Source organism: Homarus americanus, unplaced genomic scaffold, assembly GCF_018991925.1.
Source record: "Homarus americanus isolate GMGI-L3 unplaced genomic scaffold, GMGI_Hamer_2.0 scaffold55640, whole genome shotgun sequence".
Lineage (NCBI taxonomy): Eukaryota > Metazoa > Arthropoda > Malacostraca > Decapoda > Nephropidae > Homarus > Homarus americanus.
Window position 1 is genome coordinate 3,977,128 of NW_024713650.1, and position 132,743 is coordinate 4,109,870.

The 132,743-nt window shown below is 37.5% G+C and overlaps 4 protein-coding genes across 6 annotated transcripts in view; 3 read left to right on the plus strand and 1 right to left on the minus strand.

Moving 5' to 3' along the window:
* The window catches only part of LOC121873875 (serine/threonine-protein kinase NIM1-like), a gene marked incomplete in the record, with an annotated part of 86,410 nt that extends 85,061 nt beyond the window's left edge, over nucleotides 1-1,349 (plus strand). Inside the window, 1 exon segment of the mRNA XM_042377732.1 lies at nucleotides 1-1,349. This exon segment is cut by the window's left edge and continues 819 nt beyond it.
* Nucleotides 1,350-8,372: 7,023 nt separating this feature from the next.
* On the plus strand, nucleotides 8,373-51,802 carry LOC121873876 (transient receptor potential cation channel subfamily M member-like 2). Of its 3 annotated transcripts, XM_042377747.1 has the most exons (30): nucleotides 8,380-8,637; nucleotides 10,619-10,765; nucleotides 12,237-12,398; nucleotides 12,932-13,054; nucleotides 13,724-13,838; nucleotides 17,504-17,686; nucleotides 18,802-18,912; nucleotides 19,574-19,703; nucleotides 20,827-21,020; nucleotides 21,922-22,023; nucleotides 22,635-22,661; nucleotides 23,546-23,658; nucleotides 26,019-26,138; nucleotides 28,033-28,239; nucleotides 29,209-29,305; nucleotides 30,150-30,258; nucleotides 30,447-30,533; nucleotides 31,408-31,562; nucleotides 32,570-32,752; nucleotides 34,356-34,568; nucleotides 37,854-38,104; nucleotides 40,279-40,504; nucleotides 41,137-41,385; nucleotides 41,794-41,989; nucleotides 42,277-42,475; nucleotides 42,877-43,055; nucleotides 44,179-44,311; nucleotides 47,071-47,121; nucleotides 48,796-49,093; nucleotides 49,956-51,802. In XM_042377747.1, exons 2-30 carry the CDS (start codon nucleotides 10,641-10,643, stop codon nucleotides 50,154-50,156), a joined length of 4,539 nt encoding a protein of 1,512 aa, XP_042233681.1. In that variant the 5' UTR covers nucleotides 8,380-8,637; nucleotides 10,619-10,640; the 3' UTR covers nucleotides 50,157-51,802. The 3 variants fall into 3 exon arrangements, 2 of the variants coding, with proteins under 2 accessions (XP_042233681.1, XP_042233689.1); XM_042377755.1 differs by lacking the exons at nucleotides 8,380-8,637; nucleotides 10,619-10,765; nucleotides 12,237-12,398; nucleotides 12,932-13,054 and adding an exon at nucleotides 14,222-14,324 and having other exon boundaries at nucleotides 13,732-13,838; XR_006090321.1 differs by lacking the exons at nucleotides 42,277-42,475; nucleotides 47,071-47,121; nucleotides 48,796-49,093; nucleotides 49,956-51,802 and having other exon boundaries at nucleotides 8,373-8,637; nucleotides 44,179-44,300.
* Nucleotides 51,803-53,199: 1,397 nt separating this feature from the next.
* Nucleotides 53,200-60,556, minus strand: LOC121873899 (39S ribosomal protein L22, mitochondrial-like). The gene is made up of 5 exons (XM_042377781.1): nucleotides 60,412-60,556; nucleotides 58,843-58,973; nucleotides 56,489-56,611; nucleotides 56,041-56,254; nucleotides 53,200-54,465 (listed from the first exon to the last, which is right to left on the minus strand). Exons 1-5 carry the CDS (start codon nucleotides 60,437-60,439, stop codon nucleotides 54,242-54,244), a joined length of 720 nt encoding a protein of 239 aa, XP_042233715.1. The 5' UTR covers nucleotides 60,440-60,556; the 3' UTR covers nucleotides 53,200-54,241.
* Nucleotides 57,115-115,669, plus strand: LOC121873891. The gene is made up of 22 exons (XM_042377770.1): nucleotides 57,115-57,682; nucleotides 64,750-64,892; nucleotides 69,958-70,065; nucleotides 75,242-75,499; nucleotides 75,853-75,948; nucleotides 78,471-78,639; nucleotides 80,541-80,667; nucleotides 83,851-83,959; nucleotides 85,963-85,971; nucleotides 88,834-88,961; nucleotides 89,999-90,110; nucleotides 95,897-96,069; nucleotides 96,920-97,200; nucleotides 97,711-98,176; nucleotides 100,643-100,942; nucleotides 105,282-105,314; nucleotides 107,595-107,813; nucleotides 108,212-108,409; nucleotides 109,304-109,422; nucleotides 109,895-110,069; nucleotides 111,299-111,462; nucleotides 112,326-115,669. Exons 1-22 carry the CDS (start codon nucleotides 57,639-57,641, stop codon nucleotides 112,429-112,431), a joined length of 3,537 nt encoding a protein of 1,178 aa, XP_042233704.1. The 5' UTR covers nucleotides 57,115-57,638; the 3' UTR covers nucleotides 112,432-115,669.
* The last annotated feature ends 17,074 nt before the right edge of the window (nucleotides 115,670-132,743 follow it).

Consider the following 132,743-nt stretch of genomic DNA (forward strand, 5'->3'; position numbering starts at 1 on the left):
GTCTGCTACATCAATTCCATGAAAAATGTGTAAGTTGTGGAGGGTTTGCCAGTGTATACATACAGTATATATAGTCTGAACTAGGAGTATAAAGATTAAAAGTAAAACACCACCTGAAACCCTTCTAGTATGTATTGTACTGTACCATGAATCCTCTGTTTAGATAGAATAGTCTGACCTCTAATTATCACCAGCATCTGATGTTTATGATAATACAATATTTGTCAAGTTAAAATCATTGATTGTTATTGTTAGAAGAAGAGTGAGAGAAACAAAGGAAAAAATACAGTATGATTAATGGTAATGTCAGTAATGTCCAAAGAGAATGAAACCAGCAACCTGCCAGAGAGTGTTGTTATGGCACTGAGTGTGAGCTGTTTCAAGACCAGACTTGACCAACACTGGAGGAGGTTCAGGTACATTCAGGAGCCAGTGTATGCCCAGTACTTGCCAACAGTGCCTAAGAGATGTGGCCGATTGCCCAAGTGGCTAACAGCCAATCAGTGGTGAAGAGGATAAAAGAAAAAGAAAATAATTGAAGAGAAAGACACAAGAAGAAAATATAATTGAAGAGGGAGACACAAGAATAAAATATAATTGAAGAGGAAGACAAAGAAGAAACTATACAGTAATTGGAATCCATAGAGGAAAACTAGTCATCAATAGAGAATAGTGATGAGAAATGACAACCAATATCAGTAACCCCTTTTTTTTTAACCAAGGGTGAAAAAAAGTTGTCTAACCCACCCAACCTATCCAAAATTTTTACTTTTTTTTTATCTGGTCATCTTTTATTCAGCTTCAAGACTTGATATTTAGAAGTCCTTCCTCTTTTGTCATTTGTTTGCTGGTGATGCATAGAGATCTGTCACTTGACGTCCAATATTGGCAATATCGTAAGCCTGTTTGTGGGTCCGGTCTTTAAATTACCGAAGTGAAGGTACTGTATACATAAGTCAGGCTCATGATGGTTACTTACATACTTCCAGTGATATTTGGAAAGTGAATATTTCCAGTGGGTGGTGTTTGTGGTGGTGTGTGGAGCACTGTGCTGTTACCTGAGACATGTTTACTTGTGGCGCTGGTGAGTCTTACTGCCATCTCCTCCACGAAGGATCAACAGTTGATTACTGAGACAACAATGTTCTTCAGGATGTTTTGTTTAGATGTATTTCTTGATGCTATAATTAGATAAGAATATTCAGCAACAAATATTGTCCAGGTACAGTACACTCAAGAGTAAAATATTGTTTATGTCATCCATATTGTAAGTACAGTACTGTATACAGTACAATAATTTTTATTGTCCCAGAAATCTAATCTTGTTACAGTTTTTGCAGGAAAATTAATCGGTATATATATATATATATATATATATATATATATATATATATATATATATATATATATATATATATATATATATATATATATATATATATATATATATATATATATATATATATATATATATAGTACAGTGTGAAAAAATGCTCAACTTGTGGCTGCTACAGATGGTTAATAACAGTTTTGTATACCTTTTAATGCAAACCGTCAACAATATGAAATTTGAGAGGTGATACTTTTGCAAAGTATTGGCCAGGCTTTTATACATATCACTTAAACATTGTTCTGTGGCATTTAGTGTGCTATGGATATATCACTTCTACACTACACTTACTGTAAGTATTTGGCAGAAATAATCTGAAGTTTGAGGAACATCTTACACAAATTTGCTCCACAAAGAACAGTTTATAACAAGTGTTGCAGAAACATATGAGCATTCGTCATGACCACCAGTTTTGTCTGGTATGGATTGTTGAGTGTATGAGTGGACATGTTGATGTATCAGTTGCAGAACTACACACTTGGCATCCCCTTACTGTTTTTCAAGGACCTTCATTAGTAAGAGTCTACCTATTCTCTATGGGCTCTGTCTGTCTTTAATAACTACTCATTTTCTGTAGGCTACCCATTTTTGAGGATCACTTATATCTTTTGGTCAACTTCAGTGAGTTCCTTCAGTGCTCCAAAAGCCAGCCATATGTATATAAGATATTGTACTCATTCTTTGATGGTAAACTGTTCTGTAAGGCTCAGTAGTGTAATGGAGCCACTGTTACCTTGTCGCAGTCATAGAACTTTTAACATCACTGCTGAGATATTAAGGAACTACCTGAAGTCCAGAGGGAAAGTGAAGTGTATTAGAAGTTTCAGTGATGTTTTGATCCAACATTGACTCTTCTTTGGATTTTTATTTGAAATTCATTGGAGGGATATTGCAAACGTATATGATCCATTGGGAATGATGATCAAAGTTATTAAGTCCTCTAAAAATCTTTGCTCAAGGAGAACACTGTTTGACTATGAAATATGTTTAAAGTTTTCATGTTATAGATTATATTGATATTTATCCTCACTGTGATTGGCTGTAATCTGGTGACAGAAATTTGTATTCCAGACACACCTGTATCAGATGAGTACTGTAGTAACATGTGATGCCTCGTGCCCAGTAGTACATTACAGTAGTGGCATGTACAGTAATGTTTTGGTTAGTAAGAAAATTTTGTGTAACATCTTCATTTGACTCTTGAGTCATAATAGAGTGTATGTATTGAATGTCTAACATGATATAATAACAACATACTGTATGTTATAAATAGTTATGGTCATAAACCTGCCTGCTACTCAGACAACTACTGTGCAGAATTCTTTAGTAACTTTGTCAGCAATGCTGTTGAGGTCCTCAGTGCTAAAGTATGAGAGGTGCTGCAGCAGCCCAGGTGTTTGGTGAAGTTCTGCTTGCACCACACTGCTTTGACAGTGGGAACTATCACATTAAATGTAGAATATAGAACAAATTGAAGAAAGGTTCTCTAGATCTCTCTGATAAAACCATTCACAATCTGAAGCCATAGGGTGTGTGCTGTAGTTGGAGATCACAGCTGGTAGAAGTTTCTCTATGTCAAGTAAAGTTAGGCCAAATATTGTTCCAGTTCATACGTATGATGTTAATCTCTGCTACTTTAAGTGGATTGAAAACCATATTTCATAGTGCCATGTTACTTGCAGTGTCATGAATGCTACTAATTATTCTTGCCAATGAAAGCTCAGTCACACTGACCTCTGCTTATCTGGGAGTAGTAATGTCTATTTTGAGGTGGAAATGGTGTATTCTAAACCTTAGTTAGCATTAACAAGAGACACCACAGTTAGTTAGCTGTTGCTGTAGACAGGGGTCCAGAATTGAGGCCTTTGTGCTTCAGTGGTACATAGTCTTCTGTTGTGGTGAGCTGGCCTAGACACTGAACCTTCTACCACTTACTGTGATCAGCAGTTTGCCCAGTTAGGAAAGGTGTACAGTGATTTCCTATTAGGTTTAAGCTCTTGCTGAGGAAGGATATGGCTATGTTTTATAGACTTGGCATCTTTTAGCATACAACACGATGTCCATTAATTACTCAGCATTATTTGCATAACTCTGGGTCATATGGCAACCAGAATATTGATCTTACATGACTTGTTTTAATCATGACCTTACTTGACCTCATTATTTTAACTATTGTCCTGGCTGACTAAATGTTATCTCTAGACTTTACTGAACTTTCTTTACAAACCTCAGAACTTTCTTTACAAACCTCAGAACTTACTTTACAAACCTCAGAACTTAATTTACAAACCTCAGAACTTACTTTACAAACCTCAGAACTTACATTACAAACCTCAGAACTTACTTTACAAACCTCAGAACTTACATGACAAACCTCAGAACTTACTTTACAAACCTCAGAACTTACTTTACAAACCTCAGAACTTACTTTACAAACCTCAGAACTTACATTACAAACCTCAGAACTTACTTTACAAACCTCAGAACTTACTTTACAAACCTCAGAACTTACTTTACAAACCTCAGAACTTACTTTATAAACCTCAGAACTTACTTTACAAACCTCATGCTGTCCTGTGTTCTTAACTGATAGAGCCCTCTTGTCTTCGATGGGCACTGCCTATGATATTTGTTCCAGTACTGTATGTTCCTTTATGCAACACAACACAACGAATGGGTGTATGTTATAGAATTGTCCTTGGATCTAGTGAGGTTACAGGTATTGGCAAACTATATTTAGTACTGTACCATTAAAAGAAATTCCTTAAAATGAGATGTACGTAAAACTAACCTCAGATTATATAAATGAACCCCTAATGTTTTGAATTCCTGAGGGTGACGATGTAACCCTTTAGTATAATGACAAGTTTTGGGTATTATGGTTTTAACCCATCTAATATGATGTACAGTTGTACCCCGCTTAACGCGGTTTCACTTAACGCGATTTCTCATATACGCGGTGCCTCGCCAGAACCGAACTTTCACTTAACACGGTTCATCTACTCATAAACGCGGGAAGCGGCGCGGGCACGATGCGCACAAGGTCGCCCAGTCATCAAAACATTACCGAGTTCTTCACCCGCCACCCACCACAGCCGGCCCAAGTCAGTGATAGTGATAATTATAGTGAGGATATGGACTTACAGTATATGGACTTTGAGGGGTTTGACAAAGAGGCCCTGCAAACCTCTGTGGTGGATAGTGATACAAGTGATACAGGTGAGGGCCAATAATCTGCCCTCTGCCTCGGAACTAACCCCCCATCCCCGTGTGCCCAGCCATCTTTCCTACTAATGTAAGTGTTAAAAAACCTAATATTATTGATATTTCTCTTAATTATTAATTCTGTGTGCATACCATCATAAAGTTAAGATAATATTTTTACTACAACATAGTTGTGTGTCGTCAAAAAGTGGAGTTTGGGGGTCGGGCCAGTCTCTATTGGAATTAATCCCGTATCTGTTGTTCACTTAACGCGGTTGTTCACTTAACGCGGTACCCTGTGGGTTCAATTGACCACGTTAAGCGGGGTACTACTGTACTTAGGCCCTTGAATACATTGACATACTTTGAATTAAATTACTTCAACCCCTTTGTACAATGATAAATCCCTTCTCACACAATGACTTGACCCTACTTGACCCTTGTGTATAATGAATTCACCCCCTTAAGTACAATAACCTTAACCCTAAGTATGATGAAATAACCCATCAGTACAATAACTTTTACCTCTTAAGAATGATGATTTACCCTCTGGAATATAATGAGTCTTTTTAAGAAATGATTAATCCCTTATGTATGATGACTTTATCCCTTAATAATATGACAACCCAGAGAGTGAATGCTTGCCTCCATCAAGTATAATGACAATCTTTGAGTTCAGTAACTTCTACTTTGAGTGTAATGATGCAGTTAATTTAGCACCATGACCTGACTCTTGAACATGATACTAGACCCAGGGGACAACTTACCCCCCCCCCCCTCTGTTTACATTGACTTAGCTCCCTGATTGTACTTCTTTGAATAATTGAAACATAAACTTAATTACATGAGTACAATCTATACACCCTTATCTATAGTACCTTTCAAACAAATACACTGAGATTATTAATTTTAGATATACTGTACACAATGAGACACTTGCGGATGGACTGAACATTATGGACAAGATCTATTTCACTAAGTTATGATCAGATCTTAATAATATTTGTAATTAGTGGATGGTCGCAGCCTCAGTGTCCTGCTTGTACACAAAACCTTAGGTCAGGTTAGGTTACAGAAGGTTATATGGAGATGATCATTGTAACCCACTCTTCAGGGGCGGATCCAGAGGGGTCGAGACCCTCCTTTTCATCAGAAAATTTCAATGCTTTTTCTTATGGTGCAGTATTGTACTCAGGTGTTTTTTGTATAGTAAAAAGTAAATTACTATTGACCTCAGAATATCTCCTAATATCAAGTGCACATGACTTCAAAATGCTCATGATATTGGTCAGATCAAAAAAATATCTGGGGGGGGCTTACAGTTATGGTGCAGTATTGTACTCAGGTGTTTTTTGTATAGTAAAAAGTAAATTACTATTGACCTCAGAATATCTCCTAATATCAAGTGCACATGACTTCAAAATGCTCATGATATTGGTCAGATCAAAAAAATATCTGGGGGGGGCTTACAGTCCCCAGCTGGGTGGGCTTGCTGTTTTACTATAAAATTTTAAGATAGATTTGGTTGTGTACATAAATTCATAATGAATTACACCAGACTATGATCCACTTTATTTTTTGTGAATGGAGGTTAAGAAAAAACAGGTAGGGGGAAGGATCCGATCCACACATTTTATTAGGTCTGAAATCTTAGTTATTTTTTATGCTGAATAATAACAAATGTATATTTTAACAACCCCAAAGGCTAAGAATAAAACTGAACGACGTTATAAGCTAAATAATTTAACATTACTGTACAGTATATGAGACAAATAAAAAATGCATATCTTTGTACATACATGAAACAGTCTGAACACTCCATTCTCCAAAGTGCTAGGTAGTTTGTCATAGCTGAGCGCATATATTCTGAAAGATGTTAATTTGCCAATTCAATCCCATCCGCCTGAATATCTTGTGTTAGTTGAGCAGTCACCAGCCAGATGTGCTTCAAGTCTGTTGTCCACAGTTTGCCACCCACACACACAAAATTCACCCATGTACAAGCCAATAAAGATTATAGTTTGAATGGTGTATTTTTATTCAGCAAGTCATAATTATTGTTATGGTAAGTCATCCATAAAAAATAATGCTCAATTGATTGGCACTTAATCAGTAAGAAAATGAAAAGTGAATAACTATATAATTCTCAACAAGGCACCGGTTAAAGCTACATTATAGTGTATACTAAGATTACCACTAAAGCTCATGTATTGTGCTATTAACTTCCTGTATAAAAAGTTATATTACCTGAAAATTTATCATTCATTTTAAGTTCAGTTCCCATGTTTGCTTAAAATACAAATTCGAGTAAAATAGTATTACAAAAATATGTAGGAATTCACCAAACTGGTTAACGAGCTTAATAAACACACACAAGAATTAAGTTATAAGTCAGTACTGTATACCTGTTGAGAGGGTGTATTAAGAAAGTCAATGGCGAAAATCATAATTTTTATCTTTCATATACAAGTACTGTACAGTATTGTGGTCTAAGAGTTGGAGGTCAAGGCTAAGCTGTTAAATGTCTGGAGGCCTTCCAAAACCCTGTTGGAAAAATGCCGAAAATTACTGGTTAACATAATTATCTTCTATAGTTTGTCATTAACATTCACATTCCCGCCATTAACTACTCACTGATGACGTCATTACCCAGTGATCACCCACCTTTACCGCCATTGTGTGTAAATACAGTACTGCTCTACCGTATAACCCGCACGAGATGTAGCCCCCACATGTGATCCATCCTGCCGGTCCAATAACGGCTTCTTTAGTCACCTCAGTACTCACCAGCCCAGGTGACATCCTTAATAACTCATATAATTGTATCATAGCTGATTTTTTATTGTCATACTCGATTCCGAGTGACAGCAAAGTAGTAAATAATGCAAACCTGTGAAAAAATAAATGAGAAATGAGAGTCTACTCCAACCTTATTACATAAGATTTTCTAGATATCACATGTTATTACAGAGGTGTGAATGACAGAGAATAGTGAATGGCCGGGTCCGTTATTATTATACCAACTTGTACTGTAACTTACACAAACACCCCCCTCCCAGCTGTTTCTTACACTCACTCAACCTGTCTAGCAACTAGTGGACAATGATCAATGTTCTACCGTTGCTCAGTGTGGCGTACAGTATACAGTAGTCAGGCCAAGGATAAGGTACAGGCGACGTCTGCAACACAAATTACGGACCACTGAAATAAACAATAAATAGGTAATATTTTGAGGTTTTCACTTTTCTTTTTTTTTTGGTGTGTAAAGAAGGGTGTCGATAAAACAGGATTGGAGGAGTAACGGTAAATCTCAATATAATGGCCGCCAACAGAACCATTATTGTACTTAAGTACAGAAAAAGATAGCTCCTAATTTAACCTTGCTCTGTAGTTAAACTTTTCTTGAGCACATAATAAACTACTAACAAAAACATCTTTTATGTTGCCTTATGAAAAGGTTTTATACCCCCACCTTCAGCAAACGATAGTCTACAAATATTTAACTCTTTACAGTAATAAACTTCTGCCCGATAATATTTCAGCAATAGTATAACTTACGAAGAAAGTAAAATCTATTTCACAAAAACTTCAAGGTCTAAGAATCTGTCTTAGCAACACGAAGCACTTCTGAAATACTTTCCTACACAAACATCAATACAGAGTTAACCTTGTCAACATGAACTCATCCCTATACATTTTATTTAAAAAATTCTCTTAATGTTTATACAATGAAGATTTAGCAAAATCGAAACTCTAAAATTACCAGATAGAGATAGGAGCTAAACAATAGCAAGAGCAAGACGCTAACATGAGCAATACTGGGGAGTACCAGCCGAGCTACTGACTACTGTACTCGGTGGCTCACGTCACGTGTTGCTTGACGCACTTTCTGCACATTTGAAACGCGACATTCCAGAACCATTTCCAGGACAACGAGCAACTTTCCCCGCCACACCTTCTGCACTGCTCCACAGTGGGCCATAGTCCGTACAGAGTCAGTATTCGTAAGCTGTCATCATGCCGTCTTCTTGACCCTTCACCTGGTGAGCTTTAAACAGTTGCCTTGTTGTTCAATTCGATGGCTGTGTTTACTGATAGTTGTTATTGTTTTTTAATTATCAATTGTTTTTCTTTTTTGTGATATGTCGTTGATATTTGAAATACGTCAACGGTATTATTTTACAAGTAGACAACCAACGAGCCTAACACAACAGTTTACGTTACTTTGTTAGGTTAGGTTAGATTTGTCAGGTTAGGTTAGTCTTGGTGCTTTTTGGTTGTCGAACAATGTGTTGCTTAACAAAAATTCCATGGTTGTCCACCTGTAAAAAATTACTACGTCAATTTATACAAGTTTTATTCCAAAATTGTATTAGTAACTTTTGATAAATATATTTTCAACTTTAATTTATTTTTTTAGAAAATGATTAGTTTATTAAGGCTCAGTATGTCTACAGCTGATTACATTATTACGAAGTTCTAACATTTAACACATTTAATTGGTGTCTACAGAATTTTGGGTGACTTACCAGCCAAATTTAGTGAAAGCATATGACAGCATAGCAGTTAATATTCATTAGCCTAACCAAACATATTTTCTGTACTGTAATATATCATCTTTGCCCCCAAGATCAGTATAGTAAAGTTTGATAAAGGTTATGTTGTGTAGCAGACATGAAGACATTCCTCCAGGCTGGAGACTCCAGCTTAAACTTGGCGAGAAGTGTCTTAATAGTTCAAGCCACCGAACCTTAGACATGAGGATAACGCTTTGATTGATTGATTAGACAAAATCCAACTAAATGGGGGATAATCTGTGATGTGCGAATCTACAGTATGTTCTGTATGAAGACAAATATAGCGCCCTACTCCATCTTCCTTCTCTCGTAAATCCGCTACACCATCATTAATGTTATAATTTTAGTACTACGCTTCAGCAATTGACTTAAGGTTATTAAGCGCGAAACAACAATTACTTTAGTCCGTCAACAATTAACAATTATAAAAGATAGGACCAATATACTCGTTAGATCAAAATGTTCCTGACTTAATGGGAACGAATTAGAAAAAGAACTGTTTTGTTCTCATCAACAAATCATCTTTCTTGCCACCTCAACAGTTTTGCCATAGGGTAGAATTGTTTGCGTTCGTCTTACTGTTTGAATGCTATGCCATTGTTTCTGAGCTTACTAATTATCCAGGTAACCTACATTAAATTTACGTGCCATCTTTTGTATGGCCCTTTGACTATAAAACCTACGCTTAAGGACTGGGGTGGGGATGACTTGTGTCACTTCATCCCTTTGAGATGTATTAATGTTTTTTGTATCATTAAACGTATCAATCAATCACCTACTCTTAAAGAACATTCCCGAGTAAGAGTAATCGCATAGGAACGCACATCGATTAATGCCAATAGTACTTCGGGGAATATTGTCCATGAACCTTTGTTACCTTCACATATCAAAATAACACATAAAGAACAATACTATATTAAAACAACCTGGAAGAAAGTCCGCTTCATTTCAAACAATCTATTCCACCAAGAAAACAAATACGTACATTATTTTCTTGTGGTATATCTTGTGCTCTCTCGTGTTGTTTAAAGTTATGGTGCACCAACCTTGATTATTTTCACCTTCTACAAGTTTTATCTGGAGGGATTTTTAGCAAGTTAATCTGTATGTTGGGTAACATTTAGATTTCCAGTTGAGTTTTCGTTCTACACATCATACCATCACTAAATTATATTAGATTCTAGAAAGTTGTCTTTAAGCTTATAATAGACAACTGATTTTGGGGTCGGATGTCAAAGTTCAAGACGATGTGTCCCAGAAAGGAATTGTTAGGGGATTGCTACAACTTAAATGTTTACTTCTATTCTATACCACATGTTTTCACCAAATTTGGCTGGTAAGTCAGGTCACCCATCAAGTGAATTTCAGTAATAAATGGTCTGGTACTCAGGTCATATTCACATTTATCGTTTATTAGTACACTAACAAGAATTAAAACTGTTTACAGCTGAGGCAGAAAAGAGAGAGCAATGGGGAGCCACGAAAGGCCCATCAGCCCCTTCATGCCTCGCTCACCTCGCCTGCCCCCTGTTGCCGAGTCCAGCCCACGACCACCCGATCGCTGGTATGATTCCTCCGCCACCACCTCCGCCAGGTAACATATGACATGGTATAAAATAACACGTCTAGAATGGTTTAAAGATATCTACAATTTAGATATAGAATGGTTTATAAACATCTGGTGTGGTTTAAACGCATCTAGAATAATATAAACAATTACAATAGTTTAAAAGCACCAGACGACGTAACATCCATGAGCACTAACTACTATAGAAATCTAACTAACCTAACTTTGGGGGTTGGTGTGGTGGTGGGGAAGATTGGGGGGGGTAGTGGTGGAGGTGGGGAAGTAGGGGTGGTGGACATGAGGAAGGGGGGATGGTGGAGGTGGGGAAATAGGGGGTGGTGTAGGTGGGGAAGGAGGGGGTGGTAGTGGTAGAGATGGGGGAGGGAGGGGGTGGGGTAGGAGAGGGGTAGTGAGAGGGGGTAACAGGGGTGGTGGTGTCAAGGCAACGAGGCCAAGGACAAATCATAATCAATGGTGCCTACCCCACCACTCTAAACACTCCTGGAATTATTTGTGCATTACCAGACACCAACCCCTCCCACCCCCCCTCCTTACCCACCTCCACCCCTCCTTACCCACCTCTACCCCCTCCTTCTCCTCCCCTCCACCACCTCCTTACCCCTCCCACCCCCCCTCCTTACCCACCTCCACCCCTCCTTACCCACCTCTACCCCCTCCTTAATCACCTGCACCTCCTCCACCCTCCCTCCACCCCATCTCCACCCTCTCTCCCCCACCCACTCTCCCCCATCCCCACCCACTCTCCCCCACCACCACAAACACCTCATCCACCCTCACCACCACACCTCCAGTTCCACCATCACCGCCTCCACCCAGGCCCCCCTCCTTCCCCACCCCCCCTCCTTTCCCCACCCCCTCCTTTCCCCACCCCTCCTTTCCCCACCCCTCCTTTCCCCCACCCCTCCTTTCCCCACCCCTCCTTTCCCCACCCCTCCTTCCCCCCACCCCTCCTTTCCCCCCCCTCCTTCCCCACCCCTCCTTCCCCCCACCCAGCCTCCCCCACCTCCACTAACACATGAAATAACTAAGGATCCTTAACACCAAAAAAAAGGTAATTTTCTTTTTTTTATTTGTAACTGTTATATGTACTAAGGGGAGATAACAGTACTGTACACATAACAGATATGATACTCACCCATAGTGTTTCCTGTTACATCATGGGTTACGTTTATCAGTCAACCCATGAGTGTGTCTCCTGCGTGGGCCCGGTGTCACACTAATGGTCTAGACAGGTGCAGGTGAGAGAGAGAGATTTATGTTATTGTTGTTGATGTAGTTGGTGTAGTTGGTGTAGTTGGTGGTATTGTTTATGTTGTTATTAGTGTTGTTATTGGTGTTGGTATTGTTATTATAAATATTGTTATTAGTGTTGTTATTAATCTATTATTATTATTATTATTATTTTATTAGTAGTAGTAATAGTACAGTACAGTTTTATTACACTTATTACTACTACTACTACTGCTGTACACACTAGGTCGCGGGGTGATCGGAGCAGACTGCGGGAGATGAGCGCTCATTCCAGGTCAACAGTGGGGGGCTCGGTGGTGAGTCCTATGTCCCTCGACCCCTTCAGCTCCTATAAGATAAACGACCTTAACTCGTTTTCCATGAATGACCAGCGCTGGACACTACAGAGGTGAGGCCAAAGAGAGAGAGAGAGAGAGAGAGATATCAGGGAGGTCGGGTCTAAAAGATGATTAATTTATCATTTCACCAGTTATCAGTTTACTAACAGTACGGGTGTTATAAAAAAGGTCTGTTATTTATATTTGATCCTGATAACTGTTGGTGGGGGGGGGGATCCTTGTCTCACTAAGGCTCCTGATCCTCCAACTTTAAAAGAATTTGAGTATCTGTCATTTAGATGTAAACTGGTTATCAGCCAAACCAGGAATATTGCCAATATACAGCTTTTATAAACGTGCTTTAGTTAAAGTGATTAAGTAAGCTTAGAGTTGGATGACAGTTACTCAACCTAACCCTTGCAGGTCCTCGTTACAGTTAGATGACAACAGCTTAACAAAGTTCCGAGTGTTTTATGCAGTTGGTGTCAGAATATATCCATCCAAATCATTGGACTTGTTAGACCAATGATGTTTTCAGCTGTGCCATTAGATCATCAGCAGTTTCTGTGGTAGCCATTGAGAACCAAGTTTTTTGTCTCTGCAGGAAGAAGATTGGCTTAAAGCGCAGAACTAAGGGAGCACAGGAGAGGCGCGTCAAAAGTAGACAGACCCAGGATATCAACCTCTCCTTCATGCATTCCAACTTCACCCGCAAGGAGTGTATCAGGTGAGGGAAGGCTCTATGCTGAACCTGTCGTGCACTGTCACTTAACCTCCAAATTTCTAGGTACGGTAATTTGTCAAGTGTCAACTGAATATTATTATCAGTGGTAATGTTTCTGATTTACCTGTATGATAGAATAAAACAGGTGTTGCAGTGTTCAATTTGAAATTCATCAGACCCAACTATAAAGATTCTATTTGGAGTGTGTGTTTACAATGAATTATGTACTGTATATAGACAATGCAGGTATACAATTCAGTATGTATATAGTTTATTTCACCTCAAAATTAGTCCTAAACTTATTTCACTAATGCTACTGGGGGACACCTGGGGGTCCAGTCTCCCCGTTTCATCAGAAAATTCCTATATTTTTTCTTTAATGCAGTACTGTATTGTAAACTCTCATTTATGTTTAGTAAAAATGAATTACTAATGACCTCAGAACATCTCCTAATATCAAGTGCACATTACTTCAAAATGCCTATGTTACTGGTTAGATTTCAAAAGAATTTTTTTGGGGGGGATAACAGTACCCCCCCAAATACCCCACTGGGTGAGCTCACTGTGCTTGCCATGTTCCCCTCCACCCACAACTTCTTGAACCCCTCCCTTTTGATATTCCTGGATCTGCCCCTATATGTTGTGTTATGTGTGTAACTTATCACCTGGCAGGTATGTGAAGAATGCCAATGCGAAAGTTGAAGGCTCGTGTTATTGTGGCCTCCTGCAGAATGAGCACATCCCCCTCTCCTCCCTCCTTACTGCCCCGCCACCACTTAAATCAGAGGTGAGTACACTTATTGGTCCTTTTGTTGCTTGAGCCTTCAGTGGAGATCATGCTTGCTAATAACTTCCATTCCTGCACCATCATGGGTGAATCGGCTTTTTACTTAACTGGACTGGTATGTCTTTAGAGACGAGCATGCCTATTGGTCAGTTGTCTTTAGAATTCTTATGTCATATTAGCTGTTTCTGGATAGGTTTGGGAACTTGAAGACTTATAATTAGTATAAACAAGATCTCACTGAAATTTTTAAATCTTGAAAGGGATGGAAAACATGAACACAGACCATTTCTTTGTGATGTCAGACACCACCATCACGAGGGGACATAACAAGCTCGCCAAGGGATCATGAAGAATGAACGTAAGGAAATAGTTTTTTCACACAGATGGTGGTAGACCTGTGGAACCCAAGCTGTAGTAGAATCAAGAACAGTGGAGGGATCTTATACAGGCCACTGGTCTCCCTTCCCTCTACATGGCTATTCTAAAGTGAGTGGCCATTAAGTAAACAATGTAGAAATAGAAGAACAAGAATCATGAAAGTTATGATAGAAAAATAGGAAAGTTTAAAGGAAAAGTGACACATTTTCTTCATCATTTTTCTGTTTCTTGTACTTTCCAAGAGCTACTGTGGAGTAAAGACTGCAAGAGTCTTGGGTATTGTCTAAATTTACCAATTACATTTTGAATGAGGTCTTGTTTTCTCTCAAATCTTTATTCAATGAACACTCGTCTTGTATGGTCCTGATAAACGATCTTCTGCCATCGTTGATCTTGACCAGGTTTTTACTCCTCTCATTGTGCTGATTTTTTCTCTACGCTGTGCATACTGTTACAGGTAATGTCGAGGCAATCATATTTGCATATTTAATGGAAGGGAACAGATCAGTGTGTTTGAGAAAATCCTCAAGTCTATCATCTGTGTTCTTCTTTTGAGACCAAATTTCAAATCAGGTGCATGGCTGCTTCAGCTTTTAAGTTTGCAATTTCAACTAAATTAATGATCTTTGCAATCTGGTCCTTGCAATCTTGGCCATTTATAGTGTGTGAAGAGAATACAGGCCAAAATTTTGCTTAATTTCAGTAGCAAATTACTTTCCAATGAAGAAATGAAGGCGTCCATATATGGTACATACACTGATTGATGAGGATATTCTTCTGTAGTTGAACCTTTGGCATGTGAATTTAGTTTAGTTTAACAAATTTATTGACAAAGCTTGTAGTACAGTTTGCCTATTCTGAGTAATTCAGTCAGGTCTTGACACTGAGGGTGGGATCACTTCTCACTGCCACGCAGGACAGAGGTTCATACACAAAGAAATACATCATATTCATTAACAGCTATAAATGTATAGAGGTCAGATTCATATGGGTAGTGTCACTGTTCACTGCCATGCAGGACAGAGGTTCGTACACAAAGAGATGCATCATATTCATTGACAGTACATATACATATATGTACACACCCACATACACATATACATACATATACATATATACATACACATGTACATATATATACACATATGCACACATACACACATACATACATACATATACATCGGTCAGATTCATATGGGTCACTCTTCACTGCCATACAGGACAGAGGTTCATACACAAAGAATGCATCATATTCATTGACACTATATATAGGTCAGATTCATGTGGGTAATGCCACTGTTCACTGCCATGCAGGACAGAGGTTCTTACACAAAGAAGGAAATACATCATATTCATTAGCAGTATATATAGGTCAGTGGATCACATACATTGGAGTCATATTCTAATTGAAGACTAATCAGTGTGGGCTAGCAGCAAATTTGGGATAAACAGCAAGAATGTCCTCGAGCACACCTGATTCAATGAAGTAATTACATAGTTCAAGATACAGTAAGTCAGGTGGCCTGAAGTCTTTGACAGTGTCACATTGAATAATATAGTGTTCAAGTGTATGCTTTAAAGGTTTATCACAAAGTTTACATGCTGAGTGTTCCGGTATGGGTACAGCGTTACTAACTTGCCAGATGTGTCTGTATCCTAGCCTAATTCTGGCCACGACTACATCACATTGTCTGGTTCTGTCCTTATGCTGGCCATACCGGTACCTCTTGTGAATGGTGCTTCAGCCAATTACACTCTGGTCAAAATTTATGTTAACTTTTACTTTTTTACTTTTATCCTCTTTGCCACTGATCAGCTCGTTAGCCGCTTGGGCAATCGGTCACGTCTCTGATTACTTTTCCTTTTCATTTATCCTCTTCACCAAAAGATCGGCTCGCTAGCCGCCCGGGCGATCGGTCACGTCTCTGTCACACACTGTTGGCAAATATTGGGCATGCACCGGCTCCTGAATGTACCTGAACCCGCTCCAGTGTTGGTCAAGTCTTGTCTTGAAAGAGCTCGCACTCGGTGCCGTCACAACACTCTCTGGTAGATTGTTCCAAGAGTTTACAACCCTCACTCCGAAAAAGTTTGCCCTCACAGTTTTCTGGACTTGCGGCTTCTTCAATCTTGAGCTGTGACTGCTTGTGGGGCGAGCGTCCGCCAGCTCCAAGTAAGGACACTCGACTGAGTAGTGCCCCCTAAGATGCTTATTATACACCTCAACTAGGTCACCCCTTGCCCGTCTGTAGTATAAGCTAGGCAAGTTCAGGCGCTCCAATCTCTCAGGGTAGCTGAAGTGCAGGCACCAATCTGGTGGCCCTCCTTTGAACATTTTCAACCAACTGACAGTCCCTAGCATATCTCGGGGACCAGATGGGGTGACGGTACTCCAGATGGGGAAGCACTTCACTCTTGAAGATCGTTACAAGGGACGGACCGTCTAGATATCTGAACGACCTTCTTATAAGACCCAATAATTAAACACGCTTTTGACTCAAATACAGTATCCTGGGTTTTTCTTTGTTATTTATTTACTGTCATGTCTCCAAAGTTTGTTTACTCTTGCGATTTGACCATGCATATCGGAGTTTTTATTACTCATAAGTTTATCTTATTGTGTGAATGTATGAGCTTTATGAAATATTTATATAAATTTCTATTAATCCAAATTGCTAATTTAGGTTAATTCTGATTACTGTATAGCTCTTCATTTCAGCAAAGTTGAGAATATTGACATCAGTCGAGTGATTTTCAGGGAAAACTTATTAGGAGTGAGAAATGTAAACACTTGGAACAATCTGCCAGTGTGTGTTGTGACGGCAGCCAGTGTGAGCTGCTTCAAGACCAGTCTTGACCAACACTGGTGCAGGTACAGATACATTTTGGAGTCAGTACTTGCCAACAGTGTGTAACAGAGACTTGACCGACTGCCCAAGCAATTAATTATACTCTTCGCTTTGCCACTGATTGGTTCGTTGTGCCATAATTTTGAGTTGCATTTTTTGTTGTACTGTATAAGTTTTATGTTGCACCATGTGTTGTGTCAAATTGACATCAAGTGAGAACTTGAACACTTGATGTCTAAAATATTATATAAGATAAAAAATATCTCTCACACATACAGGTACAGTATATGCATTAATAAGATAGGGAAAAATAATAACAAACACATATTAATTTACATCCCCTTACGTTGTGTCATGTGATATGTATTGTATGTTGTCAGTACTGTTGTTGTGTGATGTGTTGACTGCAGCTGGTAAAGGTGGTGTTGGGTGTTGCAGGATGGTACCCTCATGAACATCCAGGAGAAGGTTGATCGGAAGCAACAGCATAAGACCTCTGGCCTTGCTAACAACATCTTCAACACACTCAGCAGCTTGACCAGAGGGAATTCTGTCCAGCTGTCATCCGTTGCCGAGACCTCCAGCCGCCCACCCACCGCCACCTCCAAACTTTCCCTGCAGGTGGGTGTTATAGTGCCCCATGTGTTTACTATCATTTACTTGTTATTGTTACAGCTTTTGGTTTTGATTCTTGTATTTACTGCCAATAATAGTCAGAAGAAAAGTTGCAACTACTGTGAGAAAAATTGACTTGTGAATGAAGAATAAGGTAAAAGAATAATGAAAATCAGTTGAAAGGGGAGAAAGGAAATGTGGGTGGGGGACAGAATGGAGAGAGTTAGAGGTTTCATCTGTCTTGGAGTGCATAAGTCAGCTCAAGCAGCAATGGGTTGTGAATTGTCATATAATAATTGAGGCAAAGAAGGTAATAAGTGCATTGAGAAGTGAATGGTGAGGGAGAACCATATCAGAGTAGGTAAAGGCAGGGATGTACAGTACAGGGGAACAGTTCAATATGCACTACTCTAAGGATATAAATTATGGACACTGGATGCAAGAGGGAAAAATTTAGTAAAACGCAACTAGAATATTGTGCTTGAAAGTAGTATAAGTAAGAGTGTGTGTGTGTTTTTTTTTACATACTTTGCAGAGAATGAGAAAAGAAGAGTAAAGTGGAAGTGATGTGGAGAGCTCACCAGGGTTTGCTGAGGCAGTACTGTACATGGACATATTGAGAGAATGGGAAGCAAATGATTGGCAGGCAAAAAGTTTTAAATTCAGAAGTGTTTGGTGAAAGGGGGGAGAGGAATTCCAAGGAGGAGGAAGGATATGGTAAAGGAGGTAACAGTACTGCATGGAGAGAGATATGAACATCCAGGGAACATGTATGTGTATGTATGAATGAATGAGAAACATGGTGTCTGGTTTATGGGAATGTAAGTGCTGATGATAGATGATGGTGGGTTGTGTGAAGAAGAGAAGCTGTCTTGTGTAAGGAAAATATCCTAATGGAGCTCATCTGTTCTAGCAGTAATAAAGGAGTGATGGCAAATGAAGGAGATGTCTGTAACTGTACTTGTGTTCCAGCCTACCTATGCCACAGCTGAAAAGGGCTTGTAAGGAATGGGTAAAGACTCGTAATATTTCTCAATTGATGTGTAAACTTGCTTCTAATATTCACTATCATTTTATCACTGTGATTTGAACTTTCCCATAAATGTTGTATTGTTCCACAGGAGTTGGAGACTGGGGTTGGCCAAGGTGAAGACAACAGTGTGTTCTCAAGGGAAAACATCCTTTTGGCCAACGGTGTTACGTCAAGGTCACGGTGCAATGTTATCCAACCTGTATGTTTAGTTCCCTTGGTGTTCTCATTCAATTTGCTGTATATTAAGGTTGCTGTTATATAATAAGTTTGGGCTGAGCTTCACTGAGCCCATTGCCAACTCTGAAGTAGAATCTGTTACATGTCTTAATTATTTCTGTGGACAGTACAGTACATTTAAGTGTCTGTTTAGCTACTAGTATATTTTTTCCATCAGATTACATAGAGATAAATAATTAATTAAACTTCATCCACCTTTGGAGTACCACATGGCAAGCTACCTATAAAACTAGCCGAGTCTATTTCAAAATTGGTTAAAAGATCACAGTCGATCCAGTCAAAGGGAGTAGTAGAAACTGAAAAGCCTATTTAAATATATAGTCTTCTATTATTGTCTGTATTTTAAAAAATCTGGTTATCCATTGATGCTGAACTCTTAGGTATAGTATCTGCAGTAACTCGAGAACAACTTTACTTTGCTTTACAGTATTTTCTTTGCCACAGATTTGCCTGTTAGCCACTTGGATGATCAGAGACAATCTTCAGCAGTTAAACTTTCAAGCTTCTTCTCAAATTATAGCAGATACTTCACAGTCTTTCTCTCACTTTTTTGTCTTTCTATTACTCCTTGACTCACGAGTCGGCTGTACATGATTCACCATATCAGTGTGTCCCTTGTGCAGTCATCAAGGCCCAACACATTGCCCCGGATAGTGATGCCTGCACCAGACAGTCCCTGGAGGCAAGATACCCACCTGTATGAGCTTCCCACCAATGCCTATGGCAGCATTACATTCATGAATGAAACAGCTGGTGAGGGCAGTCCTTCTTTGTTACTTTTGTGTCAAAAGATCCTCAACACTCAGTTTGTAAATACAGTATGTACAGTATTTCTAGGAGCTTGTATCTAAATTTTTCTTGTTTTACCCTTCATCTCAGACTTGGGTCATGGGTCTTGTTGTTCCCCTTCCCACCTCTAATAATCTTTCTATTTGTTTGTCATTACATGTGATTAAGATACCTAATGAAATATTTGTGGTACAGTACTTGCCTTCAAAGTTCATAAAACCTTGACCTACATTTCAAGGGCATGGAAGGGTTGTGATAGATGAAAAGTTATACATTATCATGATTACAGGAGTTCACTTAATCTAGTTTAGCTTTCAATCAATGCATTTCATATAGATAATATTATAGCACAGTTTATTATGAAAAATAACCATCCTATTCAACGACCGACTGATTGTCCAATCAAGGCAAGTTTATGCATGTGTCTGACTATCCTGCTTCTTTAATGCTAATGTCCCCACTTGTTACCTGAGTAACTATCGTATATATCTCCACTAGTTTCTGAGTGTATGTACAGTATGTTGCCACTAGTTACCCGAGTTCAACTGTGTTCAGTCTTATTATTCCCTTAATGAATGTATCCTATTCCATCTTATTTGATGAATCTATGTCACTTCTTTTTTCCTGAATGCAATTGTTTACGGTTTCCTGAATATATGTTTGTCTCTTGTTTCCTTTAGGTGAATATGTGTCTTGTGTTTCCTGAGTATTTATGTTCACTAACATGTTTCCTGAGTGTGTAAGTGTGCTGCTGTTTCATGATTTTTTTTTTGTAAATCTTCTAAAAACTTCAGTCTTCATAAAAGTCAAATTCCATCATTCAATACTGTTCTGACTATATTATGTATGGGTGGCAAAACACAGGTGACAGTCTGTTTACAGTAAGATGGGCCCCAGTCCTAATAACTTCCAAGTTAACGGAACTTTTAGGATTGACTTCAATTAGGGTTAGGTCCCATAAGGAATGAGTCTCCTTAAAACTGGATCATGATGGACTACATTAAGTTAAATTGAAGCCCTCATTAGGACTGGGATCACTTTAATCTTTCACCAGCTTTCTAATCCTAACCTTCTCCCCTTCCTCCAGGATCTAACAAGCCATCGAAGTATGTGCGTCTGTCATCAACTAGTAATGTGAAGAATGTATTGACGCTCCTCACTGACTATTGGTGTCTAATGGATCCCAACCGACCCCAGCTGGTCATCTCCGTCACAGGTGGTGCTAAGAACTTCCAGCTGGATGGCAAGAAGAAGGAAATATTCTCTTCAGGTCTTATAAAGGTTAAGTTTTCCCTTTACAGCTGATACTGTACTGTATTATTATTATTATTTTATAAGTATTAATTTTCTTGCATAGAAAAGTTGATAGCTTCTCTTATTTAACACCTTCATTATGGGGATGCCACTTTTAATGTTGTATTTTATTTTGGTAACACTAGGTGATTTTATTCAGCACGATGGGATCCCGTGCACAAGGGGTTATAATAAGTTAGTTTTTGCCATAAGTTTTTCAACCTCCATACAATAGATTGGGAGAACCTGTCATCAAAAGTGAAAGAGAAGAATCTGTTGGGTTTATTCAAGAGTTATTTCCTAATCATGATAGAGCCCATCAGTGGAGAAAATAATTAGGATTTGGCCCAGACAACAGCAGAGGTGTTGGTAGACATACTGTAGTAGTTTCATCCTCTTCCCAATGATTGGTTTGTTTGCCTCTTCATATGAAAAAAAATCATCTCTGATCACTATTATACAACAGAATGCTGTACAATTCTAGAAATTTGAGGTCAGGTTATATGAGGAGGAATGTAAGCAATTCATCTAGAGAGACTTCAGTACATAAGAGAATACAGTACAGTGTATGCAGAAATTTAGCCTCGGAGATACTTGTAATATACTGTTTATTAAAGGTAGAATGAAATATTGGAGAACTGTGATCAAGCATCAGTGATGTTGATTCAGTAGTGGAGGAATTTTTACCTCAGAAGAAAAGATGAAGAAAACTAGATGGATAACTCATTTGGAAAAGACAATGATGAAAAGAAAATAATGTACCACTTACTTATGGTACTGATCCTCTTCACCACTGGTCAAATTATAACCACATAGATCCTCATCTGTGTTTGTTTACATTCTTGTATGCATTATTCACTCCTAGCAAATTTTGTTTTTGTTGTTGTAGGCCGTGAAGTCAACGAATGCATGGCTCCTGACGGGGGGGATGCATGTGGGGATCATGAAGAGTGTGGGAGAGGCCGTCAACCGGGGCCAGTTCATCGTCAAGGTACTGTTTAGTCATTTTCATGTTTCCTTGTTGATACTTCTATATTTCTTGTGAACTAGATATCAGGATCAAGTCACTATTTTTACTATGTCGTGTCTTGTATATTAGTATTTTTGTTATGGTTCCTTATTAAAGTTAATTTATTGCTTAATTTATCATATGGGGTTTCTTAATCATACAGTATTGTAGTAACTTGGTCCATTTACTTGTACAGTCCCCTGCAGTTATACTTGGTACAGTGGCTGGTGCATTTTGTGAGATGTGGCAACTCTGTAGAATGTGTATCTATAGTAACCTTAGTCTGGCTACTATTGTGAGGTTCCTTAAGGCTATTCCGGGAGTTTTAATACAATGTAAACAAACACAAAGCTGCCACGTCTTACAAAACGCACCAGCCTCTGTACCAGGTATAAATGCAGGCAACTATACATCAAGTGACAGAAAAAGAAATGAAAGATAGAAGTAAATACAGTACTGATAAGGTAATTCTTCTCTTATAGACTTTATTATATCTTAATAAAATACTACAGTATAGGTTTGTCAATGATAAATACAAATACTGTAATTGTTTTTATGGCTCATGACAATAAACTTTTTAATTACTCTTTCAGATAAAACGGAAGAACTTCTTTTCTGAGGTGGGTGGAAGAAAATCCTTTATTTCACTACATCATTTATCAGCTATTTTTTATATAGCTATACCTTGAAACTTGGAATCAATAACTCTGCTTATTCTGTGCATTAATATTCATTATACAGTAGTAGTAATTAGCATGATGTAAAGTGTGTACACAGCAAGATGATGTATTTATCCCTGTACATAGCACTCTCAGATTACATGTTCTTAACTATCTGTCTCTCTTTGTTCATGTAGAGCTTTATGTAGTAGTATTATCACAAGCAATGAGGTCAAGCTTTTAGAAAGGTGTAGCCATGTGCATGTAATGTATGAGCATTATTTAGGGAAAAGCAAGCAAAATATGAGAGGTCTGGTACTGCACCTTGGTGGGTTACTGCTCATAGCTTCACCTTGCCTTTTACAATAAGAAGGTGCAACAAACTGGGAGTTACCATGATATAGAAAACCTAAGCTTATTCCTGGACACAGTACAGGTATTCCTCGTTCAACGATGGGTTGTGTTCCTGAAAACCCCCAAATATTAAGCAAAAATATTGCTAAATGAGGGATAACAGCAAAGCACAGAGAGCAAACAATAGGTTCATATGGCAGGATGGTAAATACTGAGAACAGTATTGTACTCCAATAATAAATGAGTGTTTGATATAAAGTCATTCCATGGCTGAGTTCTTGTAGTAAATGATGGTACACATTTAGTACATGCCAAGCAGTGTGTAACAGAAGAGTCTGACCAGCTAGTACAGTATGTTGATAAGTGGAGAGGAGGTACATATATGGGTTTAGCCTTTATGTGGACATCTGCTGTATGATGGTGGTGACACTCTTGTTGGGGTGATGATGGTGATAATGATGGAAATAATGTTAACTGTGATGGTGATGCAGGAACGTGTGCACATGATACGAGGCATCAGGTGCCTGGGTGTGTTGCCCTGGGGATACATCAAGAACAGGGAGAGTCTCATGAACAGTGACGTCAACCAGTTTACTTCTGTCAAGTAAGTCTGTCTATATAAAGACATTAAGGAACAGTTGCTTAATAACCTAGACTTTTGTAAACTCATCACTTAATGGTATACATTAAGGAAGTTAATGCTGAAAATCTGGATAACTTAGGAAATTTCACACCTGATGTACAAAGTTAGGATCATTGTATTTACTAACTAAACACCCAAGAGCTCTTCACTCATAATTTTTATATTTAGAAGCTAATAACCTTGATGCTTGTGTTCGTTGTCAGTGTAAACACCCAGATCTAACTCACTAGTATTTTTATGGAAATATCTTGTTAACATTGGATTGTGTATATTTTGTTACTGTCATTATAACTAAGGTGTATTCTCTTGCATGTCATAATGTTGAACCTCAGCACCCATTCTTGTGACCGTGACTGAAGGTAATACTTTTGAAATTTTATTGTCTTAGATTTGCAAACATTTGTATGGATGAGTGAATAGAATGTAGCCCATTTGTTCCTAAACTATTAGGTGCTTCAGTCATTGGTATGTCATTACACAGTCACTGGTTACAGTATTTAGGAAATATCCACTTGTACAGTATATGTAAGCACAGTCTTACTTATAATCTAGGCCATTGGTTCTTAAACTTTTTTGCCTCATGCCCCCCATCTGCATAAGTCCTAGATCCCACGCCCCCCACCCCTGATGCAACCCTTGGTTATTATAGAGTGGGAGGGATGAGCAATCGTGTACGAGACGCTTTCAGTTCCTGACCAGACTTTTCTCTCTGACCGCTCTCTCCCCTCTTGGAATCTTCAAGGGGGGAGCGCCGCCCCCCAGTTTAAGAATCACTGATCTGGGTAACAGATGCATTTGTCCATAGCTCTTCATGCTTAGGGTCATTTTGTCCAACCTCAATGAATCTGTAAAGAACACAAGAACCAGTTGTCTGTGTCAGAGAAAGAGATAATGAGTTGGGTGTGAGTGTACTGGCTATGATGTGTGGCAATATGGCATGACACTAACTGTGGAACATCCTGCTATGACCACTTAACTAAAAACAAACTGTGATTGAAGATGATGGTGCATGTAAATAGAGTAAACTATTCATAGGTTGTTCATGATGGGTAGCACATGTGTTTATAAAGAGGACGAGGTGTTGGGAATGTTTTACAATTAACGGACATCTTAATATAGCACTCAAAATAAGTTCCATGACTGATGCATGTTAAAGATGTTTCTAGTTGGTATTTTTGCTCTGAAGGTAGAAAACAAGTTATGCAGCAGGAATACCTTTATTAGTTACTATACAACCAATTTAATGATTTTCAAGTTATTAAGATAGATTTTAAGTTATCATGGAGCAAATATAAATACATTATAGAGTAATATCCCCATTAGCCGGAACAATTGGTGCAGACCACTTCTGGGAGCGAGAGATTTCCGGGTAACGAGACGACTCTCAAAGCCAGAAAAAAATCCCTCTTCACTGGAATTTTCCGGGTAATGGAAATTTTTTTTCAGAAGTTCCAGAAATTACCCATTATGTCATCTTTCAAACCCCCCAAACTCCTCCATCCCCGGAATTGTCCGGAAAATGTGCCCCCCAGAAAATCGCTTCCAAAGCCTTAATTTTCTGGAAAATTCCAGCTTTGGGAATGATTTTCTGAGAAAATATCAAATCCGGCTATCGGAGAGTTTCTGGTTTGGGGAATTCCGGTTAATGGAGATATTACATTTTTGTATACTACAGTACTATACGTACCTGTATATTAAATGATGTAATACAGTACTGTACTGTATTGTCTATAGGATTTTAATGATGTTGAATGGCTTTCAGGAAATGATGGTAAGTTATTCTCATGAACTTGTGTGAAAACCACTCTATCTTGTACCTCGGCAGTGAGCTGTTATTAATGCCGTATCTTGCCAGGTTCTACTGGCATCTTCACTCATATGTACCTGAAGGTGCAAGAAAATGTTAAAAGATTTAAATGAAAAAATATGTAAAATACACAGAAGTTAGGGCCACTTTCTCCTGCACTCGCATTAAATCTTTGTATAGGCAGGCAGCTAAACTTTGGTTTTTACCATATACCCTATAGTATAAACTGTAGAGTAATATATATATATATATATATATATATATATATATATATATATATATATATATATATATATATATATATATATATATATATATATATATATATATATATTTATATATATTTATATATATAATTTTTTGGGGGCAATTTGACTAAGGATAGCTGACAAAGCCATGAGATGCATATTTCCAGTGGGATCCTTTTTAGTTTAAATGGCAACAGTATCTATTGTTACCAGGTGGTCACCCAACCAATTCCTTACCAGGCCCACTGTATATGTTACATCATCAGGTACAAGGTGGAGGAGAATGCTGCCCCATTAGAGCCAGTGTCACTTGATGGAGATCACACCCACTTCCTCTTCGTCGATGATGGCCACAGGAACGTTTTCAGGGGTGTTGATGACTTCAGGTTAGCACATTAATCCAAAATGTATTGTGTGTTCAGAACTTTGTGATGGGTAAGAAATATTAGGAGAAGTAGTAGGTAGTAGGCAGCTATCAAACAGGGAGGTACTACCGCCTGGGAAGATATTGGAAGCATAATGTGTTGTCTATGGTAGACCCTGCTGCTATATGGCATCACAAAAATTGTGACCCAAGTCCCAGGTTACTGATCTGTCTTTCTGCCTCATTTACACACAATTGCAGGGTCTCAATTGTTTCTTTTTCTTTGACAACACAACATACATAATGTATATCGTTTCTCACTATTGATTTTTTTTATGGTCCATTATTATTATTATTATTATTATTATTATTATTATTATTATTATTATTTTATTATTATTATTATTATTATTATTATTTTATTATTTTATTATTATTATTTTATTATTATTATTATTTTATTATTTTATTATTATTATTTTATTATTATTATTATTATTATTTTATTATTATTATTATTATTATTTTATTATTATTATTATTATTATTATTTTATTATTATTGTTATTTTATTATTATTGTTATTTTATTGTTATTATTTTATTGTTATTATTATTATATTATTATTTTATTGTTATTATTTTATTATTATTTTACTATCATTATTATTATTATTATTATTATGGTTTTGCTTCCAGGCCCTGATGTGGGTCATTGACCTGTGCCCTGGTGGTGTAATCCCTTTTAAAAAAAAAGAAACATAAGACTGGCTATACAGGGATACAGTATCTCTCTTAGCCAGAATACCCTGTAGTACTGTAATTGGTCCCGAGCACTTCCGGGAATGAGAGATTTCCGGGTAATGAGGCAACTCTCAAACCCAGAAAGAAATCCCCCATCCCCGGAATTTTCCCTAATTTTTTTTTTCAGAATTTCCGGAAAATGCACCTATTTTCATCAATCGAATCCGGAAAAAAAAATCCCCCATCCCCGAAATTTTCTGGAATTATCTGGGTACTAGAGAAATTTTCTCAGAAAGTGTGCAACTCGGAAATCATTCCCAAAGCTGGAATTTCCTGGAAAATTCTGGCTTTGAGAACAATTTTCCCCCAAAAATTTCAATACCGGCTATTGGAGAGTTCCGGTTAAGAGGGATTCCGTCTAATGGAGATAAAGTATTACTTATTTGAAGGGTGTAATTTTACTTTTTTTTAAAAGGTCTGTGGGGACATGTACTGTACTGTGTGTTTATGATCAACCTTAATACACTCGTATTTGAATCCTTCTAATGTGGCTGGTATTGATTGAAGCAATTATTACAACTTTCACAACAACCACAATCCCAGACTTTTGGGAGATGAGCTTCATGACAGCAACAGGCCAAAGGGGAGGAGCTGGCACTAGAGCTCAGTAGGACAGCATCTCTACCGATTATAGTTTGGGACAGGTGATTAGTATAGTTTTTATTTTAAACATCAGACCTGAAGTGTGCCTTGCCTTTGAGAATTAGGTTACTGTGAATCTTTCCTTGTGTGGTATGGTAGGTCTCGGGAGCCTGTTGCAGTTAGGCAAGTAATCTTAAATGATCAATTCTCCAGTGGTTGACTCTGGATTCAAGTTGGTAAGAGGAGACATTTTTTTTTTCTACAGATTTATGGAATTCTAACCAAATTTAATTGAACTTTACCTAATGTTACCTAACCTAATTTTAGTAAAGTTTGATTATGTTAAGAAAGTCAGATGATATACCCTAGTACTGTATTGTACAGTAGCCCAGGAGTTAACTAATAACCAAAAGTTAATCTCTTTTGCGAGGTTTCATGATGTTCTAAGACTTTATTGGATGATTTTCCAAAAGATCCTACACACACACACACACACACCACACCAGAAAACACGGTAATCTTTATCTTCAGGACTCGCCTGGAGGAGGGAATCCGGAAGCCAGAGCCAGAGGGGCTGGGGGTGCCAGTGGTGTTGCTGCTCCTGGATGGAGGTGTCAACTCCATCATCAAGTGTAACTTGGCCCTAAAGCGTGACATACCCATCGTTGTGGTTGCTGGCACTGGTAGGGCTGCTGATCTACTTGCCTACGCTGTCTCCATGACCATTCACACTCCCAGGTAATGTATAATTACAGCATATTGCATAATAGATGGCAGCTGACAATTACCGTAGTTGATATGTCATTAACAACTGGGGATTATGTCAGGGTATTGAGTTCCTTGTTGTCAGGGTAAACACCTTGCTTATACATGGACTCCCTACCTAACATCTTTGGATTCAGGGGTTCGCTTTATAATGTCCAAATCTCGATTTGCTTTTCTCACGGCTGCCTCAGTTGTTCTACCTCCTTCATGGAATGATCTATCACAATGCCAAGATCTATCTCCTTAATGTCACTTTTTTTTACTGTCAATTACTGTATTTTGTCATTCTATTTCTTCTTTAGTCTTAAATTAAGTGATTTTAGATGTATATAAAGACTTAAGGCTATGATATAGTGGGATCTTAAGCATTGTTCTGTAAGTACGGTATGCACATAGAAAACGGCTAGGTGAGGTGATATGTTTGACAGTTGATGCCAAGGTCTAGTGCTTATTTATATTTTTCTTTCTTTTGTCTTCTTCACCACTGATCGGCTCGTTAGCTGCTTGGGCGATCGGTCACGTCTTTGATTACTTTTCCTCAGGAGTGACTTAAGTTTTTCTCTTATAAAATGTCACTAAACTGACCTGGGAGAATATACAGTAATTAACATTCTGGAATTCTTATAAGATAGTGATTAATTTGAATATAATCTTGCTATACAGGTAGTTTGCACTAGACAAAAATTTTAGTAATCATTAGTACATTATTTTGAGTACATGTACAGTACAGCTTTGCCCTTAGGACAGTGTAGCGTACCCAGAGAAACATGAGGCGCTAATTTTAAAATATGATGCACCAGATTGACTCACACAAAATAGGAAAGATTCGCTTTAAATTAAAACATTGTCCTTAATTGCGGGTGTCGCTTTAAATCAATAATCTTAAATTGAATCTCTTTAAATCGACGTTTTACTGTATATAAATGTTGTTTTGTTCGACAGCGGAAGGTTCATCATGCGTAAGGGACACCGGGCACAGCTCGTCAACAGAATCTCCATTACCATGCGGGAAATCAAATCTTTCCCTGAGAAACAAAAGGTTAATGATGCTTTGTTTTTTTTATAAAATTTTTAAGCCTTTTTTCAGCTTAATGCAGTTACTGTACTGAGAAAAAAAAATTATACATACAGTTTAAAGATGTGCGTTGTAGATTAAAATTGAGGTTGTAAAGTAAAAAGTAAAAAAAAAGATACTTAACCTGTTTGTGGGGAAATTAAGCTTGGAAATAAGTTAATGGACTGTACTGGAAATAAGCATCTCATAGCAATGTCAGCTGTCTTTGGTCACATTGCCTGAAAAAATATACAGTAATGTGTACAGTAGTTGTATATGTTCATTGTTCCCAATATTTCAGAGGTAATACTGTAATGAAAATACTGTAATAAGAAATTATAAGTTAGTTTATGCATATTTGATATTCTGTATATGGTTACTGATCTTGGAAGTCACTTTGGAAAACAAATGGTTTAGTAAGGAGAGGAAGTTTGATGAATTACAATAGTGGTCATTTCATTTCTTTTTCTTAAAGATGAGGCGAGGTGTAGAATTGTGATGTTTAGTTTCAGAATATTATATCTTAAAGGATAATACTGAACAAATTACTAAACATAGCAGCAGTAATGTTTTGTCATTGAATCAATCAAGCTGACGCTCTTAATAAATTGTTCTCATAGTGTGACTGTGTGATGTACCGTATATTCTAGCTTTCAGGTGATTGACAAGAACGTGTTGATAGATAATTCACACTATACAGGTGAGTTAGTAATATGTAATACAGTACATTTAAAATACATATTGATGAAGTATAGGTCTGGTTAGAATGTTGTATGTATCTTACACATGTTTCATACTTCCCGTAATGAACCTTGTCTCTGGCCACCAGTGTGCAGACCTGCTGATTGAGTGTTGCACCAAAGTCAACATGATTACAATCTTTGACATCAACTCAAATGAGGACATGGACAAGTATATCCTGTATGCTTTACTCACAGGCAAGTATTTTGTCTACTACTCCTAACAGTGTATGTCAGAAGCAAGTCTAATGATATAAAAAATACATCAGAAGTGTAATGAGAAATGAAAAGTACATCAAATATAAATTGATAAAATTACTGGTGAGAGATGATACCAGAGACTACAGGCAATGGTTAGTGTTATTTACATAAGCATTTGTTAACAGGTGAGGATGTAACATCAATGCAGGATCAACTGAGCCTGGCACTATTATGGGACCGTCCTGACATAGCGGAGTGTGAGATTTTCCCTGGTAAGTCATGACACAGCTGAGAAGAGGAAGTTTGATGGATAGAATTGAAAAAAAGAGATTGTTGTGAAGATTAAAGTCATTTACATATTAATTAGACCCTTACAGTTTTGATAGGGTATTGATTCAATAGAGAGAGAGGGGGTAAGAATATTGCAGTTTGGTAGAAATATTGAGATTCAAGAAATAAGACTAACAGAAAGGCCTTATGTAGGGTTCTCAGAATTCACAGGTGAATGGCAATGGTGTCATCCACGAGTACATTAATTACCATCATCTGTGTAAGTCTTTGCTAATGTTTGCTCTGTATAAAGAAATAATTGTTACTGTAGATTTGCTTCAAGCTATAAATATTTTATAACCTTGTAAATAAATTATATCCAACATCTCATATCTTAGGTCTCCAATTATATTTGAGGAAAACATTGCATATCAAGGGAGACTGGAAAGGTGATGATGTCAAACTAACAAAGATCTTAAACATATTTCGTGCCAAAGAAAAAGATTAGTAGTGTAATCAACAGCAAAGTTATGGGTGAGGAGACAGTGAATTAGCTATGACATGGCCTAGACAACACTCAGTTCTGGTGTCATAAATTACCTTATATTTCTCAAGGTGATGGAGAGGCTGTTTACCCACGATAACTACCTTGAATTTTAAGGTAACTCTGGTAAAAGCTATGAATCATTAGTTTATATGGGAAAAGGACATGAAGAATTGGGTTTACCATGGTTCTGATCACAGAGTGTCCACCACTAGCACCTTGCAGTTAGTGGGGAACAATATGGTCTTTTATTTTATCTTGAAATTTCTATCGTGTTAATGTAAAGCCTTGAGCAGCAGTGTTATCTCTCAGCAGTTTTCATATGTCCCCAGCACAGAAAAATTGGCCATCAGGTGCACTGGAGGACCTGATGACTACTGCTCTTCTGGAGGAGAAGGTGGAGTTTGTTAAGCTTTTCACCATGAACGGTTTGGTCATGGCAGACTACCTCACCGTCAAGAAGCTCCGACACCTGTATAATGAGGCAGTGAGTGTCATGGGGAAAGATTTTTTGTGAATCACTCGTGTATTGTGTATACTGTATATCTCTCTCTCTCTCTCTCTCTCTCTCTCAGTATAACATGAGTCACGAGGATGAGACTGTGATAAGAATGAAACTATCTGCATTTTATGAGCTAAAAGCTGTTATCGTCTCTCATGATTCTTGTATATTTTTATGTCATGAAAGCTTATCCCAGATTCATGTAAGATGCAGAATGAGCGATACCTGATGAAGTTAATGTTCTTCCATATACATTCAGTAAAAAAAAAAAAGTATCTACACTTTTGTGTTAGACAATATGGCTCAACAGACGAAGGATTTTGGCAACCCTTCCGAGACAACAGGAGATATAGTTTTCATTTTGAAATTCATCGGACCCCTCCGTAAAGCTACTTTTTGATTGTGTGTACATAGGTGGTACAAAACATACTGTGTATAGCCAAGTGCTCTCAGAATGATTACTTTGAGTTGAAGGTCCCAACATTTGCTACTTCCTCATAGTACAATTAATGTATTAAAAACCAACCTGCTGGTAATGTATAACTGAATACAGTAGTGGATAAGATTTTTTGGGGTGAAAGGTAGATGAGTATTCTTCCACCTCTTGAACTCGGTCAGTCTTTTTCTCAGTATTTTTCAGAATGTCACCAGAAAGTCAATTTTGTCAGTTTTTCAGATAACATCACAAACTGCATAAACTGTTACATTGTTCACCTCCTCAAATATGGCATAAAATCACTAAATTATAAACACCATTAAAAATTACATCACTGAGGTATCGTAATGTCACTTGTTACCGAAACAAAGCCACTCATTAAATATGCCATCACTTGTACAAGATGAAGTCTCTTGAAGAAATCTCTAACTTATTAAACCTAACTTCACTCATATAACACTACACCACATATATCACCTACATGTTTACCTTACCTTTACTATACAGTATAAGGTGATAATATTTGTTAAACTTCAGTGTGGTCATCATCCTACAGTGTATACCCAACTCCCACCTGATGAGGCTGCTACAGCGAGCATCACAAAACAACTACCACTACCTGTTCCATGTTCACAACGTCCTGCAGGCCATGATGAGGCGCCACCATGACGACATCTACACCTCAGACACCCCTCAGGCCCAGTCTGACAATCCATCCATTAACTATCTGACCTTTGAGGTAATGATATGTCTGTTTATCTGTCTGCCTACTTGTTTGCTTGTCAATCAGTTAGTTTTCTTTGGGATAATTGACATTTATTAATCACCTTTTAATTTCTAGCACACACTCAAGTTAGGTGGCATTTATAGTACAGTACAGTCCTCCTGTCCCCCTTATGCTAGTGACCATTGATTTATAAACCCATGTAGGTATGATAATCCCCCTCCCTTCCCACTACACCTTGTATGATAGGTGCAACAGTTGCCTCCAAGAAGCCTTTGAGCTGTGTCTGTCAAAGCAGAACACTTCACATCAAAGTTATATCCTGCCATATTGATTTCAAGGTCAGTCTTCCATTTTGAATTTCATTTTCCAGCTACAGTAACTGCCATCAAGAGTAGAAACTTTAGACTAGCTCTTCCCTGACTGGTTATGTACTACAAAAGTCAAGTGTCAGGCTCTGGGATGGTTGACATGGAGTATTCAAGTTTTAAGTATTCTCCTTTAAAGACTATTAAGCCTTGCCTTTACAGTATATCAGTTCTCAAGGGCTGCTCGTGTTTTTTCGCTGACCTTCTCGGGTCTCCGAGCACTAATGCTGGGGTCACCGGTCTTGGTCCCATGTTTATGACCTACACTTCACACACATGTGCATTTGCTCAAGAAAGTATCTGAAAGTGGGGTCCGATGGATGTCAAAATGAACAATACAACCCCTGTTGTCTGGGCACTGTTGCCTCAGTAGGGTTGGTAGGCAACTGCTTATAACCAGGGTAGTTTATCTTTATAATTACAAATATCCATCAACATGTAAAATGTAAACATTGCATTATAGTCATACCTGTATGAAAGCAGTATAATCACCATACATAGCATGTTTGCAGTATTGACGACAGGGAAGAGTTGCCATGTTGCTATGAACCCAAACAATGTGTTCTGGATGTGGAAGGTGGTTACACCAAATATTAATTCAATAAACGTGAGATGCCCTTACAGTTTACTTTACCTATTAATATAACGTACCCTGATATCTAGTACTGTACATGTATGCATACCAAATGCTACGTATGGATACAGTCAACATGTGCATTTAGTTGTCGTTGTTGTTGCACAGAGGAACATGAACATTAAGCATTACCACACACATATTGTTTACTGTATGTGTCTAACATGGGTAATGTCTTTTTAGACTGTCATTCCCTGTTAATATAACCATATTAATTAAATTCACTTGCAGTGCTGCCACCTTTAGCCTGGTCCTCTACCATTTACCAAAAACATACGCCTGATGTGTCATATTGGCATGAACAATATTTTTCAGATTCTTTTTTGAGCGACTGTACCTCAATCTTCAAGATATTTTTCTACCTTGTATGGACCAGGACTCCCCTCCAGTGTGGATTGTTACCGATATAAGCCATCTAATGAATTGAGGAAAGCCATGAGTTGGCAACTGGTTTGGATAGGGGGTTTGTTTGAAAGCAGATCAAGTTTAAACCTGTGATACTGCCTCTGACTGAGTTGTTCTTCACTGTACAGTTTTTCTATCTTCAACATACATCATCTGTGTTTCCATTTTTTTTTGGGGGGGGGGCATGTACTGTAGTTGTCTTATCCCTCAGGACCCTTACATGGAGCTGCTTCTGTGGGCCATTTTCAGCAGACGTGCCTGGTTGGCCAATTACCTGTGGCAGCGGTGTAACTCACCACTGTGTGCCGCCATTGCTGCCTCTTGCCTGTACCAATCACTGTGGCGTTCTCTTGGGGCCAAGAACACAGACATTCTTGAGGAATACAATAAAAACAAGAACACCTTTGAACTATTTGCTGTCAATGTAAGTCTATAGCCTAAGAGTTTTCATGCTGTGAATCTTGGCTTTATAAAGTACAGTACTGTATATTTTTATCAGAGCAGTCAAGATGCCTCAGGTGATGACAAACTCCTGTACAAAGTATATTACTTTTACTGATTCTTTTGTATGACACCAGTGTTTATGAGTTTCAGTTGCAGGTAATGTAATGTAATTAAGTTAGACACAGACCTAACTCCTTCACTACAGGGACACCACTATTAATATTTTATTTGGCTAATGCCAACCAATTATATTCAGCTCAGATGGTAACCTTTAAAAGAATACACATACAGTACAGTACAGTGAACCTTCGAAGATTCGGACTAAAAGGGGGACCACCTGTCCGAAAAAGTAAATTGTTCGGATTTTCCGGTGAATAATGAATGATATAAAAAACACCCAAAATACAGTACTAATGTAGTGATAAACATTACCATATATAACCAGGCATTTACCTATGATAACATAAAAAGAAACATTGTATCATCACTAGAGTGAATGAAATAATATTCCCACAAACAACAATTGTCAACTCTGTTTATGTTACCTCCTCGGGCTCCTGTGTCCAAGCAACTGACGGGTCAAGCAGCGCCCACGGGCCTAAAATGTTCTTTGCTCTGGTTTGGGAATGTTTCTTAGGGAAACTTCTAGGAGGCTTCTTAGCCCAGAACCCCCAAAATTTTGTCCGGGTCTTCTGAAATCCGGATTTCCCTGGTCCGGATCTTCGAGGGTTTACTGTATATAAATATATTGCGATTGTTGATAAATCAGTATGGAAGAACAATATGAATAAAAAAAAATCAAATGTAATAAAGCAAATAGTAACATTAATGTTTCTGTGAATATTGAAACATGGCAGACCTGTACACTCACGCGCCATAGTTTCGATGCACCCTCTACCCCTACTCCTGGCTCGAGGGAAGTCGTATTCAGGGCTGCAAACCGAACGGTCCCTCTTGTATAGTGATGTTAAGTATAGTGATGGTAAATAAAGTGTTGTGAAGTCACTAAAATCCTGTATTGTGCAGATATTCTCTCAAATATTACATCATGAACTGCTACTCGTACAATCCAGCAAAGCTTCGAGCTACCAAGGTGCGACACTGAACGATGGGGGGGGGGAAGTGAGGGGACGTTCGGTATGAAGCCAATGCTACGACTTCCATCAAGTTAGGAGTAGGGGGTAGGGGGGGCATCGAAACTATGGCGTGCGAGTGTACAATATTTTATAATGGTGCTAAAAATTCACAGATGCTGGGATGAAAATGAATTGTGACAACCCACACAGTTATACCCCTGGTGGTGATCCCTGGACAATACTTTTAAAACTATGTCATATAAAGTAAGGCTCACGCTGATATGTTATAAGTCGATCCATAATTTCATCTGAATAATATAATATGTTTTATTCTTTTGAACATTGATTTCTTCATATACATTATGTATAGTGTACGTATTCCAGTACTTTATCCTTTTTACCACACTAACCAATGAGTTAGTTATTTTTTAATTATGAACTGTTGGCAAGTACTGAGTATGTTCAGGCTCTTGAATGTGTTGGTCAAGCCTGGTGTTAGCCAAAGCAAGTATTATAAGTGGCATCCCCTTAGTGAAGGGGTTAAAGAACCTCCCACTTAGTGCTGTCAAAACATTTTATAACAGTTAATAACAACATTTCACAACTCTTACTGTAAAGAAGTTAGGTCTGATTATTTTCTGTAATTGTGGCTTTATTAACTTGGGGATATGACCAGAGAGTGTTGTGACGGCACCGAGTGTGAGCTCTTTTTAAGACAAGACTTGACCAACACTGGAGTGGGTTCAGGTGAAAAAGATAAATGAAAAGGAAATGTAATCAGAGACGTGACCGATCGCCCAAGCGGCTAACAAGCCGATCAGCGGCGAAGAGGATAAAAGTAAAAAGATGGGGAGCCGTCTGCTAACTACGTACAGTATATGTACATTACATTTGACTGAGGAGCATAAAAACTTGTTAATCACCCCTGTGCCTTTCTTATTCTTAAGGAGTGTCATAAGGATCTATCCTTGGATCCACCCTGTTTGTGATCTACATTAACAACGTCAATAAAATTTGTAAAGCCAAATTGTCAAGTTTCTAGGTGAGAAACAAGAAAGATATTTGGGAAGATAGCAAATCAATACAAAGTCACAACCATGTAGAAGGGAGACAGTCTATTTAAATGGTTGCAAGACTGGCAAATGCTTTTTAACATTACAAAATGTTAGACTGTGTATCACAAACATCCCTAATCACAACAACAGCATTCTGCTAATAACACATTCCTGAATACTGTTGTCAAGGAGAAACATTTAGGTACTGTATCATAATAGACCAATCACTGAAATCAGCACACGTGGGAGCATCAATGAAAAAAGCCAGCCAAGATTTAGGAAGTATAAGTCATACTCCAGAGACAAGAAAATTATCCATTAATTTTAAGAATCTCATATGTCCTCGTCTGAATTATTCCATAGCACTATACTGTATACAAGCATGGATACCTTACCTGCAGAAGTACATGACATCCCGAGAGAAGGTGCAAAACATGAACCAGGGCCATTTTTTTGGTGATGTCATGCACCACCAGCACTAGGGACACAACTTCAAGTTCACAAAGTTGTCATGCAGGACAAATATAAGAAAATATTTATTGATACAGATGGTACTGGTAGACCTATGGAACAGTCTATCAGCTCAAGCTGTAGAATCAAGAACAATACTTGGCTTCAAAATAGTCCTTGACACTGAGTGTGAGCTGTTTCAAGACCAGACTTGACCAACACTGGAGCAGGTTCAGATACATTCAGGAGCCAGTTCCTGCCCAGTACTTGCCAACAGTGGGTAACAGAGACGTGACTGACTGCCCAAGTGGCTAACGAGCTGATCAGTGGTTTAGAGGATAAAAGTAAAGTAAGAACGAGAGGGATGCTACACAGGCCACTGGCCTTCTTCCCTCAACATGGCCACCTTGTTTGGGTGGCCATAAGGTAAATATCAGTAAAGTGTTATCTTGTAATGCTTTCTTTATGTTGAAATTATTATATATTAGAAGTGTCCAACACTCTATATCTTTCCATTAACAATTCATTCACTCTTCCTATTTTCTCTATCTGTCTCCTCACATCTCACCACATAATTTAAGTTCCCATCCTTCTGTAGGTAAATCATGCCTATTCTTCACTACAGTATATGTGCTCTATCTTTCTTGCTTCAACAGTACATGATTTGTTTCATGTCCCCTACAGCTGCTGGGTGTGTGCTATCAGCAAGATGTAATCAATGCCTTGGGCCTGGTGGAGCGAAGGAATGCCAAATGGGGCAACAGTGACTGCCTTGAGTTGGCAGTCATGGCCAATGACTTGATCTTCATCTCCACCCCTGCGGCCCAGGCCAGTGTAGAACTCAACTGGCGGCGTGGCATGAGCAGGGCGCCCTTCTTTGCAGTTATGATTGCCAATGTTTTTCCACTTCTAATTTTTTGGCCACGTTTTTTTCGGTAGGCTGTTCTTCATACTTCTGATGCACGAACTAATTATTAGAGATGTTTGTGATTATGTAAATTTTAAAAGGATTTTTTTTTGTGTGTGCGTGCGTGCGTGTTATTACAGTTGGTGGGGGGGTTAAACAAGGGTGTGTACCGACACCAACTCTCTTTTCCATTTTCTTGGCTGCCTTCCTTACTCGTGCCAGTGCCAATTTAGTTGATGAGGTGGACATCAAGTACCAGGTGAAGGATCTTTTTCAACATAAGACGACTCCGGCCAAGAACAAAGGTGTCGGCAGCTTCCATTACTGAACTTCAGTATGCAGACTACCTCACTCTTGTTGCTCACACTGAACGCAACCTACAGGAGATCCTGAACACCTACGCAGATGTGTATGCATACTTCGGCCTTGGGGTGAATGTACGTTAGACTCAGATTCTCTTTCAGCCTGCCCCTGGTTCAGCCACACCCCCACCATCCATCCAGCTTAACTGTACTACCCTCTCTAATGTTACCCACTTTCAGTATCTCGGCTCCCACCTGTCCACCACCGCAGACATCGATGAAGAGATTCAACATTGGATCAGATGTGCATCTCAAGCCTTTGGCAGACTCCGTACCCATGTCTACAGCTGTAGGGAGCTGAAATTATCTACAAAATTACACGTATATCGAACAGTGATCCTCCCCACCCTACTATACAGCAGCGAGACATGGGTCACATACAGGAGGCACCTCAAGGCACTTTAAAACTTTCACCAACGTAGTCTACGTTCCATCCTCCAAGTTTGTTGGGAAGACAAGAAAACAAATGCCAGTATTCTTGCTGACACTAACTGTAGGGGCATCGAGGCTACCATTATCCATAAACAACTACGCTGGACTAGCCATGTTACCGGCATGGACGACAGTAGACTGCCAAAGCAGCTACTTTACAGTCACCTAAAGAATAGTAAATGTAACACTGGTGGGCAACTGAAAAGGTATAAGGACAGTCTTAAGACAAACCCGAAAGAGTGCCAAATCGACCCCCTCACCTGGGAGACGATTACTCCACATCATAACGTTTGGAGGAGCACCACATAAGATGGTGTCAATACTTTCGAGTTAGCCCGACTGCAAACTGAGGCAGACAAGAACCAACGCTGGAAAGACGCTGCTGCCGCCCCTCCCGCACTAGATGTAGCCCTCCACATGTACAACATTGTGAAAAACTCTGCCGTTCCCATATTGGCCTCTTTAGTCACCTCAAACCTCACCAATGAAGGTGACATCCCTAATCACTCATATCATTGTATCAAAGCTGGATGATCGTCATACTTGATTCTGAGTGACAACAAAGTAGTAGTAGTACAGTTGGAGGAGTTAAAAATGACATGACAAATAGATGGAAAGGAGTGGTTGGAGGCCTTTATTATAAGAACATAAGAATGGAGGAAACTGCAGATAGCCATTTGTGGTAAATAAAACACTTGGCTGCTACATCCAAGCTTTACTTGACTCATTTCACTACATATCTGAAATAACACAAAAGCAAATGTTGTAACAATTCAAAGAGGAAACAACAATGAACATAATATAACATGGTGGTTTTATCCTAATAATGAAATAAACTAAAATGATACTTACAAACATGAACAAAATAATATTACAATATTTTCCATAATGATGTTTTAAAATTATCACACCATTACTGACCATTAATCTCCGGGAGCTAAGTTTGCCGTGACCTCTCCTCTGGCCATGAAAAATTTTAGTCAATTCAGAGGAAAGTCGGAGAATTTTGATTTCTGATCTGTGTGGTAACTTGTACTGTACATGTCATATGATTTGTAAATAAAAAGTCTAACTTTACACATATGACTTTATGCAAGCATAAACCTCTTTCTCTACATGTGTGTGTATGTATGTACAGTCCCATTCACTAGTGCATTTATAGGGGCTTGTTATATAAACATTTGTTTTAATATTGTTTTATTTTGATTCCATAGCATGTTTACTATTGCGACTGTCCTTCTGTCGAATGTAAACAAACACACGGCTGCCACACTGCACAAAACTTGACGAGTGCCGTAAACACACTAGTGAAGGGGACTGTACAAGTGTACTGTACATCAGAAAACAATACTGTATACAGTACAGTATTTATCATAGATGATCCAACTAATGATCATTTTCGTTGCAGTTTCCAAAAATTGGGGGACAACGGAGGAGAGCTGACTATCCCACAGAAGATGGTCGTCTTCTACAAGTCACCCATCTCTAAATTCTGTGCCCACTCCACTGCCTTTGTGATTTTTCTTATTGTATATGCTTATGTTGTCCTCTTTGACTTCAAGTATGAGATGTCAATTACCGAAAAGTTTCTCTTTGTCTGGATATGTATCTACGTCATTGATGAAATCTCAGAGGTGAGGCATAGAAAAGTTCATTTGACTGTAATTACAGATTTTCTTAACAGAATTTCAGTAAGTGAACAAGAGATATTTTGTAACCTCTGATTTAAAATCAGGAGTTTAGAATTAAGCATAGCAATATGCTGTGTCAATTAATTTTATTGTAATCGCTTCCCAAAATTTAAGTGGCAATACTGTATTCATAAAACTTAGATGTAAAATAATTTATCATCATAAACTATGATTTGAGAGTTTGTCCATCTGAAAGACCCACAAGTCAGTATTATCCTACAACCTCTACATTGCATTAATTCTATCCATCATATTGTTTGACTCCCATTTAAAGTATTAGTTTTCCCAAATAGTACCTTTATTGCAGTACTTTATTGTAATTTTTGATGAGTTATGCTGCTTATCCATCACTCTCCGGGGTACTGCTTTTATGATATGCTGCCACAGGCAATACATGATTACACTTGTGAACACCTGAACCTGTTTCTCGGCATTTGTTGGCAGGGTCATTCTGGCACTTCACCTTAGTCATTACCTCCTCACTATTGTATAGATATTATCATAGAAATATTGGTCCAGAATTCTTTTAAAAAGTCTTCATAATGCCTGAGCTTGTTTCCCCATGCCATTTACAGATAATCTCGGAGCAATCATTGACTCTGCGAGGCAAGATATCTGACTGGGCAGGCAGTGTGTGGAACAGATTTGACATAGTTGCTTTCTTCCTGGCCTTTCTGGCACTGGGCCTGCGACTTCATCGGCAGACATTCAAGTGGGGACGCATTGCTTATGCCGTCAACACCAATGTCTTCTACTGCAGACTCTTCAGGATGTACCATGTTAACTATCACCTGGGCCCTAAACTGGTTATCTTTTACAGGATGGTGAGTTGCAGGGGAGAGGAGGTGGGAATAATGCAGAGGAAAGGATAGTGACATTGATTAAAGAGGGAATAGAAGGGAAATAACTGAAGAGATTAAGTGAGAGGGGAAATAATAGTAAATGGAAAAGGTGAGAAAGGATTAGATGGAAAAGAGAGTTGAGAGTAGACATACTAGGAGGACTTATGAGGGAAGGACTAGAAATAGATGGAGTGTGGGAGGAAAGAGCATGTAGGGGTTAGGAGGGTATAGTTAATGAATAGATAGAATTAGGGAAGGGAAGATGGATTTAAGGTGGCATAATGGTCTCAGATGTTAGTATTTAATGTAATGCTTAACCCTCACATCTTCCACTCATAATAAATATCAAATTCCTTTCCTAACACACACACCCACACACCTCACCATCAGATATCAGAGGTGCTGGTATTCCTGGCTCTCTTGGTGATCTTCATCCTCGGGTATGGTATAGCATCCCAGGCGCTGCTGCACCCCTCACGCGATGCTGGCTCTCTCAACTCCACTTCTGTATCCAGCATCATGGAGGATGTCCTGCTTACACCCTACTGGCAGATGTATGGAGAATTGCTGCTGGATGAGGCAGAAGGTAAGGCATCCATGTTGAGATCACTACAATACTAACAACTTGTGCATGTGTGTTATATAAACTGGTGTACAAGAAGCCCTGGGCACTAAGAACTTTCATCATCAAGAATATGACATAGTATGGTAATATATACCACCCTTCTCTAGAATTTGTGATTGTCACCCTTTGGAAATATCCTAAGCTTTATCATCTACTTTGGGTTTCTGCATAAAAATTTTGTTCTTTCTTTTGACACCTCATTAATGTGATTCTGCCAGTATCATACAATAAATGCTTTTATGCCTCAGGAGATGACCAGGAAGTATGCCATCAGAAATCATGCCTGATCAATGAGTTTTGCACTAATGCAACAACAACATGTAAGGAGAAAGTGTCGTGTGTGTGTGAGTCCTCGAAGGACTATTCCTGGGTCGTCAACCTCATGCTCTTCTTCTACCTCATCATAGGCAACATCATGCTCCTTAACCTCCTCATTGCTATTTTTACGTGAGTTTCAATGCTCTTGATACTTTAGCTAAACATTTCATCATATGTAACCTGGAACTTTTACTATTCTTGACCCAAAATTTCCACTTTTTAACCCAAAATTGAAACCATACCTAACCCAAAACTTAAACCATCTTTAACCCAGAACTTAACCATTCCTAATACAAAATACAAACTATCACTCACTCGTCCAAAAATATAAAACGTGTTTTAACACCTTGTGTCTGTGCTGCCAAAAATTGTCAGGCTTCATCCAAATAAAATCTCTCTTTTTTTTTCTCTTTTATTTACTCTCTTTTCTCTCTACTCTCTTTTCTCTTTACTCTCTTCTTTTCTCAACACCATTTATATGAGATGTAAAACAGCAAGAGAGATACCACTCACCCTCAGCCCCTCTACAGTTACGTGTTTGATGAGGTGCAGGAGAACAGTATGGAGATCTGGAAGTTTGAGATGTTGCGACTGATCCGGGAGTATGACATGAAGCCGAGCCTGATCCCACCATTTGTTGTGCTTGAATACATCTGGCGGGTCTCCAAAGGCACTTGGAAGCTCTTTTGTCGGAAACACCGGGAGAATTGTGAGTGTTTGGTAGGGTCTTGAAGGAGCAGTAGTTCGGTATATAAACTTAGATCCCATGTGCTATGTGCAGGGATGGCGTATTTGTATTTGGTATTAGTAATTGAATGCATTTGAATACAGCATTTCAGGGTATTTGGATTCGGATATATTACTATTAGAAATCCAAGTACTGCACAGTGTTTGCATTCCTTTTTGAATCCTCAGTCAAAGTATTCATATTCCGAAGATAATATGACTAATAATAATTGTTTTATTGATAGAAATAACCATATACAGTACAGTACTTGGCTGCTGAATTGAATTTGGACGAATGGAGAGAGAGAGAGAGAGAGTTATTTTGGATGTACATTTGGCTTAGTAAATCTGTGACCCAAGTCATCCGAGAAGCTATATACTGTGTCATGCAATGAAATTAAATATTTAAACAGACTGTTAGTAAATAACATGCAACCCTTAACAGTCATCACTGTGGTGAGTAATGATGTGAGATGTATGCCCATATGATGCCAAATTGTTGCTTAAAGTTATTGTTTGAACTGTAATTTCTGACTCCTATTTGAAATTGGATTAAAATTTTATATACTCTGTATCATAGTCATTATTATAAGTAATTGGAAAGAAAAAAAATTGTGTATCCAACATGTACTATGTATGTACACTTAATGACTTCTTAATGGCTAAATAGTGACAACACTGCCTGCCTGCAGCCTGTCTAGAAGTGTAGAGTAGGTTTTGTATGATAACTAATGGTGATATGCTGTTTCTGTTGTAAGTACAGCACTAGCAAAGTATAAATAAATATATCTACGCAGGACAGGTTTGATGTATTGAATACTAATCATAAACTCATCTTCCACTACACCCCATACTTAAAGCAATAAAAAGTTCGTTTTTTAACCAATAGTCTTCATTAATGCATTCAAAAGAAAAAGAATACTTTCATAAAGTTTCTTTGTATTAGTGTTCTTGGAAATTAGAAGTACTGTACTGTATTTGTATTCGAATACTGAACTCTTGTATTCACTCCATCCCTAGTTGTATGTACTGCATTATCAAGCTGTTATTCTATGTGTCAATGTTTTATGTGTTATCAGGCAGTTATTCCATGTGTCCTCTTGCAGTGGAAGACTACATGAAGAGCACATTGGATTCACTAAGGATCTTTGAGAAGGAGGCCATCTCTACCTACCTGGTCAGGATCACCTTGGATGAGGAGTGCAGTGTTGACAATCGTGTGAAGAGAATGTCTGAGAAGTGGGTAGTCATGATAATTGATCACAACTGTAATATACTTTACCAATACAGTTTTACCCCGCCTAACGCGGTTTCACTTAACGCGTTTTCGCATATACGCGGTGCCTTGCCAAAGCTGAACTTTCACTTAACGCGGATTTTTTCCACATATACGCGGTGAGTGTCCGAGACGCTATTTTTAGATTTGCCCCACCCGCCACCCTGCCTGACTGCCTGTTTTAGCTCATAAAATTCATACAAATTACCAGGCCAGAATATAATTTACATTGCTGGAATTCTTATAATTTGGTGATCATTTTGAATATAAACATCATATATTTTGCTTTAAACTTACAATTTTTAGATAAAAATTTTTCTCTAGGTAACTATGGTATCTTTTGTGCAAAATATATGACATTTATATTCAAAATATTCCTGGTCTTACAAGGAATCCAGCAATGTCAATTATATTATCCTAACTTTAGTTTGAGGTATTATTTATTAAAATTTAGTGGTTATCCCACACATCTCCTTGGGACGGTTGGTGGGGGGTGGGGGGGAGGGAGGGACCAACCGACCATCTGTTACCCTGTGAAGAATTATTTTTTTTTTATTAACTGAAGATATTTGTTTTAGCTCATAAAATTCATACAAATTACCCGGTCAGAATATAATTTACATTGCTGGAATTCTTATAATTTGGTGATCATTTTGAATATAAACATCATATATTTTGCTTTAAACTTACAATTTTTAGATAAAAATTTTTCTCTAGGTAACTATGGTATCTTTTGTGCAAAATATATGACATTTATATTCAAAATATTCCTGGTCTTACAAGGAATCCAGCAATGTCAATTATATTATCCTAACTTTAATCTGAGGTATTATTTAATACTAAATGTTAAAAACTCTGGAAGGGAGGATTGGTGGGGGGTGGGGGGGAGGGTTGGGACTGACCGCGCGGTTGGAAGAGGGGGGGAGGCAAGGTGGGGTACTTTGATTGACAGATAGTGTCGTGAAGATTATTTTTTTTTTATTAACTGAAGATATTTGTTTTAGCTCATAAAATTCATACAAATTACCCGGTCAGAATATAATTTACATTGCTGGAATTCTTATAATTTGGTGATCATTTTGAATATAAACATCATATATTTTGCTTTAAACTTACAATTTTTAGATAAAATTTTTTCTCTAGGTAACTATGTTATCTTTTGTGCAAAATATATGACATTTATATTCAAAATATTCCTGGTCTTACAAGGAATCCAGCAATGTCAATTATATTTTCCTAACTTTAGTTTGAGGTTATCCCACACATCTCCTTGGGACGGTTGGTGGGGGAGGGAGGGACCGACCGACCATCTGTTAGCCGGCTGTGTAGTGTGAGAGGGGGAGGGAGTTGAGTCCATTATTTGAATGGACATTAACTTGGCGACTGTATTTCTCTATTTCTCTTAAGTATTAATTGTGTGCATGTACCATCATAAAATTAAGATGTTATTTTTACTACAACATAGGTATGTGCCTTCAAAAAGTGGAGTTTGGGGGTCGGGCCGGTTTCTATTGGAATTAATCCCATATGTTCTGTTGTTCACTTAACGCGGATTTCACTTAACACGGGACCCTCTGGGTTCAATTGACCGCGTTAAGTGGGGTACAACTGATATTTTTATCATTACCTGTACTGATATTTTGTTATCTGTAATGGCTGTAGGGATATAGTGATCATTGTGTGTATGTGTTATATCTCCTGTAATCAAAAGTCTGCTTGATTTACATCTTCAACAGTTCCTAGTGGAATTTCCTGAAAAATTTAACAAAAGTTGAAAATGGATGTATGACACAGAACCAGATGTTTCCTCTCAGTAGACTTATGCTATATACTATTCGTTTGTTTGTCAATAGTCAAAATTTGTATAATTAATGTCTTTGACAGTTGTCAAGGTACCAGCTTGAAAATGGCTACAATTGTGCAATGTAAGGGTGATGTATAAATGAGCAAATGGTTCTGCTTGTGTGACTTTTGATTCAGAATTTTGTTCTACAAAACATTAATATTTCCTGTGAGCAGGCATTGTATGCTGGACAAAACCAGAGAAAGAAGGTCTCGGTTCCTAACAAGTCCACCTACAAAGGTGTACAGTACAGTACAGTACATATGTTCGGTGCTGCATCCCCAGAATCGCACAGTCCTTCCATCAACATACTGTACTGTACTGTAATGTACTGCAGTATTTTCATTGTAACAGAATAACTGCCTTAAGAATACTTCATGATTTCAGTCTTGACCAAGAAAAAAATGTGTCAGCAAGAAAATAAAAATTACTGTTGATGAACCATAGAATTTTTAACATTCAGGTTAAGTTAAGTTTAGGTTACATTTAACAAACCTGGGGACTTGGGGTAACTGACAGTGGATTTTTAAACAGAGGAGCACTCCAGTGTTGGGTCTCCATCAAGGGAGTAGTACATTACTGGTATATCTTGGGTACAGTATAGGGGTTTGCTGGTGGAATTGTAATATTACCAAAAAATTATACCCTTTGATGCTAGTTTGTAGACAGTTTTATTTCTTAAGTTATACAGGAGATGAGTCAATAGAGGGTTCCCAAGCATATGAGGAAATTGCCAGTTTGAGTCATAAACTTAAAAGTTAATTAAAATTTCAGTGCAAGTGTTTGTGTTGATTTGTAGGAATACTGAATATTGGAGCAGGTAGATATGTATGTACTGTACTACACTGGCAATACTTAAACAACATTTCTTATTTTCAGAATTGACAAAATAACAAAATACATTGAACAGAAGGGAGAGATGGAGGAAATGTGAGTAGAAGGAGAATGGTAAAGTCTTGTTGTATCATAAAACATTCATTGTTGGTATGGTAATTTTTCCAATGTTATAATTCCTTTTCTTTTATTTTTAAGTTTTCCACTGTCTGTTCCTGCAGTTAATGATGTAATACTGGAATAGTAATATTAATCTAATGACACTACTTACAGTTTTATTATTTTGTGGGGATGGACCTATGAAGTAAATACTGTACTGTACAGTAGAGTATAAGTAATACTGTACTTTTTCTCCTTTTATCCTCTTCACTGATCAGCTCGTTAGCTGCTTGGGCGATCAGTCACGTCTCTGTTACGCACTGTTGACAAGTACAGGGCATGCACCGGCTCCTGAATGTACCTGAATCTGCTCCAGTGTTGGTCAAGTCTGGTCTTGAAACAGCTCACACCCGGTGCCGTCACAACCGTTTCTGGTAGATTTTTCCAAGAGTTCACAACTCTCACTCCAAAAAAGTTTGCCCTCACAGTTTTCTGGACCTGCGGCTTCTTGAATCTTGAGCTGTGACCCCGTGTGGGGCGAGTGTCTGCCAGCTCAGGACACTCGACTGAGTAGTGCCCCTTGAGATGCTTATACACCTCAATTGGGTCGCCCCTTGCCCGTCTGTAGTATAAGCTAGGCAAGTTCTGGCACTCCAATCTCTCAGGGTAGTTGAGGTGCCGAAGTGCAGGCACCAGTCTGGTGGTCCTCCTTTGAACATTTTCAACCAACTGACAGTCCCTTGCATATCTTGTGGATCAGACAGGGTGACAGTACTCCAGACAGGGTAGCACTTCACTCTTGAAGATCATTACGAGGGACGGACTTTCTAGATATCTGAACGACCTTCTTATAAGACCTAATAATTTATTTGCCTGATTTACCTTCTTCTCGCAATGGCTCGAGAACTTCAGCTCATTGTCAACAAACACACCTAGGTCCTTCTCACATTCAGTCTCAAGTAGTGCAGTTTCTTCATTCTGTTGGGACATACGATATGCATTCTTACTGTTGGTACGCTCCAGGTGCATCTTACACTTCGTGATATTGAATCTCGGCAGCCATTTCTTCGACCATTATTGGACTGCACAGAGGTCCTTCTGCAGCTCTTCACAGTCCGCTTGGTTCTTGATATCCCGAAATAACTTGGCGTCATCCGCAAACATTTGTGTGGAGGAGTGTACAACGTTAGGCATGTCATTTATGAAGCAAACAAACAACAGCGGGCCCAATACACTGCCCTGTGGTACCCTGTTTGTGACAGGTACAGATGATGATTTCATGTCTTCTGTCCCTTTCAGATGATTCAGTTCAAGAATAATCCTTGTTTCTCTGTGTTGTCCCATTACTAGTGATGCTATATCTACTGTACTTGCAGGTGTGGTGTCTATGCTTGTACAGGTATACAGCTGTATAGTAGTTCAGAAGGGCTTGTACAAGACATAGGTACTTTACTGTATACAATATTGATGTATAATTTTTTTACGTTTTTATTCAAGGATACAGTTTATGATTCCTGTCATGACATGTAGGTACGTATAGTCATGTTTTGGGTTGTTGTGCCCTGCATTCATTCTCACATTTTGTTATGTTTAAAGCTTATGTCAGTCATGTGATGTTTAAAGCTTATGTCAGTCATGTGACCAAATACAATAATGAATTAAATCTTACAGTGAAGAAGACCTGGAATGGATCATACATGAGACTGATGGATTGAAACAGAATAAGGGCCAGTCTATATTACTAACCAATCAATCATCTGAACAACAAAATACAAACATAGAAAAGCTAATCTCTATTCAGCATCAGAAGCATCCCACAGACGGCGTGCAGGGACGATCAAGAGTGGAGGTTATGATGGATGGGGATGATGAGTCTAATCAGGAGGACGAGAATGAGCTTGAGGACCCCCCTGCTCAGGAAGTCTCTAACAAGGATATAGAAAAAGAAATTAAACTCTTACAGGCAAAGGTATGAGGGGAGGGAAGAGGATAATGGTGGGAGGAGAAGAAAATGAGGAAGGGAGGAAAGAATTAGTGTAAAGAGCTTCAAGGAAAAAGAAAAGTGAACACAAGGAAGAGATAAATGAGAGAAGCAAGGACAGAATTTTACGCTGTAAGCTCATGCAAGAAACGGGCTAAATTACATAAAACTCTACCGTAATGAAATTCATATAAAGTAGCTTTACATATGTATATAATATGCTTAACTACTTGTGTATGCAGTCCCCTCTCTGCTGATTAATGTGGTGTTTACACTTGGTTCTACTCTTTATAAAATGGCCATCAATATCCGTTCCTTTTCATGTTTAGTGTCATTTGTTTCGATATACATAATATTTAGTGAAAAGAGATGGATTTACTCTAAATGTGTCCTCAAAAAGCATGAATTTGTTCGCAATTTCGATGATAAATATTCTGTATTTCAAACTTTTCCCACTCATATCTTGAAAGTTAATGTTTTGAAGCAGTCATATCTTTACATATATTAAATTCAGCTTGAAAGTGAGCCAGAACTGGGCATCCTTAACAGCTATGTGTGGATTTAGTTACAATACATCAATATTAATCGAACTTTATGTATGAGCCAATGAGCTGCAAGGGGGTGGGGTTTCTTAGGCTAGTTCTGTCAGCAAAAAAAAAAAAAAAGATGATTGAGAGAGAGAGAGACGACTATACAGCTGTAGTTGTAATTCTCCCAGAAGAAAGGTGTGTGTATCTGCCTTCTTACCTGTAGTATTTAGAATAGTTCATGTCTCACAGGCACTGATTGGATGATAGACCTTGGCTGTATTATTCTCCCTATCCTCGTACAGTATGTTTTTGTTCTTCAGGTGATTGGAGGTCGGCCATACTCCAGCAGGTCCTGTGCTGGTACGCCGAGCATTGCCCATCGCCGGAACATGGACCATTTGGCTGGGTTGACTACACGTCTGGATGACCTCCACGAGCAGCTGCACCTCTCACAAACCACATTCAACACTATGATGAAGACTATTATGGCTAGACTTGACAGCATAGAAGGTAAAATATGATTGAAATGAAACAGTAATAGGGAAGAGAGAGTATCTAATATAGTTCAGAGTTTTGTATCTGCGAGTAGTGTATTGTATATACCACTATGAGTGTAAGGTTACTCTCGGGAGCATGCTGGTATGGGTACATGCACTACTTGTATGGGCATGTACTGTTAAGGGCATGTATGTGTATGAGTACTTCTCTGTATGGGTAGTTACCAAAATGGGTTCTTTCTAGTAAACAGTAAACCATATCAATAATGGACTTCTCAGTACTGGATATTCCCAATAAGGGACATCTTTTTGTCCAGTATAGTTAGCAGACTCAGTCATTAAGATCCAATAATGGGATCATTGTCCATTATTGACCATGTGTTAGATAATTCAGGATGGATGAGCATCTCAGCCAATATGTAGTGTTTAGATTTATTTGTAAATATCTTAATATCTGGTGGGTTTGTATTGAAAATACTGTAGTAATTTATGAAATGCTATGTAATCAGATTTTTAATAAAATGTTCTTACAATAAGTAATATACTGTAGTGTATTTGACTTACATAAGTTCATTGTGTTGTATGGTACATATGTTAAGTGTACAAGATGAACTAACACTCCAGCTACCAATTTACAGTGTGTGGTGGGTTTGTATAGACGATAGTAATTTATGAAATACAGGGTGTCCATAAAGTCCCGTTCTGATTTCAAACACATTATATGCAAGCAGCACAAGATATTGAAGTGCCTATTTTACAATAACTTAAGATGAGAAACAAAACTTGAATAGTTACTTTTTCAAATGCAAAAAAAATGCATTTCAATATTTTATGCTGCTTAGATTAAATATTAGTGTGATGAACTTCTGTAAGCTCTGTGTATAGTTTTGCACGAGCATCGGTTTGCTGTTTGGCTTTGTCCTGTAAATATTCTGTCTTGAGATTTTTGTGTATCTGCAATATCTTTGTTACATTGCCATATTTATGCCAGGCCAGCATAAAGAAGTGCAAGTACTGAAGTCCCATAATGAAGGTAAGTTAAATTTCTATAGCTATTATTGTACTGTACAATACAGTATTCTTTATCATTATGTGTGTTTTGATGGTAAGGGAAGATATAATAAAGTTTTTTCATACTATACTGTACAGTACTGTGTTATTTTAGGTATACACGGGGAGAGGGCTCACCCATTAAGGGAATCCTCCCAATGAGAGATTGAGCTTGCGTGAATTGGTCTGGGATTTGGGAGGTGTTGGTACACCTACATACTGAAATGGGTATGGATGTACACTTGTACATCCTGTTTGAGTATAAGCAGGTACAGTACTGGTACCGTATAGGTATGTATGGATGTGGGTAAATACACATGCCTTAATTTATTTGATAGAATTTTGTAGAATTTAATACAGTAGAGTATACTGTTAAATACTTATTTGTATCTAATAAGAATAAAAGTTACTGTACAGGTTGCCCTCATATATAAGGGGAAGTTGAGTTCCTAGAAAAGCTGTTATATGTAAAATTGGTGTACTGTAAATGAAGACCAGTTACATTGAACAGTAATAGGAGGATCACATTTCCAGCTGCACCCAATGATTTGTGAGGAGCTTTGTGATTTGTTGTGGTTAAGAATATAAAGTACACGAGTTAAGAATAAAAACTACGTTAGTATGTTTATTTTCTTAATCCACAGCCCAGAGAAACTCTAGATGATGTAATGCTGGACCTAAATTTAACCTACACCCATTAAAGCTAATGGAACTAATTGCTCCTGTACAACAAATATAAGATTGAAAAACACTAATGCAGGTGACAATGTTATATAAACCCACTTCTGTTACAGGACAGTGATGTATTGGGAGAGACTGGATAGAATTTTAGCAGTAGAGGAAGTTACTGTTCTTCAAATGGATAAGGCTTTCTTTAATAGTTGGATTTTCACAGCCATATTAATGACTTTCCTGGTCAACTTGGCTGCTTTACCATTAGTCTCACGATGAACCTGTAAGTTTCATTTAATACATGCAGGAGATTTGCAAAAAAGGAGAGGGTACTGTATGAAGATGGAACCAATTTTGGACGGGCTGTACACTTTCTTCAGATGATTGGCTTGGAGTATGTATACAAAGATGGTTGTGTACATGTTCATTGGTTCTTTTGTTTGATGGAATTTCTCTTGAGTTTTCATTTTCAATACAGGTAGTACATCATACTTAATGGTCTGTTAATAAATACATCAGACGAGGTTCTGTTATTTGTTTGCAAATATTCTGATGGTCATGAATGAACCCGCAGCATAATTACAGGCATATATTATGTGCTCCTCTGGTTAATAGGTGAAGTGTACAGTACACTGACAATTTGGAATTATTAGCCATACCAAACAAATACTGTACTCCTGTATAGTACACGAAAGGAAAGCTAACAATTCTACCCAAGTAACTTTTCTAAGAAAAATATTTTATATCCAACTCCATAAGGTAACACCTTGTTCCTGGTGAAAGGATGTGCTCATTGTCCACGTGGTAATAATGCTCATTGTCCAAGTGGTAATAATGTGATGAGTCACATATAAAATTGCATGGAAACAATATACTGTACTGTATAGTACAGGGTATTGTGTTGTAGCCATTGTGAAGGGAGTTTTCACATTCTACACCCCTTTGCTTAAGGCACTATGCCAGTTGTTTTTTGTCATACATTTTTGTAAAGAGTACTGTAAAGGTAAAAAAAAAAAAATTTGATACAGTATAGTACATGTACACTGTACAGTCAGGGTCAAAAGTCTTGAACACTTAGCAATATCTGGCATCTACTTCTGAGTTATATAGTATATCCCATTCATGATTGGGATATACTAATAACACTACTTGTCATTACATATTTTGCCTGAACCACAAAATGGGATAAAACTCTCCTTAATACCCAAGATCTTTGGGTACTTACATGCCAAATATTGTCAAGTGTTCAAGACTTTTGACCCCGATTGTACCTATATTCGTGTCAGAGACAAGAAATATACTGTACTGTACATACACCAAGTTTTAGGTTTCAGATTAAAAAAAAAAAAAAAAAAAAAGTTTATTAACAAATATTATGTACAGTAATAACATCCTTTCCTTTGTAAATGCTGTGCTAGCCCTAAAAGTACTTTTGGAGTGGGTAACACTTGACAAATACTCACCAACATCCCTGGTGCTCTTGCCACTGGCTCCTCATTAACACACACAATTAATATTTCTTGATCACTTTTGTTCTAATTCACCAATGTGACTTCAAAAGCCTGTCAGCATTAACAATTTATAATTATGTCTTTTTCTCTTTAATAATTGCTGTCACAGTGTAAGTCTTGATTATCAAAATCTTTAGAGTAATACAAGTAGGTGAGTGTGATCTCGCATTTCTATCAGGCTCTAATTACACAAGCCTTGTCTATTTTCAGACTTATATAAATGTTAATAAGGGAGTGCACAGGCCCCCCAACAATTAATGTGAATTATAACAGTACTGTACAAATGGTTCTCTTGAAGAAAAAAATGAAGCTTTTAACAGTTTCATTTGTTTTGGAACACATGATGTAAAACAATAGCTGTTTATGTCAGTCCTATTACAGTAAACTTACAATAAGTGGCAAATTTATCATAAATTCAGTGAATTTGATGAGTAAAAACACTGTCCTATGAACTGTATCCTGTTACCTGCAGAGGGCCTTATTTTCATGTAAATGGTGACAAAGTATTTTGTCTTACAAGAGAATAGTCCTGGATTTGCTTCCTAAAATGAATTGAGGACTTAGTCTCCTCCTTGTACACTAAGCCACCAACACTTAGCAATATATTAGGTGTGCCTGCTGATTTGGGACCAACCCTAAGGTAGCCTAGTATTCTGCCAATGGTTAGGGTAACCCACTAGCTGCTGAAAACTAAGTATCAGGAGATTCAACACCTGCCCAGCCATTATAGAGTAGTGGTTTCAGTGATGTACAGTTTAAATAACAGTACACAAACACAAACATTTACTGAGGCTGAATATTTTAAGGTGAATTGTTCACAGTATGAGTTTGATGTATTCACATCTTATATGATTTATTACATTATTTAAATTTTTTTTACAGAGATCTTGTTATAGTACGTTGTCGCTGATTATCTATCCACTCCTGCAACATTTCTTGTGGAGTCAATGGTCTACGGTGTGGGTAGTAATGTTCTGGTGGTTCACCCTCTTCTAGCGTTACAAAATAATGACAGTATTTGTATTCAACTTTCCCAAACCTGGATCGTGCATGTCGCCGGAAACCTCGAATCACCATCCCTTTGCCAACAAATGATTCCGCTGTAAATCAAGAAAGAAGTAACTGAGATTGGTATATTGTATCATAACTCTTGTACAATATACATGGTGTTAAGTCCAGATGTTATCATACAATGGAAAACTATGTTGGTCAATATCACTGACATACTGTACAGTATATGAAGATCAAGCCAACATGTTTGTAGCAAGAAGAAAACTTAGACAATGTAATCCAGCTATTGTATATTGAGGATAAATTAACACTACTGTTAATATAAATTGAGCAAATGCTTTTGTGTACAAGGTGTAGGCACGACCCAACTATGAAGTGGAGTTGTCAGGAGAAAGAGCTGTTCTAAGTATGGAGAAGGATGAACAGATGCCTGGTGTTGGAAATTCTGTATGACCAACAGAAGACAAGGAAAAGAAAGCTTCTGTAGCACCAAGATTTGATAAGCTATCAGCTGTAGGCAGTAACACTTATGTTCCCAGACTTCTTTCCAAGGACTAGAGTTGCAGTAAGGGATGAACTACAGTACATGCTTAAATTAATGCCATCTATCAGTGTTCTGAGTTAACCTCGTTTGCAATCCACAGACCAGTTGGACCAGTGCCAGACTATGAATCAAAATTTATCAAAGTCAACTCATGACATTCAAACATGCTGGAGGAATACTGCACACAGTCCGAACTCACTTTAGTGATACTGTATGGCAGTTTCTCAGCTAAGTTATACACTATAAAAAATATGATCAAACCTTTTAGTAGCTTTTAATTAAGAGAGATCTGATGGAATTGTCAATTTTCTGTCCTTTCCATCTGCCTTTATTTCAGAACTGGCACAATATTTGAATAAAATGCCCATAAACATTTTATTTTTGTTCTATACAAGTTTATAGCTAATTTTCAGGTTTATAACCTAACACTTAAAACAGTTTACAAAAGAGACCTTTAAATGTGTCTGGAAAATTGGCACTTTTGTTCTAGGATTATTTCTTATACATTAAACAATCTTGTTCCATAATGGACTTCAGGAATGACCAAATTCATTGTCTTTACTAAAGATTTTTATCCACTGACCATCTTCACTCCTTCCAGTTTTAGGACTATACACAAACACACCAAGAGTCATTGGAAACAACCAGCCCCTTCAATCAAAACTAGCAACAGGTCTAAAAATTGTTGGGATAACAACACACTCAATAACCATAACAAAATCTGTCTTATTACATTTTCACAGCAATATGAAATTAATGTACTAAGTGTCTGGAAAGTTACTGAACTGTTACCAAATTTGTTTTGGATAGACTGATAGAGTGGATGGATAGAATCACCGTTATCTTCCTCACATGTTTCGGTGGGTTTATAAACACATACAGATGTCAACTTAATAGTTCTGTTTTCATTTAAGTCTTGCTTGAAAATACAGAAAGAAAGAAAGACAGCTGCTTCATTTATATTTATGTGAAAAACTTGCAAAAAGGTTAGAAAAGACGAACACAAGTTGGGTAAGAAAGAACATAGGAAAATAATACAAAGAATGCTTTACTTGAGGAACCAAATTCAACTGGTCAGCTTTTCCCTCTGGATCACGAAAGAAAATATTCTCATACTTACAGACCCAGAGATTACTTGGGAACTCAACATTGTGATCCTTGACAGCCAAATCACGGGCTTCCTCGAGGGTCTCTCTGGCAGCCACTGAACCTTTCTTGTGAACAAACTTGAGCTGGTTGATGGCATCATCAATCCTGAGGCCACGTACTAAGGACGCCACATACCACATCTTTGAAGGACTGTATTTGATATTCTTTTTCAAGTGGCATACAAACTGAAATAATACAAAAATTAGTCTTTAAACCAATTTTTCTGGCAGAACCCATAGCCAGGCAGCTCCCACATTACAGGGTGGCTTACTTGAGTGTTCTATATCCTCAGACAAGTCACCCATAAGCTAGCCAGGACTTAACTTGATTATACAGATCATCCTTACTCGTACTCCTCGCATAACAACAAGAGGTAAGAGCAAAGTGGTACATGTTCCTAAGGGGTCAATGTTACTCACAGCTGGTCTCTCTTCTTCTCCAAGTGGTGTTGGTGGAAATTTCCGCTCGTTGTATTTTAACCAATTCCTTGGGCCGTGGGGTCTCTCCCAGCACATTGCAGAGGAAGTATGGAAGTTGCATCTCTGTAATCATTGAAAGAATAGCACATGAATTAGTTGACCTAAAATATGGATGTATTAACAGAGAACTGAATTAGTAGTCAGGTGAAGAGAACAAGTAATATACTGTAGTGCCTAGACACAAGGATACCAATTAAAATGACTTCATAGTCAACTAATTGAAAGGGGACCTTTGGGAATAAAACAGTGACTGCTTAAGGTATAAGGTGATGAGTCCTGGTATGAAAGTGAGAAGGAATTTGAATGGGGTTTATACAAGGTGAAGGAACCCATTCCTTACTGGTCCAAAAGAGGATACCAGAGATGTGATGCTCTAATTGCTATTTAACTTCTGAATTACTTGAAGAGTATGAAGAACAACAAAGAAAAATGGTACATCATAATATTATGAAATCTCAAAAGATTTAAATAAACTTAATTCATGTTGAGTGAGACAAATGACTCAACTTTAACAAGATCTGAATACTGTACAGTACTGTATATACCTGTAGAGTACTGTATAAAAAAGTTCTAAATGTGGTTGCTTGGTTTATTTCCAATGAGACTGAGTCTCCATATTTTCTTTTCCACTTTCATACACCATTACATTAACATATCAACTTGATAAACAAGACCGGGAGTCTACCCACAAAGCAGACAAACATCCTGTCCTCTATTATCTGGGGTTCTCCCAGAATTAGGTGAGGAGGTCAAAGCCTGGAGAATCCTGTCACGTGTCTCACACCATGAATGTAGTGTACAGTATGTAATCCACACACATGTGTACTGTACACAATAATAACAGAAGTGATACTGAAATTCCATTTTATAAGCAAGTTGAAATTGAGGAGCTGTAAAGAGCAAGTCAAGAAGGGGATGAACCTGCAAGCCCCAGGACACACTTATGACTAGGATCTTAAAATTTAATTAACTTGAAAAGTAAATTGCCCTTAATTAACCTTCTGAATTCTAGAAAGATACAGTATCCAATGGTATGAAGGTACCCTAAAAGAGAGAAGGTTGAAGAATTTTTGCAGTTGAGCATAACAACATGTGTTCCCATCCTGCATCTGGCTTGCAATTATCTGATGAAAGGTAAGTTGTTCAATGAACTGGAAAATTACAGTAAAAGCTTTATTATCTGACATACTTGAGTAAGCAGCACAAATAATTCATTTATTTATTTAAGCACAGTCCTGTACATTATTAGTTTCAAGTGCATTTACAAGTGATGTAGTAAGTGAAGATTGATATTAGATTAAATATAAGTACAGTATTCTGTAGAGTAATGATGCATAAAAGATTAAAAAAAAATGAAGAGTACCATACTGGTATTAAAATATGACTGGTGAATATTATACAGTACCTGCACTGTGTTCCTTTGGTAATATGACACTCTTGTTAACCAGCACCTCTCATCCCCTCACCCTATACCAGATAACAAAGCTTTTACTGTACAGCACATAGCCACAGCTCCAGGCATGTTGGCCATTGACAAATGTGTTAGCTAGCCAACAAATAAGTGGTACATAACAATATAAAAATACTGCATTCTATATATAAAGCTAACATGAAGGACCATATACAGTATTGTGCCAGCAGTCAATATTGTAGGGAAGGGCTTAAAATGATAGGAATTGAGTGCAGTAGCTGCCTGTAGTGTCACAGCAACCACTTAACGGTTCCTTACTGCATGATGGTATACAGTAGCTGGAACTGATGTGTTGGTTTATGTGGCACAATTAAGTAGTGGACTAGAACATACTGTACATATTGTTGATCAGCAGCAAAAGCTTTTCAGTATTCACCCCCTTTATAATACAGTACCTGTACCTAAAAGCCAATGGATATCTCTCTTGAAACTGATAACATAGTGAACAAGATTCTAAGTTTTGATGCCAAACACACAAGTGAGGGTTTGAAGGCCTGAGATCACAACCCCGAATATTAGCTGCCTAAAAAAAATTACTTGATCCCAACCCAACCTTCATAAAAATCTTGGCCCCAGTCATCAGCCACTCATTCAGTACCAAAGTCATCGGCCACTCATTCAGTACCAAAGCCATCAGCCACTCATTCAGTACCAAAGCCATTAGCCACTCATTCAGTACCAAAGTCATCGGCCACTCATTCAGTACCAAAGCCATCAGCCACTCATTCAGTACCAAAGTCATCGGCCACTCATTCAGTACCAAAGACATCAGCCACTCATTCACTCCCTACAGACATTTGCATTAAGAACAGTTTTCCTTCACCTCAAAGTTCTCCCTCACTGTAAGCAGACCCGCAGACTGAGGAACTGGCTGAGCCGTCACACTGGTGAGAGACCTTTTGTTTGCTAAGCTAACACTCACTCGAGAAGCACACGACTCCAAAGTGTGTAATCCTGTAGAAGATAATTGTACAATTAATTTACAGGTGTACAGTACTGGATCATGTGTTACATTAATCTCCAGCAACAATTACAATATAATACTAACAAGAACACAATGCTTTTCCACCATCATTTTTGTTGTTAACAGCTAGTGACAGTGTTCTCTTTTGGGAAGTGTTTCTTTTACAATTTATACTATAATACCACACACACGGTGAGTCATGGGAGGGGGAGTGCACAGTGTGTGGGTCGTCTGAATCGCATTACCAAGCTATATAATATATGACCCAACTCTAACAAAAAATAGCGTTTCCCCAATAGGAGAATACTGTACATTAAGTTAGGTTAAATAAGGAGAAGTTAAATACTGACATTATATAACCACTCGAGGGGTGAAGCTCCCTGCTAGGGGGTTAGGAAAACATTAGTTTTTTTGTTTTTCACCAGAACAAAACTATCTCCAATAAAAAATCAGCAAAAAAAATGTTTTTGCTGGAGAAATCGCTCGCAGCACTTCAGTAAACGTTTACCCAGGTTAGGTTAGGTCAAGTTCTAATAAGTTCAGTGCATTCTCGTTTACATTTACCTAATTAACAAATTGTAAATAACGTTTCCACAGAGTTTCATCTAATTCTATCAACTCCTTCTGGCCTTACTAAAAACACCTACCTAACCGACAACCGGCCACATATCCAGTGTAAAATTAATACAGCTTCCCGTCCGTAACTTCTACCGCATCTTAACCTTACGGTGTTTAATCGGTGGCCGGTAATAAAGTCACAGGAAAAAAATCACAATTTTGGCTAGGAAAAAAAAGTCACATTTAAGGTAATAAAACTAAAAATATTTTAAAACCGTTATTAACTGACAATACATGACTTTTACATATTGACAACACAATTTATATGTGATGTACGTAGGTTAGGTTAGGTTAGGTTAGGTAAGGTGACTTTTTTCTGTGTCTTTTTTCTGACTTTTTTCCTGTGACCTTTTTTCTGACTTTTTTTCCTGTGACTTTTTTTCTGTGACTTTTTTTCCTGTGACTTTTTTCCTGTGACTTTTTTACCTAGATTCGTTTAATCATCAGGTGAAGGAAGGTCTTATGTTTGATGACTACTGAAGGATAATGAGTTTACTTATTGTACACATTAACTTATTTCATTCTAGTTTTATACTTGGGGGAGATTGTAAAGGAATTTTGATCAAGAAAAGATAAGTGTCAAGTGATTTTATCTATCGGATATTACTTCCAGAGATTTATTAAGCCGTTCATCATAAGTTACAGAGGCCGAGTCTTTGCCACAGTTTCCTTATCCATGTTATGTTACATAATTCAATATATTAACAAGCTCTACCTAACAGTTTATGATCATTTATTCTTGTTTGAACTCCTTATTTATCTCAACTGTAAAATGTGTCACCTTATTGGTTATAATAGTGAATATCTCACCCAAAATACGGGATATGGAGGCTGCCATCTTGCTTCAGCTTGTGTATAAATAATTATGACTTAATTTTTCCATTTTGTTGTTTTATGAACGTATATTAATCTATAACGTAAAAATTATATATAATAGATTAATATACGTCCATACAATTGTCAAGAGTTCAGATTATTTTATTAGTATGATATTCATAGCTTTATATTAGGGATATCAGATAGACAATGCCATGTTTATTCAGTAATATGTAAGTTCATATTGGTCAAGCATTTACATAGATTATACTTGTATTATTTTTATATTGAAAATTTTGTCAGTTTCCCAAAGGACAGCCCAAGAAATATGTTAGAAACTTAATATTCCCGAGATTATCCCATTTTCATTTGATTTCTCTGCAACATCTTTGTTCAAATCTTACGAACCTCTGTCCTGCATGGCAGTGAACAGTGACATTACCCACATGAATCTGACCTGTATATACAGTCAATAAATATGATGTATTTCTTTGTATGGGAACCTCTGTCCTGCATGGCAGTGAACAGTGACATTACCCACATGGATCTGACCAGTATATACAGTCAATGAATATGATGTATTTCTTTGTGTATGAACTTCTGTCCTGCATGACCGTGAGAAGTGATAATGTAGTGGATTTCTCCCCTACAAACGCTGTTTGTCGCTGAGTACCCGACCCCGCGAATTCCCCAGTGTATACCTCGTGGTCTGGGTCAACCAGCGCCGCCTTACATCACGGAGGTCAATTACTAAGCCACGCCTACCCCCGCTATTTAAGACCTGACCTCGTGGTGCTCTCTCTCTTCTAGCTACAGCAGCAAGCTACACCTCCGCCGCTGCCTGGCGGCCCTCGCTCCCGCCGGCGAGCATGGCGACCCACAAGCTGGTCCTCCTCTGAGCACCCTCACCAACCAGCTCTCTCTACATCACGCTTGTAACCATGCTGCCACTTCCCAGCACCAAGCTGCATTGTACATCCAATACAACATGTATACAGAGTGTGCCAAACAACCATAACCCTCAGTGTCAAGACCTGACTGAATTACTCAGAATAGGCAAACTGTACTCCAAGCTTTGTCAATAAATTTGTTAAACTAAACAAATTACTAGCTGTTTATTACGCCAGGAAGATGGATACAGATGTATAATACTCTCATAGCTGCTAACTTTATCTGTGAGGCTCTTCATCCCTGATTCAATGTTGTTTGTATTAATTTTATTCATCATTATTTTCAGATTTTTCATTAAATTTTCTCCCTATTTTAGTTCCCTGATTTTTCTATATCATCTCTCGATAATGAATAATATGGTCTTATGAATCGCTGTAATAGTCCTGTTTATTCATGTTAAACTGTGCTAACATTCTCAGTGATTGAACAACTCTCAATCATGTTTTACTCAGAAGAGGCGTGAAAATTATAGTTCTTCTTGTGCTTAAAATTACGGTAATTTCGATTAAAAGAAATTACAGGAAATGTGACAAAAATAAGTTAGACATGTTAGGTTCAGTATATTTGCTGGTTGTTATATTGTATTTGCTTTGTTAACAGGCGTCGTCTGCTGTTGTCGTGACGTCACACTTGACATCAACACAAGGACGTGACACTGTCTCTATTTCTCCAGCTGGGTCTGGGGCTCACTTAGCATTATACATAAAAATAAAATATATGATGATATTTTGGATGATAATATACATTTTAATTATTGATGCCTATATTACTATTATTTTTATATACAATATAGCCCTAATTAGTAAAGGAATGGTAAAATAACATTATGTGGTTATTACCAATCCAACTAATGAAGTACATATGCATGTGTTTTGTGTTAAGCAATAATAAGTTATATATTAGGTGAACAATTAATTATTAAACTTTATATTTTAATTGTAAGAAGAAACACCCCAATCTATTTCATTGTAGTTGTTGATGTAAGGATATATATATATATATATTAATTGTGTCAACCTAATTTTGACCACGGGGGAAAACATTGTGGATGAAATAAAGTTAATAATCTCAATAAGTTGCTTTTAAGTGAGATATTTTTTCTCTGTTTTCCAAGTCCAGTTAAGTGTTGTGTGTCATACACCTGATACAAACATAAGTTCTTGTGACCGATTTTGAGGTCATCCTCATTATTTTTTGTGAAAGGACTTAAAGAAAGTATAAATTTGATAAATTGTTAAAAGTATAATATAAAATGAACATCATGTCTATCTAATTTTGTTTAGACTTGTTTTTGGTAAATACTAAAAAAGTAGAATAACTGAAAATTGGGACTGAAGCCTGAGTCAAACACACTCGGAGGGAGAGACTGGGCCCAGTCTAGTGGCCATCGATATTTGACCTCATATATGGTAAGAGTTTATCTGACTTTCTGCTCCCACGTCGGTGCTGTGAGCTCACTATAATGACAGGAGGACTGCTGGAATAGCTGTGAAGGTTTTGGCGTTGAGTAAGTGAAAAGAGGGTGGGAACCATGTCTACGGAGGGTAAACTGGGCCACAATTTTAATAAGAAATTGATTACAAGTAGATCTTCACTCTTTAATGCTGATTAATCAACGGATTTTAAATGTAAATGACTTATTTACTGAGATATGAAGACTGGTAGAGGTACTGCATGTTGGACTGTGATTTAGGCTAAAAATGTGTTAAAAACTTTAAATTACATATTTCCTAATGTTTTGAGCTTTTGGGTGCAGTGTACTTGAGGCACCACTCAGAATATACTGATCCCTCAGTGTCTCAATCATTAGTCGCAGTGTACCGTTTCATTTATTAAACGTACAGTAGTGGATATTTTTCCGTGACTGGCTTAGCTCCTATTAATGCTAACTTACCTTGAGTTCACTCTGACTAACTAAGTACTTTTTGTTTAATGTGATGGTGGGGGGGGTCCTCTGGTTAATATTAACGACTGACCCGCCGACGAGTTATTTGTTTTGGTGTTTATTTTCTTATTCTATTTTCACCAGTGAGTACTGATATGATAATCATTTCTTGTGCAAATACTTCGTCAATAATTACCGCTCCGCCCCCCGGTTAGTAAGTTAGGTAATGTTAGGTAGGTTTCTTTGGTTGGTTAGGTCAGGTTCTATTAGGTTCAAGTAAATGTTGCCTCCTATAATGATGAGAACATTGTGGAAACAATGAACAAAACTGAACAACTCCTGGTGGTGGTGGTGCTCTCAGTCATAAGTTAGGTCAGGTTTTCAAAGGCTTGTCTGGTGTTCTTTGTAGTATTTGACCTCACACTTTCCCTCTACTGCCCACTTTAAACAACCAATATTGTTGGTAATTGGGGAAGTCTTAGCGGTTCAAATACTCAAAAATTATAAATTTGCGGAGGAAACGTAATAGAAGACAGATTTTTAACTTTCTCCTTATATAAATAGAAATATGAAATTTCCTGTTTAACCTATGACAAATATTTCCCTCTATTTTTGTTAGTAGTTTCCATGTACAACAGAAATATGGTTAAGTATGTTTATAGCTACACAATGATCGAGTCACGGCTCAATAAATACCAAATGCCACCAGAGTCGTGGTCAAGTATAGTTCTCACATTTTTCGCCAGTAATGGACAATTAGCCAATCAGAGCGCACTCACGGTAAAATAGTGTTAGTAGGAACTTAGTCGGTCACAGTGAAATATCCACTGCCTTTATTAAACATACAAATTAAAAGACATTAAGACAATAGTTTAATAAATATTGACTTGTGGGAAGGAACAGTTTTAGGACAAATTTTTTATAGAAGAAAACTTACTTACCTCCTGAATGCCAAATTGGTGGAAGAATTGCAACATTCTTACTGGTAAATAATTAAAAGTTGCCAACACTTACTTATATATTGAGTCTTATTTAGGGAGAGAGAAAAAAATAAGGTAATTATGTACGACTTCACAGCCGCTTATTTATCATAGAAAGCAAATTTAAAAACGCTTCAATTCACTGTTTTATAGTGAACACTGTTGTAGTGCACACTGTATCAGTGTGCGATATGGCTGAGCACAGGAGTGCTTAGCGATGCAATTTGTGGAAAAGCAAAAGTAGTAAGTTGCAATTCCTCCACCAGCTTATAATCGAGAAGTAAGAAAGAAATTTTCCCTAGATTGTCTCTTCTCACAAGTTGCTATTGTAAATTATTACTAATATATTTTTTATTTTCAGGCGACATTATCGCTTAAAACCATTAATTTGGCCAGTGTCAGATTCCTAATGATTACTCTGCATCCTGTGTGTAAATTAAGGAAGATTTATAGTTATACACTGTGTTTTATGCCCAAAGATTTTCACACAAGTTTTTTTTTTTTTCTGTATTTCAGAGTCACACATAATGGTAAGATGACCGTCGACAGTGGCGGTGGAGGCATGGGTGGTGGCTGTGACACCGCCGTGGAAACAGAGGGCCATGAGAAGGAAATGCATGCACACCTCATACACTACCATCCTTCCTTCAGCTCTCAAGGTACATTAGGCATTCACCAAACAAGTCTACTTGTGGTAGAAATGTTTATCTGCTAGTTGAACTGATTGTTGGAGGATTAAAAAATACTCAAATATCATTGTTTGTAGACTGTTGCATGCTACAGGTAGTATTCTGGTGAGCCTATAAATACTTTCAGTTATGTGTGATGGTGCATTACTATTTTTATTTTTTTAAATGAAGATGTAGTTTTACCAAAATGTATGTGGTGCTATGAACAGTTGTTTGTTTCCATAGTAAATAAGATTTAATAAAAGTTAGAGCCAGTGGTCCTTGTTTAATGAAGGTTGAGATCCTAGCTTGCCAAACTCATGACAGTTTACCAGTGTTGTGGGCACAATGTAATCAGAGTTAGGATACATTAGGTATTTAACAATGAAACTGCTGGCAATGCAGCTCTTCACCTAATCACCCCAGGGTCATTTAAGGTGCAAGTTACCTAGGCCTCAATGTTCAGTGAAGATTACACCATGAAATTTCTTGTGACATTTCATATAATTTTCATAGAGCTGGGCTTGTATTTTCTCTCTAATGCTTGAAGGGAATTTTCATTACAGGCATTTCCTTGATCACTATCACTAGATGGTGTGCAGTTCCTACTTCTGTTTACCCTAAGTATTATTGTGACCCACCTGACTGTGGCCTGTTTCATGTGTACAGTACTGAGCCATTTGTAAATTTGTTCCCAGATGTTATGAATGTTGTATATTCTTGATTTATTGAATGTTAAGTAAAGTGCAGGAAAGTTAAGTAAAGGAGCTGCTCATTAAGCACTCAGCTTGTATAGGATACATACTGTACAGTACAGTATCAGCCTATCATTAGATATAAGTGAACCTGGATCAATCTGTCTTTTTTCCAATATAGTTTGTGGATGACAGTCCATGGGGATGGCTGCAGCAGACCAGCATTACTACTGCTCTAGGTTTTAGAATATAGAGCAAGAGGGATATTTGTTCTTACTTAAATCATGTTGTAGGGTTTTTTACACTCTTGAGTCCAGGTAAGTATGCTTGGGTTAGGACCCACTCAAGGTGGATTTTTTGGACGCAGCAAACATGAGAACAGGATCTACAGAAACAGGTGAATACTGTATTTTCAAGAAACTGTGCCAGAGTTTGGGTGGATTCTCTGTTTGGATTCTGACTGGACTAGTTGAAGACTGTATTGGCAGCAGTTGCATTATTTATTTTGGTTTATGTTTCCTGGTGTTTCATGCCACACAGTACTGGTGGGCCTTGTCATGGGATGTTCATTGTGCTGGAATGTCAGGAGTCACTTATCTCGGTCCTCTGGGCATAAAATGGGATTTCATGTTTCAATCTTTCTCTTTCATCTTCCATGAAATAACTGAAATGATTGCTACAGGATTTGGTATAAGAAGTCATATTGATATTATTTCAGTGTATATTATTATTTTAATTATTATTTATATATTATAATTTTCATTATTATTATTATTTTATAGAAACTGAATTAAAGTACAGTATAAGCATAATGGACCATAAAGATGGCTCATGCAGCACATGAAAAGGCCAGAAAGTGAAATGTAGATGGTAAGAAATATTTAATGAATTGTGTAATGCAACACCTGCTTCACTGGAGAGTACAGCCATTAAGCTGAACTCAGTATCTTGTGAGTCACTGATTTTTGGGGTACCTTACATGTCAGTAGCTCAATAATCTCAGGAAGACAAGAATTTTAGAAGGTATACCGGTATGGTTTTTAATGTACCATCATATGCTAGGCTTGAGAGTTACTGGTACCTGTATATACCAGGACCACCGAACACATCAGACACATGTTTCCTGTGGCAGGTAATGTGGGTACAGTGTGTGTGTGTGGCTGTGGCATTTTTTCAAAACCCATTTTTTTTAAAGTAATTTATTATATAAGAATAACCCTTTAAGTAATGCCAATAGCTACATCATTTTGCCAGTTGTGCACTTTGAGGAACAGGACAAGAGTAATGAAATACAGTACAGGTATTCCAGAGAACACATTACAGTGCTGTACCATGATGACAATAAATATAATCATCCCCAGTGTGATTAATGCAATTTACATTATGATTAATACAAATATTTTTTATAATTTTTCCGTGTTTGTTTCACACATTTAGTACAGTACTGTATAGACGTCTGCTACGTTTGATCCCAGATATACTGTATACGGACTTGATTACATTTTCCCCTCTGTGTATGCATAGATTTTTTTTTTAAGAATAACTAAGTGTACAGTACAGTAAATCTCCACTATATTGCAGTCATTGGTATGTGTCATGGCTCTCACCTTCCTGTCATACTAATGAGGGAATGTGTTTACATGTTGTGGTGAAGTGCTTGAGTTATTGCAGGCTGGCAAAGACACTTCAGCTACTTGCTGTTAGTACAGTACATTAGCTATTTGATAATAATGATAATGAAATACCATCAAACATATTAATGGCAAAGGCAAGATGATTGTAACAGTCACAAGCCATGAAGAGGTCTGGAAACAGGTAACCAATGACCTGAGTCCAGATTCTCAATGTTCATTGTTATATATATTGAATTGAAACAGTTTATTCAGCCAGAAAAACACAGATACAGAGTGGATAATAATAATATTAACATGGCTGAGCCAGTTGAGAACCTGAGCTCTCCTGTAGGCACCTGATATATATCTCAAGGAAGTATTATGTAACAGTTAGCATCATCTGGAATAGTACAATAGCATGGTGGTAATAAGAACATCTCATAATGTTACCACGGTTATCACTTCAATATATATTTTTATTTTTTTTATTTTTTTATTTATATTATAAGTATACAGTATACATAAATTAGAGTGTAATTGTAAAACATAAATATAATGGGGAAGTAGTACAACATGGGTTGTACAGTATTAAGGTTGAACAAGAGGACAGAACTGTCAGGATTGTCTAGTTGGCAAATATATTTATTGCAATGGTAATTTCTTATCCATTTACATGATAATTTCCGATAAAACAGTTTTGATGGTACAATTAAAGCAGGTATATAAGGTCGGTATTACAAGAAATATTAATACTTAGACGATAGATATTTTTTAAGAGATGATTTAAAGGAAGGGAGCGTAGTCTTTGCTCAGATGGGTGGGTGTAAGTTGTTCCACACCTTCACACCGTGATATTTTATGGAGGTCTGGGACTGAGAGGAGTGCATGGGGGGTGGTCTTAGTAGCTCTGGGTGCCTTAAGTTGTATCTCTGATTATTCTGGAACTGGAAATAATTGTTGTCAAGCAAGTGATTGATAGATTTGTTGACAAAGAGGGCACAGCAGTAGGTGTTAATATCTTTTAATTTTAAAATTTTCAATTTAGCAAATTGTTCGTTTGTGTGATCTGTTTTTTTCAAGTACTGTAGGTCATTGTCCGTACAACTCTCTTTTGTGCAGTAATCAGGGATTGTGTTTTTGAAGAGCCAGAGGCCCCCCATAGTGTGTGACAGTGTATCAGGTGTTGGTAAACAAGATCATGATAGATTTCTTTCATTGCTGTGAGAGTGAGTGACTGTCGAGTGTGATACATGATACCGCACTGTTTATTGACTTTACTGTGAATGACTTGTATGTGGTTTCTCCAGTTAATTTTCTCTTCAACAATAACTCCGAGGAATTTAGTATTTTGTTGGCGTTTGAGGACTGTATTACCAAGGTACAGGGGGTCCAAGTCTGGGGTTAAGTTTTTCCTTCTGTGAAAGATCGTGTATACCTAGTGGGTTTTCTCAAGGTTTAAGGTCAGTGTATTACGTATTACCCAGGTCCTGACTTTAGTCAATTCAGTGTTCATAGTTCTGATACAGTACAGTATATATATATAGTACGGGTATTAAGTACATTATGTGTGTGTGTGTTATACTCCTTATGCATTTCCACAGTTTTGAAGATAGTAGGGAGACACAGGTGGTCATATGCTATCTTCTATCCCTCCAGGAGGGGTGGGTTAGCCCCATGACCCCTCCCCCCACCTATAGATTAACAGTATTGAAGGCAGCTGGAATTTGGTCGGGAGGTGCAGGTGGCCGTGGGATGGTTATGCACCATATCCTCCCCCTTCACCTGTGTGAAGCTGTGTAGTTCACCTAGTGATGAATAATTCATATAGCAGAAGATATAGGAATGTATCTATGCTGAAAAAAGTACTTAAAATAATAAAAGAATAGCACCTGAGAGTCTACTGCTACTTTAACTGGATATGTTCACTTCACCACTTTACGATAATAACATTAACAATATTATTCAGAATTCTTCGAAGTGTTCTCCATCATTCTTGAAGCTTTGAAGAAGTAGTGGAACCACACCACCTCCCACACCACCACTCACAACACCACCTCCCACACCACCACTCACAACACCACTCACAACACCTCCCACACCACCACTCACACCACCACTCACAACACCACCTCCCACACCACCACTCACAACACCACCTCCCACACCACCCTCACAACACCACCTCCCACACCACCACTGACAACACCACCTCCCACACCACCACTCACAACACCACCTCCCACACCACCACTCACAACACCTCCTCCCACACAACCCTTCACCACCATTTCCATTCCTCATGTGGGTTATGCAGGCAGCACTATATGACCTCACCCATCACTACCACACCTTCCCATGAAGTCTCAGCCACAAACAGTGACCCAAATTACCCTGCAGCCATGTTTTTTTTTTTCCTGGGATAAAAGTCCATAAGATATGTGGTTTGGTATATTATGGCACTTATGCAGACACAGTACTGCAATATAGTGGATGATTACTGTATTATTAACTCCTAGTGTTTGGAGGCCTGTCTGTGCTGAATAAAATTGTTTGGTTTAGTTATATAAAATATTAAAAGTGGCATCTCGTAGTGAGGGGTTAATGTACAGTAGCAAGAAATGTGTTCTCTTTATTAGGTAGTTATGAAGTTAAGTACAGTACAGTAGAGGACATGAGTAGGCAGTGAGTATATTTTTGAACACTGTACTGGCTAGTGTTTATGGATGAGAGAATGTGGTGTACCCACAGCGAGCCCAACATTGTGCTGTCTGACTGGCCTGAACTTCACCAACTCCTCGTCTCAGCCCTTGTCATACCTCATTCAGTACCAGACGCCCAACAGACGCTCATCCAGAGGTACCCCGTACTCCTACGCTTGTCCGACACCTGCGTGCGGGTTCTGCTGCCATTGCATTGATTCGGCATTGATCTGATCCAATTTTTTGTGATTTATCAGTATTAGATGCAAGTCCACAGTTAAAGATATTTTTTTTTATCTCATTTTGTATTTGCTTATTCCAGCTTTTCAATGGTGTGTGCTGGTACCTCACTGTGCTGTTCCCAGCACCAGGTTGAGGCCTGAATTGCCACTGAAGTAGCTAGAGCACCAGTTTTGACTAGACCCCCACACTGCCCTGGCCTCTCACACCTCACTTCTTCCTCTCCCATGTTTTATTTTTGGTCTGTGCCTTTACTAGATGACTCGTGTATTACAGTATAGCCATGAGTCCTGTGTTCTAAACCCAGGATTAACCCTAGACATAATGGATTGAGATTAATTCATGAATTACCTATGTTCACCTGTGTAACCAGGTCCTAAATGGGTTCTTAGGATCTTAAGAAGCAACAATTTACCATTTAAAGAAGGAAGCAAAGAATCATGAATACCACATTAGCAGACTTACAATTCAGCTTTAGTCCAGTTCATCTATAGTGGTGTTGTATTCCTCTTTTAAACTTTCTCCATTGGTTCTTGGGGATCAGAGTTAAGCTCCAGGAATTACTTGTGGATGAGACTATTGAGAGTTTTTTTTTTTTTTTTAAATCTGGACACAAGAATTACTGAACCTTTAGATTATTACCAATTTATCAGTAGGGTGAGTGAGATCATTACTAAACATTATGTTCAAGAAGTACCGTAATGAATTTGGTGCTACATAGGAAGTGTTCTTTTCAGAGTTGACTGAATGTGTATTTCAGAAATCAGGTTACAGTCTCTTTGCTGTATACTGTATTGATACTCTTCCATATCTCCAAATAATAGGAGGCCATATGTGTTGTGGTCATTAACTGCATAAACACAAGAGAATTGCTGGTGATGGATGAATGATCTCAGGTTGACCTCGATAGATTTGAAGAGTGCTTTAGCTTGTTCCTTTTAACTTGAGGTTCAGGAAGTTCTACTCCCTCAGTTGGGGAAGAACAAGGTTTTAACAGTGTACAGTTCTTTACTTCAGAAGGAAGGTGTCATACTAGAAGGCACAGGAAGAAAGTATTTTTCTGTATTGTTTATCAGGATGACTGGCCGAGTCCCTGGATGGTATCACAGAGAAGTTAGTTGAGACACTGATAAAATTGGTAACATTGTTTCCAAGATGTAATTCCCAACTGAATAAAGAACATATAGTTTATTTCTTCTAATGGTGTACTTGCTATGTTAGCACTTGGAGCACAAGCAGCCATCACCTCTCAGTTTCTAGCTGACCTTGGGATTCATAAGTAGTTTAGTGAAGGGTGTTGGCTATAAATGATGGATTGTGTCTTGAAATCCCATCTTATGGCAGAGCCTCGAGCTAGACCAATCAGATACCCTTCTCCCTCTTATAAGGTTGCATGGAAGTAACTGTAACTGAAGAGCTTGACACCCACTTTGTCTTAGCTAGTTGGAGGTTGAATTGTGTGTCTGCTGACTTGGTGTTCACAACTCAGTGTTTCCTATTTTAAATGGTTAATTGCTGTTTCTAAAGATCTATTTTAAATTTTATTGTGAAGAAGAAATGTATTCAGGATGATTCTCACTTGCATACAGTAAATTGCAGGGTGTATTACTGGGGCGATTCTAAGCCATAATGTTGATTTGATAAAATGTTGGAATCTACAGCACTTGAAAGAGGTTAAGGTGATGGTAGTGAGGTGGATTGAAACAGCTGTAGATTTTTGTGTACTGTACCTGTAGTTTTAAGTATATAATTTACACAATTTGATACAGAGAGAGAGAGAGAGAGAGAGTATTATATACATAAATCTACAGCTGTTTCACTCCACCTCACTACCATCACCTTAACCTCTTTCAAGTGCTGTAGATTCCAACATTTTATCAAATCAACATTATGGCTTAGAATCACCCTAGTAATACACCCTGCAATTTACTGTATGCAAGTGAGAATCACCCTGTACAGTACTGTATAATTCATGATGCCTGGATGTCTCAGGTTTACAGCCCAGGATTTGTGGCTATATTTCTTGAATCACCCAGTTTGGACTTTGCCATAAAATGGGATTTCAGGATTAATTCTTTCTTTCTTTTTTTGACACTTTGAGCAGGTATTAATAGCTGCACATTGCATTTTCATGTACAGTGTTGTATTTGTTTCCAGGCACAGTTTCTGTATTACAATCACTTGTGAAAGTTAGTGAAGTAAAGTGAATGGATACACCTCAGGAAGGAATTAGACGTGGACATTCAACAATCTACTTTTCTCTTCTTTTTCCCTCTTCCATCTTCTCCTCACTTCATCATTATCTCCCTCATCTTCACCAGCATCCATCTCTTTTTCCTTTACTCCCATCTTCTATTTCTTCTTCCTCATTCACTTTATTTCCCTTATTTTACTGTTATTATTTTTCCTCTCCAATTTATCCTGTTCTCATAAGCTTTTGTGTGGATAAGTGCATTGGTAATATGGAAGGGGAGTTCAATAGGTCTTTATAACCGAGATATGAACACATACAGTTCTATGCATAAAGAGAAGCCCTCATTACCCCTCAGTCATCAGGACCAGTAGGGTATTGTCATGTCCTGTGCTGTTTATGTGTCCATCCATTGACTAATTTAATGTTGCAAGATCTCAGGAATTCGAAGGTCTGGTGGCTGAGTGGCTCTAGTGCAGTACTTCCTCTGGCCTTATCCAACTTTAACCCAGTGTCAGATGACTTTGTGGAAGTTGACGTTAACTTTCACCATCAGATTTATTAGAGAAGTTGACATTTATCATTTTGACCATCTGGATGTTGACCAAGAGGTTATGGAAGCATTTATTTGGAGGAAATATTTAGTTTGCTGGGACTTCAGTTTTTGGCTGGATGAACCTTTGTTGATGCTCTCCTATTCTGAATTTCTGGAGCTGAAAAATCTTAACAAATTCTTTAATCAATTGTTTCATTTGTTTTTTCCTTCTTATGTCTCTGATCAGGTTTTGTCTCACGGTGATCATGATTAAGTTAAGGATGTAAATTTTGTGCTCATGGATGTTATCGTTACTTTCAAGTTAAACTTTCTAAGACCTCCTTCATACACCAAGACAATCACTTTATTAAACTATGTGCCAAAACCATTCATTAGATCAAGTGCCTTTTAGATACAATTGATGCCTCTACTCTTATCTGTTGAGCATCTGTGGGAGACTTAGGATGACTTCTATCATTCTATCTCAGATTGTTGTTGTCCTGAAATAATAAAAACAAATCATAATACCTGTATGTAATGACTCTTGTGGAATGATTCTACCATTGTCTCCTTGAGCAAACGACATAGAAAACCTCAGTGAAAATGGTGTGGGCTTTTCTCAAACAGAATATGTGTCTGTGCTGTAATTTTTTCCAATTTTATCCTTTCAAAGTAGAGTACTACAAGCATCAAGTACAGTAGTTGCATGTGGAGGCAATAGGGATTTTTTGTTGTTGCTTTTTTTAACAATTTGATGGGCTGAAGTGCTGTCCCTACTTGCCTTACTCAGCTTCAGATGTTAACTTTGCTTGTAATTTGTCTTTCTTCTTTTGTTTTAAATATTTTGTGAATTAGATACAGCATTAGCTTGATAGTGCCTCCTCAAAATGTACAGTTTTCAATGGAATTCAAGCAACCCTTTGCCATATCCTCTGCTCATTCGTTTATCCATCCTGTTGGAGTGATTAAAGTTCTTGGGTACATCAGAGAACTTAGGAAGACTTATTGTCACTCAGGCTGTAAATGTGTCCAAAAATTCCCTTACCTCTAAATCAGCTGTTCCTTTTGTGTTGTCTGAGAAACGGGCCATCATGCAACCCCCAAATCCAGAAGTTGGGTTTTGATAGAGGAAATAAGGCAACCTATTATCCAGTTTCTGATCTATGCTTGACCAATTGCCTCTCCTTGGTTCATTAAACAGCTTTATGATGATTTGATGACCTATGTGTGTTTCAGCAAGTCCCCCCCTATTGGTTTTGGTTGATATATCAGGTACTCTTGATGCTGTCGGTCACCAGAGGTTCCTTGGTGATGTAAAGCAGGTTTTTTTTGTGCAGTATCAGATTAAAATGGTGAATTAACATGATCTGATTGTATTTGAATCAGAAATGGGAGGGTTTTGGGTTATATAATGGTCAACTTTAATACTCATATATGCAGACAGTTCAGACATTGTTATAGTGCTTGTGCTGAATCCAGGTACAATACAGTATACTGGTTATCATTTACTTGGATAGGATTGATTATATTGGATATTTTGTGTCAAGATATTGGTGTTAAATGATTATTATTGACTATGATGCTGGACGGGTATTATGGGATGGGAGTGATCATTAAAACATCAGGTATTTCCACCATTATGGGAACTCTGCCATTTTTTGATCGGTATAAACAGAGGAGACGTTTTCTTGATATAGGGGTAAGATGTTAAGGATTGGGCTGTGTTCATCTGCCCTAGTGTTATCATATACTGTCTATAATGAAGGCTTATCCTCTGTCCATTCATCTGTCTGCCTCTTATGATGAGTGTGGAAGTAGCAACAACTCATGTACTTTCACTAAAGGTCATTTGTATGTGAACAGGAGGAGGTGTTTAGGTGTGTAAGTTGTATTTTGGTTTGACCTTGACGTCTGCATGCCACCTCACAGTCCATATAGGGGGTGCACGGCATGGTGTGAGTGTGGCGTCACTCTTTTATCACAAAACACCTCTTTGTTTGTTAATGCCACTCTCATGCCTGTCATATAGTCACCATCTTGTGGATCACGTTTGTGTGTTACTTTATATCCACCACAACCACGTATGATAAGGAATATAACTGCCAGCAATATCACTGTTGGCATCACATTAATTTTTTGTACAGTGTATTTGCAGCAGCATCTGATCTAGAGAGTAATATTCAAGTATAGTTGTTTTTCAAAGTTTTGTTAATGCAGTTTGGGTTTTCCTGCTGCTATTTTATGTAATGTTTTTCATTAATGAACAATAAATTAATACTGTATTACATGATAGGATTTTGGTTAACAGAACTTTTTTATAAGCTTTTGAAGATTTCAATATTTCTTACAGTTTTCTTGACATTTCAGAGAGCAATCATGCGAGTGCCTCCTTAATGGGGTGGTTGAACCAGTCACAAGACCCGGGCACAGGACCTGAAGACATAACTGTCGATGACCCAGAGAACCTCACAACACTGTGGCCTGATGACCCAGATTCCGGCCACCCTTTTACCAGAGCAGCATTACAGGGGGACGTGAGCACGGTCAAAGATTTTGTCTCTCGACAGACTTTCGACCCAAGTTCCAAAAAAGCTCAGCATGCTCTGTTGGTTGCCTGTCGCACTGGTAAGAAACTTCCAGATTTGTGTTTGTTTGTGCTTGTATTGGTAAAATTGTTAAAGTAGTAGTTGGGAAATGATGATTTTAGAATGAACTGATGAACTCTGAAGTACTGTAGATAATGTTAAAAAGAGAAAAGATGATTCCCATTGAAAGAACATTAACCATCTAGAGGAGGTACAGTACTAGTTTATATAAGTCAAAAGTCATACATGGCGGACCTCTTCCTTCCCATTCTAGTTGGAGATTAAGTAAGATTTGGTGAGGTCATTTTGTCAGCCCAGTCTATTGTCATATAATTCAAGCTAGATTCATTTGTCGTAACTACAGTGCATGACCACGCCAGATGTTTGTTACAGGAAATGTGGAGCTAACTCAGGTGCTGCTGAATGCTGGTGTTGATGTCCACTGCAAGGATGCCAAGTCAGGTTGGCAACCTATTCATATTGCCACATGTAAGTACTGTGTCTGTGAACCTTCCTGATGAAGTCATTATACATCACCAGTTGAAGCATAAATGCAAAAAAAGTCTTCATTAACTAACCTGTTCCTCTGTGAAGTATCATAATTACCAGTACCAAAAAAAAAATGATTTTGATGGTAATATTTCTTTTAGGCAGATAAATTATAATGAGTTTATATAAGTACATTTTTTTTATAGTATTTTGGTACAGTACCGTGCATATTTTTTTAATATGTGATTATTGGTAAGAAGTCAGTGTTCCAGATCTGTATAAGAGAGTGACTGGGTTTGTTCTGTACACACCTTTATAGATAACTACAGTACCAGGCAACCCAGCTGGCTTTAGTTGTGTACTGTTGTCACTGTTATTTAACCAATGCTGAATGGTTTGTGTGTGGTTAGTGTTACTGTTGATTTTGATCAGTTGAACCATTGTCTTGTTTTACAGAGATGAAGACAGAAAATTTAATGCTGAAAGGCTGTTATTATATCACCATCTGTTTTTGTATGTGATTTAGAGGTGTATTATATGTAGAAGTATATATAGTACAGTATTTTATGGCATATAAAATGCAATTTTTCCCCAAAAAATGGCAAAAAAGAAAAAACTGGCATCCAATATGTTAAGTTATGGGAATCCCCCCAGATGCTGTCTCCAGTTGACTAAGTTTGTGTAGACCAACTCCAGAATAAAAATGATATTGTTTACTTAAACATGTTTACAGTATTATTGTTACATTACAATGGTCCCTTGGTTAACGAACACAATTCGTTCCACAGAGTCGTTCGTTAACTGAAAATTTCGTTAACCAAATCCATTGTTTCAATGGGATATTGGGTAATTGGTTCCAGCTCACCGAAAAGTACATACAGAGTAAAAAAAAATGCAGTAAAGTACACTTACTTCGAGGTGTGTATGTAGAAGGTTCCTGGTTGATGATGATGATGTGAATTAGAAGTGGGGGTGGAGGAGAAGGGTGAAGAGAAGGAAGTGGGGATAGAGGAGAACTCACCTTTCAGGGGACCCATGCTTGATGCAGTAATTTCACCATTAAAATTTTAAGTTCACTAGGTGTAATTAAAGATTATTTTATTTAAATCAACACTGCACTGCGCTATATATTATCAATATGTTAACTAAATTTCAGAATTACCAATAATTTTAATGTAAAACTGCAAAAATATTCAAGACACCAACAAAATCAATATTCACTCCCCTGTCAACAAAGCCAAACTGATGCCTGGTGGCTGAGTCAAGCAGCTGATGGGTGCACAAAAAACTAGTTCCCTGTACTGCATATATGTATTGTCAATATGTTAACAAAATTTTAAAATGACTAATAATATTTACTCCACTGGAAATGAATGTAAACATAGAACAGATTACTGAACAGATTACTGAATTGGCAGACTGGCCCATCAGCTGATCAGCTGATGCTCACAACAAAACGTGTTTGTCGTAAGGATTTCGTTAATCAAAGTTTTGTTCGTTAACCGAATTGAAGATCCTTATGGGAGGTAATTTGTTAACCGAAATTTCGTTAATTGAACCTTTTGTTAACCGAGGGACCACTGTATTATTATTTATAATTAATTAAAAAGGGAATTAATGTAAATGTTAAAGCTGAATAGCACAAGATAATTATCCTCCGTACGGCACCCAACTCTTCAGAGCTAATCAGTAACCATTTCTCATCTCTTACAAGTGTAACAATGTCCTCCCTGCCACATTTATCTTATTACAGTATTTTTATTATGAAACATCCTTTACCTTTAGAAAGAAACTTTAAGTTATGATGATAACAGTAAATAACGCCGACAACCGTCACCATTTGCTTGTAGTCTCACTAGTATGTACAGTAATGCCATCTATCACTGTGCAACGAAGAGACGTATTCAGTTGCCATTTCATATATTTTACAGTGCTTACCGTAGTAAGGACATCTTAATACAGTGAGTAACGATCAAAACAACAACAACTTGATAATAACACATCAACAAGGACGGTGTTAACATGCTCAGTTTATGGTATTTTATCCTCATTTTAAGAACACTGGCCAGAGGAGCGAATTATAATGTGTCATGTTCCATATTATTAAGAATAAACATTAAATGCTTAAAAAACACTAAATTGGTTTTCCAAAATATTACCAGCTGACATGGGGGGCACATATATGCTGTAAACTATGGTACTTTTACAAAATACTGTACATACATGTCTTGTGGTGAGAATCTGATGTGTCTGATAATCACAGTTTGGTTCCTTAGCATTTAATGAGTTATATGATTTTTTTACTTGTGTGGTTAAACTTTTTTAACACCCTTCTCTTCACAACTAATATCTGTGGCCGTATTTATTAATCTTCTATAATCATTAACCTTTCAACTGATCCTCTGTACTTCTACCCTTCCATTTCAGTTACATTAGATTCATCAGATTTTTTAACAGTGCATAGTTTTCTTACCTATTTAAATACCTTTGACTTGAAAACATAATTGATATATTATTCACAGATCGTGATCATGTTGCTGTGGTGGAAGCCTTGGCCATGCATGGGGAGTGGCGTAGAGGCGTTGCTCTGGTCAGGTTCCGTGGTATCACCTGTAACCTACTACACCTAGCTGCTAATTTTGGTTGTCTGGCAGTCTTGCGTTTTCTTCTCTCTCACACTGTCCGCCTCGGGTACGTTGGTTACCCGTCAGTGATGTAGTCGAGACCTATAGAAGTTGAGACTATTTCAAATATCAACATTAATGGATCACCTGAAAATTAGTCCCCTCAGGTTTCTTTGTGGTGGTTAAACTTCAGGTGAGATATGCTGTGGGTCAGTCTTCAGGTGACTACTGACGTCCACCATCAACTGAAGATCCCCCTCCCCCTCCCCATAAGCACCACACCTTGTTGACTAGTGATGGAAAGTTCACCTTGTTTTGCTATTGGAACTGTATTAGAGTCATATCTATTACATTTGTCACCTTGCCTCAAATGGGAACTAGACAAAAAGACTCCCAAGACCTACATCACCACGAGCCACTTAATTCCCTGTAGTAAAAATTGTATGAGATTAACAATTCATACCCAAAAATAGACCAGAGTTATTCTACCATATGTTACCTTTATGGACGAGAAGGCATGTGTTAGTCCTCTATTTTAACCACTTGTAGTGTTATGTGTGTTTGCCTGTTTTATTCTCTAATATTGTTGGCAGTAAGTTATTTGGTTGTTTTTCTTCCAGTGTGACTCACATTACTGTATTAGTCTCGGGTTTTCATCTTTCGTTGTGTTTTTACTGACCAACACCTTTACCACTTTGTTTTTCTTTGTATGTCCTTCAATCTGAATTAAGTCCGTAGCTCAGGTATTTAAAGTATTAACTCTGTTTTTGTTTTCCTTTATTCAACCAGATTTTTAACACCATCTTCCTCCACAAAAAAAAAAAAAAAATTCCATTCTAACATTTGCATGGTTATTGCCTTTCCTTTTTTTATTTATTTATTTTTTTTTAAACTCATATTTACTGTTTTCTTTAGTGATTATTTTGCCTTACCCAGCACGATGATCATATTGGTTCAGCATACACATGTGAGTAGTAAGCTGTGTGGGTTAGTCAGTAATTTTTGTCTTCAATCAGTTACCAGGGACAGTCATTCATAGAGTTAACTATTGCAACTAATAAGTCAAGACAGTAAGAAATGGGAGAAGTTGTGTCACATATGCATACAAGATGTAATTTTGATGGTTAAATCTAGTACAAGATGTCCTGATGGATGTTACAGTGATGAGATCATTCACGTTTTTAGCTCTTATCGATCACCAGAAGTTTAGCCCCCCCCCCTCTCCATCCACATAGTAATTTCAGGGTGGTAAAACTTCAGGCTGGTTAGGTTGAGGGGTGAAACGTAAGGTAATCCGTAAAGGCTGTAAAATAAGAAAGGTCTCATTTGCGGTCTTTACTACAGGTGTGCATCCAAGTAACAGATTCTCCTGAAACATTATACAATATCTCAGACACTCAGACAGTATTTTTCTTCCATTTATGGTAATTATGACATTATACCATTGTTTAGAGTCCTGTAACTGATGGATGTTGTTTTAGTGTCTTGTGATGGGTAATGTTCTTGTTTATGTCTATTTTGTAGGGAACGAGGTAATGCTAATAGATAAATACATAGATAAATTGGTTATAGAGTTGTTGATATTATGTAGAAACCAGAATAATTTGATAGGACTGAGCAGTGTTGACTTTTCCTTTTACAGTATGATGCAAATTAGTACAGATAGTTGGGGGTTGGTGGCTCTGGTGTGTATAGAGATAACTTTGGACGACCATTTTGCTGTTACTGAAGTTCTGGGATGTCAGAGTTTGGGATCAATTTTTTGTTGGTAACCCAGGATGGGGGTATAATTGATTGTAATTTATATGGTGGCCATTCATACCTAGTCACCACTGGGTCTGTGTAAACTCAAAGAGATGATATCATTTCAAATTAATTTTTACCTTACAACTGTTAGTGTTTGAAAGAAGTGTAAATTGTTTTTTTCTATCCATTTTTTCTATCCATTTTTTCTTCTTCATGTTACAGTCTTCATATAGAGGTCAGGGATGCAGCACACTGGACTGCCCTTCATCATGCAGCTTTTGAGGGTCGCCTGCAAGCTGTTACCCTTCTTCTGCAGGCTGGGGCTGATGTCAACATTGGAGATCCTCATGTATGAACCTTTGTGATTTGTTTGAAATACAGTAGTAACCCGATTTACTCGGTCAATTGAACCCATGGGGTACCGCGGAAAGTGAAAACCGCGTAAAGTGAACAACAGAACATATGGGATTAATTCCAATAGAGACTGGCCCGACCCCCAAACTCCACTTTTTCCGACACAATACCTATGTTGTAGTAAAAATAACATCTTAATTTTATGATGGTATGCATACACAATATTTAAGAGAAATACAGTCGCCAGGTTAATGTCCATTCAAATAATGGACTCAACTCCCGCCCCCCCCCCTCTCTCTCTTCCCAACCTCGCTGGCTCCTCCCTCTCTGAGAAATGTTTGGGTGAAAACACTAGATTTTAAGGTATAGTACGTAATAAATAATACCTCAGACTAAAGTTAGGATAATATAATTGACATTTCTGGATTCCTTGCAGGTCAGGGAATATTTTGAATGTAAACTTCATATATTTTGCACAAAAGAGAAAATATTTGCTTTGTGTAAACCAAATTATTACATAAGATCTAAAATTTGTATGTTTAATGCAAAATCCATGATGTTTATATTCAAAATGATCATCATATTGTAAGAATTCCAGCAATGTAAATTATATTCTGGCCGGTAATTTGTATGAATTTTATGAGCTAAATAAAAAAATTATACTTCACCCGCGTATATGAGTAGATGCACCGCGTAAAATGAAATTCCGGTTCTGGCGAGGTACCGCGTAAATGTGGAATCGCGTAAAGCGAAACCGCGTATATCGGGGTATTACTGTATATATGATTGTTATGGTCTGTTGGTTACTTGACAAATGTCCCTAAAGATTCCTCCTACCAGAGTACCTAAAGGCAGAACTTGGCTTCCTCAGGAGGTTATCCACATTATGAGTGTCAGTTGTAAGTTGGGATTAATGAGAGAAGGGAGGAGTAGTACTGGTATAATGAAGGAAATTATAAAGAAATTTATCAGATGAAAGATAAAGAGAAAGGTTGTCAAAAGGCTGTAGAATGAGTGTAAAGTTGTGCTGAAAAAAAATTAATAAGAAAATCAAGAGAACAGATGGGAATGGGAGTTTAGTATGAACGAGGAGATATTCTGTTTGAAAAAGATGGGAATAAATACCAGAGCAGCTGGGGAATATGAGAGGATGATGGACTTAACATGTTTGGGACTTGGAGGAGTGAGAAGGTTCTGGGTTAAAGAGAGCAAAAAGAGGACAGACACAGTGTAAACAAACTTAAGAATAGTAAGGCATCATGACTAGATGGAACCACTGTATAAATGGGTTGTGTAAGTAGATGACTTCATCAAAGGAGTGGCAGAAAGAGTGAATACTGTACAGGTATCCCTTAATTACATAAAGGTTCCGTTCCTGAAAACCATTTTGTAAACCGATCTTTTGTAAATCAAGCGATGCCTGTAGTGACCCACGTGTAAAGGGAAAGGTGATGAAAATAATTGTAACCATGAAACAAGAATCAACAATATATTCAGTGTCTCTGTGCAAGTGTATGAGAGTCATTATTGAAGGCATAATGGGACTAAGAGAATGTGTACTGCACTAGGGTAACTGTGATACCCTTTGCTTCAGTATAGGGATGTAATATTTCCATCAACCGCAATCTCTCTTAACCACAACTCTCCGATAACCGGAATTGAAATTTTCTCGGAAAATCGTTCCCAAAGCCGGAATTTTCTGGAAAATTCCGGCTTTGGGAACGATTTTCCGAGGGGCACATTTTCTTAAAAGTTTTGGGATGAGGGATTTCTTCTGGCGTTGGAAGATGAAATAATGCATCATTCTGGAAAATTCTGAGAAAATTTCGGTACCTGGAAAAATTCTGGGGATGGGGGATTTCTTTTCGGGTTTGAGAGATGATGTAATTCACAATTTCTTGAACTTGTATATTGTTTATTGCAGGTATATTAAATTGACCTATATTGATACTGTACTACTCCAACTAGATAGTGTGCAAGTTAGTTAGGGACTCTGTAGGTGACTTGTACAGTAGAACGTTAATTTAAAGCGACACCCACAATTAAGGACAATGTTTTAATTTAAAGCGAATCTTTCCTATTTTGCGCGAGTCAATCTGGCGCAGCATATTTAAAATTTTGCGCCTAATGTTTCTCTACAATTTTTGTCTAGTGCAAACTATAGCATGATTAAAGTATATTCAAATTAATCACTATCTTATAAGAATTCCAGCAATATAAATTATATTCTCCCCGGTCACTTCTATGACATTTTATAAGTAAAAAACACAAACTCAAGCTAAAGGACATAAATAAACAAATAAATACTTCACTAGACCTTCAGCACCAACTGTCAAACATGTCACTGTCACCCTCCCTCCCTCCTTCCCTCCCTCCCTCCCTCCCTCCCAGCCAGGGTTTGGTGGTTATAGGCTTACAGTTTTATCTTATATAATGTCACAGACTAAAGTTAGGAGAATATAATTTGTATTGCAAGACTACGAATAATTTGAATATAAACGTCATATATTTTGCTCAAGAGATAAACATTTTTGCTCTCTCTAATAAAATTCTTAAATTAGAACTAAAATTTGTATGTCTAATGCGAGCTATAGCATGTTTATATTCAAATTAATCACTGTCTTATAAGAATTCAAGCAATGTTAATTATATTCTCTCATGTCAGTTCAGTGACATTTTATAAGAGAAAAACTTAAAGTCACTCTTAGGGACAGATTAATAAATAAGCACTAGACCTTGGCATCAACTGTCAAACATATCACCTCACCTCCCTCCCCCCATCTTCCCAGCCAGTAAACAGACCATTGTGCATCCCTTAATTTTAGCTGTGTTGATTTATGAGTGTTTCTTTTAACATAATACTACAAAAAATTTTTTTTGTTTATTCTAGGAGATGGGCTGAGGTGCATCTGGGTAGACTCTCAGTCTTTTTAGTATTTTGTGTTTCTCTCAAGTACCAAACTAAATTATCCCATTGAAACAACACTTGGAGTTCTACTGTATTAGAGATGTTTGGCTTGGAGTAATAAGGATCTTTTCTTCTTGGGCAGAAAGTTTATTTTAGAGAAACCATTAACATAAGTACAGCTCATTTTGCTGGTACAGTATTGGGTATTTTGACCTTAATAACTTTTGTATTGGTAATTAAATGGTCATGAATAATGTTTTGGTCTTACAGGGGGTAACGGCGCTACACGTGGCAGCGTACAGAGATCACACCAACATTGTCCGCTTCTTACTATCACGTGGAGCGAATCCAAAGATGATTGTTAAATCTCCGACTTCTGGTGAGTCCAAGAAGCTCTGTTGGTCCCCTGTTTGATGGTATACTTTTTTATTCCATTTTGTTAGAGAATATTTAGAAACATTTTATTGTTTTATGCTCAACGGTTTCAGTTATATTTAAAGGGTTATGAATTGAAGAACTTACTACCAAATCCAGCAAGGTATTAGACTCATATGTGTATCAGTAACCACTTGGTTCCATGGAGTAATGTAGATTTTATAGTGATGAGGATTGTCTCAGTAAGCATGGATAGAGAAGATGTACAGCAGGGCTCCCAACCTGTTGCTCTTTGGCACCACTGTGTTCTCTGATAGCCTGATGGTGCTCTTACACAGGCTTGTGAGTTAGATTTTAAGCATTGTCTTTTGTATACTGTGTGTTTAAATATACAGGGATATAGACTACGGTTATCTGAGTACTTGTCTCCCCATCTACTGTTGTGTTAGATGTGTTCTTGTGTGGACTCAGAGAATTGTACTTTAAGTACCCCAGGTGGATCAAAACGTCGACGCCCGAGTCAAATGTCTGCGGAAGCAATGCACATCCTTGGATCGAGCTTAGCATGGCGCACGCCTTCTCTGGACACGCTGTTCCGTAAGCGTCATCGGTGGAGCCCGACCCAGGCACAAGCTAGCTTATCGGACCTCAGTTCTGCAAGAGATGACAGTACAGTGAAGGGGAATAAGTGGAAGGAAAAGCCTCGCTCGAGCGTCAATGTAACCTCGCTGACATCAAGCGAATGGCCTGCCAACAACCTACGTGAGTCAAGCGGCTCCAAATCACTTCCACCAAATTACCCGATGACCCAGACAAATCAACCCTCTGTGTGTTCTACCCATGGAAAGTTTCAGTGTGAGAAACCATTAAGATAGAAAAGTGCATTAACACACTGATGTTATGTGATTTTTTGCCTCTCTTTATTTGGTTTTAATGATTTGTGTTTTAACTTGAAGCTAACAAGAAACTATTTCTCACCAGCACGTTATTCAGTGTCATTCATCACTGTTCACCCTCATGTTTGTCATCATGTTTTGCCATCAGTGTCTCTCTACTGATCTTATATTTCTCAACAAAAAAAGGAGGAGAAACTGGTAGAGGAGAATACAGTGAAGGAAGTGACAAGGAAGGGCTGAAGAAACACCTCACATGTGGTTCCTCAAATCCCTCACTTAATGGCATAATTAATGTGTGCTCTCTAAGTTGGACCATGAGACTCATTTGTGTCAATGTTGTTATCATCATCCTCATGTTTCACTCCTCCCTTTGTACCCTCCAGTGAGAGTTGTGAGGGTGGCCAGTGGAACTTGACCTTCTTTTAAAGCTCTGTCCTCTATGTAGGGATACAATATAATATTTAGTCACTTACAGTACTAAGGCATATGGAGGACCTTTTCAGACCAAAGCACCATATTTCTATCCTCTTAACTTTATGACAAATTGTTCTTGGTTTGATGTAGCTGATAATGTAGATACAGTACTAAAATGTAATATATTTGTTACTTGTGAGAATAACCCAGTTGAATTATTCATAACAAAAATTGACGTATAGTGTCCAGGTTAAAAATTATAACCAAAAGTAATTAAAGTCTTTACAAGAAGCTTCACATGTGCATAACTCTGTGTGCTCTGAGGTAGTTTCCATCTTTCTTCTGTATGGAATAGTAATATTGATTTGTTGTTCTTTTATGGATGTACTGTACTAACCCTACTGTAGTACCTCATATATGGAGTGTAACAAGTGTACTAAGATCACAGGGATAACTCAGGATTGTTTTGGTCAACCTTAAGAATTTTGTATATTAATGATGCTGGATTTTAATTTGTCTTTTCTTGCACCAATATGAGTTTTTAATAAATGATGGAATTAGAAAGGAACTGTAATGTGTGTCCTGTACAACACTGACTTCATGAAATTTTGTCCAGCAATGGGTACAGTATTGTGAAAATTGTATACCATCATTATGTATTATTTGAGCCTGTAATAATTCTTTTTTCTCTCCACAGGGATGTGCCGTAAGTAGTGGTGGTGTAAGGTTACCTCTGTGTAAATGTAACCATAGCTCTAGTTGTGTACACTCTCACTGTAGAGTGTCCTGAAATGGTCAGTGCTTGAAATGTTTTATGCTGCATGATCTAATATATGTTTAATACATATAGTTGCTTGTTGGATCTAGCTGTGCAGGTATGTGATATTTTATTGTTTGTGTGTGGTATTATGGGTGTGTTTCTGTTCTTATGATTGTGTAAGTTCACTGTTTGTTGTTTTATGTTTGGTTTTTGGCCAATAACTTTATTATTTTGGTTTTGTCTATATTTTTTAATCTTATACAAGTTCTTTTCTGTTGTCAGATATTTGTGTGTTTATATTTTTGTTTGTGTTTCTTTATACAGTTTATGTAAACAAGATTGATGCTTCACTTGTGGGACAGGTAAACCAATATACATTATCTCTTGGCAAATGTTTTGGCTTGTTCTTGGACCACTGCCATAGTTTGTTTCAAGATTTAGGCTGCTAGAATATGTAGGGAAAATTTGCATACGGTATACAGTTACCCACAAAAATTCTGTTGACTCTCCTGCTGTTCCATGAACCCCAAGATTCAGACTCATGAATCTAAAGCATTTATGGCCAGAATAATGCATCAGTGTCTACTGCTTTGGGTTCACAAGTCTTTATATTGGGGTTCATGGAACAGTAAGAGAGTCGACAGGTCTCTTGTGGGTGACTGTGCCAGCCTGTCTCAAAGTAAACAACTGCATAGCAAATGTAGATGTTGGCTGTGTTTAAATTTGTATTTTTATTTTGCTTTGTAAATATGCACACACCAGTGAGCACTGTTCAGAGTATCCTATATTGCACATTAATCCACCTGTCACATACTTAAGGTCTATTTTGTATAATAAGCTTCTTTATTCTTCTGAGAATTTTCCTGAAACACGGCAGAGTAGTTGTTGAGAGAGTGTACATATTCTTAGGGATATATTATGAGCAGACGGTTCATGGTTTTTTGGTTGAATATATGAGGCTGTCAACTTTCTCATAATGGGGGGGATGTACACCATTTGATTGAATTTTAACTTATTTTTCTTACACACTCATATACCTGTAGTTAGTCGCTTATCATATTAGCCTCAGTGAGTTGTTGTATTGACATAGAGAAACATGGCATTTTGAGATTGTCTTGTATAATCAGGGTTTTTTCCCAATATTGAGATTTTATTCTTTAGAAATTTAAATGTCTGATGTTCATTTCTCACCTGTGAATTATAATCAGTTTGCTTTTCCATCACAGGTTATTGTAATTTTTTTTTTAGCATTTTGTAAAGCACATTGTCATAGGAAAGGTTGATTAGTCATTCTTTTGATATCTCTCTTTGAGGGAGGTTTCTTGGTCCCTCAGAACTCTTTATTGTGGTATGGTTGAAAACAAATGCTTTGAACAGTCACCTGCACTTATACTTGGTACAGTGATTGGTGCATTTTGTGATATGTGGCAACTCTGTGTTTGTTTACATCATATTAAAACTCTTGGGGTGGCCTTAAGGAACCTCATAATAGCTGCCTAAGGATTCTAGATAAGCAATCCACAGTTGCCACATCTCACAAAATGCCCCAGCCACTGTAGCAAGTGTAAGTGCAGGTGACTGTACATATGATCATCTTTTCTTCAATGTCACTCATCCTTTCTTACTGGTGTACAAGATGTCTTCTGCTGTGGTGTTCCCTCTCACAAAAAAATCCCTAATTGATGTCTTCAGTTGATCCATTTATTCATTGCAGTAATCATTATATATATAGCTATTATTATGTATTCAAGTGTGTACTAATGTATGTATTATCAGTGGCTCATACTGACTTATTGTTTATTTGTGTAATTAAACTGGCCAAACATTCAATACAATTCTCTGCTCTGTGGTTGTGAAGCTGAGGTAAGGTGCTGGTGAAGGGAATTTAGTTCTCAACAACAACAGCCATTAACTATAACTCATCACTGTTGCAATCTTTTCCTGCACTTATGCATATTTTTATTTCATGTACAGTCGAGGACAAAAGTTTGCTGCCCTTAATGATACTGAGTCACTGGACTGCCATCCGGTGCGGGTGTGTTGTTTTATCTCATTCGGGGCCGATGCCGCTTCATTTTGAGAGGGAGCGAAATTTTGACCCCGACTGTACAAGTAAAAGTTTCATGCCATCTTATAAATACTGTACTGTAATTTGCCTGTATGTACACGGGCTTGGGAATTCAGAAAAAGGACTATGGGAAAATAGAAGAGAGTCACATCACAATGGCTGGGATTTTTTTTCCTTTTTTCACTACGAGTCAGTGGGCAGTGATCACTGTGGCTGCCTTGAAATTCCAAGTCTGTATAGCTGCATTCCATAGACGCTATGGCAGTGATAGTAATTGTTTTTTCTTTGTGTAGTATTTACCTTCAATGCTTTAGCTACACATAGCTATAAACATAAAATTTAAAGATGAAAATTCATATTTTTTTCATCTCTTGTATAATTAGCATGATTTTTTTGAAATTAGTTTTCAATAAACAGCTCAGTAAAACAGAATTCATGTTATATATTATGAGGTTTTATAGCTTAATATTATTGTTTGAATAGTGAGTCTAATGCTGAAATATTGTACCTTTCTTTGAAATATATGAAATTGTGGAAATTTTGATATACTACAGGTATGCCCATATACAGAACCTACTTGACAGATTGGTCCTAATATTTAGCTATACAGTATTGTGTATTGTACAGTATAGTAAAGGGAAATACAAACTTGGTGTTGACCATCTAGAGTTATGTTTGGTGGCCACACTGGGGTCCCTAATGGTAATTTTGTTTTTGATATTAATATGTGGTTCCCACAGGCACTGAGAGAGGATTGGAAAGGGTGGAACCTATAATCAAATTCCATGTAGGATCCACACTCCTCCACTGGGCAGCTGGTCAGGGTTATGATGACCTGGTGGCTGACTTACTGGCCCGAGGGCTTGTTGTAAGTCATCGTTTGTGTATTTGATAATTATCTTTACATGTAGAACTTAACATCCTGTGCATAATATATCTTGCTGCCTCTTTAGTTTAGAAATAGAGGATTAGTGTAGACAGGGAAGTTAACAAAGGAAGCTCACAACCAAGTTGATTATATACTGTATATCCCTCAATCTTTCCTTTTGTAAGCTTGGTAATTTATACACAAGTATATTTAAAATTTGTGTTTCTAAAATCCTACAATTCTTAAAATTCATGGTTCAGCGTGTTAATGCCAGCTTGGAGCATAAGTTTTCAACAGAACATCTGGTGCACATTCTAACCCCCTAAAAAAAAAACAAAAAACAAAAACAAACAACCCCCCAAAAAATCAAAATCTGAACTTGCTTAGTCTAAAGGATTACAGATTTTAATTTAATTTTACTGTACTTACACTAAATTCCTTTTGATTGGCAATTCAGATCTTATTAAATTGGATTCTTGGTTAAGGACACATTCCACAATATAATTACCTGGTATTTTAAATGATGTCAATACCAGTTTAACTCACTTCTGCAAGATAATTTATGTGAGTCCCTTATCTGTCTCTCTTACGAAATATTGTATAATTAAACAACCAAACTGTGCTTGGTCATTTAGCAACTCCTGATATTATGCCAAGCCTTGCCAGATCCTGTAGCCAATAACAACACAGCACCAAACTTTGCCAGATCCTGTAGCCAATAACAACACAGCACCAAACTTTGCCAGATCCTGTAGCCAATAACAACAGAGCACCAAACTTTGCCAGATCCTGTAGCCAATAACAACAGAGCACCAAACTTTGCCAGATCCTGTAGCCAATAACAACAGAGCACCAAACTTTGCCCAGTCTTTAAATCAAGCTAAACAGTTCCAGCCTCACTTGGTACCAGGATCAGTTAGAGGTCATGTTTCTTTTATATATTTGTAAGTTTCTGTTAGACTTCATGCATGTCTGACATACTTTGCTCTAGATAGTAATTAACTTCATATCTGAGAGAGTATTGTATTTATTTGCAGGTTGATTCAGGAGACCGTTTGGGTCGCACTCCTTTGGGTTTGGCTGTTTGGGCAGGACACACCAGTATTGTTAACACACTGCTGCAGGAGAAGGTGTCGTTGTCAGAGGACGGTGAGTCAAGCTTTTGTCTGTTTTGTGGAAGCAGCTGTAATGGGGAAATGGAAGCAGCTGTCATGGGGAAATGGGTGATATAATCTGTTTACCACAACTTTACAAATTTGTTTATAATAAATTGGAACTAACGGCACATTTTAATTCCACATTATGGCCTATTATTATTCCACCAAGACTCTAAATTCTTTCTATTACATACTTGATTTAGAGGAGGAAACTTACCACAGCTTACAGTTTACTACAGTTTGATGCAAAAATAACTCATAGCTTTAGTTTCTTTAATGGAGCAAATTACATGTGTGTGTGGGGGGGGGGGTAACAACAGGGAGGAACTGTAGAGGAATGTGATATAAAAACATGAAAGGTATTGGAGGTTATTCTTCATTCAGCTCATTAAAGTTTGGGTGAAAATGATAACTTGAAGAAGATGAGTGAGGGGGTGAAGGACACAGAAGGATAGGATGAAGGAGTCTGTGGGTGTGGAGGACAGCTGCCAGTGAACCATCTGAACAAGGTTGTATTGTGGCTGAGTAAGAGGAAGTGCAAGAATTGAACATTAAGATTCATTGTTATCTACAGTAAATTATCTGTCAACCCAAAATCTACTTAATGAATAATATCACCAGTCTGAATATTAAATTTAGTAATATAATATTTTTATACAGGTTGACAACCCTTTATTCGAAATTCGGAAAACCGAAAAGCTCTGAAAACCGATTTATTTATTTATTTTTTATTTATTTTTAAACGGATTAGCCCACCCGGGCATAGATCACTGACCCACATCAGGGCCTGGGGGGCGAAAATATAATGGTAATAATAATTATAATAATAATAATTATTCATAGTAAAATTTTTTTAAAAAAAAATACACCAAAATAAAATAATATAACAGTAATAATAATAATAATAATAATAATAATAATAATAATAATAATAATAATAATAATAATAATAATAATAATAATAGTAATAATATTATATAATAATAAAATTAATAAAAATAACAATAATACAGGAGTACTGTAATAATAATAATAATAATAATAATAATAATAATAATAATAATAATAATAATAATAATAATAAAGAAATACAAGAATGAAAAAAAGATCAAAAGTTAGAAACACGACTTAGACCTATGAATTATTATTATTATTATTATTATTATTACAACTATTATCAATTTTATTATATTTTTTGTCCCCAGGCCCTGATGTGGGTCAGTGATCTATGCCCGGGTGGGCTAACACACATTAAAAATAATAATAATAATAATAATAATAATAATAATAATAATTAACAATTCTGAAAACCGAAAAATTCCGAAATCCGAAATTCCTCTGGCCCCAAGGATTTCGGATAAGAGATTGTCAACCTGTACTTAATTTTCCACATATTACATGAGAATAAATGATTACGTGGTTCAGTTCTGGTCACCGTACTACAGAATGGATATAGAATCCCTAGAAAGCATTCAGAGGAGAATGAGAAGACTAAACTTGGGCATTAGGAACCTTGAGTACAGAGACAGGTTAAAGCATCCTAATTTGCACTCCCTCGTGAGACATAGAGTGAGGGGCGATATGACCAGGGTGTATAAATGGAAGTCAGGGCTAAACAAAGGTAATAGCCAACCAGGAGTGAACTTGTAGCAATGGTTTTAAATTAGACAAATTTAGATTTAGAAGCGAATATTCCGGCATTGGGAACTATTTTCTGAGGGGTGCATTTTCCAGAAAATTCTGAGAAAATTTTTCTGGTACCCCCAAAATTCCGGAAAATTCTGGGGATAGGGGATATTTTTCTGGGTTTGAGAGATGATGTAATGCTCAATTTCTGGAACTTCTGAAAACAAAATTTCGTTACCCGGAAAATTCCGGGGATGAGGGATTTTATTTCTGACTTTGAGAGTCGTCTTGTTACCTGGAAATCTCTCATTCCCTTGAAGTGCCCTGCACCAATTGTTCCGGCTAACGGAGATATCCCTGTAAATTTAGCTATACTAGTTAGAGGAAGTGATATATTCATTGGCATTTATAGTTTGAGGATGTGCCATACAAACAGAAATAATTAATAATATACTTACCTATTTTTACTATATGATATAAATGTAAATACAGTAAGTTCTGCTATAACGCGTGTTTTGACATCGCAAATTGGCTCTAACGCGATTTATGAATAGAGAAACGATATTTGTATAACGCGAACGCTTGTTTGCTGTAACGCGATTTTTGCTTACTATTTCTCCAATTTTGTGGTATTAACTGTGAATATGGTAAAGAAGAATATCTCCAAGAAGCGTTCTGGTGATCGCATTCCCGGTGATGATCGTAAAAGTAAGGCTATAACCCTTGAAGAGAAGCTCGATGTTATCAACCTCAAAATCGCCCTTCTCCCCTATCAAGTTATATTCATATTTTTTCAAGGTAAAGTGTTACATTTACTGTATGATTTCATTATTAGATATGAATGTAACATTTATTTAGACTGTGCTATCCTTTGTGTTAGGCTAACTACTAAATTTTTTTCGATTTCGAGTAGTAATCTGCACCTAACCCTATTTTCTCCATAAGCCCTCTTATTTCTATTACGCGAATTTCTATAACACGATGTTTTACAAGAACACAACTATCGCGTTATAGCAGAACTGACTGTACAGTACTGTATTAGATCTTTAAACTATAGTATATACCCCACTTAACGCGGTCAATTGAACCCAGAGGGTCCCGCGTTAAGTGAAAACCGCGTTAAGTGAATAACAGAACATATGGGATTAATTCCAATAGAACCCAGCCCGACCCCCAAACTCCACTTTTTGACGACAAATAACTATGTTGTAGTAAAAATAACATCTTAATTTTATGATGGTACATGCACACAATTAATACTTAAGAGAAATAGAGAAATACAGTCGCCAAGTTAATGTCCATTCAAATAATGGACTCAACTCCCTCCCCCTCTTCTCACACTACACTCACTGGCTCTTCCCTCTGAGAAATTTTTGGGGGAAAACCAGGTATAGTAATAAATAATTCCTCAAACTAAAGTTAGGATAATATAATTGACATTGCTGGATTCCTTGTAAGACCAGGAATATTTTGAATATAAATGTCATATATTTTTCACAAAAGATAACATAATTACCTAGAGAACAATTTTTATCTAAAAATTGTATGTTTAATGCAAAATATATGTTGTTTATATTCAAAATGATCACCAAATTATAAGAATTCCAGCAATGTAAATTATATTCTGGCCGGATAATTTGTATGAATTTTATGAGCTAAAACAAATATCTACAGTTAATAAAAAAAAAAAAATATTCTTCAACACTATCTGTCAATCAAAGTACCCCACCTTGCCTCCCCCCCTCTTCCAACCGCGCGGTCAGTCCCAACCCTCCCTCCACCCCCCACCAATCCTCCATTCAAGAGTTTTTAACATTTAGTATTAAATAATACCTCAGATTAAAGTTAGGATAATATAATTGACATTGCTGGATTCCTTGTAAGACCAGGAATATTTTGAATATAAATGTCATATATTTTGGACAAAAGATAACATAATTACCTAGAGAACAATTTTTATCTAAAAATTGTATGTTTAATGCAAAATATATGTTGTTTATATTCAAAATGATCACCAAATTATAAGAATTCCAGCAATGTAAATTATATTCTGACCGGGTAATTTGTATGAATTTTATGAGCTAAAACAAATATCTTCAGTTAAAAAAAAATAATTCTTCACCGGGTAACAGATGGTCGGTCGGTTGGTCCCTCCCTCCCCCCCACCCCCCACCAACCGTCCCAAGGAGATGTGTGGGATAACCACTAAATTTTAATAAATAATACCTCAAACTAAAGTTAGGATAATATAATTGACATTGCTGGATTCCTTGTAAGACCAGGAATATTTTGAATATAAATGTCATATATTTTGGACAAAAGATAACATAATTACCTAGAGAACAATTTTTATCTAAAAATTGTATGTTTAATGCAAAATATATGTTGTTTATATTCAAAATGATCACCAAATTATAAGAATTCCAGCAATGTAAATTATATTCTGGCTGGGTAATTTGTATGAATTTTATGAGCTAAAACAGGCAGTCAGGCAGGGTGGCGGGTGGGGGGTGGTGCGAATCTAAAAATAGCTCTCGAGCCGGACACTCACCGCGTATATGTGGAAAAATGCCGCGTTAAGTGAAAGTTCAGCTTTGGCAAGGCACCGCGTATATGCGAAAACGCGTTAAGTGAAAGCGCGTTAAGCGGGGTAATACTGTGCTGTAATATATTTAATATAATTATATTTATGAAAAAATACAAATAAAAAATAATGGACCATCCAACTTTTTGTAATTTATAAATCTATTAATTCAAATTTCCCTTCATTTCCATTTATGTATTGATGTACTGTATCATTTTTTATACTGTATACATCTTGAGAAAAGGGCCCTAGTGATACCGATACAATGATACTTTCATTGAGTAACTAAGGCGATACCGATACCAATACAAATGTATGGACTGATACATATTGCCAATACATGTATCGCGATACAGTCAGTCCTCGACTTACGACGGGGTTAGGGACCGACGACCAGGTGGTGAGTCGAAAATGCGAAAATAATACAGAGAAAATCTAAAATGGGTGTCTCTTTTTCTTCTCAGCACCACGAAAACTCTCACTTTTACGCTTGCCGGCCATTTTAAAGGGAATTACAAACGAAAATTTTTTCAGTACACAGCGCAATCACTAACGTCGGGACTCGAAAATACGTAATTTGAAAAATATTTTATACGACTGCGGCGGTCATATGCCCGGGTGGTCGTAAGTCGAGGAGTACCTGTACTGCCTATCTCTGTGTGTGTTTAACCGATACACAAGTGTGTGACTGCGTTGTGGCAAATTAAATGATCAGCTGTTGAGGAGTGGAGCACTTGACAACACTGGTGCATGTTACCATTCCTCTTCACTCCATCTTTCTAATCACCCACACCTTTCTGCTTCTTCACTCCATGGATTAAAATGTTATGTTACGTAATGTTAAGGGATACATCGCTGCTCATTTATACTTACACTTTTCACAGTCTCCCTAAAAAATACTGTACTTTAGCTTTTGTCTTTATTCAAGAGATCTTCAGGTCATGAGACCCACTAATGCCCCACACCTCCATGGGAATGAAAAATACCGGTCTTTGTTGTAACACGCAGCTTCATTCATGGCCATATCATATAGAATTTTAGTTTTTAAATATATTTATTTAACCAAGCTTCTAGATAAACTATTCTGGATTATTCTGGTAAAGAAATGGAGTTTCTAACTTAATTAGAACTGCTTTTACAGACTCCGGTAGTTTAGACTCTTGGAAAACTTTCCCCGGCACACAGAAACATTCTGAGGATGTGGGCAAGTGTCTGTGTCTGTAAGATGCGTAGCTTAGACACTGGAACTTTTCCCAGTAACCGGAAATTTTTTGGGGGATGGGGGATTTTTCCGTGTTTGAGAAAGTCTTCTGGTTAACCGGAAATCTCTCGTCCCCGGAAGTGCTCTGCATCAATTGTTCCGCCTATCGGATATACCACTGTACAGTACACAGGTGATGGGCCTCAGGCCTTAATAGATAGTGATAAATAATTACAGTACTGTATATCTAAGGAAAATATGGGAGATTCATTTAGTTCGTAATTTTAGGTTGAAGGAGATTCTTAAGAGCGACATAGTGCTTGGGAACTAGACTTGCTTATATTAATAATGTTGCTATTTCTTCCAGACAAGGACTGGCGCTCCATAACACGGGAGGAAGTGGGGCTGTGTATCGTGAAAGTGATTGAAGAGACGGCTGTTTGTGCATTAGATGCCAGCCGCTCAGATGGTTTTACTCTTCTCCATCTGGCTGCTCAGCATGGCTACCCTAACATGATGCACAGGCTACTCTCCCTTAAGGTGAGTCAACACAGTAAACCTTTGCAACTTTGGGCTCCATAGTTTCTGACTTAGGAGCTCTGGAATAAATATTTATTATTAAAAAAAAGTTCAAAATACGAAACATGTGACATTTTTCCTGAACATATATTGTGAACACATTGTCCTAAGTTAGGTACCCGGTCACAGTTGGGTTGACTAGGGGACAAATCAACAAGTCCTAGGACAGAAGGCAAATATTATATCTAATTAGCTGATGTACCCTATTGAGGAGGCTAACTATACGAATCAGATAGTGTGGATAGGTTGTGGTGTCCTTGAGGGGATTTTGGGTATGCGGGTATCTTTGATATACCACAATCCACTAAATCTGAAGAATCTCCCAGGTAGTACAATTACTAATAATAAAAAACAGCAATTTTTAAAAGGCAGCTCCTGGCTTTACTGGTCTCTGGGGGACTTGGGGTTCATCTGTGTTTTTATAAAGTCCTCAGTGGGTTGTAGACAAATGGTTGGCACTTTTGTTACAGTAGTACCTTTTAAGTGTGTAATTTTTAGAAAGAAAATTGGAAGTTATATTTCACAATATTAAACGACACTCTTTGGTCCTTCAATTCTTTGTGTCTTATTTATAAAGCAAAAAAATTCTTATAGGTTATTTGAAAATTTCATATACCCTGTACTGTATTTGATATATGTGAGCATAAGGTGCAAATACTGTACTGTTGCACAATGTTGCCAATTTGCTTCCAGGAAAGGCTATGTTAGTGTTAATGATACAAATACATTTTATACTTGACAGTAGTACAGTATATATTAATTACAACTTACCCTAATGATAATTTTAGTGAGATAAAAATCCTTGTTGTAGGTGTCTCCAGATGTAAAGAACAACCATGGAGAGACACCGCTCTTTGTGGCCATCCGCAGTAACCAGCTGGCTTGTGTACAACAGCTCATCAACGCCGGTACGCGTCTCAGTATAATGGACAATCGTGGCGGCTCTGCACTACACATGGCAGCTAAGAATGGGAATGTCACTGTTATTGACATGCTTCTCACTACTTCTGAGCTAGAAGAACGTGATGTGGATATCAATCGGTGTGATAACATAGGCTACACACCAATTTATTATGCCATCAATGCCAGCAGGTAGGAGCCTACAGTTGGGTTAGTTTGATGAAGTTAAGGATTATCCTTATAGTGACTGAAGCATTAACCCAGATGATGTTAGGGTCTGCTGTGTTTTGTTTCTTCTTGTTGACTGCTTTAGATGGAAGTTTGGAAGAATAATTTTTTGCACAATAAAGTTGTGAAGAGTCATTTTTTTCCTTAATTCCTTTTGTCTCCCACAAAGACAGATATTTGTAGCAGCTTTATAACAAGTACTGTAACATGTTTATTCATTCATATTTCACAGTATGTTCACTTATCTCTCACACAACCAGTATACCTGTAGGTGTACCCATGTTTGGTTTGAATATAATTTTCAAAATTCACTCATCATGGTGATAACTCCTCTACCACTTCTTTTGTCATCATTCTCCCATCCAGAGATAACAACATCTTAACTTCAGTCCCATGTAACTATCCTTAATTTCATCTTGTTGCAGAGCAGTTAGTAGGAAGAGAAAGAGTACCACTAGTTATTTCTTTTTACAGATATGACATTGTTCAGAGGTTTCTGGAGTACAGCTTAGTACGTAAGGTACACGTCAAAGCAACCAACGGTGAAACATTGCTGCAGTTCTACACAGAGAGGAATAACCTAGGACAGTACGACAACGCAGTAGTACGAGTTCTTGAGTGTGAAAAGTTCCTCCACACCACCAAAGCCAGTGCTGAACTGTGCCTCCGAGTGCAGCTCGGGACAACAGAGGCAAGCTCCAAGGCTCGCACTCAACTGCAAGCCATGTACGAGTCTACTAAAGCTCAGCGCCACTGCTGGAACTTCTGGTTCTTTCTTTCGTGTTTTCTTCTGCCTTCTGTGTTCTACTATCTGGACGTTTATACGGACATCCTCCTGGCAGTGGAGTATTACCAGGACTACATGCTCAACCTCAACCTCACAGATTACTCGGGGGACAACCAAACTCAGGATGAAGAGGCTCTCGCTGAGTTTGAAGAGGTCAGTCATACATTTATCTCATGGCTCCTCATTAGCCATGTATGGTACAGTATTTAATAGATGGTGAAGGTGACCAGAAACAGTGTTATGCTTCTCCATGGTAGTGGTAGATTTTTAATACTCAGTGCAGTATCTCTATATCTAGTGTCTCAGTGTTCAGCAGTGTCTCATTAACAGCTTCCACTGCTCATTTCTTATAAAATTTCTCACACTAGCATGTTTCCCTTTCCATTCACTATATTCTTACAATTGCCAGTTTATTGGCAGTAGAGACTTTATGTTCTTAGGTTCATTATCTCCAGTGGTTTCATATCATTATCTTTGTGACTCTTGATTGGGTTGCCATCATATTGGAACTTTATAACCTAAGACTATCTAGAGTGATCAGTATATAACTATAACAGTTGTGGCAGTTACCCTTATCCTCCACAACAACTCTACCCCTTACAGAGGCATATTGGTATTAGCAGCTAAACTCAAAACTCCCAGTAAATAAAAGAAATTTGGAGCTTGCCTGGGATTATATTCACTTCATGTCCAGATTTTTATTTCAAGTGTGTCCTTTAGTTAAACCTTTCAAAATTCAGTTAATTTAGGAAGTTGGATTTGGATTTCTTGGGATTTCACTGTACTGTATCTTAAAACTTTCTTGTGATTCGTAGTAAAGTTTGTTTTTGACCAACTCATCCTGGTGGTTTATTAGGGCAATGTTGTTATTGAGGTGACAAACAGTTCTGGTTCTCATCTACGGTGATTAGAAAGTGATAACCATATAATCATCGAGTAGTTTAGTTGATATGGTGGTGTTTTTCGTCAGTGTCTTTTGAGGAAGGAGAGAGAGGTGAGTATCGGGAGTGAGGGAACTTCTAGTGGTGACAGACAAGCTTATTTTAGGGGTTGTGGAAACAGGATCCCTGATCTTTTAAAGTAGTTTTGGACTTTTTAAGATGGAGGATGGAAAAGTCACTTAATAACTCAAGATTCATTTATCCTAATGGATTTGGGGATTGAAATGTTCCATAAAATTTAATTCAGATGTTAGTTTTGATATGTTTTAGGTGAAGGCTTCTCAGTGTTCCTAAATCTTCAGAGAATCAAAGAGTAGTTTTAGACCATAAATGTTTGAATTTGGGGATTCCTGATATTGGTTTTAGGATGACCACTGTTAAACAGGTGAGATAGAGTTTGAAGAGATATATTTGATTAACTTTAATTGATCTTAAAAATGTGCTGACTCACAAGCACTTTGTTTAGCATATTCTTAGCTTTTGATCTCGGTAAAGATCATTATCATTTCAAGGTACTGAACTGTACTCCCTTTTGGAATAAAAGTTGATCCAAGATTCATTTCTTATTTATGAATTCAGGCATCATACTGAGATATACAAGCTAAAATTTGTTTTATGGTTTACTGTATATTAATGACTGGGTTATTTTGTGACCATCTGTTAGACACAATACAAGGTATTTGCTGTGTGTGTCTAAAGCAGTGGTGTTCATAAGTCTTGTACAGCCAAGGTAAACCTTCCATAATAACATCCCTTTAGATAATACTTACTTCACCTACATCTTTTCCCTCATCTTCCCATTTTTAATGTCATGCCATGATTGTGGAAAAGCAACTTAATGTTACCCTTGTCTGTCTGCCCATGCACACAAGCTAACTTTTCTCTGACACTGTTGGCTACAAAATTTGGTCCCATAAGCAAGAATGTCCATTAAAGGTAATGTAGATACACCATAGTGAATACTAAGCCTTCAGCACATAATGAGGCAGCATGGCTAGCACTGCACTCAGCTGTCTTCACACCCTAACTGTAAAGTTAGGTATTTATTCACAGCTGAGTGAACTTGGGGTGTTCCAAGCATAAACCAGCAACCCTTATGACAGGAGCTTTATTCATTTGACCACAGCTCCCCTCACTGTTGGTTGTCTGACCATGAACAATGACAGGCACACAAGCCACCATGACCTACAATGAATTAATTTTTTGTGGTTAATCATTATGGTCATTGTGCACAGTTTGTCATCTTGTCTTAAGGACAGTCTCTAATTGCCTCTCATTTACTCTTTTATTCACTTACAACATATTTATTCCTCACAGTTGGCTAAATCATTTCAACACCTTTGTTTTAATAGATATATCCATGGCCAAGTATTTCTTGCTCATTTATTGATCCTTGTAAGTTACACCAGTATTCATGATGTCATTGCATGTTTTATTTTATATCAATAAATTTAATTGTTTTCAAAGTTGAAAGATACTGCCGTTAACAATCAGCAGTAAATTGAAACTAGTGTAGATAGCCCTTATGTAACATTTAATGTACTGTTAAAACAGGATGGCTCTTTGTAAGTTCCCTCCAAAGACCACAGACTGTCATCTTGCTTATGTATTTCCATTAACCACACCTTCATGGGCCTGTTTACCACTGGTTATTCTTATATGTGGAATGCTGTTGCAGGAGTACAGAAGAAAGTTCATGGACATCTTCGAGGACATCACGGACTCCCAGTACAAGATTAACTTTGTTTTGACTATGTTCTTCATCTTGCTACCTATCACCCTGCTGTCTATGTGGAACCTTTATATCCACGTCACACAGCCAGACATCCTTCCAGTGTTTCGTCGCTTACCCAGCTTCCTACGGATGTCTGTGTACACCATCATCTTTTTGACACCCCTTGCACCCGTCATGGCATACCTGGAGAATACCTATGCTCAGATGAAACACATGAATGTGACTGCCAGACAAATGCAGGAGGTTTGTGTTCACAATATAGTGCATGAATGAGCACTTTCTTAGCAATTTTAGTGTAACATGTAGCCTATGCATATCTCAGGCAACTCAACACAACAGTCTAAGAGATTGTAGCCTCAAGTATTGGAGCCCCTGGAGCTAAAGTAGAATGACTCCAAAATAGCTAATTAAGATATATTTCCATATTAGGTAATCCATACTGATCACAATCACAGGCCCTATAAGAGCATATTATGAAGCATTATTTATATACAGTTCCAATTAAGGCTGAAATTTATGAGTAATTGCTGCTTAAACATGTACACTTTGCAACTTCAAGTGTTGGGTACAACAGAGTAAGTCAGGATCACTTATTTAAGTTTCCGGTACAAATAGATCTATATATAACTTCAGCGATAGACTTGTTACGTGGAAAGCGTAGTTTTATAACGAAGAGGAGAACCAGGGTAAACACAAACATCTTGACCATGTGGGCTTCTTTTAATCGCTAACGTTTCGGAAATAATTGTTTTCTATCATCAGAGCCTAAAAACACAAAAGTTTTGAAAAAGGCTCTGATGATGGAAAACGATTACTTCCGAAACGTTAGCGATTAAAAGAAGCCCACATGGTCAAGATGTTTGTGTTTACCCTGGTTCTCCTCTTCGTTTTAGATCTATATATATTTTTACAATTGTGTTTCTGTTTAGGTCACACAGTCTTGAAGAACTAATAGTGTTTTTCATGTCAGTTGTACCATTGCAGCAGTATATATGTACAGTATATGTTAATCCAGTTTGAGAATTGACTGTAGTTCAGGCCTTTATAACATCCCTACAATGTGCTTTCTTATTCATATCTTCAATTTTTGTGGCTTAACTTACAGTATTGTATGATAGTTATATTATAGGTAAGGTTGTCTGGCCTGAGTTTGATAGGCTTACACAGGATATTTTCCCTTAGAGCTTGATAAGCCTACACAGGATATTCTCTTGAAAGTAATTATTTGTTCTCTGGTGTTTGTCTGTAAGAGATTAGGGAACCATTTAGCGTGTCCAGCAGTTGATTAATTATTGGTAATGTTGTTCAGTAATATACTTTAGCCTTTGACTCAGTCCCGTGCCAAGTCTCAGCTCCTCAACCACTGGTTCCAACTCACATGGACTTGCTTCAGGCTCACTGTCCCTGGCTTATACCTGGAAGGGTTCATAGGGATTGTGGGCTCTTCCTACTTGCTCTTGATAATTGAGGAAAACCTTCATATGATGGCTTTTGCCTTTTGAATAAATATTATCGCTTTATTGAGTTTATTGTGTTTTGGTTGATGGGTAATTAACTCTTTAAGTGCTATTAACAATGTCCTTAGTGTTGGGCTATCATCTTTAATGGAATATCTTGAGTTACACTCCACACTTTGAATGGTGCATGCAGTGCTCACACTATTACATATATGTAGATGATAAGTAATGAGTTTTCATAATCTAGACATGTTGAACTATTAATTGATAAGAAATTTTTTTTGGCATCTTTTTATAAATTAAATAAAATTTTGTCATGCCATTTTTTGTACACTAGGAGTGATACTGACCAAACCAATTTCACTTTGAGGTACATTTTCATTTGTTACCACTCTGTGAAATCGAAGTTGAAACTGTTTTTCCGATGGTTTTTGATGTGTTATAAATGAATTTGACTTTCATTTCTGGCACAAATCAATAGTTTCTGAGATAAGCCCCCACCCACCCATCTCAGATCTAGAGGTTTGCAATAAAAATCAAGGTAAAAGTTGTTTGTAACACATCAAAATCCATCGGAAAAACAGTTTTGAATCTAACCTAACCTTACTGGGGAGCTCCACAGTCGTTGATGTTCTGAGTGTGTACCTCCACGTATGAACATACATAATAAAATGTTAATTAGCGCCAGAAATGCCTTTGAAGAAAAGTGTCTTAGAATTGTCAGAATTACTTATTAACAATGTATAAAATTCCTGAGATTTTTTTTTTTTTTTTACGGGAATTAGCCCACCCAGGCACAGGTCACTGACCCACATCGGGGCCTGGGGGCGAAAATGTTGATAATAATAATAATAATAATAATAATAATAATAATAATAATAATAATAATAATAATATTAATATTAATATTAATATTAATATTAATATTAATAATAATAATAATAATAATAATAATAATTACTAATAATAATAAAAATAATAATAATAATAATAATAATAATAATAATAATAATAATAAAAAAAAATAATAATAATAATAATAATAACAACAATAATAATAGTAAAGAACCACAAAGAAATACAAAATGAAAAAAAATCAAAATTGAGGAACAATATATGTATGTTGTGTTGTCAATAGTAAGAGAAACAATTGAGACCCTGCAAGTGTGTGTAAATGAGGAAGTCAGATCAGCAACCTGGGACTTGGTCACAATTTTCGTGATGCCATATGGCAGCAGGGTCTACCATAGACAACACATTATGCTTCCAATATCTTCCCAGGCGGTAGTACCTCCCTGTTTGGTAGCTGCAAGTAAAATAATGCCCACTTTGAAAGAGGTAGATAGTTTGAAGGCTGGTGGATAGCTCAGATAGGTTTAGTTGGTCAATGAAGTGAATTTCCAGTAGGAGGATTTTGCCTCCCCCCAAATCTAGCCAGGAAACTGTGGCAACCCCATGTAAACCATGCCTGCCTGCAGGACCTAATTACAGATTACAGCAGCAGGCCTGTTTGTCATTACAGTATTTGAAAATACTCTCATCAGATATAACATGCAGGTGACTCATCAGCCAGAGTGCTCTCATGATATAGGGTTTCTTGGGTCCACACACAGGGCCTCCTCAGTCAGCCAGTGTTAATCTCAGGCTGTGCAGATTATATGGAACATATACTTGTCTCAGGCAAGTAACTTTTGAAATTTACTTGGCCAGATAAATTATTATTTTTTTACTTGCCTTGACAGATTTGTGGAGGAAATTTGCTTGTGTGGATTTTTTTATGAGAAAAGTGAAATAAACATCTTAAAACATTCAAATTTATTGTGTGTATCAATGATCACTAAGTGGCCATCTAAATGCCTTGTACCCTCACTCTTCTCCATTCAATGGACAACTGCAGCTTCTGGTATCAGTGGCAGTAACCCTTATCATGTAATGTCATAATTCCTGTTATCTCACTTCACACCTGCAGGGTGTGTGGGTAAGGAGAGGCAGCACCTAACCTGCCCCCCATGATCTTATGCCATGTGAGGTTATAACTCCTGTCACCTCACATGTATAGCCACTCAGCCTGGTGGTTCCTTAGGAATGTACACAACTTGACACTCACTGACAAAAAGTTGGTTGGCTGCTTAATGTAGAGATAAGTTACCTACACCTGATAATATAGATCACAAATCCGGGTACACTGATGACAAGTGGTCTGTTGATGGACCTCCCTGGTTGAACATGTAGGGTGAGGGGGGACCATGCAGCACCTGACAAATACCCTAGGTATTTACCTCTAAGTATTAGCTTGTCTGCCAGGCAAGTGCCGGGCACACAGACATGAAAAACCACTTGCCCGGTCCCTACGTCTGGGCACACCCGGGCTGCCTGGTTAAGCTGTAACTATTATCAGTCAGTCTTCCCTTCTCTCAGTACTGTCATTCTCAGGCAAGGATGACTTATAAAATAGTTACTTTCCAAGGGGGGTGGATGTACTGTACCCATAAGAGCCTTGACTGCCCAATCAGCACTCACCACATCAAGGCAACTGCACTACCATTCATACTTATATTTCTACCTCAGAGAGTATTTATATCCATTAATGCAGATTTGGAAAAAGGCTCTCAATTTTCACTTGGTTTAGTGAAGGCAATTCGTGAATTTGTATGGATCACAACTCACCTTAGGCAGTGTAGACTGACTAAATCATTAGATCATTGATGGGGGTTCTTGAGCATATATTCATTAATTATTAAGGTGGTTATGCTTGTACAGCCCAATAGTTTTCATAAAGCACAACTTTGGTGGTACAGTAAACAGTAATCCAGAGTAGACAGGTTTGGGCTACAATGAGAATTTTCATCAGATACCTTATAGAATTAATTATTTACTAAAACTATGTGGCCCAAGAGACCAGGTGAGTAGCTTCCTAATACATACTGTACATAGGTTAGGTATTACAGCTCCTTAAAATGGTGGGACTTGGTATATTCTGTAACCTACCATTTCTGACTGGTTTTAGGTACAGTACTAGAGTTACTTGAGACTTACATAAGCTATAAATTGGAGATTAATCCTGAAATACTGGTTTGTAGCTGAGTACAGATCTAGTGACACAGATTCCCTGCCTACTCCCTTAGGAATGCTTGTGCAAGCTGGAACTGGACACAAAAGTGAGTGATCTCTCTTTGCCGTGTTGTATCCTGTGCATGACGATCACTGAGCATTTGTGCTAGCATGGTGGTAAGACTCTTGATTTTCATCTTTAAGTGATAATTGAAGCTTCATAATAAGCCCCTTTTAGGACCTATGGTTTTGACTGGGAAAGAATGATTAATTTAGAAATATTTCATAAATTAGTTAGATACTGTATTTTGGACTTGTTCTAATTGAGTTCCTGTCACTTACATTAAGAACCATAACAACTGGATTTTCAGCCCTTTGACCATATTTAAGCCGCCTGATCTGTGCTCATCTATGAATGGGATTTCAGGATCAATCTCTCATTTATGTTAATCCATTTGTATGCAATATTTATGTTTTGAGAAGACTCCCTGTCTTGTTCAGGTCCTTTGAAGATTACTTTTCCTCTTAATTTTGCTCCTGTTATTGTAGTGCATGTATCATATATAGCTGAATATAGTAGTGTGTGTGTGTGTGTGTGTGAAGAGTTAGATGTGTGGTAATGATTGTAGTCTGGAGTATTAGTTAAGGTGTTAAGAATAAGGCATATAGTTACTGCTTGATGTTATTTGATAGTTATGGGAACAAATGAGTGACAGAGAGTGGCAGTGATGAGGATCTGCATAATCACTTGAGTTATGTAAGGATATAGACTCTGTAGCTCAGTGATAAAGCATTGTATCTCAAGCATAGAGTCCCCAGCTAGAGTGGTGGCCTGGGTTCCCTCCATGTATGCTAACTCTTGTGCACTTGGCAGTAATGAACTTAAAATAAACAAACCACACCACCTTATTCAGCTGAGTTTTTGTAATAACTTCTCATAAGACTGGACCAACTTGCTGTCATTAAGGTATTGCTGGTAATATATGTGTTTCTGTTAGACTGTCATTACGTGAATGATTAATCTACACTGATGACAACTTTCTGTTCTCATACAAAATTGTCTTGTTCTTATCCATGTATAGATTTACTCTTTCATCCACATGCACACCTTTGATGTTCTTCACATTGTTTGAAACACTCTTATAGTCATGAGAGCAGCATCAGCACATACCATCAACCATAGCTTTAAGACCATTACAGTGTTGCATAAGTTCATTGCAGTACTGTACTGTTCTCTCATAGGGAGCAGTTATGATACTCTCCACTGCTGTATTGAATAAGCAAGGAACCACAATAACATGGATGGGTGTGTGAGTTCAACTTGGGGTATGAATCAGGTCCTTGATCCTATGTTATTTACAGTGTTTCATTTAATCACTTTATTTGATGTGTTCTGATAACATCAAGTTTTTCTGGCTAGCACCCTCTGCCAAGCAGCTCTTGGTAACACAGACTGCTACTTGGGGACATTCTGTGACTTCTCCCCCTCCCCCCAGTCATTCAGCTGGAGAAATAGAATTAAGCCACTGGACACACCAATCATCCACACTTGCCAATCGTGCCCAAACCCAGAATTAAGAGTCGGTGCAACAGTTCCCCTATAAAGAAAGGAGGCCTTATAGAGGTCACGTCTAAATGGTCACCACACACCTACCATGATAATGACTGTTGCCATCTTGTTTCAAACCAGTCTGCTATTTTTTATTTAGTTCTTTGCCTTACACTATAAAAGTGTCATGCCCTTCTTGCAGTACATTAGGGATTAGTGGTGAGAGCTACTGCAGTTCTTGATGTCATCATCTAAGTAAAGGCTTTGGGTTTAGTGGATTAGTTGCTTAGGAACTGAATCATAGATGATGGATTGGTTTTGAAACAATTGCCAGAGCCAATATCATGGCAAGGAGTGGGTTCATTGATCAGTTAGAGCACAGCTGTTGCACCTGATCTCCCGTGTTATGGGCGGATGGGTGCAATGGGGAGGTGGGGATGATATATTAACCAGGCTGAATGGCTGTGGGCTCAGGACATCACTGTAGAGCACCCCAAGAAGCAACCTGTGTTACAAGATTTTTGTTGGTGAAAATGGTAATAAGTGAAGTAAGAGATGGTACATGGACAAATATAATGTGGAAGATCAGAGGGAAAGAGTACATTGGTAAGAAAGGAGGAAATATAAATGTATTTTACTCCTGTAGTCCCTCCTGGCTATAAGATCTATCAGAAAAAGGGATGCAGGTGTTAGGATCAATTCTTCAGTTATCCTTTGTTTTATCTTTCAATTAATAATTACAGTAGTTTTCCTCGTGTGTATGTCAAGAAGTACTGATGAAATATTAGAAAATAAACCATTTTTTTTATACAATTCTCCTTTCCATTTTTCTCTGCAGGTGGACTCAAAGTCATACAACAGCTTTCCAACACATGGTAACACAAAGACTTACCGGCACCACATGCGAGATATGAAGATCCGTAAATACTATGACCTGAAGCACGTGGCACAGATGAGAGTGGCCATAACTAATGTAATGGAAGCAACTTTGGAGTCGGCATTTCAACTTATCCTACAATTGTATATAGTTGGCACTCGTTACAATGAGCTAGACAAGGTAAGTTACAGTTGGAAAGTTAAAAGGTAATATTGGTAAAATTCATTATTTCCCATGTATGAGGGTTGAGTTTGGTCCTACAAATTTTCCTTAGTTTATTATCAAATGAATAACATGGAACAGGTGCACTAAACCTCAACAGGAACAAAAATAATTTGTTTATTCCCGGTTCTAAAGTAATGCAAAATTAATTGTGACTTCTACGCTGTTTCTTGGCTATATACCGTACAGTACTTGCCTCAGTAAGTTGATCCATCGATGTGGCTTCCATCTACATTAACTCTTATAGTTGTGTAAAGAGTTCTCCTCCGTTGTGTGTAATCCCTTGCTGTAATCTTCCTTTACTAGTGCAGTATAGACCATCTCAAGAATATTTACTCTACTATTTCTTTTGTCAGGTGAAGGACGTAACCTTGGGCTCCATCCTCTCTTTATCTCCTCATGGGACAGAGACACAACTGTCAAAGCAAGTTTTTTCAGTCCTCATATCGTTAGTGTCACTCACCTGGTCATTCACCTCCTACCATCGTTTCTCCAAGCTGGGCGGCCTCACCATCCTCAACGCTCTGCCATTACTCTTTGCCATTTTCTTCCAGGTTTGTTAGTCTGCTGTTTATTTAGTGATTATTTGTAGTGTAAGTTTATTGTGGTAATATTATTTACCTTTAAAGAGCACATATACTCTAAACTCATTTCTAAGTACCATATACACATAGTTTTCTTCTTGTTATCTCTCACAAAATAAGTAGCTTAATAGAATTAGTCGGAATGAGACCAATCCACCAGCATTATCTTTGCAGTCGGAGAAAAACTTTATAATGTTATTGATTCACCAGTTCTAACAATATCAGTGTTATTTTGTTACCCTCAAATGCAAAACACCAGAATTCTACATAGGCATTGGAGAATTTGTAAGACGAGTACTGTATCGTTTACCCTTTTGTGTGAAAATCGAACTCCCAATTATGTATCTTCTACACTAATACTTGAAGATTGTCTCCAACTCCTTCATTTTTTTGATAGCTGACATCTGGCTCATGGATCACTGAATTGGCATCACAGTGTAGAGGGTTTTAACTAGAAAGTCTAACTTATAGCAGAGCCTGTGGGGAGTGACCCATATACCACTCTCCTCTTTAGAATGATATTGGAGTTTAGATGGAGTAATGGAGTTGTTACTGCAAACTTTGTCTACACCTGTTACACATATATACAGTTGAAAGAATGAACTGTGTTGTGTCATAACTCAACACATCCCCCGTCTTAAGATAAACTGTGACCTGATCTCTAAGTTTGTTTCATTGTGTCATAACTCAACACATCCCCCGTCTTAAGATAAACTGTGACCTGATCTCTAAGTTTGTTTCCATTCTTGGTGCTAATTGTATCTCTTCCTTCAAATGGTGTGAGAAATTTAGATACATTTTCTTACTTACATGTTTCATCTTCATTGACATGGTAGGCATTAATAAGTACCTATATACTTACAGGTTGTGTCAAGGGCAATAGCGTGTACACTCTTCACTCTGGCGTACACATGGAAGGTGTTTGTGGTGCTTGGTATCCACTTTGTTATTGTGTTGGTCTTCAAGTTGAAGCTTGAGGAGAGGTGTGTATGTTACTGTATTGTTTTACTAAGAGGTTAACTTACCTTCATGCTATCTTCTCATATTTGAAAGACTCTGAGCTCATCTCCTCAAGGCTAATCAGTACAGTAGCCTCCCATTACACACTGATGGTAAATTATTTAGAATGTGGCTTTCAGTACTGGCTGATGACATATTTACTACAGGGGTTCAGAAGTGTTGATAACTGTCTCTGTATTCATGAACCGTTATAGCCAGTCCATATGATAAGTTAGAACTCTCAACTGCTGTACTGTCAAGTCATAGAGGATGAACTAAACTGCTAAAGGTTTAATTTGCCATTTCATTTCATTATTGTCTTATTTATGATATGATGGTGGCTCTTATTTTATACTATACATATGTATCATATAAAAATGTGCATACATACCCAGTACATACATACATTGATACATACCATGGGTGTAACCTGAATAAGATACATGTTTGTTTTAGGTCAGTGTTGCCTGTACGTAATAATTTATGCTGCCACTGCTTCCTGGCATACCTCCGCCCCTACTTCTACGTCTTCCTGGGCACCATTGCATCAACTCTGGTGTATTTCCGTCTGGAGCGACCGTCCGCCGTGAAGAAGCAGCTCTCTCGTCGACATTCCACTGTTGTTATTCAGGTAAATATATCAGGGGTGTAGGTTGTTGAGAACTCTTCGTGAAAGAAAATTGTCATAAGAAATCTCTGAAGGGGTCCTTAGCAGTGTTGTGATGTGCAATAAGTTGTGGTATATGAAAAAAATTCTCAGTAAGTGTAAGATTACTTTGACATAGGCAGTGTCCAAATTTTAAATATTCTTTCAAGCTCTTATCCAGACTCCTTGAACTAAATTATATAAAGTGAGGGATTGCACATGTAATTATTAGTACAGTATTGGCCTGTAAGGATATACAGTATTATAACCATGTGCCAATAAAAAAATGTGGAATTTTCAACATATTATGGCTAATGAATTTTTATTTGCAGAAACAATAATTAGGTGAGTGAATTGGACCCATGTGACTCTTTTATAATTACTATTACTGTATAATGAATGCTCTTGTAGTTTGTGTACTTCATCCCAAATCTCCCACAATCCAAATATCTTGGCTTCCAGTTTTCCCTCACATTGGCTTTACTGTGTTACCTAAGTTATGTGTTATTATCTCTCTCCATGATATTTTTATTCTCCAGGTATTTGTATTAAATGAATGTGGTTCATTTGGGAAAATGGATATATGGTAACAAATGAAACAGGGTCAGAGAGAGGACTTTACTCCTGATGTTTTGTCACAAAGGATCTTATCAAAAGTAACAAAGGACTTTATCAAAAGTTATTTGTGACAAAGTGTCTGGAGGAAAGTTCTCTCTCTGGCCCTGTGTTTCATTTGTTAACACATTACTACTAGTGTATCATTTTACATCAAACACATTAGCAAATTTTTTTTTCTTCAGAAATCTCACAATGGAAGAGAAACAAAGTTGTTAAGTTTTTGTTTATTGGTAAAGACATCTTCAAAGCTAATGACACCATTAACATTACTGAGCAGTTAACCTAACCTAACTTAATATGTGATTGTAGCATTATCTTCTCTCCAGATGTAGTTTGTGTTTATGGCATTTGCAGAGAACCATTAAACAAATAAGCGTTTAATAAATTTAACCAACACTGGGACATGTCTTACATTCTGAAGATTTTGGGTAAACTCACCAACACAAATTCTGTTTATAGTTTAGCACTTTATACAGAACATTTTGACACTTAATGAGTGATTTAATTTTTTCTGGTTGCTGTGGATGCTGTGTCTGTTTTAACATATGCAGAGAACCCTCAAGCAGGTTGTGAGTGAAAATTCATGTCTTCCACAGGTGCTGTTTCTGATCCTGGCGTTTGTAGAGAACTTGGTGCTCCTTTCCTTAGGCATTGTGGGCTTGGACAAGGTAAAATACGACAACACCTTCATCATCATCTCGGCCGTCTTGTGTGCCATCAGTTACCTCACTGGTGTTATACTTCATGGGGTATACTATGGGTATGTCAATTTATTTTACCTTATTCACAAAAAAAATTCCTCATAATACGCTGTAACTCAATATATTCAATGTATTCTTTCTTTATTTTAATTTTTATTTACTTGCTGCTGGAAAAGTTATGAGATACGTTAAGAGATAAAATGTATGAAGAAATGGTGTGTATCAGGAAGGGTGAATCAGTGGGAAACGAGTGTGTGAAGATGTACATTGAATACAGTATAGCATGTGAGGTTTGCTGAGGAAGTGAAGTGATTGAATATAGAACTTTATAATGACCAAGTAAAATAAGTGAGAAATAATGGCATTATCTTTAGAATATAAGAATTGTTCAACCTTCAGTTAAACCAATCACTCTGTTGCCCTTCTGTCTCCCATGGTTGCTGCAGGGACGGATGAGTGACTCAGAATTTTTTTTTATACATTGTGTCACTACAGAGCCATGTCTGTTTTGTGCCTGGCCACTGTCCAGTCTGTGTTTAGCTGAAAGTGAGGATTTCTGCATCAATTCTTTATTTTTTTCTATGACTTTTATTATATGTATTTAAATATGAATGTATTCTTATAGGTATTCTTAACATTCTTTCCATATAAAGACGCAGAGAGACCATCAGTTACAGATAAACATTGTTGCCACATATGGATGGAGTAATAAACTTAGACTGATATGCTAATAGACAGACACCTGGACTTGTATATATATTGGAAAGTACATAAATAAAAAGAACAAACAATGACAAACAAATCAATAACATAGAGTACATCCAGTAGCATAGATTGACAGGTTACCAGAGAAGGAGACACACAAATATTGAAAGACAATTAGAGAGATAGATAATAAGTGTTCTTGTCCTGGTCCCCACAGTTGTTTTGGCCACCCATGGGTAGACATCAACGGACCCTCCGTGACCCGAGACCCAGACGAGGGAACTCTGGTGTTGCAGTACTATCGCCAGGGTCAGGTGACATAGTGGTGCATCCTCTCGTGCTGCTCTATCAGTCGTCACAGTCAGCTGCCCGTGGAAAACATCCAAAGGTACCATCAAGAGTTGCAGATCACTTACAAGGAGTGATGGGGCAAGCTTTATGGAGCAGTAACTGTAGAGGATGCATAACACAGTGTTTGAAACTTAAAGAACTGTGACGTTTTATCTACCTAGTGTTTTTCATAATTTTATTTTGCTGTGATGAAAGTTAGTTGGGAATACTGTATGATTTTTTCCCAATTAAATTTCTGTCTCTTGTGATGTGTGTTCATGTGCTTTTTATACACTAAATGATAAATTACAATGGAATCATGAGTACAGTTTATAGTTATCAATGATGTGTTTCATCTCATTGGAACATTGAAATATTTACTCTGACAATCTCGAATCATTTCTGATTTATACGAGACTTGGCTGATATTTCAATCATTCTGGGACAAACAGAAATATTAAATGTCAGATGGTTTCATTTTTAGAGACTTGCTTTATCGCTTTTAATGAGAACTAATAATGATCATTTAGGTCTAGTCACAAACTCAGTGTGTTTGTACATACAATACCATGTATATATCTTACTTTTACTCATAATTTGGGTCAGATGTATATAAATGAGTATGCTATAAAATTGTAAGGCTTGTGATAGATAAAACTAACAATACTTTTGGCCAATTGTACAGATAATTTTTCTGTAGAGATGTTTAGTGTACTTTAGACATTAGGTAGGGGGATGGCTGAGGTAATGCCAATAAGCCCTTCTTGCTCTGTATAGTCTCGAGCACTCACTTCCCCGTGTACAGCCGCAGGTGTTCCTAGCTTCATCATGTATATGGGTCATATACAGAGCTTCTCTGAGTAGTATGATAGGTCATTTACCAGGTTTTAGGGATTTCCAACTGCTCCACAGAAATTGTGTTCACTTATATTGAAATTTGGAAAGAGGAAGTAATTTTATTATTAGCAAGAGAAGTGTGTTACTTGCCAGGAGCCTCCTCTTTGGTTTATCACAACTCAAGTGTGGATGAACAACCTCTTACTTAACCAATATTTTGTACTTAACTCTTGACAAACACTGCACTGTATTCATTTATCATCATACTCTCACACTTTTTACTAAGGTAATTACAGTCAGCTCTCTACTATCCCTGGAGGAGGGGCACACGCCTGCACATGGCGATGTGCAGCAGTAAGAACGAAGTATAGTTGAATTAACAACTTCATTACCATAAAGGATTTTGACCTCAAAGTCCTTTCAAACCAAGCTATATGTGAGCTGACCACGCGAGAGTACAATACAGTAGTCTTATTTTACTCGTGGTCTTGAGACCCTTCACCTAAGCATGATTGATTTAGTTTATATCAAACAATAAGCAGAAATTGTTTTAAGAGAAATACTTTCATCTCATTGATTTTATAACTAATTAAAATATATATACATTTTATCCATTACATAATTTATCAAGCAGAGTGATTCATTTATTGACCAGGAAGATATTGTGAGTGCATTACTTTTGGGAAAGAGATATAAATTGTGTAAGTTCTCAAATGGGAAATTTTTTTTTTCAAAATTGTCCATTACTGTATGTGTAATGTGGCTGCTGTATGGGCTTCGTCTTTTTGTATAGGAACTTACAATAGTCTCTTATCCATTTACAACAATGTGATATTAGGTGAAAGGTTAAGCCTGAAATGTGATCATCAAGGTACTGTTTAATTCACCAGACTCAGGTTCTTCATTCAAAAGTACAGTATTTTTGTTTAAATATACAAAAATCCTTCTGTCACGTGAAATCTGGGGCACCATATTTGTCGTATGAACCACTCCCATTTATTTCTTCCATAATCAGCTTAAACTCACTATTAACACTATACAGTTTACAATAAACACTCACCTCTTCACTTACATTTTCAATAGTTTGCTCTAATTCCCATTCAGGTGAAAGTTTGTTAGTTAATCACTCTCTTAAAATGTCTGTCAGCCACTGCATAATACTGCAGTTTTGCTCTATGCTTTTAATCCAGTTTGCTTTTTTTTTTTGAGTGATACGTGAATACTGAGTATGTCACAGATACCTGTAGTCCATTTATGTTACGGATACTGTAGACAGCAAAACCATGGAAAGTGCTGTACTAGGATGGCTAAATTTTGTGTGAATAATTGATGCTTATGATTAGTTAAACTGTGGATAGTAGAGAGTCTCCTGTATTACTAACAAGTACCTCTGAAAATTGTAGCATCAGAGTAATTGGCACAACTGGTCACAAAACTGTAAGCACGACAAAAGAAATCACTCGATAATTTTAATGACACCAGCAGCATTGCAGTAACATTACCACTATATGGTACTGCTGTATTGTTGCTCAAACTTTGTTTCCAGAAAATATAAGACTAATGGCCTTTATTTCTTGGAGAGATGAACACAGTGGAGAATCAACACACACTATACTTGAAGTAGTAACCCCTGTGCTACTCCCACATAATTGAGAGTGATAATACTTTCTCTCACAATTTTCACTAACACTACATTTATCACCCCATCACAAAACCTATCTTGTCATTACATATTTCAACACCAACATAACCATACCATTTCACACTATTGTCATCACTTTTAACATTACAACCACTACTCACAATTTTCACAAAATATGTACCATACCCAAAGAGGGTTTGAAAAGCTAAGTTCATGGGGACGGTGGCTTATGTATTGTAAGTTATTCAGGAATTGGGAAGACAATTGCTCCTATGAACACTGAAATGAAAGCATGTGATTCAAATTTTAATGAAGCCAGGTCAATATTTTTCTAATACCAGATGACTAAATTATTTATCCAGGATAATGTTACTTGACCCAAACATTAACCCTGTGAGTATGATGACTTAATCCCTTTAGTGCAACATTGTTCTACTAAAGGGATTAAGTCATCTATTCATTGAGTTAAGACATTGTACTCAAGGGAATAAGTCATCAAACACCAGTGGTTAAGATCTTTCTCATTGAGCTAATTCTTTGTACTCAGGGCGTTGGTATTGTACTCATGGGGTTCATTAAACTGGTTAATATTAATTAACCTGAACTACCACCACCACCATTATGACCACAAATGTCCCTTAACATATTTCCTTCACGACCATCATCACCACTTCCTCCACTGCCACCAACACCCACTACCCCTACCATTACCACGGTCACCACCACTACCCCTACCATTACCACAGTCACCACCACTACCCCTACCATTACCATAGTCACCACCACTACCCCTACCACTACCACAGTCACCACCACTACCCCTACCATTACCACAGTCACCACCACTACCCCTACCATTACCTCAATCACCACCACGACCATTGTCACCATTGCACCATCATTATCATGCTGCAACCACTACACAACCATAAGTCAGGACGTACAATTGTTCCTCAGTTATGAAACTTAATGATTGCCTTGTTACCCGAGGTACATTGTGTACATATTTGATATTGTATTAAATGTCCGTCATAATTAACAATCTGATGTATTTGTTCGGTGAAATACTTTGATTGTCTAGGATATGTGACATCATCTATAGTTAGGTTTTGTTGGGAAATATTTTAAAATCAAAACTGTAGAATTTTTAATCTCTTGTTATGATGCGTATATAATATGCCTTTTTTACTTACTAGGTATGCATTTATTTTAATGGTTTTATATTGTGATATTTAGTGTACAAGAAAGTGTGCATAAGAAACAAGAGCAGCAGCAGCGTGTATAGACTAAAGTGATACAGTAGTTAGTTGTCGGTACCGAGAATGAGTGCAGCTTGGATGTGCATAGATACATAGTTGTAGTGAAGTTTAAGGTTAGATGAACAAGATAGTTGAAGGTTTATTAGATTTAAGTATTGAAATAAAAAAAAATGAACTGGTTTGCAATCATTAGAACATGTAGAGAGAGTTTAGAATCAATTAATCTTAAGATAAACAAAAGCACTAAATACTGAGTTATGGGTGAGTGATGTACTTAGAATGCAAGAAAGAGGATCAAGAATAAGAAAAAAGTATATATATACAGTATATAAAGACATTACAATATGTCACAATAAAGCATCAGTCACAATAGGCCACAGTCACTATCATTGTTGAATTTTTACATCTGGCCCTTGGGTGTATTAGTCATACTACTGATACAGTAATGGGATGCCAAACCTTCACCTGTACTGTATTTTGGTTTATATATATATATATATATATATATATATATATATATATATATATATATATATATATATATATATATATATATATATATATATATATATATATATATATATATATATATATATATATATATGTAGAATGTTAAAGTTCATTGTTGATTAAGTTTTAATAAGTTATATGCTCTGATAATTAGGTTTTAGTGAGTTATATCTTTGTTAATTTACTTTGTTTAATGTTTTTCATTTTTATCTCATCTCTTCCTGTTATAATACAAGGTGGACTCAATCAAGAACAAGCATAGACTCTCTCCGCTTCATCAGCTTTAATAGTTTTCCTTATTATATCCACTTGTATTTGTTTTGTTTTTGTCCGGTTTTGTTAAGTTGTTTGTACTGTGCTGATTTTACGTGAGGTGCAGCTTTGTGTTATTGTGGTTATTTATGTGAGCAGCTAAGAAGGACCGGTGGCAGTTACAATTCGCGGTAAAATATTTATTGTGTCAAGTCCGAGTCACTTACTAAGCAATATTTGGTCAGTATTATGATTTTGTAGTGATGATTTCTGCAGCTGGATGCTGTTAGGTAACATCACTTGTAGACAAAGGCAATAATGTAGGGTAATTTACTGTAGTGAGGGTTATGTAGATGTGTTTCTTTGTATCCACATGCTTATTATATCTGCCATATATATGAATAGTACTTTACACATCCATATACACTGGGCACTGATTGGATGGTCACAATTCAAAATTTTTCGTCGATACGTTTTCGTTGAACTGTTTCGTGCTATTCTCCCAAAAGAAAATTATTCATACAGATAAATTTTTCTATATGCGAAAATAACATGAAATACATACAGGTATATACGAAATACAATTGAAAGGTATGTTCTTAATCTCCTTCTCACGGCTAAAGCTTATCTCATAATTATGTGGATTTTATTTCACTTAATTCAACCTTAAATTTTGTGTGCGTGTTTTATATCCCATGGTTGGAGAATATGTTTTAGATTTGGTTATTGATAAAAGTTGATTTTCAACATTAAGAAGACAAAGAACTATAATGCAAGCTAAGAAGACAAAGAACTATAATAAAAGCTAAGAAGATAAAGAACTATAACAAAAGCTAAAAAGATAAAGAACTATATTAAAAGCTAAGAAAAATTTAATTTGGAGATAAAGTCTGCCAAACCAATAGTATTATTAGATAAATATTTGTAGTGGTGCTTTTTGGCCTTGGTACACTAAATTCATGGTACAGTAACAAGGAATTGAGGAAGACTTTTTTATGTAGCACCTTGCTTTTATTGCTGTGGTTTACTTGTGTTGATTGATAGATGGATGGATGAAATAATTAATTGATTGAAGGAGCCTAATATAACTGGAGGATTTAAGATAATGTGTCACAAGTTAATTTCAATATGAGCTGAAGAAAGCCATTTTATGATGAAGAAAGCCAGTTTATGTTGGATTACTACTATGCCGGCTCCTCACTATATGCTCACAACTTGGTGGCACACATCATGAGGCAAAAAGAATCAAAGCCTTGATTAGTACAGTGACATATAGCCGACTTTCTTTAACATAATAGTAGTGGAAAGTTAGTGGCGTATATATCATTATTTACATTATATCCAAACTTTGGATATTGTGAAGCATGAATTGTAATGTGATATCAATAATGGGTTTTTAAGAATCATAGGTCCTGTCTCAAGCTCTGTTACTGTTACCTTGATCTAGTATAACCTTATTAATTTCTTCATATTGGCACTTCATGAATTGATCATTTCATTCTATCCAACCGGGAGAGTTTACCTCCCTGTTTCCAGTATTCAGCTAATACAGTTCACCTCCCCCTCTCTACCACACTTAACCAGTAATGTTGGATGGTCCCACATGGTTTGTTGGTTTATATGTATCTGATGTCATTTCGACGGTGCATTTTGGTTAATAATTTTGATGATTGCTGTTGTTGTCTCTCTCTAGATGACATTATTTTGTTTATTGTTTGTGTATGTTGTACCTGTACTATAAATTTTTTGCTGACAAAGTGACTCTTATTATGTGATAATTGGTGCAGATGCACTTTGAGCAAATTTCCTCATGAGAATACTGTATAACATTTTATATGTATTACTCATAAACAACCAAGAGAAATATATCCCAGCTTTGTCAACAGGTTGCACTGCTAAATTTAGTTGTGTGTCAACTTATATAATATGTAGCCAGGTATTCATTGTGTCTTTATGTTATAACATCAACTGTAGTTGTGTTACAAGTCTTGCCCTGTTGGTATTGATAGTATACATTTGTTTTGTCTCTGGATTATTACAGGTTGTTAGGAGGAATATGTAGGCATAGCACTATGCATGAGGTGTATTTGGTTGTCTGTTCCATTGTGGCCCAACACAAAATTTCAAATTAGAAATCTCTGGTAACAATGTCTTATACCAATGCATATGGTACAATACTTGCATGTGATATATCTAACACTTGAATTAACTTGTAATTGCTCTTGCTATTTATCCCAGTTCATCTTAGAACCCATTGTTTTTAAAGCTGATGATAAGCCTGCTTCTTTTGAATGAAGGACTGACATACACATAGAGCCATGTATACTGTTATAGTATAAGATGGGGTCAGATCTTTATCACTGGGAAAAGATTTAATTCCTCTCCCAAAAAGAGAACTTGGTGAATGTTGCTGCAGCTTCTTCCTATGAATGTCTCATTACTGTTACAGTAGTTGCCATATTGACATCTGTCAGTTTTGCATTTGAATCTATTTTTTTAACTATTGTGTTTCCTTTTTCATCATAAATGTTGCATAAATTAAACAGAAGTTGAGGAGGCCTCTATGTATTGTATGCTGCAGTCATTGGCAGTAAGCCTAAATCTTTGTGTATTCCATGCCTTGTAGTAGACTTTGTGAGATTATTATACTGGTTGCTGTTACAGGACCAGAAGGGTGCACCACACTGGCTTTGGTATCTTTCCTCGCTGGTAGGTATACCTTTTTCTCCAGCACTTGATGGTTACTTGTGATGATAATTTACTCTTTCTGGCACTGTAATTTTGATCAGTGTATCACACAGACCACAAGTTCTGGCACATGTCAGGTTTAATAAGTACCTTGCTGGCCACTGAAGTTTGCTACCTGCTATTGATGGCTGCTTGTACAAATGGGATGGGAAGGGAGGGAGTTGGGGTTATATATCTTTTAGTTATGTACTTTATATTGAATCTCTCTACCATTAATTTGGAGCCACTTTTTTAAGTATACTGTAATAGGTTTTGATGATGTTCTTGTCACTGTATAGTATTGTAAAGGAAACTTGCTGTCAGGCCTTTACAGCACTGTGCATGATGTATGTTTTTATAATGGTATATGTGTGTGTGTGTGTGCAGTGCAAAACAAGCTAGTTTGGAGAGCAAGGCAAACATGCACATTTTGTATTAGTCTCACACAGCACTTTGTAACTTTGTCTGAAAGTTATAAAAACTTTGTAGAATTATGTACACAGGTCATTACTGGCTAGTGTTCTTGTGTATTTATTTAGCAAATAACTTACAGTACAAGTTTGTACAGTGTGTTTATTTTATATTGTAGGTTGGTTGGCCTGACAGTATGCTCTTGTGTACAGTGTAGATTGTACAGAACAACAGTGATGTGTTCATCTCTGTGCTGCTGTTGCTGGTTCAAACAATCAATTGTATATTGTTCATAAGCCTGTATTAAGCTTATAAGTTTATTTGTATATGATAACCAATAGAAGACTATAGAGTGGCCTGTATATAAATATATTAAGCTTTCTGTAGTAATGCACAGTAGTTTTCAAGGATTTTGTGAGAGAAACTAATGAAGGAGCAAATATTTGGGCAAGTGGGTGGGGGTGTGATCCCACAGGAGTGTTCACCACCAACGTAGTCATGATCACTTGCAATATTAAAAACTTACCTTTGTTGAGTGACACACCAACCACTACTCTCCCCATTTGTTAAAAATTCTGGCAGTTGTAAAAATTCTGGCAGTTGTATTAACAAGTGTTTAGTTTTCAAACCTACATTATTACAGTACATGTTTCTATTAACTTACTTAGTGCATCCCAACTTCAAGGTGTGGAGATGTTGCACCAGCCGTCAAAAGAAGCTAGAACGATTCCATTATCTTGAGTAAAATAACATGAATTAAGACCTGATAGCATTTGAATACTGTACTCTGTAACCTTAAACTAATCACCATATTCAATACAATAAATATTTGGAAAGTCATCAGTAATTTTATGATTACGTGGGTGAATGGTTGACTTGGTTAGCCCCTGAAACACCCATAGACTATGGTACTGTACTGTGTCATATGATAAGACTGGCTTGGTGGTTGGTATGGACTGGCTTGTATCTTATGTCAATTGGCTGCTGCTTAAATTGACTCTGCTGCCTGATTTTGTAATTCTTACATTGAAGGAGTGTGCAAATGCTGTCCAGAATAGTACATCTTTTTTATTACAATGTTAAAGTGATATAAGTCATAGTTAATGATAATTTTGTAGGAAATATAATATAACCAGTAAAGATTATGAATATTATTATGGTAAAGCATGTGTGTAGGGAATAAATGCTATAATATTTGTTTCATACATGTGAGGTATGTATAAGTATGTGAAAGTGACGTTTGTTCTCCTGAGTCACACTACTACACCATGTCTGTAGTCACCTTATGTGCTTGTAGTGTTTCTGACAGAACCATCATAGCACTTACTGTGCTAGCAGTGTTTTGCCATCTATGATGTTAGTGTCAAGTGTTCTGGGTGGTATACTGGTATTATTATTCAAGTCTAGGTAATGTCAAGTTTTTTTTTTTATTTCCCATAGATAACCATGAATGAATTTTACCCATAGATTTCTTATAGTGAATATTTCTGACAACATGTGTATTTGATCGTACAGTATAGGATTAATCTGGCTGCATCATCCTGGAGGCCTGTTTAATCTTTTTTGAAAAGATTTATTCTTGGATCTATATAATACTCGTTAAATTCCATCTGGGAGTAATGCCTTTTTTCTTGTCATGATCGTCATCATCATCATCTGCTGCTATATATTTATTGACTTATTTATCATGTAACTATACTGAGTCAAGGGCATACAGCAATTAATGTGTAGGCTATTGTAGTTCAGCAGCAGCTATTACTTACTACGAATGTTCACAGACGTATTGCTGTCAAGGAGAGAAGTGTAAGGATGTTCACTTATTGGTGGATAACATAAGCCTGTGCTATACTCAACTGTACAGTACTTATAGTTTGTCACTAAAATATTATGGACGTCTTTGAATAAGTTATTAGAATGTGGTTATGGAACTAAGGATTAGGAGATGTTTTGATAGATGTAGAGGTTGTGTAGAGCAGTTCAGTTGGTAATACCATACAGTACTGAACCTATGGTGTGAGAGTTTCATCTCTACAGTAGAGGAGTGTTAGTATCTGGTGTGTACAGAGTCAGGCACCATTATCTCAAGTCTCTGGTGTTATCCTACAAAATTCTGGGAAATAAAATGATGTGAGCGATAAGAGTTGGGTGTAAACAAGGCTGCCTAGTATGGGCCAATAGGACCGCTGCAGTTTCCTCCATTCTTATGTTGTTAAATCAACAAGTGATGCCAAGTTTTAAGAGAGGTCCAGTTAACATTTGATAGTACTGTTACATAATTACAATTATAATGAATGTGAAAAAAATGAGCTAGAACTTCTTAAATATTGTGTTATTTTTTAATCTGATACTTTCAGTAAATTTATTTAGGATAATTTTTTTTTATAAATACTGTTACATTGGTGTCGTGTAAGAGAACAGGTATACCTCTTAACCTGCTGCCTCATAGAAGACTGTACAGTACTGTTTTATTATAATGATTACTGTTGTGGAGGGAATTTTAAAACAAAATTTATTATTAAAATCTATAAAATGGTTCCAAAGTTCCATATGAGACCACATGACATGCAACACTTTGGTCTTCTCTCCGGCCCGATGATGAGAGTGGCATACACTGATTACCAGTTAGCCAATCATCGCTACCTGCCAGTTCTGACTGCAACCCTCACTTATTTATTTTTATGGTACAGTGCCAACTCTATTAACGTATTTTTGACCCATTATGTCTGGAAAAATGCCTGCAAGTGATATTGGTGGTAGTGATGCCAAACAAAAGCATCAGTATGGCTATGTCAGTCATTTGAACCATTGCCGGGTGCAGACAAATTAGGGGGTTTTACCCAGTCCACTACTTTGCTAACAGTTGGCAGAAACCTCCACAAAGCATGGGAAAATTAGGCCTACAAGAAATAGATAACAACAGGTATGGGATATGTCCAAAACTATGTTACCCTCCATCCCACAACTGTTAATAAATTAAGGGCAACCAAGACAACATTTTCAAGGAGAATTTTACTGGAGAAGTAGAGCCCCAGTTTGGCTCCATGTATGAGTAGGATCATGTGAAGACTGTCAGCAGATGGTGGTCAGTTTTACAAAAGCTCAGACTGAATTCTTTGGTGAGTAGTACATAGCTCTTAAATATTTATTGTGTGTTCATTATCATTAAAACTTACTCTTGTTATTCAGAAAATATTTAATTTATAAAAGGTTTTAATACAGTTATTGTGTGTACAGCACAGTATCATTATTAGTGCTATTACTGATACCCAATGAAGCTCATAGGTAAGAAATAGTGCTGCTGCGATGCATCTCCATTGGACTCAAGTTAGACTACCTCTTATAGAGCTGTTTCTTACTCTGTAGTGTTACATTTTCTAGGGATGCATCTAGATCATTATAAGAGGTATACCTGTATACTATTGCAGTTTGGATTGGATAGAAAATATTGGTAAACAATAGAAAATCTTATAAAATAATTGAAGAAGACTAAGTTGCTGATCCAGCCCAACAGTAATTATTAAAGTGTTACTCGGTGACGGCCATAACCATCGTTTGGAACATTAAGAAGAAGAATCCACGAGCATTGGCTCTCGAGAATGTGACATACAGGTAATTGATTATCTAATGGTACAGTGATGGCAAAAGATTTGATTCTTAGGACCCAATTGTTTGATGTTGTCATTTTATAATATTTCTTTTATCATATTCTCAGGTCTTGAAGTGTTATGTTCCTAATTTAGTGTTTTTGAAGAAGCGTGTCAGTACGTACTGTATAAGTAAAAGGTTTTAATACTATTGAAGATGAGGAAGGGTGTGCAACTGAGGGTAAGTTTGTGTACATGTTTGGTGACAGAAATGGATGGAGAAAATTCCCCGTCGTCCATTCTTCTCTCGGAGCGTCTATTACCGAATAGGAGATAATTAGATCAAGTAGGTTTAAACTATTAGTACAGTATTATTGCCACCAGCATGAAAATGACTGAATCACTTTGTAGTAAATTGTCTATTTTTGTGTTTCTTTATGTAGCTTTTAGAATACAGAGCAGTGTGATGCATTTCTAATATTGACCCTTTGCATTCATCATTATGTGAGTAATATATCATTGTTAATTTTACTTATTAATAAAGAAAACATCTTGATAGAGTCTAATATGTTCAATAATATTGACTTTCTTGATTTATTGATGAGAGAAGAACTTTACTAGTCATCATGTATGAGTCGTCTGGCTATTATTATGATTTTTTTTTATTTTATGACTGAAAAAATGGATAGGACGTAAGGTCAATGGCAGAAGCCAATTGAATAAGGGACGAAGTCATTTTTAGCCATGTTAGTCAGCTCTATTAATGGTATTTCTAAGAAAAATGGTTATTTATGCCTGTGGTTCCTCAATGCATCCCTGGTCCAGGTGTGCAATCTATAACTAATTCTTGGTCAACTTTGTTTCCAACACAAACTGTCTCAAGTGGTGATAAAATATGGTAGGGATGTGGCTAAGCTGAGGCCAGATTTGATGATTATAATTGCATCGATATTGTTTTGCTGATTTATAGGAGTTTACTAATGACTGCAAAGAATCTTTTGGTGTAAGTCTAATGTAAATTGCCTGTCATATTTTAATTTTTCCAAAAGATTGATTTGCATGTAAACTAACATGACATTCCTGAAGTACTGTACATGGTGTTGTACAGGAGTGTCAAGGGTATAGAAGGTTATAATATTTTAGTGATGTATCTTATTGGCTGATGATCAGTGCCAATGCTGGTACTGTGTAAGTTTTGACATCTAGTGTAGATTTTAAAGGAAGAGCTAGTAGGTAATGTGTAATGCAGTACAAGTCCTTCCCAAAATGCATACTAATTTAAAGAACTGTTTATTAAGAAAGTTCTTTTGTTCTGTGAATGGGAATTAGGACTCCTAAAATAGTTTACATGACATATACTATAGAATGTAAGAGTGATGGTATGGTGCTTTTGTTACTTGGTATCGTAGAGGAAGTACTGGCACAGGAGGTCACACTCACCACCCATTTTGTGACTACCAGGAGGGGAGAACACAGTGTGAGTAACCAGCTTGTTAAACATGTCCCATAATGTGCATAATATTTTCTTGGCAAGGCTGTGGTTTTGGATTAGTATCTGTTGTAACTGTATAAGAGAAAACTAACTCATTAAACAAAATATTGTATTAAAGTATATCTTGGTTTATGGTAATGTCTGTAGTTATGTGGGAGAAAAAAAGTGTCACATTCTATGGTCAGGTACTGTATTACTATGGTCCACCAGAGGAGGAAAAACACAGTTGCTTCTCAGTTCCAGTCACTTAAATGTATTCTAGGAATGTCTTACCAACTTTAGACAGTACTATGTATACCTGTACTGTAAGCATAATCAACAAATTTGATCATGAAAATATCTTCATGAAATAAATCCTAGTAAGGATTTAAAAAAAAAGTGTATTTGTTGATGCATCATGTCACTGCTGTACTGGTGATATGATGGTGCATGCACTGTTATCCAAATCATTATGATATAGGTCATGTCCACCCCTGCAGGCAGTAAAGATCAAATGTCAATACTTGCAACATTTCCTTAAAAAAAAATCTGATTGTTGATTTGGAATACCCTGTACTGTACTTAGTGTATTATCAATTGCTTGTGTAAAGATGAATGTAAAAGTGAACAAAATAATGAAGATTATCTCAGATAGCAATAATCACACTATCATAGAGTTTAGTAATTAGAGAACTATAAAATAAATAAAAATATAAAGTTGCATAATAAAACAGTAAAGCACCATTACAGTAAATGATGTCATATGTATTTATGCTACAACTGTACTGTATTTCTTGGGTGAGGAGACTGCTGGCTACAGTAAGCTCCACTGAATTAAAACAAAGCACCACTGAACTATATATTTAATTAACTTTAACTGGAATTCATTTGGTTGAGAGTGTTGTGATGTGTGTGGTCAACTTCCTTATGACTGTGGTTTCAATGTACTGTTACTGCTGTAGATTTCAGTGGTGACAGATTTTTTCCCCACAACCCAAATCTAACTTACCTTATCTTATTCAGGACACAGAACTATGTGAGTTAGTTGAAAAAGCAATTAGGGAACACCCAGGATGCTCGTTCATCACAAAACATTCAACTGTGGTACCAATAAACTTGGTAATTTCCAATATATTTGTTTGATTAAAAGTTATTTCCAAATTATTTTAATCTTATGTACTTTATTATATTATTCTTAATTTTATATTTCTCTGTTTTCTTCTTACTGTACAGTACTGCAGTTGTTAAAAATGTATATGTAGAGAAATGCTTATGGCTTAAAGAACTGTAATGGTTATTTCATGATTTATTATAACTGATAACTTCTAGTGACTCTGCTGTTAACGTCCACTACGGTATGGAGAGAGGACTAATCAGAGGTACAGTAAGTCCTCGTTTAACGTTTCGTTATAACGTCGCTACTCTTTAGATACCTGTGAATCCGACAACGTCTCGACCGATTCGTTATAACGTCGTCACGGACAACTTTGTATGGCGCATCACCCTCTCTCATCTTGGCGCGCTACGCTCTCTCCCGGAGCGTCAGTGTCCCCAAGCATTGCCAGTCTTTGTTAAGCTTCCACAGCGTTCGTGTCTGTTTAAGTGTTTTTGTCTTAATACTGTACTGTAACCATTCGAAATGGCTTCCAAGTGTCCATCAAGTGTTAGTGATGCTAGCGTTGAGAAGAAGCTGCGCAAGACTATTAGCCTTGCTACGAAAATGGAGATTTTAAACCCTCCAGGTCTCAGTGACTCGCCACCCTACTCCTCTTCACTACCCACCACACACTCACTCCACCTCTGCTCATCAGTGAGTACAATACAAAATTATTTAGTTTATTTATCATTTTGGGATGTATAACACAGTGGTCTCTCGGTTAACGAACGGTTCAATTAACGAAATTTCGGTTAACGAATTAGCTCCCATAAGGATTTTCAATTCGATTAACGAACAAAACTTTGATTATTGAAATCCTTACGACAAACACATTTTTTGGTGCGCATCAGCTGATCAGTTGATCGGCCAGTCCGTCAATACAGTAATTGGTTTTATGTTTACATTCGTTTCCAGTGGAGTAAATATCAAGAAGTTTGTGTTCTTTAATGTTTTTGCATTTTTTATATTAGTCATTTTAAAATTGAGTTAACATATTGATAAAATATATGCAGTACAGGGAACTAGTTTTTTGTGCGCCCATCAGTCACTTGACTCAGCCACCAGGCGTTTCTGTTTAACTTTGTGTACAGTGGAGGAAACATCGTGTTTGTTAGAGTCTTGAATGCAGAGTATTTTTACGTTTTTACATTAAAATTCTTGATCATTCTGAAATTTAGTTAACATATTGATAATATATAGTGCAGTGTTGATTTAAATAAAATAATCTTTAATTACAGCTAGTGAACTAAAAATTTTAGTGGTGAAATTACTGCATCAAGCATGGGTGAGAAAGATGATTCCCCTCAGTGTTCCTCTCCAAAAAGGAGAGAGGATTTTCATGTTAGAGAATCTGTCAGTCCAGAGGTTCCTGAGATTATTATGGAAGGTGACTCGCCTTCCAAGAAGCATTAAAATGCTTCTCTTCTCCCTTCTCCTCCACCCCCACTTATAATTCCCATCATCATCATCAACCAGCAACATTCTACTTTTACACCTCAAAGTAAGTGTACTTTACTGCATTTTGCTTTCACTTTGTATGTACTTTTCTGTGAGTTGGAACCAGTTACCCGATATCCCATTGAAATAATAGATCCGGTTAACGAACGACTCTGGAACGAATTGTGTTCGTTAACCGAGGGACCACTGTATATACAATTTTTTTTTTAAATTCCATTGAATTTATGTATATGTAATGTATTTTATGAGGCAAAGGGAGGCTGGGGAACATAACTCCCTTATTTTATCTATTTCTTATGGGGAAAATTGATTCCGTTAACGTTGTTTCTGTTAACGTCCATATGACATTAAGCGAGTACTTACTGTATTGATTTTTTCACCAGAGGTACAGTACTAAAGAAATTTAAATTTACCAGCAGTACAGTACAGTAGCTTGTGATAACTTTAACTTACTGTAAACATAAGTATCATTTTGTTTTGTTCTTGAAATAAAGTAAACTGAATTTCAAAACCCATCAGTATTAAACACTAGGAGGCAATACAAGCTCTTGCCAGAAAAACAATCACTGTATGTTAAATATTTTATTTGATATGCATGTCAACATGATGACAGGTTACCGGTAGTTTTATTAGACTTATAGAACTAGATTTACAGTGCTTACATGTGTAATATTTTATCCTGTAAAAACATTGTGGTTGCTATATGTAGCAGTTATCAGGATATCATTGGGTTTTTATCACATTAACTTGTTCAGTTGTAACAAAGAATTCTGTCCAACCCAGGAATATGATTGCAGGATACTTATTTTATTCCATATTGGTAGATAGATATCAACATAAATAATTAGGGAACAAGAAAAAGGTGTAAACAAAAGTATACAATACAGCAACAGTACTTAGGCTTAACACACACCCAGTCCTGGGCAATACTGTACCATCAGTGATGTTATGGTTCTCCTTTATCTGGCAATCCAATGAACTGTGTAAAAAAATATGTGGTAGTGTAGATGGTGCAGGTATATAGTCATTCCTTGATAACAAGATGCTCAAATGTACATGTATGAGCTCTTTGCTGATTGGGTTGAGGCAAAATGTGTGTTATCACAAAAGATACAAGATGAGACTGTAATAAAACAATACAGATGTAATAGAAACTGGTAAGGTAAAACTTTCTATTTAGACTTAACATTAACAAGTATAGTATACTGAAAATTATGTATAGTAGTGATGGTTTAAGGAGCCAGAGAGTAGGATGTTTGTTTGAGCTGTTGGATAAGAGTGAAGTAGTCAGAACATTACCACACCTTCCCTAAAGTTTTGTGGAGGAGAATTAGTCATTTCTTTGTATTACTATTAGGTCAAGTTTCTGCATCTAGCCACAACTTGTTTTGAGACTTGGACTGGAATTCTTTTGTCACAAATATTTCTGGTTAGCTGCAACCAGTAGGAAATAGACACAATCATAGCAGTGCAATTAGTGGGTCAGCTTTACAACTCTGTGTCTTAATCAAGTACACACATCTTGTAATATAACTACAATGTCATTCTGATGTCTTGGGGGTCACAGGAAGATGCTGACGTTCCCCTCTTGTATGGTTCTTGTGCTTTATTCTGTCCATATATTTTTTTAGATCCATTCAGGGATGAGATGTTTTGGTAAATAGTGTAAGTGTAACTCAAAGCTTTGCAATAATAATTTAAGATTCTCAACTCTTCTAGGTGTGGTTAGTTTTGTTTTAAAGTCTTGATTATCCATGTCAGGATTATCAGGTCTACTAATAGAGTGAGGGATGTGATTTAGGAAAACCACTTGTATCCAGGATTAGATGACTAATTTCATGGTCCAAAACATGTTAATAAATCATAGTGAGTATCCAAGATACAGTATTGTCATTTAAATGTGTTTCAGATTTTGTTTAAAATTACAGAAATACTGCCGCTAGGATCAGATTTCAGAGATCCTAATACACTGTACCTTATATAATCAAGCCATTAAAACACCATCTGCAGAGGAGTTGGAGATAGTCTTGAAATTTGTATGAGGACTTTAGTGTCTTCCTTTGAGCCCTCAGACTTGTAGCTGTGTTTGAATCCAGCCTTTGTAATAAAACATTCATGTATAAAATTTGTACTGTATGGGTCTTATAGTGGGATTGTCATCATGCTCAACTCAAGGAGTTTGTAAGACTAATGTTGTGTGTTCCCAGTCGGTCGCTGATCATGATATGTGACGAAAAAAATTTGTTTTATTGACCTTCAAATCCAGTATACAAGTTATGCTAATTTTTAATGAATTGTAAATATTGTGATGTTGATATGGCAATAAGTAGCGAGGACAGGTGCAGTTTGAAGTAATTACAGGTACATGCAGTGGTCATCATTCCCCCATTTTTATAGCATTCCTTAACAGAGTGGTGCCATATAAGACAATTTACTGGACTTCATAATCTGGTAAGTAATTTTATTATTATATGTTTATTTGAAACTGTCCCACTCATTACTGCTCAGCAAAATTTAACACCAGAGAAACCACTGGACCTGTCTGATCTTACCTATAAGTATTGATCACACTGCAAGACCTGATAATGACATGTTATTCAAGGTCATATGCCAGTTGATGATAGCTCTGACAGTCTCATGCTCAAGAAATTTAACAAGTGATGATCATTGTATACTGTATATAAGGCTGTGAGTCATAGAAATGGCTTCCCCTTCTACAATTTACTTCACTTCACTTCTGATGATACTTGAGCAACCTTTGGTTCACTGACCATAGATGTAAAGAAAGTGTTTAAGGGAGTGGTGTGGTACCTCTTCTCTCCTCCCATCACCCTCACCCATTTCTTCGCCTCTCCATCTTCCTCTTTTTCTTCTCACTCTTTTCCTACTTTTGCCTCCCCCCCCCCCTTTTTTACACCCTACTGCCTACCTACAGTAAGTCCCCGTCTCCCTCTTTCCTCACCCATCTCTTCCCTTCTCTCCTCCCGTCTCTTCCCTACTCCTTTCCCCAATTCTCCATGTCTCTTCCTCTCCCTACTCATCTTCCTTCCCTCCGTTTTCTCAATCTCCGCACCGTCTCCACCGTCTGCCCCCAACCCCCCACATGTGTGTGTGAGGGAGCCTGGTCTTGTCTCAATGTCTCGTAGGTCTCTAAAATTTCTTTCATTGTCTCGGTTTCTCCCAGGGGTGCGGGCACCCTCGGGGGCCCTCCCAGGGACGGCGGCGCCCCCAGTGGCCCTCCCAGGGGAGCCACCTATCAGGAGCTCTATAGGCTGCTTGGTCGTGGTGTCGTACATATTGGATACTTCCACCAATCCTTTACTTAACTGTGATTGGTGGACTAAAATGTAAATCAACCAAGTTATGACCAATAGTAGAACAGAGCAGTCGCTCGGCACAATACCCCAACTTATGTTTTCCTGTTGGATATTTATTCTCCTTTTCAATGTTCAGTCTGTGATGATACTGGAAGTGTGATGGGCGGTGTATTTATTTAACTTCATATCTTCCAGAGTTCTAAATAGGGCAAAAACAATTATCACCAAGGGACCTATTGGCGGTGGCGTGCCCAGGGGCCCTCCCAGGGGTGATCACGCCCCCAGGGACCCTGTGTAGGGGCAGCAGCACCCCCAGGGTTCCTCCCAGAGGTGGTGACGCCTTCAAGGGCCCTCCCAGGGGCAGCAGTGCTCCCAGGGGCCCTCCCAGGAGCGGCAGCGCCCCTAGGGGCCCTCCTTAGCGGTGGTAGCGCCCCCAGGGGCCCTCCTTAGCTGTGGTAGCGCCCCCAGGGGCTCTCCTTAGCGGTGGTAGCGCCCCCAGGTGACCTCCCAGGGCCCTTGTCGCCCATTAGGCCTTTCCAGAGGCGCTGACTCCTCCAACGACCCTCTGAAGGGCGGTGGCGATCCCAGGGGCTCTGACAGGGGTGGCGGTACTCCCATGGGCCTTCCAGGGACGGTGAAGCATATAGGGAACCTCCCAGGGGCGGTGATGCCCCCTGGGGCGATGATGTGCCCGGGGGTCCTTCTAGGGGTGGCAACCTCTTCAAGGGCCCTCCCAAGGGGACAGCGCCCCCAGGGGCCCTGCCAGGGATGGCAGCACTCCGGAGATCCCTCCTTAGGGGGGGAGCACCCCCTGGGGTCCTCCCAGGAGTGGTGGTGCCCCCAGAGGCCCACCCACGGGTAGCGGCTCACCTAGGGGCCCTTCCAGAAGCAGCGGGAACCCTCCAAGGGGCGGTGGCGACTCCAGGGGCCCTCCTTGACGCGGCTGCTCTCCCAAGGGCTCTCCCAGGGGCGGTGGCACCCACAGGGTCGACGGTGCCCCCAGTGGCGACACTGACCCCAGGGGCGGCACCGCCCCTAGGAGCTTTCCTTATGGGTGGTAGTGACTTCCTGGGCCTTCCCAGAGCCGGTGGCTCTCCCAGGGGCCCTCTTTATGGGTGGCAACGACCCCAGGGACCCTGCCAGGGGCGGCAGCCACTCAGGGGCCTCACAGCGGTGACTCCTCCAAGGGCCCCCAGGGGCGGTGGAGCCCTCAGAGGCTCTCCCAGGCAGAGCAGCGCACCCAGGAACCCTCCTTAGGGTGGCAACAACTCCAGAGGCGGCAGCGCTCCCATCCGCCCTCTCATGGGCGTCCCCGGCCCCCATTGGTCCTTTTAGGGGGGCAGGGGTGATAGCGCACCCAAGGGCCATCCCAGGGGCGCCAGCTCCCCGAAGGGCGGTGGTGGTCCTAGGGGCCCTCCCAGGGACAGCAGCGGCCCCATGAGTCCTCCTAAAGGCGGCAGCGTCCCCAGAGGCCCTCCCAGGGGCGCCCCCTATCAGGACCCTTATAGCTTGCTTGGTCTTCGTGTCGTACATGTTGCATACTTCTAGCAATCCCTTACCTAACTCTGATTGGTGGACTAAAATGTAAAAATAACAAATTACAGCCAACAGGAGAACAGAGCAGTAAGTCACCACAACACCCCAACTTATGATTTCCTGTTGGATATTTATTCTCCCTTTC

Coding starts and splice junctions, on each gene's coding strand:
- LOC121873876 (XM_042377747.1), top strand. CDS start 10,641: ATGGGGAGCCACGAAAGGCCCATCAGCCCCTTCATGCCTCGCTCACCT. Junction 10,766..12,236: donor TCCGCCACCACCTCCGCCAG/GTAACATATGAC, acceptor TGTACACACTAG/GTCGCGGGGTGATCGGAGCA. Junction 30,534..31,407: donor GGAGTGTGAGATTTTCCCTG/GTAAGTCATGAC, acceptor ATATGTCCCCAG/CACAGAAAAATTGGCCATCA.
- LOC121873891 (XM_042377770.1), top strand. CDS start 57,639: ATGTGTTCCCATCCTGCATCTGGCTTGCAATTATCTGATGAAAG. Junction 96,070..96,919: donor ACAGGCTACTCTCCCTTAAG/GTGAGTCAACAC, acceptor TCCTTGTTGTAG/GTGTCTCCAGATGTAAAGAA. Junction 108,410..109,303: donor TCTTTGCCATTTTCTTCCAG/GTTTGTTAGTCT, acceptor ATATACTTACAG/GTTGTGTCAAGGGCAATAGC.
- LOC121873899 (XM_042377781.1), bottom strand. CDS start 60,439: ATGGCAGCCTCCATATCCCGTATTTTGG. Junction 56,612..58,842: donor CAGTGAGGGAGAACTTTGAG/GTGAAGGAAAAC, acceptor CAATGATTACAG/AGATGCAACTTCCATACTTC. Junction 56,255..56,488: donor GAGAAGAAGAGAGACCAGCT/GTGAGTAACATT, acceptor GTATTATTTCAG/TTTGTATGCCACTTGAAAAA.